Here is a 111,162-nt window from a genome sequence, read left to right as displayed (position 1 = left end):
GCACACCTGTAATCTCAGCACTTGAGAGTTTGAGGCAGGAGGATTGACAGTTACAGGCCACATAATGAAACTGTTTCAAAGAACAGGAAGGAAAGTTGGTTCAGCGAGTAAGAGCTGGCTGCTGTTACAGAGGACCGGGATTCGCTTCCCAGCACCCACATAGTCGCTGACAGCAGTCTGTAATTTCAGTTCCTGACAGTCTAACGCCCTCTCTGATTTCCCAGGGCACTGCAAGCATAAATAAATTAATCTATGAAAAAGACAATCAAAAGAAAAGTATCTTTCAGCCTCATTCCCTCCCTTTTTTCTTAGCAATTCTTCTTCAGTCTCATAAGTCTTAGTGGTTGACCTGAGCATTTTTGTTTGTTTTTTTTCCAGACAGGGTTTCTCTGTGTAGCACTGGCTATCCTAGAACTTACTCTGTAGAGCAGGCTGGCCTCAAACTCACAGAGATCCTCCTGCCTCTGCCTCCTGAGAGTGTGCACCACCACCACCGGGCTGCCTGGTGGGTGGTTCTTTATTAACTGTTGGACTGGGACCACCTGGCCGAGATCACAGAGATTTAAAAACAAAACAATTGCCAGGCATAGGGGCACATGGCCCTAATCCCAGCACTCAGGAGGCAGAGACAGGTGATTCTCTGAGTTCCAGATCAACCTAGTCTACAAAGTGATTCCCTGGACAGCCAGGGCTACACAGAGAAACCCTGTCTTTGAAACAAAGCAAAAACAAAAAAGGAAAAAGAAAAAAAAAAGCCAGTTACTACTGATGTACGGAGACACAAAACAAGTGCTCCAGACAACATCTGGATCCTCCCCTAAGAGCTTAACTAAAGAAGGACTCCACAGTCTAAGAAAGTTCCACAATCCTGGCCATATGAACATGATGTATAGAACCCAGAAAAGCAGCTCTGAAGGAGCCACACAGGAAAGAGCTGGTGTTGGAGAGTCAGGGCACCTGAGCAATACACCCACTGCTGGTGGATGGAATGTTCCTGTTTATGGGTGTCAGGACCCACACTCTATAGTGTCATCTCCAGTTCCACTTTGATCATGGGTGACCCCCACCCACTTACTTGTAATTTCTGTTTCAACCTTTTTCCTGTCTTAACTCTCAAGGGGATAGTGGTTTTGAAATTCAACATCAACAACAAAAAAAGCAAAGTAACTGAATTTCTGAAGGACAGTAGGGTATATGGGGGGAGGAGAGAGAATTGGTTGGGCTGGGAAAGGAAAGTACACACCCAAGAATGGTGTGGACTTCTCAAGAGGGAGGGTTGCCTTGAAATTAGTGTGTTTCATTTTATTTATTTGTTTGCTTGTTTGTTGATGAGACAGGATTTAAACATATTTCCTGGAACTCACTGTATAGACCAGGGGGCCTCAAACTCAGAGATCCACCTGCCTTTGCCTCCCAAGTGCTGGGCTTAAAGGCATGGGCCATTATGCCCAGCTGTTACAGACATACTGTATGTGTGCTTGTTTGTTGCATTTGATTTGTTTTGTGGCACTGGGATTGACCCCAAGACCTTGCCTGGTGGGTGTTCTGCTATTTAACTACATCCCAAGCTCTGTTGTTTGACTTTTTATTTCAGGAGAGGATCTCACTTAGTTGCCCAGGCTATACTCAAACAAACTCTATAGCCCAGTAAGGCTTTGAAGTTGGAATCCTCCTGCCTCAGCCTGCCAGGTGCCTGAGGCTTTAAGTCTGGACCACCAAACCTTGTAATGCAGGCTTTATTTGTTTGTTTATTCTTCTATGTCTGTTATTGATCCAGTTGTTATTGCCTTAGTAGTAAATAATTACATAGAGTTGAAATTTTTCTTTTTTTCTTCTATTTAGCGATGAAAATAGCTTATGGTTACAATAACACTGGTCATCCAGGCAGTGGTGGCTTACAACTTTAATCCAGCTGAGGCAGGTGGATCTCTGAGTTTGAAGCCAGTCTAGACTACAGAGCAAGTTCCAGGACAGCCAGGGCTACACAGAGAAACCCTGTCTCAAAAACCCAAAAATAAAATAACACTGGTTGAATACCTCATCTCTGTCATATGTGCCCTCAACAATCCACAAAAATCTTCTAAAACATCCTTATTCCAGTTTTACAGTTGGGAAAACTGAGCCCCTAAGTCAGAAGTAATGTTCTTACCTGACTTCAACACAGCCCACAAGTAGCAAAGCCAAGTTTTGAACCCTTGCACTCTGCTCTAGACCCCACTGTCTGGATGGATGCACCATCAGTATAGATTCCAAATATTGCCCTGTGTAGTGGCTCATACTTGTAAGACCAACAACTCTCAAGAAGATGAGGCAGGAGGAGTGCCATGAGTTTCAGAATAGGGTGGCTAAATAGTGAATCCCAGGCCCCAGAGAAGTTACAGAATGAGACTATCTAAATAAAAACAAATAAACAAATGATTGAGCAAGAACAAAAACTGGTGTTACCCAGAGGGCTTTTAGATGAAAACACTGCTGTGGCAGCCTTGGTGTTTCTGAATCAGTGCATGGAGAAATTTGCATCCAGGGCTCTGGTGCTGAAGACCAGACCTAGGACTCTGCATACTCATGTGTTACTCTGTAGTGCTCGATCACACACTAGGCTACCTTTACTTTCTCACAATTTCCATTTCTAAACGGTTCCTAGGGGCTTGGGGGATGCTTCAGTTGGTAAAAACACTTGAGATCCCTGAACTGACATAAAAACCAGGTGTTTTGGTGGTGTCCCACTCTGTAATCCCAATTCCCCTGGGGAGGACAGGAGACAGGCAACAGAATCTGCAAAAGCTTGCTGGCCAGCTAACGTGACCTATGCCATACAAAACCAAGAGCCCTTCTTTTTGTTTTTTGGTTTTTGTTTTGTTTTGTTTTGTTTTTTGGGGGGGCGGCGGGGTGGGTTCATTACAGCTTTTGAGGCTATCCTGGAACTAGCTCTTATAGACCTGGCTGGTCTTGAACTCACAGAGAGCCACTTGCCTCTGCCTCCCGAGTGCTGGGATCTTATTTCACTCTTGAGGAAGCTCCTCTCTAAGCTTTAAAGGGAACAAGCCTTTACTTTTAAGGCCCGGTCCTGTTTAGAACTTTGTCACAGACTGTCTAATAATGCTCTCCCTCCCACCTCGAGGTCTGATCCCGGCCTTGGGGCCCTTTCTTAGAACACATCTTATTGAATGGAGCCGTGTGAGCTGTGTGAGCAGTGTGTCAGCTTCTGATGCGGACCGAGTGTTGCAGCTTTTCTTTTGCTTCTTTTTAATAACAGAAAGCTGATTGCCCTTCCCTGCCCAGGAAATCCTCTATACTGACGTTTCCTAGAAAAGAAGTCGTGTGTGTGTGTGTACGGAGCTTTTTGCACCGGCGTCTTTACCTTTAGCAGCCGGTTTTTCAAGGTCCTTTCACGGTGCAGGGGAGTCGGCTCTCTGCATTTTCTTGCTCACATGTATTGAAATATAACGGAGTAGCCAACAAGATAGCTAGCTGAGTGCTAGAGGCCCCTGAGTGCTAAGTTGCCATGCTCCACCGACGCCCAGCTCAACCGCTGCCTGCTTGCGGGTTTGCTACACAATTTAAAAAAAAAAAAAAAAAAAAAAAAAAAAAAAAAAACTTCAATAGAGACCTGGATTTCCCCTCCGGTGGCATGCAAATTCGATAGCTGGAAAGCTCCAGTTTGCAAAGTGAAAAGTTGTGAGTTTTTTTTTTTTTTTTTTTTTTTTTTAACCCTCTTTCCATGACCACCCTGGAAAATCCGCCCCCGTCTCTATGGAAACCAGGCTTCTCACGCGCCCGTCACCAAGGGCGGAGCAACGAGCGGCTCCTCCCCCGTGGACTAGCAGGCCTCTCTCTGGTCCTCTCTCGCTGCTTTTCTTCCCGCGGACCCTGCTCCGTGTCTCCTACATCTGGCGCACGGCTGTGCAGCTGCGCGTGCTTTTCCGTGGTGCGGTGCTTCCCGCGACTCCGAGCTTTCTTCCGGGGCCACCCAGACTGCATACGGCGTGGACTGCGCCCAGCGCTAAGTTTTCTTGACCCAAAGCCAGTGGACGTGTAGGTGACAGCAGTCCCGGAGGTCGCCAAAGTCGGGGGCACCATGGAGGAGGCCCCTGTGCGGGAGGAGGAGGACGGGGAGGACGACGAAGGCGCCCTGGCCAAGAGTCCCCTGCAGCTGACCACCGACGACGTGTACGACATCTCCTACGAGGTGGGCCGCGAGCTGATGGCCCTGGGCAGCGACCCCCGCGTCACCCGGCTGCAATTCAAGATCGTACGTGTGATGGAGATGCTGGAGGCGCTGGTGAACGAGGGCAGCCTGGTGGCCGAGGAGCTGAGGATGGAGAGGGACAACCTCAGGCAGGAGGTGGAGGGGCTGCGGAGAGCCGGTGTATCCGGAGGCCAGGTGAGCAAAACCCAAGCCTCAGTTTGGAAGTTTTCCCACAGTTAACATTTATTGAGTACCTACTAAGTGTCTGACCCTGCAGTGTTCCATGTCAGTAGCCTACTGCTTAGGTTTTAAAAATTATTTTAACCTGTGTGTGTGTGTGTGTGTGTGTGTGTGTGTGTGTGTGTGTGTGTGTTTTGCTTTGCTGCACTTCTGTGTGCCACATGCGTGCAGTGCCCGGAAAGGCCAGAAGAGGGCATTGAATCGCCCACCATGGATTTATGGATGGTTGTAAGCTGCCATGTGGGTGCTGGGAATTGAACCCAGGTCTTCTGCAAGAACAACCACTGCTGTTAGTCACAGAATTATCACTCCAGCCTTGATTTACTCCCTGCCCCCCAGACAGGGTTTCTCTGTGAATCTTTGGCTGTCCTGGAAGTCTCTTCGTATACCAGGCTGGCCTCGAACTCCAGGATAGCTAGGGCTACACAGAGAAACCCTGTCTCAAAAAAACAAAAAACAAAAAAAAAAAAAAAAAGGAAAATTATTAATGTGTGCACATGTCCCTGAGTGTGTGTGTATGTGTGTCAGGGGACAAGTTTGTGAGGCACTATAACCCAGAGTTGCTAGACTTAGTGGGGCTTAACTGAAGAGGGATCTAAGATGCTATGTGGGGTGGTTTTTTGTTTCTGTGGATTAAGGTTGAAATATTGGGCAGTGGAATGGCCTGAATATGCTGAGGTAAGTAGCACACTCCTTACTTTATTAATTTTTGTTTATGAGAGAAGTTCTCTCTTTTTTTTCTTTCTTCTTTTTTAAAACAGGGTCTCGGCCGGGGTTGGTGGCACACGCCTTTAATCCCAGCACTCGGGAGGCAGAGGCAGGCCAATTTCTGTGAGTTCAAGGCCAGCCTGGTCTCCAGAGCCAGTGCTAGGATAGGCTCCAAAGCTACACAGAGAAACCCTGTCTCAAAAAACCAAAAAACCACGGTCTCATTAAGTAGCCCTCACTTGCCTGGAACTTTCTGTGTAGACCAGACTAGACTCAAACTCAGAGGTCCTCTAACAGAAGCATCCACATCCAGAGTACAGAGGTGGCAAGCATGAGATGCTGTGCCCAGCTTAAACAACTATTCTAAGAAAGGACTTCCTATAACTTCACTCTCTCTCTGTCTCTGTCTCTCTGTCTCTCCCATCCGTGGGCATGTATTTCTTCCCTGATCTATTATTTCTTTCATTTCACTTACTACTTCCTTGTTTTGTATTACTTAATGCAGTGTCTCATTGTGTAGCTCAGGCTGGCTTGGAACTCATGGTAATCTTCTCGGCTCAGTTTGTGTGTTGGAAGCAAGGGTCTGAACCACTACCACCACCACTACTGGCATATTTCACCGGCTTCTAAGTGACAGTGATGACTGTATTTGCATGACTCTTTTACCATGTCCAAGCTGCATGATGGCCAAGAACCTCTATGGTATCCTGACCTTGGAGATTCAAGAAATTTAATCACTTCTCTTGCCTGATTGCTCTGCCATATTCATGCTATTTGGTGCATATGGCCTTCAGGCACATGGAAATGGAGGAAGCTGCATTATGGCCTGGGAACTGTAGTTTGCATGGGGCCCAGTGATTTCCCCCATGGGGCAGAGGAAACAAGTGTCACAGGCACCAGATGAGGTAGCATATTTTCTTCCTTAAATACAGTCTCAAGTCAGGGTGTGGGAAGCCTGGGGGTGTGGAGCCGGATGTGGTGATACATGTCTATCATACCTTCTTGGGCGGCAAGATGGTTGGGAGTTTGAGGCCAGCCTGGGCTATATGGCAAGATCCTGACTCAGAGAAGAAAAAAAGAAGGAAAGAAAGAGCATAAAATAATAATAATAAAAAATGTTCACTCGAAACACAGTTTATTAAAATATCCTCTTCTTTTTATTACTTTTTTATAATTTTTAAATTATTTTGACTTGTGGTCAAATACATGTAACATGAAACTCATTTACTGTCTTCAGTTTATTTTTGAGACAAAATTTCACTGTGGCCTGAAACTCACCATGTAGATGTCAAACTGGCCTGGAACTCACAGAAATCAGCCTCTGCCTCTCTAGTGCTGGATTTATTGGTTTACTCAACAAATGATTTTTTAGATTTATTGTTGTACACTGTATATGCCTGTTAGGTCCCCTGATCTGGGCTTACTTATGGCTATGAACCATCATGTGGGTGCTAGGAACGTAACTGGGGTCCCCTGCAAGAGCCATGGCTCTAACTGCTGGGTTGAAGAGTGTGTATCACCGCATCTGCCTACTTTTTATTTGTATCTTTTTAAGTTTTTTTTTTTTTTTTTTTTTTTTTTAAACCATAGCGGGATGGACCTCAGGGCTTGGCTGTCACTGGGCAAATGTGCTCTACCATTGTGTGGCTTCCCCAACCCTCCTTTACCATGTTCAGGTTAATTGTTCAGGGCACTAAGTTCATTCACATAATCTTTTTTTTTCTACACTTTTATTTTTTTGAGGTGGGGGGGCTACACAGAGAAACCCTGTTTGAAAAACAAACACCCCTCCCCCCCAAGAAAACCTGGGTTTTTGTTTGTTTGTTTGTTTGTTTTCCTTTATTCTCTAGGTAGGCTAGTGATTGGCAGAGCACACTGCTTTCCTAATCCCCTCCCCCATTTTGGTTGTTTTTGTTTGTCTTTCGAGGTTAGTTCTTTCTGTGTAGCCCTGGCTGTCTTGGAACTCACTTTGTAGAACAGAGATCCATCTGCCTCTGTCTCACTATTGCTGGGATTAAAAGGGTGGGCTACCACCCCTGGCTTTGTTTTTGTTTATTCCCTAGATTCAGGATGAGTGAAACCCTTCAGCCATCCACAGCTACCCAGGGAGTGACTCAAGAAGTCCTGAGTCAGCATTCTATCAAAAAAAAAAAGTTTGAGGAATGTCTTTGTTTTTTAATGATTTTGGAAAAATTCCACTGTCCTGTTATCAGCCGTGAGAGGTCTGAACTGGGTGTACCATGACGCACTAATACTGAGACAATGGAACATAGATGGTGAGACTTGAAACACAGCCCCAGTGTGACTGTGTCCCATGGGAGTCATGTGAATCTTATTACATAACACATGTAACTTGTGACTGTCTTGGTTCAGTATATTTTCATGGGTGTTTTTTGGTGCTGGGGATGGAACCCTGGCTACACACATGTGAGGTAGGTGTTTGCCTCTGTCTTCTTCCTTTGTTTTTTTTGTTTTTTTTTTTTTTGTCTTCTTGCTTTGTAATGCATTGATTTTTATTTCATGTGTATGGGTGTTTTGCTTGTGTGCATGTGCATGTATGTATGTGCACCACACGTGTGTGCCTAATACATTTAGAGGCCAGAAGAGGGTGTTGGATCCTCTAGAACTGGAGTTAGTTATAGATGGTTGTGAGTAGCCTTGTGGGTGCTAGGTACCCAATCTGGGTCCTCTGCAAGAGCAGCAATTACACTTAACTGGGGAGCCATCTCACCAGCCCTGTACTCTGGCTTTCATTGATAAATTCCATTCCTTCTTGTTATCTGTCATTTCGATACTCAAGTCCTCAGTTTGAGCAACAGGACCTTCAAATTTTCATTTAATCATCTCCATTCCTCTGTTAATGTGATGTACTCATTGGTCATAAGCCCTCTGCTCCAGTCCTGGAATCAGCTGCTCAGAGGAACCCTGGGAATGCTCTCAGGGAATGGTGCTTTACCTGACCTCCAGGCAAGCCACGTCTCAGCTCACAGGGCACCACAGAGCCGACCTTTCCTATCAGGGGTGGGTGTAGTAGCTGACCCTGTTGGCATGTTGTCTTTCAGGTGAACCTTGGACCGGACAAAATGGTAGTGGATCTGACCGACCCCAACAGGCCCCGCTTCACTCTGCAGGAGCTGAGGGACGTGCTGCAGGAGCGCAATAAACTCAAGTCGCAGCTGTTGCTGGTGCAGGAAGAACTGCAGTGCTACAGGAGGTGGGCTCCCTGCAGCAGCCTAGGGTGCTCCCGCATTCACTCACCCAGTTTACTGGACACCCACTATGTGCCAGGCATCGAGTGCATAGCTGCACAGCACTGGATAGTGAGCCCCTTGGTAGCAAAAAACCCTTGGTAGTTTAATAGGGAGACATGACCATGAGAAGTCCAGGCAAGTCGCCAGGTGGTGGCAGCAGTGTTGCACACCTTTAATCCCAGTGCTCTGAGAGGCAGAGGCAATGGGATCTCTATGAGTTCAAAGCCAACCTGGTCCACAGAGAGATTTCTAGGAAAGGATCCAAAGCTACACAGAGAAACCCTGTCTTGAAAACAAAAACAAAAACAAAAACAAAACAAACAAAAAAGGAAGTCCAGGTTGTGTGTGGTGATACATGCCTATAATCCCTGTGCTCCAGAGGTGGAGGCTGGGGATTATAAATTCAGAGGCTAGTCTGTGCTACATGAGACCTTCTCTGTACAAACATAAAGAAGTTCATCCATGTGTGGTCATACATACCTGTAATCCCAGTAAGCCTGGACGACCATGAGTTAGTTCAAGGCAGCCTGGGCTGCATAGTGAGACCCTGATTGGAAACAACAGTGGTCAGGTTGGTAGAACACCCCTTTAATCCCAGCACTTAAGGGGCAGAGGCAAGATGATCTCTCTAAATTTAAGGCCAGCCTGGTCTACAGAGTGAAACCTTGTCTCAAAGCACAACAACAACATATACCTTATTTTACTTATTTTTGGTGTCAGTGGTGGAGTCCGAGGCTAGCTATGTACTTAAGCATGTGCTGTACCACTGAACTAAAACTCCAGAAAGAGATCCACAGTACAACTATTTCCTTCTTCTCTCCCATTTTCCCAGTGGCCTGCTTCCATCCAGAGAAGCTCCAGGAGGAAGAAGAAGAGAGAAGGATGCTGTGGTTACCATGGGCACCAGAGAGAAGGAAGAAAGGACCATCATGAAGAAGCTGTGAGTCACCCAGATGCCCCCATGACCACTAGATCATGACTGTGGGATGTTGTGGGAAGCTGGCCAGCCCTAGGATGGGAGGTTCTCCTCTCCTGGGATGTGGCTGCAGCCAGTAGGAAAGTTTCATGCCATTTAGTTATAACTGTAACCAATTTGAGGAAGAAGTCTGAGCCTGGGACACATCCTGGCAATGTGTGGGACAGAGTCTGCCCCTTGAATGAGAATCTATCTGACTCAAGAACTTTGAGCCATAATGTTATTAATGTCATTACAATTATTCATAGGGTTACTTTCCAAGATTTCACATAGGCATGGACAACCAGGATCCAAAATAGTTAATGGAATATTCCAGAAATAATGAGGTTCCAGGAGGATATGGTGGTGTATACCTTTAGTCTCAGCACTCAGGAGGCAGAAGCAGATAGAGCTCTGTGAGTTTGAGGCCAGCCTGGTCTACAGAGCAAGTTCCAGGACAGCCAGAGCTACGTAGAGAAACTCTGTCTCTAGGGAAAAGACAAAGAAAATGAAAGAAATAGTGTATTCCAAATTTCCAATTGCATGCTGTTCTAAGCAGTGTGATGAAATATTTTGCCTCCCACCATGTCCAGTCTGGGATATGTTTCATATGATTATCTTTTTTCAAGCCCAGTCATTGGTCAAGGGTGGCAGCCCAGCAGGGTCTATGTTCTAGTGAACCTCCTATTAATAGTGGCTTCAAGGCAGGGGAGTCTTTGCTGGCAACTTGGTATGCCAAGGAGAATCTATTGATAAATTATTTCTCTTAAACATAAAGAGGAAAGTTGGAGGGGTGGGGCTGGAGAGGTGGCTCAGAGGTTAAGAGCACTGGCTGCTCTTCCAGAGGTTCTGAGTTCAATTCCCAGCAACCACATGGTGGCTCACAACCATCTGTAATGAGAGCTGTTGCCTTCTTCTGGTGTACAAGCATACATGCAGGCAAAACACTGTATACATAATAAATAAATAAATAAGAAACTAGGGGCTGGAGAGAGGGCTGGCAATTATGAGCACTTGTTGCTCTTATACTCTGGCAGGGTGTTGTATATAGGGTTTCTGTTCTGGGGATGAAATACTGTGAGCAAAGACAATTTGGGGAAGGAAGTGTTTATTTACTCCCATTTCCAATAACAGTTCATCATCAAAGCAATTAGGCCAGTGTTGTGTGAGACAGTTTTTACTGGGGAGAGGAAACACAGGGCTACTCACTCTGGATAGGGAACCCATGGCAGACCAAAGTACAGATACCACCAAAGTCCAGCTTGGTGAACCATGAGTCTTATTGGGGTTACTTACAGGAATATGGGTGAGGGATTACTTACAGAAGCAGAAATGACTCAAAGGTAGCTGCATCACCAAAGCCTACCCCCACGTGGTGACAGCTCACAAAGCTGGGAACCTGGAGCCCCTGCAGGCAGGCCAACAGGTTGGAGAGTGTCCTTTCCAGGTGCCTCAGTTAAACTCCTTCCACACAGCTCAGCTGGTTTCTGCTTCTTTCAGCTTAAAGGGACTTTCACTTTTACTGCTTACTCAGGCAGGGAAGGACCTAGTGAATATGGTCAGTTTTGGGGACTTCCTGAAGCTATTTTGAGTTGTTTACCTTCCTGCTTAAGGAACTTCCCAGCAGGATGGAACCTGGAACTCAAAACATGGCAGGAGCTGATGCAGAAACCATGGAGGGCTGGGGCTTACTGGCTTACTGGCTTGCTTCTCATGCCTTGCTTAGTCTGCATTTTTTTGTTTGTTTCTTGAGACAGGGTTTCTCTGTAGCTTTAGAGGATGTCCTGGAACTTGCTCAGTAGACCAGGCTGGCCTTAAACTCACAGAGATCCACCTGTCTCTCCCTCCCGAGTATATGGATTAAAGGCATGTGCCACCACTGCCCGGCCTTCAGCTTACTTTCTTATAGAACACAGGACCACCAGCCCAGCAATACCACCACCCACAGTGGCTGCACCATCCCACATCAATCACAAATTAAGAAAATGTCCTACAGGCTTGCCTTATGGAACCAATTTCTCACTAGAAGTTCACTCCTCGGCTAACTCTAGCTTGTGTCAAGTTGATATAGAACTTCGCACATAGGGAATATGTTTAATCAGCAGATTCCCTGAATTATACACAGTCACCAGCCCTGTGTGTACTATATAGTCCCTAGAATTTCTAATTCAAGCAGAATCCTTCCCCTTTCAGATGTTGAAACCCATTTCTTCCTCGTGTCTAATGGCAGTGCTAGTATCCCAAGCTTTACCTCCTAAGGTTACGACCCCGTAAATTCCCTGAAGCCTATGTTTCCCAACATGTAAAATGAGGATAATAGAACTTGCCTCCTTAGATCACAGGGAACTAAGTGATCATACATCCCCACCCCTTTCTCTCTCTCTCTCTCCAGACAAGGTTTCTCTCTCTAGCTTTGGAGCCTGTCCTAGAACTTGCTCAGTAGACCAGGCTGACTTCAAACTCACAGAGATCCGCCTGCCTCTGCCTCCGCCTCCCAAGTGTTTTTGTGACAAGCTCTTACTGACATTTACTGTGTAGACTTGCCTGGCCTTGAACTCTTGCCTACTCAGGAGACTGTCCTGAGTGCTGGGATAAAGACATGCATACATCACCATATTTTTTTTTTGTTGTTGTTGTTTTTGTTTTTCAAGACAGGGTTTCTCTGTGGCTTTGGAGGCAGTCCTGGAACTAGCTCTTGTAGACCAGGCTGGTCTCGATCCGCCTGCCTCTGCCTCCCGAGTGCTGGAATTAAAGGCATGCGCCACCACCACCCAGCCATATTTTGTTTTTAACAATATTTTTTTTAATTAAAATCTATTCTCCTTTCCCTTTCCATCCTTTGATCCTTCTCATGTGCACCCCCCCCCTCAATTTCATGGCCTCAATTTTTTTGTTTTTCGAGACAGGGTTTCTCTGTGGCTTTGAGGCTGTCCTGGAACTAGCTCTTGTAGACCAGGCTGGTCTCAAACTCACAGAGATCCTCCTGTCTCTGCCTCCCAAGTGCTGGGATTAAAGGCATGAACCACCAACGCCCGGCCACCATGCACAAATTTATTTTGAACTTATTTGGTTGTTTATGGGTTCTCATGCCACAGTACTTGTGCAGGTCCAACGTTAAATTATAATAGATTCTCTTCTTCCATTATGTGGGTCCCAGGGTGTCAGGCTTGGGACAGATGTCTTTACCCACTTTAACATCACACAGGCTTCTTTCGTCCACAGTCTGCAAGAGTGGATTTTACCATGCTCTCCTCCTTTTTCCCTCTACCCAGGTTTTTTTTCCGGTCAGGGAAGCACACCTAGATTGAAGGTCATGACCAAGGTGGTGACACCCTCTGACTTGAGAAGACAATTGCCAAGATGTCTTCTGGAATGCTCTGGGCTGGTGCACTCGTTCCCCCCTCAGAGTAGTCAAAGGAAGATGTTCTCTGCTCACTTGCTCCTTGGGGACAGACCTGGACACCCATCACGCTTTGGCCAGGACAAGTGAGGTAACACCAAGAATTTCAGAAAGTAAAGGAGCACAGGGCACAGCCACATCGAGCTTCCACTGATGGAGAAGACTCTGGCCTATTCCAGCCTCTGAGATAGTCTGGTCATTAACATGTGGGAAAACACGGAATTGACTTTGCTGATACTCGGTGAATACATGATTTTTCTCATGCAACTTTATATGACTTTTGTATTAAATAAAATGGCCTTTATACTTTGTATTATTAGTGTTTTGGAGTGGCCTCCTACTAAAGGTGGTTCATGTGCCTGCGGGCATACAAGGCATGCATGTTTCATGGAACCCAAGTGAGGTGTCAGCCAGGGAGACTTTAAGTCTCTGCAGACTGAAAGAGATGCCAAAGATCTGACTAAAAAGGGACTAAGGCTTTTGAGCTTAATGAGAAGTAGTACTTCTTATTTTATTACTGAAGCAAGAAAAATAATTATTAGAGACTGTGGTGAGCTGCCATGTGGCTGCTGGAAATTGAACCAGGATCCTTGGGAAGAGCAGGGTCAGTGCTTTTAACTGCTGAGCCACCTTCCCAGTCCTCAGTGGACAACTTTAGAGTTGTTTCTGGACTTCTACCTTGTTGAGGTGGAGTCTTCCTTCTTTCTAATTTGCTATGTACTCCAGGATTGCTGGCTCTGGAGCTTCTGGGGAATTCTTCCGTCTCTGCTTTCATCTCCCTGACAGAGTCCTTCCTTACATAGCCCTGGCTGGCTTGGAATTCATAGATGCAGCTGCCTTTGTGTCCCAAGTACTGGGGTCAGAGGTATGTGCCCACACCTAGTTTTCTGTGTGTGTTTCAGGGATTGAACTTGAGTCATCAGGCTTGGTGCAGCTAGTGTTGGATATCCCTGGCTGACCTGGAACTACATAGAGCAGGCTGGACTTGAACTAATAGAAATCTTGACGAGTTGTAGGATTAAGGGTGGCAGTTAATGCTTTTAACAGAGAGCTCTACATCCAGCTTAAAATATCATCAGAACTGGGAAGCCTTCACTAGCTATCAGGCTTGGGAAGCATGAAACTATTTTTACTCTTACAGATAATCTGCATTGATTATCATGTGCAAAGCACTAGTCCAAGGGCCTTTTTAGTATCAATGCATCAAATCTGCCCTTAGTACTCCTACTGCATCAGTGTTGGGCAGGAAGAAGCTGACATGTGACCACTAGGCCACAGAGTCCTCTACAATGGACTCTGTGACAATGCCAAATGGGTGAGTCTTTGCAACACCCCTTGAAGGCAACGGGCAGGCTGTCCTTAAGACAGATACAATGTCTAAACCACCTAGTCCCAAAAGGTCACAAATACTGAAATAACAAAGATAGTTGACATAACATGGGACTGGGACAGATGCAGCTCATAAGAGTCAAATCTACAGCCAAGATGGTGGTGCACACCTTTAATCCCAGTATCCAAAGAGGCAGAGGTGGGGGATCTTGAGTTCCAGGCGGCCAGGGTTATTACCTGTTTCCCCTGTCTTGGAAAACAAAGTCAAATCTACTGAATTTGAAAGGACTGGAGCTGGTGTGGGGATACACATCTGAGATTTCAGCACTAGGGAGATGGAGGCATAAATACCAGGTTCAGGGTTATACCTGACTATACAGCAGTTCCAGGGCAGCCTGGGACAGGTCCCAAATCAAGACAATAATGGCAATCACACTTGCTACCATTTAGGGGATTTGCTACATGCTACTCATTACCCAGAGGCCCCACACACATCAAGAACCTTCCCAAGAGCCCTCTGAACCTGCCCTTTATAGAAGTTAAAAATTCTAAACAACATGCTTGAATTCTGTCTAGGACAAACCTCAAAGTTGTATCTCCGTAGGATGTTAGAGTCCAATGTCTTTTTTTATATTTCTTTATACACCACAGTATGTGTAAAGTTCAAAATATAATTGAGGATTGTTCTCTCCTTCTGGGGTCGGGGGAAGGCCTGGATCAAACTCAGAACTGAGGTAGCCAGGCCTGAGGGCAAGAACCTTCACAGGCCAGACATGGTGGCACACACCTTTAATCCCAGCACCTGGGAGGCAGTACTCAGTTCCAGGACAGCCAGTGCTGCTACACAGAGAAACCCTGTCTCTAAAAGCCAATATACAAACAAACAAACAAACAAATAAGGAGAAAAGCCTGGGCTGTCAGTGGTGGCGCACTTTGGAGGCAGAGGCAGGTGGATCTCTGAGTTCGAGGCCAGCGTGGTCTACCCAGTTGCACGACAGGCTCCAAAACAAAGAAAAAAAGCCTTTTCAGGTTGAACCTGCCATCCCCATTGAAAGGTTCAGGCATTATGCTGGCCTGCCCCTGTTACCTGGGGGAATCCACTCAGGCAGAACCCTGGTCAGCCCAAGGTTCCATGGGAACTAAGTCTGCACGCAGGTGCAGAGGACCCCTTTAAAAGATAGGCCCCTGCCCATTTACGCCCTCTGTTTCTCTGTCCCGCTCTGTCTCTCTATGGTGACCGGCCATGGCGGTCAGCCATTTACCCCTGTTCCTCTTAGTCTCCCCATTCTGCCGGGCCTTATAATAAACTTATAGTCATATGTCTGTCTCAGCATTTCTCCTTCTTTTTAAACAAAAGAACACCCATCCCCTCCTATTTTAGTCTATCCCTACCTCATAAAAAAAGAACAACACATAGGTGGCCTTGCCTGGCAATAAATATTTTAATTTTTTTGCTTTATTTTTATGATGACAAATAATTTTCAAGTTTATTTCCTTTTTTGTTTGCTATTTAAATACAAAGCTAAGCCACAAACAGGTACAACCAAGACATTTTATCTCACAGTTACACCCTCCTTTCGGATCCTCCTCCAAGTCTGACCACTGACCAGGCTAGCAAGGGGTGTGGGGAAGACTTTCTTAGGTAGCACCATCATGAGGCTGGGGGCTAGGGGGAGGTGTTGGGGACAAGGGTAGGTTCTCATACCTGGCTCCAGAGCCCCAGCCCCTAGACTAAAGGTGAATGGCGAGAACTAGTCCTTCCCAGGGAGAAGAAAGTCACCTACCTCTGCTATCACAGGTTAAGAACTTAACTATCATCCTGGTCCTCTGGCTGCCAGCATCTTCATGGGATACTCAGCAGGTAGAGAACTTTCCACGCAGCAGAATCGGGGTTGTGGATGGGGTGGGTGGGGTACAGGCTTAGTAATTTCTGGTCCCACTACAAAACCTTACTTTTGATTAGAATAAAGTACCATCTCAAATATTCTCTACACAAATCAGCCAGCCAAGCCAAAAAGATAAAAATAAAGGAACCCCAGAAAAAAAAAAAAGCAAAAACAAAAAACAAATCAAAAACAAAAAAAGCAGTCATTTCACTCCCTTCAAACCCTATATACATATAAGTTGTTTTCTGTGGTTTTTTTTTTTCATTTTTTTCTTTTTTTTTGATTTTTTTTTAAAATGTTTTGGTTTTTTATTATTTTTTTTCTTTAAAATAAATTCAGTGTTCACATTTCTATAAAGAATTAATGCAGTTTCAGGAGACCTGCCCCATTGGGGCAGGAGAACAGTGCTTTTCCCGACCTGCCTCTAGTCTGACTGCCCACCCTGATGCTTCGAGGTGCCTGGAAAAGCCAAAAGCATGTGAAGAGGTCTGTTCCCGGCCGGGCCTCCAAACCCCGGGCTCAGTAAGCTTTGGAGAAAGCAGAGGGGAAGACTAGCTTACTGTGAAACCTTTGTAAAAAATATTCATACACGTCAATGTGTATGCCTATCAAGACGATGAGGAGAACAAGAGCTTGGAGACATCCCGTCCAGGCTGTGCATGGGTGGTGGCAGCACCCTCACACCCGCCTGTCCTTGGATGTGGGGTGTGGGGGAGTCCTGGCTTTCATCTTGGGCAGAGCCCGGCTTCCTAGTTCATGTTCGACTCCATTCTCTAAAACCACCTGTGCCAAGTCCTAGACTGCTCGGGAAGCACAAACGTTCAACTTGTATGCAAAAAGGTACAAAAACAACTAGAATATAAAAGTTTTGGTAATATAAGGCCATCTGTTCAAGTCCACCTTGGAAACCTGTAACAGATATTTAAATACTACATGAAAAGGCATCTTTAATATACTTTTTAAAAACATTTGAAGTAATTAGCTAAGAGTAAGTGTGTAAAAAAAAATCATTTCCCTTTGAGGGCACTTTGTCCTTTGAAGGAGGCAGGGTGGCAGGGAGGCAGGGAGGCCACATGGTTAATGCTTCAGCCAAGGGTAGGCTTCGATGGAGGCTTTGCTGCGGTCGCCGTAGTCATACAGGAGTTCCTCCCCAGCTGCAATGTCTCGGGAGGCGATGAGGATGAGGTGAGGCACGCCGTCGATGTCATGCAGTTTGGTCTGGCAATTCCCACACTTACTGTGGTTGATCAGCCTCCCCAGGCGGTTAGTTTCTCGAGTGGCATCCACACTGGTGTGATGGGAGAGCGAGAGGGGATTACACTGGTAAAGAAGCTTTTAACCTTGCTGGGGATCTTGATCCACACCACTCTAGTGGGATGTGGACTGACAGCCTCATGTGAAGAAAGTTTACTTCCAAAGGCTACTTTGGAGAATCCATAGAGTTCTGCATGGAGAGCTTGGAGACAGACCCCAAAGACCTCTCTATGGAGGTGAGGTATGTTTAGTGTTTCAAAATATATAAATGGATGAAATCAGCTTCCCTGACCCCAGCCTAAGAAGCAATTACCATTCTGTAGAGCTACTGGGGCAAATGCCCAGAGGGAGAGAGGCCTTGGGAGCTGCCTAGCAGGCTTGTAGGCGACAAGTCCCCTCCCGCCTAAGCATAGTTCCAATCCCAAAAACTAACTGGAGAGGTGAAAGGAGCCCATCTCACTGGACATGGTGCTTCACGATTGCAATCCTAGCACTCAGGAGGCTGAGGCAGGAGTCTGATGAGTTTGAGGCCAGCCAGGGCTACATAGAGAGATCTGATCTAATCATAACAAGTAAGGAAACTGATCAAAGACTCAGGAGTGGCCCCAGGGCCACTCACAGAGTACTCACCAGTAGGTTTTGCTCAGATATTGAAAATAGTACATGTAGCAGCCTGTGGAGGGGTCTTGTGCATACAGAGCCTCCCGCTTCTTAGCATCGGTGATCTCAATGAGGTCCCCATGGTATTCTACCACAAAGTCTCCCCGAGAGAACTGCTTGGTGGCAATCACACCTCTGCCTTTTCCATCAATGAGATCAATCTGTCAGTGGGTAACAAGACCATAAGAGTTCAGGTGTCACCAGGCATAGTGTCTTTCAGGAAGTGTGGAATACATTTTTTAAACTAACTCTACTGGATGGGCTTCAATAAAAATAAAGCCCATGTTGGCGGCAGTGGTAGCACTTGCCTTTAATCTCAGTACTCAGGAGGCAGAGGCAGGTAGATCTCTGTGAGCTGGAGACCGGCCCAGTCTATAGAGCAAGTTCCAGGACAGCCAGGACTGTTACACAGAGAAACACTGTCTCAAGAAACAAAAATAACAACAAAAAGCAATAATAAAAACAAAATAAAAATAAAACCTATCCACACTGTGTAATGGTTTAACAGCTTTTACTAAAAGTACTGGGTCTAGCTTCAGGTCACTCCCATCCTACCATGTAAAAGAGCTCCTTTACGTCCATTATAAAGTGCATTTCATATTTAGGCTCCCAGCCAAAATCTGCTAAGTGGGCAAAATACCATTCTGTAGATTAAAAAAATGAGGGTTGGAAAGGCAGACTCATGTGTCCAAGACCACACAGCTAGCAAATGGTGATACTGGGGGCTCTGGTTCATGAGGTTCTCTGCTTATTGGGGGAGGAGCAAAGTCCAGCGATCTGAATCTCTCATGATCCATCAATACCTCTGGTGTTTCTCCTTACACTGGTTACAAATGGAGTGATAGAACTGATGGTTGCTCAAGGGGCCCAGGACTAAATTTGAGAGTCTAGGTTATGGGTGAAAGGGAAGTTTTTCAACCCGACTCCTAAGCCAGATCCACCTGCCAGCACACCCTGGAGAGCTACTTCCCCTAACCCATACCACATGTGTATACAACACCCCGAGAGCCTGAGTGGGGCTCTGGGACTTGGCACATGCTCAGCATGCACAGTGCTGGGTTCAATCCCCAGCACCAACACAAAACAAGACCCATCAGGAGAAAAGCAAGGACCCGAGACCTCACCAGGGGACAACAGTTTAGGATAAACTCAATCTTCTCTTCATATTTTGTTTGTTACTTTTTTTTAGCAGGTGAGGGTTAGGGATTGAATGCAGGGTTCTGCCCGTGCTAGAAAGCATTCTATCACCCAGCTATTGAAACCGACTCCATATCTTAGACAAGATTTGATCTTAAGACTGGCCTACCTCAGCCTCCTAAGTAGCTGGGATAACAGCCTTTGCCACCATCCCACTGCACCTTTCTTTTTTCATAGCTACTTAGTGAGAGAGTCACTGCCTAAAACACAACAAAGAAACCAAACCAGAACTGGGGCTGGAGAGATGGCTCAACAGTCAGGAGCACTTGCCGAGGACCCGTTTCAGTTCCCAGCACCCACACCAGTGTATTATACTGGGCAGCTTACAACCACTCTAACTCCAAAATTTCTGACACCCTCTTCTGGAGTCTGTGGGCAACCCCACCCCATTTGCACAAAATAGGAAGATATACACACGTATATATAATAAAAATAAATCCTTTGTAAATATTACATCTAAAAATGGGGCTGAGAGGCCAGGCGTTGGTGGCACACACCTTTAATCCCAGCACTCGGGAGGCAGAGGCAGGCGGATCTCTGTGAGTTCGAGGCCAGCCTGGTCTCCAGAGCGAGTGCCAGGACAGGCTCTAAAGCTACACAGAGAAACCCTGTCTCAAAACAAACAAACAAACAAACAAACAAACAAACAAATAAATAAAAATGGTGCTGAGTGATAGTGCAGTGATTAAGAGCACTTATTCTTCATAGAATCCAGGACCATTTCTCAGCATCTACATGGTGGATCACAACCATCCACCATGCAACTCCAGTTGTAGTGCACAGACATACATGCCAGCAAAAGCACTCATTACACAGAAAAATAAAATCAATAAAAGTGTATGTTCTACCATGGACATCTCCTCACAATTAAGAAGACGATGCCTCTGTGCTCCCTTCCTGACATGCATGCTTCACAGGAGTTTTTGTATGTGGCTCTTTAACACCTAAAGGGGTGCTACTCCCAGTGACCATGTGTAGTCAAGGCAGCCTTGGGGATGGTCTCAGCCATGTGCTGGGTGGCGAGGTCATCACCACAGTGCAATCATGTTGTGGCCTTACTTACCTTCATGCCTTCTTCCTTCCCGCTCTCAATCAGCTCATCAATTTTTTTCCTTTCTTCAGACTGGGTGGAATGGAAATAAAAGAACAGTGTTAGCATTGACTTACCAAGTTCTGGCCAACCTTTGAGCCCTAAGCATACCTCTCCTCACCAATCTGCAATGAGCAATCCATCATCTAGTTACGCCTGGGACAGGAAGGACACAGTTCTGGCCTGTTATGCTTTAAGCCTTTGTTTCTGTTGGTTTCTGAGACAGGGAATCATTGTGTAAGCCCAGTCTGGCTGTGAACTCATAATCCTCCTGCCCCAGGCTCCAGACTGTGGGATTATTATAGGTAGACATCAGCAGACCATGCTAGTCTGGATCTTAAGTGTCTCCCAGAGGCCCTTGTGAGAAATGCATGGTCTGTCCTGTGGTGCTACAGCGAGGCACTGAAACCATTAAGAGGTGGAACCTAGTGGGGGTCACTGGGGATGTACCCTGTATGGGACAGTGGAGCTCCTGCCTACTGTCTCATTTTCAGCAATGAGGCAAGTGGTTTTGTCCCATGTGCTCCTCCTCCATGATATGCTGCCTACCCAATACAACAGGGTCAGCTCATGAACTGAAACCTTTAAGAACAGTAACAGAGAATAAATCTTTATCATTTATTACCTCACGTATTTGTTACACAGCCTTAAACATGCTGTTTGTCCTGTACAGTACTTTTGAAAAATGTTTAATTCACCAGGATCTAAAAATCAGGACTTTAGAGCTGGCAAGATAGCTCAATGGGCAAAGGCATTTGCTGCCAATCCTGACCACCTGAATTTGATTCCCAGAACCCATACAGTAGGAGGAGGGAACCAACTCCCTTAAAGTTGTCCTGTCTGACCACCACACCCAAACCATGGCACACGAATGCCACAAATCTAAGTAAATAAGTAAACAGAAATTATGGATTCTGACTTAATTTAAACGACCATCACCCATGAACTAGGTTTAGTGGCCTATGTCCATAATCCCAGCTACTCAGGAGGCTGAGGTAGGACGTTCAAACATTTGAGGGTAACCTGGGTTACATAGGAAGTTCTGGGCCAGCATAGGACAATCTGTTGGTGCACACCTTTAATCCCAGGACTCAGTAGGCAGAGGCAGGTGGATCTCTGGGAGTTAGAGGACAGCCTGGTCTACAGAGTGAATTCCAGGACAGGATCCAAAAGCTACAGAAAAACCCTGTTCTCTGTTATCATTGTTGTTGTTATTTTTTAAACACAGGATCTCTCTATGTAATTCTGACTGTCCTGGAATTTGCTATGTAGGCCAGGCTGGGCTCAGAGATCTGCCTGCCTTTGTCTCCCAAGTATAGGGATTAAAGTTGTGCACACCAAAACCAGTCCTTTTGGAAACAGAAAAGAAGTCACCTCATTGCAGAGTGCTCACCTAACAGCATCAATACTGCTTCCCTGGTAGTGACAAATTCACAGAATGACTCAAGATGTTAATGATAAAACATGTCTCCGAGAAGTATCAGTATTGCTTCTGTAATTTTTCCATGAAATTTTAGAATTAGGGTTTTACTATGCACTATATGGAGGACTCCCAGGTGATGAGACTATAGAAGCATACCACCATGCTCACCTGGATGCTGCTTTAGCCTATACCTTTCCACCATTACCCCATTACCTTTTTCTGTTTTGAGATCATTTAGGCCTCCAAGTCACAGAGATCCACCTGCCTGTGCCTCCCAAGTGCTGGGATTAAAGACTTGGGTCACCATGCCAGCCCTTTTTATTTTTCGAGACAGGGTTTCTCTGTGTAGCTTTGTAGACCAGGCTGGCCTCGAACTTACATAGGACATCCTGCCTCTGCCTCCTGAGTGCTGGGAATAAAGGCGTGCGCCACCGCGGCTGGCCCAGACTTATTATGTAGGCACAAGATTATGTATCTTATGTACAAGGTACAAGCCTCACCACCCCACCTCCCCCACCGCCTAATCTACCCCCTCCACCAGCTACAGAGCCGGCTCTTCCAGAAGGCCAGGTCTCCCGCCTCTAGGCCTTTGAGCAGCTGTCCTTCCTGCCTAGAGTGACCTTTTCCCTCATCCATCTGCCTGCTTGTTTCCTCCTTTGCTGCAGTGTCAAGACACATTTTGAGAGAAACTGTAGACTCCTGGGGACAGAGGAACCTTAGACTCCCCACTCTCCACACTATTCTAGCTCTCTAAGGTAATATCCAAAGGTATGCAAGGTTAGTTTGTCTTCCTGGCAGTACCAGTGACTGCAACTAGGGCTCCAAGCACGGAGACAAGGCTCTAGTGCATCTCTTCAGCTCCAGCTGCCTAAGTACCTAGTTCATGAGTTCAGGGGATTGAGACTCTTCACCACAGAAAATCCTAGCAGGACAGAGGTCAGGAGTGAGTTTTGGACAGACATACACCTCATGGCAGTTAATCATCCCAGTGTGTAGAGTAAGAACAAGAGCTGGAAGAGGCATGGATATAACCCAGGTGGGCACCTGGGGAGCTTCCTGCTGGGGCTGAATATGGCTTGGAGGAACTGAGCTGAGGAGGTAGGCCAGGAGTTTGAAGCTTACCCAGTCAGCCTTGGGTTCCTCAGGGTAATTTAGGCACAGCCAAAACAGGCCAGAATGCAGATGGAGTGGTTAGACAAGGCCTGAGTGAAGGTGGACAGAAGTAGGAAGGGTTCCTTATAGTCCTCGGGAGGTATCACAAGGGAGAAGGAGGCCAGGACACTGCCAGTCATAGTTCTTACTATAGTGTGGTTGCCACCCACCAATGGGCAGGCCAGCCAGCCAGCCATGGGGCTGAAGGCATCTCTCTATTGCCTGCTCTGTGCTCAAACCCTACAACCCAAATCCCTTCCTCCTGCTTTGAACTCTGGACCTGACTTGGCCCAGCCAGGCTTTTTCTTCAACTCCATGAGGTGCCCCAGAACTTGGGACTTTGATTTCACTCTTGGCCATTTGGTCAAGTATGGTATCTTTTGGCCCACCAACTCAGCCCCCAGCCTAGCCTAGTTAGGTTAGGAAGAATCACAACTCTCTGACAGCTGTTATGCCCTCCAGCTTTCTCTGCAGTCAGGAGAACACAGACACTGCCAACAACAGTCACATCCACATCGCCCAGGGCAGCTGTCACTTCACTGCCATAGCCAACAGCAGGGGCACAGTGATCTTTCAGCAGTGCCAAGACAAACAGCAAGGGGCACAATGTGGCTCTTGCTTGTACTGGTTCCTGGTCTAATAACAGGGCACACTTTTCCTGCCTGCAGTTTATCTGCTGCGGTAAGTAGGTGACCTGCAGTCACACAAGTCCCTCTGCAGCCTTCTGTGCTCCAGGTACAAGAGTCCGGCTTTGCTTTAGCACACCGCCTTAGGTGCCCCCACCCAACAGCTCCCCTGCCCTCCTGTGGGGTCTGCCATGGCTCATGCCTGGCTGGGATGAACTCTGGGCTCTTGTGGTGCAGAGGCTCTGCACCTCCACTCTGCAGCGCCACCCGCCTCTGACAGTGACCTAGCACAGCCTCCCACTGCTGGCGGGCATTTATAACAACTCATTCTTGGCCAAAAGACACTGCCATTCACAAGAAATGAAGCCAAAGCTATTAAGGAAGTGGGGAAGGAGGGGGAGGCAGACCACCCCACTTTCGGCTTTGCATCAATTAAAAGAGAGGATGGCTGAGCTCTGTAGCTCCGTCCATGTATCTGCTGTCTCTGATGCTGCAGGAACCTCTGCAGCAGATGAAATGATTGAACCGCCTGGACCAGTGCCCTCTTTCCTGTGCAGAGGTGACCTGGTGACCTGGAGTTTCAGAGTTAGACAGATGTGCAGCAGATTGAGAAGTTGACCCTGACACTCTGTGTGGGAGCAAGGAGGCCTCTGGCCATAACCTGGGGGTTCAGAACAGAGACGCAATAACCACACCCCACTGCACCAAATATTGACAAACTGCTGTACTAGGTACTGTACACATAGGTGTGGGCCACACAGGCTGGCTATCTTGCTGCCTACAAACTACTTGACATTCAGCTGGAAATAGGCACATAGGATACCTAGGAACTGACCATACTTGAAAACAAGGGTGTGTTTGTCTGTCTGTTCTTGTGACTCAGCTAATTGCTGTTTTCACTCCCACATCATCATAGAACAGAAGGGTCTCATGTAGCCCAGAATGACCTCAAGTTCTTTATGTAACCTAGCTTTCTAATCTTTTTGTTTGTTTGATTCTTGAGATAGGGTTTCTGTACGTAGCCCTGGTTATTGGGAACTCACTATGTAGACTAGACTGGCCACAAAGAGTGACTGGGATTAAAGGCATGCACTACCACACTCCTCTTGGCCTTGAACTCTTGGTATTTCACTTCCTCAGCGATGGGATTATAGACAAGAGCCACCATCTCCAGTTTATAAAGTGCTGGAAATCGTGAGCTTCCAGAAGCACATTAAACAAGGACTCCAACTGGGCTACATGTCTAGCTCCAGGAAGTCATTTTATTTGTGCATTTTGCTTTGACACAGATTTTTACTATGTAGCCAACAGTTACCTCAAACAGGAGCTCTCCCAAGTGTTGGGATCCACTTACATCTATTTCTTTAATCTTTATAACAACTCACCAGCAACAATTTCTCTTTTTTCTTTTTGAGGCAGGCACTTGCTACATAGCCCTGCCTGGCCTGGAACTTGCTGTACAAACCAGGCTGCTCTCCTGAGAACTTACATCAGTTCTCCCAACTCTGTCCTGAATACTGGGATTATGTGTGTGTCTTCACACCTGGCCTTTACTGTCCTATTTTACAGAAAGGAGAGTGTACTATACCAATGTGTCTGGCTTGAGCTCAGCAATCAGTAAGTACTCCAAGCTACCGGTCTTTAGAAACTTCTAGATGGCAGACAAAAAAAGCTCCTGAAAGAATAGGCAGCTTCCCCCACGATCCCAGGTTCAAATGCCCTGCCAACACACCCTGGAAAAGCCAATCTGGTTTTCTTTGCCATAAGGTACAGGCTCCAAAGCTCCCCAGAGGGGTCTTAAACAAGCCTCCTACTCCTCCAGGAAGCCAAAGGGAGCTGAGGATGATCTCTGCTAGAGAAAGAACAAAAGATACAGACCAGGCTCCATCTACACAAGTTCAATAAAACCCACAGGCCACCTCCTTCCTCCCAGCTGCAGGTGACCAGACCCTACCTGCAGCTCAGCTTTGCTCTTCCTAGAGCTCCTTCGCACCGGGTAGAAATCTGTCAATTTTCTATTCTGCTGTGTTTTCCCTTGAGACCTGGGTGAGAGGGGAAGGAAGTAAATAAACATAAGGCCCACTTCTTGCACAGACCCAGGAGGCAACACCCTGTAAGTGTTGTTCAAACACCCGTGTGCACTGGGACCTGAATGCCCATCTGCTCACCTATCCAGGTGGGCCCCAGTTTCAAGGAAAACTCATCACTCCTCTCTCTGGGGAAGAGCCAGGGAGGGAGGCCTTGACCTCTGGACCCATCACACAGAAACAGGGAAACACCAGGAAGTGTGATGACTCAGGGGAGAGGCCTGGCAGTGGACTACTCAACCACAATGGCTGCCTGAGTCAGGCCACAGGACTAAATGCTCTGTTAGGAGAGGGCTCTGGACACTTACTTTTTCCGAGGGGCCTGCTTGCCCTTGAGGGGCTTTTTCAAGGCCTGCTTGGCAACCACTGTATTCGTAGGATCACATGACTGGGGTGGAGTTTTTGGAGGTTCTGCTGCTTCAGATTTTTGGTTTGGAAAAGGTGCCAGGGGACCTCTCCTGGCGTCTTTGATCTTCTGTTCATCGGACTTCACAGAGCTTCGGATCGTACTCCCACCATTTCTTTTCTCTGCAGCAGGGGCGGGGCGGGGCGGGGCGGGGGACAGGGATTTACTCTATGCACTGGAATCATTAGTGTTCTAAGACAGGCTAAGAACAGCATCATGGGACTGTCACGAAGCCAGTGTCCACTAAGGCCAAGCAGGCAAAAGTACTTGGATCTATGTTGTGACTGAAACACTGGAGAGAGGAAGTGATCCTCCGTATGTGAAGTACTGTGGGTGATCACGTTGGCCTGAGTGCTCAGCCACCAGCTTTTAGACACTCGGCTGCACAACCAAGGAAATAAGCTCTGTTCGTAAAGCAAGAGTCACGTAGCACTGATGGGCAGAGTGAGCGGACACAGCCAAGACTCCTTTCCCCACTCACTGCCTGGCATGTTTCACTTCAGGTTCTTACCCAAACAAGCCCTCCTTCTAAAAAGGTTGAAGCTCCCAGAGTTTCTTAGAATGCCAGTCTCATGGACAGACTGGCATGTATCCTGTCATGGGGCACACATCCAATGGCCTTACTGATACTACTGATAACATTGTACAAGCAATCCCTGTGCTGATGAACTATGCTATTTTTAAAAAACAGATCCAATAATTTACTTTTTAAAGTAACTAATGTAACAACCAGAGAAATAGATGGCACAGCAATTTTGGAAAACAAAATTAAACATATAATTGCCATATGACCCAGTAATTCTACACTCAAGACATCTAACTCAAGATGATTAAAAACACATGTCTATGCAAAAATCTATACATGAAACGAGGTGGTTAATGCACATTAGCCAAGTAAACAACCCATGAGAGGGTGATAGTTAAACAAAATGTGGTCTGTCCACACAAGGGAAATGATTATGATTCAGCCATAAAAGGCATCAAATGTTGACACACACACACTACATACAACATAGACAGACTATGGAAAACATCATGCTGAAGTGAAAAGGCCAGACACAAAAGGCTACATACATATCCTATGACTTCATTTGCATGAAATGTCCGCAGCAGGCAAAACTGCAGACCCAGAAAGGAGTTTCAGAGCTGCCTAGAGCTGGGGGGATGGGGAGTACAAAATAAGTCTTGTTTGCTTTTTTGGGACACGGTTTCTCTGGGTACATCTGGCTGTCCTGGAACTAGCTCTGTAGACCAGACTTGCCTCAAACTCAGAGATCTGCCTGCCTCTGTCTCTGGAGTGCTGGGATTTAAAGGCCTGTGCCACCACCACCCAGCAGCAAAGTAAGTCTTAATGGGTGTGTTCTTTGTGTAATCATGAAAACATTCGGGACTTAAGAGGTAGAGGTTGCATAATTCTGCAAACACTAAAAACCACTCAAGTGCACACTTTGGAGCTGAGGTTGTAGCTAACTAGGTAATAGTAAAACCCTGTCTGGTGGCACATGCCTGTATTCCCAGCACACTTGGGAGGTGGAGGTAAAACACAAGTTAAAAGTCATTATTAGCTGCATGGGAAGTTTGAGGCCAGCCTGACTACAGATCTTGTCTTGGGGAGAGGTGGCAGAATGGGACTTGGGTTAGGATGTAGCCCAGTGGTAGAGCGTCTGCCTATATGCTCAAGTCTCTGGGTTCTACCCCTATCTCTACAAAATAAGCAAATAAACTTTGATAACTGAATTATAGCTCAATAAACAAAAGAGGAAAAATAAATGCATCAAAATTATCCAGGAAGCTGGATGTGGAGAGCAGGAGAGATGGCAGTCATTAAAGTGACTGCCACACAGGCATGAGGCTGAGTTCAGATCCCAGTACAGGTTAAAAAAGCTGAGGAAGGGGTGGAGGGGAGGGTATGAGACAGCTTAGTAGGTAAATGCACTTGGCACCAAGCCTATTTACCTGAAATCCATCCCCAGGACCTTCATGGTAGGAGAAAACTGACTCCTGTGAGCCTTCCTCTGAACCTGACATGTACACAGCAGCACAGAAACATCCACCCACATGCATGCACACATACAAAGCAAATAAATGTAACTAGAACAGAAACCCTAAAAGCAGATCAGTCGCACTCCCCTCCATCCTCTCTTCTTGACAAGAAGCAGGTGTAATCCTGGGAGTACAGTGTCTATTAACACCTGTAACATGTGTCTGTGCCACAGCACATCTGGGTGAGAGCCTGACCTTTCTCAGAAACCCAATGTACATTTGACCCCAAACTCCGATGACGGTCATTTAGCAGCACTAGGACCAGTGAGCTGGCTTGTGAGCCCCCGTCATCATGTGGACATATGGATAGTATTCACTCTGTTCAATTTTGGAAGAGACATAAGGCGGCTATGGACTCAGACAGAGTCCTCTGCCCACGCCCGGATGGTAGATGCCCTCCTAATAGCTTCAGGCATAAGGGTGCAGAAAGATGTGGTGATGGCAGTTTGGCCGAGCTGGCAGCTGCAACATCAAAGGCCCTTCTACACACACGCTGTAACTTACTCCCCCAAACAGCCCAACTGACAGATATGACAATTGGGGCTCACAAAAGAGCTGCAGCTTGCCCAAGCCTCCTCCTTCCTTCTAAGTGGCAGTTACAGTTAGAATCTAAGCTATTTTAAGGCTGATTCAGACAACATAGTCCTGTGCATGGGGGTGGGGGAAAAAAAATCAAGCCGAGGGTCAGCTTGGAAAATAGGCACAGGGCTCCCCCACATTAGTTCTCAAACATAGCCCTAGAGCTAGGGCGTTAGCACTTCTGACAAGTTTCTGTTAGGGAATACACAGCTTTCTCCTATAAAGGGGGAGGAGGGGACGGGCCCCGGCGGTGGCGCTGCTCTGTCTGGCAGGATTCACCTATCAGGAATGAGGTGTGGGGGTAGACAGGAGCCTCAGACTCCCCATTAGAGCTTTAAAAGGGACTATCTGGAAGAAAGTAAGACTCTTGGAGGGTTCACCCTGTTCATAGGACTAAGTGGAATTTTCTTTTTGTGGTGTTAGGAGTTGAGCCTAGGGCTTTACACTTGCTAGGCAAGCATTATACCACTGAGCTACATCCCTGCCCTTCTTATTCTGGGCAGTGAGGTGGGACAAAATCTCATACTATAGTCCAGGCTTTGAAATCATTGCAATTCTGATTTGGCTTTCATCCCTCCTCCCCTTCCTTTTTTGTAAAGTGCTCAGGATCAAATCCAGGGTCTCAAATGCCAGATGAGTATTTCACCACTGAAGCCCTGCCACCAGCCTACATCCAATATTTAACTCCAGATCTCACGCACGGCTCGTGCTGCTTTGGAAAATAACGCAGATCACTTGAATGGAAAGACACTGTAGAAATGGGGTCAGGGCCCGCCATACAAGGTAAGTTAGCTGATACCGAGTTCACATCACACTGCACTCACCTGCTCTGCACAACCTGGACTCGATTTTCCTGCATTCTTAACAATCATGAGCCTCTAAAATCGCAGGTCGGGTGTGTTATTTTTGCAATGTGGCAAGACACGCCTGAAGGATATGCTAACTCTTGTCAAGGTTGGAAAAACCTGTCAGACCACAGGACATACACCCTGACACATCTTACTCTTTTCCACCTGTGTTTGCTTCTCACTAGTGAGAAGGAATATGGTTCATATCACCCTCACACCTGGCCCTGGAAAGGTGTGTGTGTGGGGGGGGAGGGGGCAAACTGAGCAGCTGAAGGCAGAAAGGGGCCATGTCAGGGCTTACCTTCTCGCTTCTTGTAGATTCCAGCTAATGGTTTCCCCTGGCATTTGACCTCGTGATGTGCAACTGAGTTCTCTTCCTGAAGAGGGGAGCGCATTCCAGAGCATTTGTTGGGACTCATGTAGGCATAGATCTTTGACTGCCCAGCAAACACGTTCTCCTAGAAAGACAAACACATATTCTCAAAGAGGCTTGAAAACGACAATCTCACAGCACTTGACAGGAAGAAGGGAACAGAAGAATACAAAAGACAGATGGCATCACCATTCCAGGACAGACCAACCCAGAGATGCCAGCCCCAGGAGAGCTCTCTCAGGAGACCACTGGCAGATTTTGCAGCCCCAGCCCAAGGTTTCCAAACACATGTACTCTCTAAATCTGGTACCTAAAGGAAATCCGGCCAGTGGAGGACAAGACAGTACATGAAGGTCCAGTCCGTTTAAGGAAAGAGCGAACTTATCAGCAGCAGGGAGGTCAGAATGACCGAGAGAAAACCGGATCTGAAGGGCTGGGCTGAGTCAGGGGTTAACTCCCCAGGCTAGGGAGTCAGCCACTAGCATAGAAACAGGCCTAAGGGAACCTGATTAGCCACTTGGTGCTGAGGCCAGCTGGGAGGACTTGTGCACTGCCTGAACCTTCTGCGCCAGGCCTGGCCTCTCTCAAGCCACTGCAGCTCGGCGCCTCCCAGGACTGTGGCTGAGTGATGGGGAGGCCAATGAGAGCTCAGGCTCTGGGCCAGCGCATTTAGGGCGGTCACTCCACTGCAAACCGCACCTTGGCTCACACTGGGGCAGGCTGGGGGGTGGGAGGGGGGGAGGGAGGGTTGTCGGTACAAGTCACTCGTGTGCTGGTGTCTTTGGGTGTGGGGCTTCTACTGGAGTGACCACACACAGGAGAGCTTTCCCAGAAACAACGCAGGGCCTGGCTGCCTGGTAAGCCACTAAATACCAAATCAGACACTACTAACTCTTGAGGGACGAAAGCAGGCCCTCCACGCCCTTGGAAGGCATCCACCTCCTGGGACCCTAGGTCTCCGGAGGGACTGAAAGCTCCACAAGGCCACAGTCAAACTTTTCGAGGTTAGTCACTGCCAGTGTCACGTTGGAGCTAGATGGCCACTCCTAACCAAGCAGTAGATAAGGAAGCTGCCCCAAGCCGGTCTCACCGGCGAGCGCCGAAGGGGGGGGCCCCCCTCGCTGCGCCCACGTGCGCGAGGCCCGGGCCCGGTTGGCGCTGCTCAGTGCGGGGAGGGAGCCTGCTTACCCCGTCGCTGCGGGGCCTCCCCGGGCCCCTCTGCTCCACCATCTCCGGGCCCGGGGCCGTCGCCGCCGCCACCGCCGCCGCTGCCGCCTCCACCGCGCGGGGCTTGCACATCTTCCTGCCTGGAGAGGGGGGACCCGGGGGAAGCGGGGGAGGGGCGCTCAGGGCGCGGCGGCGCGGGCAGCGGGACCGCGGGGCTCGCCGCAGCCATGTCTCCAAGCCCGCACGCAGGGGGCCCGGCTGCGCCGTCCCGGGGCCCGAGCCCTCGCCGCGGCGCCCTCCCACCCGGCCCGTCCTGGGGCCCCCTGCGCCCGCCCCAGCCCGCGCACCCGGCCCGACACACCCACCTGCAGCCCAGCTAGGCCCATGGCGGCGCGGCCGGCGCCCTCGCCCTCGCCGCGGCCCGGCCACCAGCGCTGCCGCCGCCGTTGCTGCTGCTGTTGCCGCCGCCACCAGCGCCGCCGCGGCGCCCCGGGAAATGGCCGGCGGCGCCCCACGGCGCCCGCTTCGCCCATGGCCCGCAGCAGGCCGGGCGCCCGCGCGCGCCGCAGCCGGGGCCCGGAGCGAAGCCGGGGACGGCGCGGGCAGGGGCGGCGCTGCCTGGCGCCTGCGGGGCGGGCGCGAGGGCGCGCGGCGGCCAATCCCGGCTCAGCGCGCCCCCTTGCGCGCGCGCCCCCGGCCACTCCGCGTGGAAACTGCACGGCTCCCTGAGCCCGCCACGAGGCCGCGTCTGCATGCGTGGGATGTTCACGCGAGCCCCGGCGTCCACCCTGTGGGCATCCCGGTGGAAGGTGGGGAGTATCTAGGGGGGGCACAGAACCAGGAAGAGATGGGCCCTCCTCCTAACCGGCGTTCTGCCTGTGGCCGGTAGGAGGCCCAGAGGAGCAGGAGAGCCCTGCCTGGCCTTGATAAGTTTGCTGGAGTGCTTCTGCCATGCTATCTTGTTCACACCTCAGAACAACCCGAAGAAGACAGAGACCGTTATTACCTCTTTCCTAAAAATGGGGAAACTGAGGCTCATAGAAGCGAGGGACCTGGCCAAGTTCTTGCAACCCAGTTTCCGGCGCAGGCCAACAGATCAGAGAGGACTGCACTGGTAGCCACAACTATCCGTTACAGATGAAGAAATTGAGAGTGGGAGGGGCAAACCGTGTGGCAGGGGGTTTAGCAGATTACCCACCTTTTGCTCCTGCGGCCCTCCCTGTAAGAAAAGTGCCTTAGGCAGGCAGGGTTCCAGGCACTCTGGTGTCTGTCAGCTTTACTTACTGCCTTGTGCAGCTGTGAAGTGCCTCTGTTAGGGCATGCGGGCTCACAGCCAAAGATTCACTGTATTTGTGCAAAGTCATTGAGGCAAACAAGACACTTGAAGGTACCCAGCTCCTGCCTTACAAACCACAGCTAAGTGACTTTCCAAGTCTGGCCTTCTATGTCTTGGTAGCTAAGCCCACAAAGCCTGTGTTCCATAACCTACCCGAGGGATCTTCCAAATTCTACAACAAAGGGCTGTTTGGGGGCCACCTCTTCACGTTACCTCCTATTAAAAGGCCTAATACTGAGAAGGATTGCAGGATTAGGGTTAGCCGTTCTCAGAACATTAACAATGCATCAGCTTGCTTTAATAAACAGCTTTCAAAGTTAGAGGCCTACTCCAGCTTCTAACTTCCCATCCCTTTGCAGGGCCTACCACTCTAGAATACTGGAAACTATCGGGAAGTAGAAGATTCCAAAGTGACACTCAAACACCCAGGTTAAACCAAGCAGACGTGCCTCCACAGCTGAGGTCACACAAGATTTATAATTTGAAGTACATCAACCCTTCCAGCTCAGTTGCTACTTTAACTCCATGCTCTTGCTGCATGCCAGCACTTAGAAACAGGCTATGGATACTATGAAAACCACTCGATACAGAGGCCACCCTTTGCTTGCACCTGTATATAATAAACATCCTATCAACAAACAGCTAAGGATATGACTCAGTGGTAGAACACATGCCTACGCCTAGCACACACAAAGCCCTGAGTTCAATCCCCAATTCTGCAAGTAACAACAGCAAACAAACAACATGAACTATCCCACGCCTCTAGTCTCCACTTGGCAAGCTGAGGCAGAAGGATGCAAGTTTGAAGCCTCTCTGAGGTATAAAGTAAAATACTGTTTCAAAAAAAATAAAAAAAAAACAAGAGAGAAATACAAACTCTACTGTTGCCTAGGATTTCAGAGAACCATAACCTGAAGACAATATCATCAATAACTAAAATAGCCTGAGTGCAGTGTGTCAGGTCCTTTAATATGGCATCACCATGTAGTTAAAACCGGATTATTAATACACTATCACTCCTCTTTCACAGCTACTGAAATAGGCTCAGAGCAGATGACTGATTTGCCTGAGAATACTGTGACAAGGAAGAAATGGGATCAGAACCCACTTCTGCTATATAATCACATTTTTACCATAAAGAATGGGTACTGCTTCTCTTGAATTCAAATGCCAGCATAAGTATACAAATCCATTTACCAAACATTTACTGAATACATATTTTGTTCCAGCCCATGTATACATAGCAGTGAACATAAAAAGAATGGAGGGCAGCTGGGCGATGGTGGTGCACACCTTTAGTACCAACACTCGGGAGGCAGAGGCAGGTGGATCTCTGTGAATTCGAGGCCAGCCTGGTCTACAGAGTGAGTTCCAGGACAGCTAGGGCTGTTACACAAAGAAACTCTGTCTTGAAAAAACAAAAAAAACAAAATGATGGAGGGCAATTAGGTGGGGAATGGGAGTGAGAAGAGGTGGGTCTTGTAGGCCATAGAAACTATTATGGAGTTGCTCCTAGGAGAAAAGGGAGAACAGGAAAGTAAAAGTCATGTTATAAAATTTTGTATTCTTGGAGCTGGAGATATGGCTCAGAAGTTAAGAGCACTAGCTGCTCTTTCAGAGGTCCTGAGTTCAATTCCCAGCAACCACATGGTGGCTCACAAACCATCTATAATGCGATCTGGTGCCCTCTTCTGGCAGAACACTGTATACATAATAAATAAATAGATCTCTACAAGAAATCTGTATTCTTTAGCTGCTGAGGGATGATGACGTAAAACATGTGGAGATGATGAAAGTGGAAGAAAGAGGAACAATTTTAAAAGGGCAGAAGAGATGGAGAAGAGTAGATGAGCTGACCGTCCTCAAAATAAAGCATACAGTGGCTCACTCCTGTAAGCCAAGCCAAGAGAGTGTATTTGGGCTGTAAATGCCTTCCTGACTCCAAAGTTACACAACAAATAAAACAACAATCCAAAACAACAAGTTACTCTTCAAAGTCAGAGAGAGGCTACCCAGCACGTACTTTGTTCAAATGCCATACATACATAGTTGGACCCTCATTGTGTCATGAACATCTCTATTTTCTTTCCTCGGCCTCTTCTTTTTTGGGGGTTGAGGCTGGGAGTCTCACACTGTGGCCTGGGCTGGCCTCCAACTCTCAGGAATTTCCAGCCCCAGTGTCCAAACTTCTGAGACTGTAGGTGTATCACCACACCTGGTCAAGGATGGACTTTCTAGGGGCTAAGGATGAAGCTCAATGGTACAGCGCTGACTTAGCATGCACCAGGCCCCGCTTTTCATCTCCAGAATCTTAAAAAACAAACAACCTCCCCCAGAGTGATTTTCAGGAGGAAAAACCATGGTCTTTTCATTTGATGTACCATAAAGGATGTGATATTTATACCTATTAGTATCTAATTCAATGATACACAAGAGTAAGGTAGATTCACCAGGCCTCCAAGTGCCCTGATTGGTACCCAGCTACTTAAGAAGCTGAGGCAAGAGGACTGCCTGAATTCTAGGCCAGCCTGAGCTAAAAAGTGAGTCTCTGCCTGAAATCAAAACCAAACCCAGACTTGGGACAGGTGTCATAGTATATATTCTTACTTCGGCACTCCAGAGGCAGAGACAGGCAGGTCTCTGTATGAGGCTAGCCTGGTCTGCAGTGAGTTCCAGGCCAGCCAAGGCTACACAGCAAGACCCTATCTCAAAAAAAAAGGGGGGGGGGAGATTAGAAAGTGGAAGAGTGCTTGCATAACAAGTGTGAGGCTCTAGGATTCAATATCAATAAAGCAAACACACACACACACACACACACACACACACACACACACACACACACTGATGAGGGTCATAAACCTTACTAAATAGAAACTGGACAACTTTGCCCCTTAGCTTTGGCTCGGAAAGGGAGGAGGCAGCAGCACGTCAAAAGTCTTCAACTAAAGACTTCACCTCTGAAGAACAAAATGAAATAATTTACATAGATTAACTGAGATAATAAAATGTTTGGATTTCAATAATAATTATTCCCATATTTCAATAATAGTTTTCTTTCTATAATTTAAATCATGGGTTATGTTGTTGTTTTACTTTTTTGAAACAAGGTTTCTCCTTGGTGTAGCCCTGGCTGTCTTGGAACTTGCTTTGTTGACCAGGCTGGCCTCAAACTCAGAGATCTAACTACAGTGCTGGGATTAAAGGCTGTTGCCACCCTACACACAACTCAATCAAATCAAATTTTACTTGCACTCACACACTACTTCATTTTTTTAATGTACGGGTGTTTTGCCTGCATGTACGCCGGTGTACTACACGTGTACACTGCCCTTGGAGATCAGAATGGTTTTCTGTGAGAGCATAGAGTTGGCTCAGTGGTTTAGAGCACTTGCTGCCCTTCTAGAGAACTCAGATTTGATGCCCAGCACCCACATGTCTGTTCACAACCTTCTGTAGCTCCAGTTTCAGTGTGACCTGACACCCTAAAAGACCTGGTCTCTGTTGTCACCAGGCACACGTAGTGCACAGACACATATGCACACCCATAAACATTAAGTGAAAATAATGAAATTTTAAAAGTAAAAAAAGTCGGTCATTGGTGGCACACGCCTTTAATCCCAGCACTCGGGAGGCAGAGGCAGGCGGATCTCTGTGAGTTCAAGGCCAGCCTGGTCTCCAGAGCGAGTGCCAGGATAGGCTCCAAAGTTACACAGAGAAACCCTGTCTTGTTTCGAAAAAACAAAACAAATAAATAAATAAAATAAAAAAGTAAAAAAAGGGGGGTTAGGTTGTGGTAATAGGAAAAGAGAAGTAGGAAATCAAATGTGTTTAGATGCTTACTTTTTTTTTTTTTTTAAGAAAAATGTAGGGTAAGGGGAGGGAGAGGGAGAGGGAGAAGGGACTTGAAACAACCTTGTTCCCTAACTAGAACTAATAAACAAATTAAAAAAAAAAGAAAAATGTAGTGTTAAACTGGGTGTGGTGGTATATGCCTGTAATCCCTGAACTTGAGGGGTAAAGACAAGAGGATCGTTGCAAGTTGGATGCCTGCTTGGTCTACATAACGAGCTCCATTTCTCTCGGAGCTATATAGTGAGACTCTCTCAAAATAACGAAAAGGAAAAGGTGCTGGAGTTAAGCTAGGAGATAGAGGCGGGAGGACGAGACTAGTGTTAAATTTCTCTGTCAACCGGATTATGAAACACTTAAACGTGGCTCACTATGCCTCATTTCTGGTTAGCATCCGAGAAGTCAAGACCTTATAGGAATGCTGGGAGAATAAATGATGCAATAGGGTTCAGAGTATGCAAAGGGGGCCAATAAATATTCTCTTAATGAGTGGAGATTTAATCTATGATTATTACTATACAGAACACATTGCATTAAGGGAGATTCCCACTAACACGTTAGGTCTTGCCATTTAAATAAAAACGCAATACTCCAACTTAAAACAACACAACACTCCGCTCACGCTCAAGTTTTGGGTTCTTTCGCTTGAGACAGAGTGACTAGAGATAACCAGTCGCTTTTCCTGGTAGCAAATGGTGTCTTTAAAGATGGGACTTGCCTCGCGCGGCCGCACCAGTCCACCCACGCATCCCCTGTGGGCTGAAGTACTACAACCCAGATACGGGATGAAGGGCTGCTCCGCCAGGCACTAGGAGGACCCGGGATTCACCCCGAAATGGACCACTTGATTCCCAACTTGACCCCGCCGCACAGAGCTGACTCAGGGGAGCTCCCTGCCTCGGATACAGGTCAGCAATCTGCGCCCTGCCTCGGGGTCACCTCCTCCGTCGGCCAGGCTCGCGGCTTCAATAACAACCGTTCCCTGGAGGGGCGCTGCGCTCAAGTTTCCAAAGAGCGTTGACACAGGGACACACCAGCTCCGGGGAGACTGGCTGAACCGCAGGCGCCCACTTGTCCAGACCGGACAGCGCTGTCCGACCCGGGGAACGGTCTCCGGGAGCATCCAGGGTCCCGTGTCCCTCCGGGTCCCCGCGCTCCACCGTAGGTGGATGCTTGCGAGCCGCCGCTCCCGCGCCGAGCGCTCCGTGCAGTGCGGCTTCCCGCCAGGCAGTCCCCTTGCGCCGGCCACCCTAGCAAATACCTCTAGCCATGGCCCCGCTCTGTCACCGCCTGGAATCTCCCGGGAAACCCAGCTTTCGGAAAAAGTTGCAACAACTGTAGCCAACTGCTCCGCAAGTCCGCGGCTGCAGGTGCTGATTGGTGCGACCTCCCGCCCTTTCGCAGGCTTCCCGCTGTGATTGGTACGCTCGAGGCCAGGGCCCGCCCTTCTCCCCGCCTCTCTGCAGGGCCCGGGCCTTCGGCCAGGTTGGGGGTGAGGGCTTTAAATTTGATCATCTCCTAGCACTGATTGGCTGAGCTAGAAAGACTCATCGGCTGCTATTGGGAGGGCGGGGCCTTAAGCTCCTCCTTCTTAGGGCTGAAGCTCCGCCTCGAGTTTTCAATCTCCAGTAGGAGAACCAGGTTTGGAGGGCGGGGACCTGAACAGGAACTTCCGGTTTGCGGAAGGCTTGACCGGAAACGAGACCTTTGACCTGTCGACCTCTCCATTTGTTTTTGAGCCGCCTAACGCGTTCAGAAGTTTGTCATCTCCTCCACCTTGACGTCCACTCTCAGTTTGGCTCGTTCATTCGAATTCCTACGTTGCAAAGGCTTACTGCGAAAAGTATGTTCTTCCAATATGTAAACTGTGGGTACAGCTCCGAACTGGGTCAGTGGGTAAACGCAGAACCTCAAAATTACAGCCCAAATCACCTGCCTGTTTTACACATGGGGTAATAGACTATCCAGGGCAGTTTTGTTGTTGTTGTTGTTGTTTCGTTTTGTTTTGTTTTTCGAGACAGGGTTTCTCTGTGTAGACTTGGCTGCCTTGGAACTCACTTTGTAGACCAGGCTGGCCTCAAAGGCGTTGGTGGTGCACGCCTTTAATCCCAGCACTTGGAGGCAGAGGCAGGAGGATTTCTGTGAGGTCTCCAGAGTGAGTGCCAGGATAGGCTCCAAAGCTACACAGAGAAACCCTGTGTCGAAAAACAAACAAACAAACAAAAAGTCTGCCTGACTCTGCCTCCCAAGTACTGGGACTAAAGGCGGGCACCACCACCGCAAGGCTGACTATCCGGGAAATTTATGTATTGCCCAGGATCACCCAACAGTTTCCCTTCAGGGCCAGGGTGAAATATCAGGACTGACAGTCTGCTACATACCTCCCTTAACTCCAGGAAAGCAACTCATCCAAGGTCTCAGATAAGCACAGGTGTCCTGAGTGTTCTTGGCTTTAGACAAAAGGAAGGTGTCACTACCTATTTTCTTTGTGGACTAAGAACATTTTGTTTATTCCACCATTGTCAAGGATCTGGACACTGCATAGGGATAGCAGAAAAGCAAAACTAAGTGTTATGTATGGGATCCAGGCATGTGCCTAGGACACACAAGGCACTGAGCATGATCTTCCTCCAACACCAAAAAAAAAGTGAGCTGGTATAAGTGAAAACACTTGGCAAAGGAGAAAGTGACATTTTCTCACCACCTCACTGTTTCCCTATAATGGCGCACAGTCAGCCCTCTGGCTCTCGATTCTCTTTACAAGGATAGATTCTTTTGTCTCACCTACTCTTGGACATGGAGTAAAATGACAAATTTAGACCTCCCTGGGCTACAGAGTGAGTTCAAGAGTAATCCAGAGATATTGGTCTGACGCTAAAAAGAAAGACGGCTGAAGTTGTTAGCACATTGGTGGAGTATTTGCTTAGCAGGGTCAAGCCACTAGTTTAACCACAAGTACCACCACCACCCAAAAATAAAAACATTAAACTGCAAGTTCCCAAGGATCCTTCCAACTTCCATAAATATATAGAGGTTCTATAAATTTTATTAACTCAGATCTGGGTGTGATGGCTCATATCTGTAATCCTAAAACTTGGGTGGCTGAAGCAGAATTGCTGAGTGTTTAAGGTCAGCCTGGGCTATAGTGTGAGACCCCATTTTAAAAAAAAAACAAAAAAACAGACCAGGCAGTGGCCTTTAATACCAGCACTCAGGAGACAGAGGCAGACAGAGTTTGAAGCCAGCCTGTTCTACAGAATGAGTTCTGGGACAGGCTCCAAGGCTACACAGAGAAACCCTGTCTCAAAAAAACAAAACAAACAAAATCCAGGGTGCTCACAGGGTTTTCTTTCTTTCTTTGTTCTAAAGGCTTCCACTCATCTGCACAATGCACACACATAAATGTGTGCACCCAGACACACATACATACATATAATGAAAAAAATGATAAAAATATATTTTAAGAGAAAAAACAAAAGCTAGGTAGTTGTGAATGTCTCACACTCAGGAGGCAGAGGCAGGCAGATCTTTGACTTCTTGGCCATCCTGGTTTATATAGTGAGTTCCAGGACAGCCAGGGCTACACAGAGAAACCCTGTTTCAAAAAAGCCAAATTAAAAAAGAAAAGAAAATAACAACAAAAACAAGATCACAGTGGGTTGTGGTGGTGGTGGTACATGTCTTTGATCCCAGCCCTAGAGAGACAGAGGCAGATAAATTTCTGAGTTAGAGTCCAGCCTGTTAATAGTGAGACCCTGTCTCAAAACAAAACAAACAAAAAACCCAGCTGGGATGGAGAGATAGTCTCTTAGGGTTACTAGTGCTGTGACAGAAAACCATGACTAAAGTAAGTTGGAGAAGAAATGGCGTATTTAGTTTACACTTGCTTGCATATCACTATCATTAAAGCTTCGAAGTCAGACCAAGCAGTGGCGGCACACACCTTTAAACCCAGCACCTGGGAGGCAGAGGCAGGCGGATCTCTGATTTCGAGCCCAGCCTGGTCTACAGAGTGAGTTCCAGGACAGACTCCAAAGCTATACAGAGAAACCCTGCCTGGAAAAAACAACAACAACAAAAAAGAATAAAAAATAAAATAAGGAAGTCAGAACAGAAACTCAAACAAGGCAGGAACCTGGAGGCAGGAACTGATTGATGCAGAGGCCATAGAAGGGAGCTGCTTACTGGCTTGCTCCTCATGGTTTGCTCAACCTGCTTTCTTAGAGAATCTAGAACCACCAGTGCAGATATGGAGCCACCCACAATGGGCTGGGCCTTCCCATATCAGTCACTAATTGAGAAAATGCTCTATAGGCTTGCCTACAGCTTGATGTATGGATGCTTTTTCTCAACTGAGGCTCCCTTTTCTCAGATAACTCTCCAGCATGTGCAAAGTTGATATAAAACTAACCAGGAAAGATGGAGAGATGGCTCAATGGTTAAGATCACTGACTCCTCTTCCAGAGGACCCTGGTTAAATTCCCAGCACCCACCTGGGAGCAACAGCTGTATGTAACTCCAAGATCTACACCCTCACACAGACATACATGTAGACAAGACACCAATGTACTCTTCTGGCCTCTGTGAAAACTAAGCATTTAAGTGGTACATAGACATACAAGCAGAAATAAAAACCCACATTCAATAAGATTGGGGATGTTGCTCAGTTGGAATGTATGTCTAGTGCATCTAATGCCTTGAATTTGATCCTAAACACAGCATAAACCCAGTGTAATGGTATATGGCTGTAATTCCAGCACTGGAGGTAGAGGTTCAAGATCCTCCTGGTCCAGCTGAAGTTGCTTTAACCAACTCTAGGGTGAGGGCCTCCTTTCCTGCCCTGGTCACTTAATCTGTCCAGTCTGTCTTGCCTCACTTCAGCACTCCCGGAATTCTGACTGCTGACACAGATGCTCTCTTTGGGAGTATAGAAAGAACCTGAAGAGAGTGATTGCCACTGACGGGGACAGGCAGGTCAGGAAGGAGCAAGCAGGCTCCATGGAGGCCCTTCTCTAGCTGTTGCACAGCTCGCCCATGTCCCCCTGACAGAACACGTGCAGGGTAACAAGGAGTCAGGACATGACCTGTCTGGTGTGACAGAGCTGAAGTAAGAACTTGAAGGATTTGTGAGATAATGCAGAGTAAAGGGTAAAGGTGTTTGCTGAAAACCTATAACCAGAGTAAAATCCTTGGGACCCACTTGATGGAAAAAGAGAACATATATCTACAAGTTGACCTCTAACTTCCACACAGGCTCTTTGGCATTGGCACACATACACATACTCACAGAGCAAAAATTACAAGTAAATTTGAACTGAAAATCCAGCACAGTTCTTCAAGGACCTCGATGGTGTACCCTGTTTGCTTTTCTGGCCTCATCTCAATTCCCTCAATCATCCATTCAATCCCAATTACAAAGCTTGTTTGTTCTTTTAATTTCCCCCAAACCTTGTAGTGTTTGTATTTACTTTTCCCTGTCCCAAGTTGGGTGGGAACTGACTGAGGCCTTTGTTATGCTATGAAAGGGTGCCACCCCTGAACTATGTCTTCAGCCCTTCTTTTGGAGCTTTCTTGTTTATACTGTAAATTAAATTTCCAAATTTTCTTTGGGTTAGGGGTGGTTGAGGGATGGTCTCTCATAGCCCAGACAATGTGGGAAACCATTTGAACTCCTGAGCCGCCTCCTCTACTAACTGAGCTCTGTGAATACAACTTTATGCCATCTGGTCTACCAATGCTGCTGGATTAAAAGTCAATTTCCCTAATTTCATCAATATAAAGAAGCTCAGGACACTGTGTGGTGGCACCTGCCTTTAATCCCAGCACACGGGAGGCACGGGCAGGTGGATCTCTGAGTTTGAGACAAGCCTGGTCTACAGAGTTACAGGATAGCCAGAAAAGAATTCCAGCACACAGGATAGGTGTAACAGCATACACTTTAATCCTAGCACTTTGGGAGGCAAAGGAAAGCAAATTGTAATGAATTCAAAGCTAGTCTGGACTACAGAGTAAATTCCAGACCATAGTCAAATCTTGAGATGTCTCAGTAGTTAAGAGCACTTGCTGCTTTTCCAGGAGAGCAGGGTTTGGTTCCCAGCACCCACATGGCAGCTCGCAATTACCTGTAAATCACACTCCAGGCAATCTGGTGTGTTACAAAACCTGGCGAGAGCTGGTGGTGCCCGCCTTTAATCCCAGCAGTGGAAATAGAGGCAGGCAGATCTCTCCAAGACCAGCCAGGTCTACAAGAGCTAGTTCCAAGACAACCTCCAAAGCCACAGAGAAACCCTGTCTCAAAAAACCAAAACCCAGGGGTGGAGAGATGGCTCAGCGGATAAGAGCACTGCCTGCTCTTCCAAAGGTCCTGAGTTCAATTCCCAGCAACCACATGGTGGCTCACAACCATCTGTAATGAGATTTGGTGCCGAACATGGTACATATAATAAATAAACAAATCTTAAAAAAAAAAAAAACCTGGGGAGAAGTAGCACACATATTTACTCACTTCAGGTAGGGAACCCATGGCAGACTAAAGTATAGATACCACCACAGTCCAGCGTGGTTTTATTGTGGTTACAGGAATATGGGTGAAGGGTTACTTACAGGAGCAGAAATGGCTCAAGAACAGCTGCATCACCAAAGTGCACCCCAGCGTGGGTGACAAGTCACAAAGTTTCTGCTTCTTCCAGGCAGCTGAGCTGGTCTTGGAGTTTGCTTTGCAGCTTCTCTCCACTTCTTCCATCTCCTTTCTTCTTTCTTTTTCCAGACGAGGTTTCTCTGTGTAGCCCTGGCTGTCCTAGAACTCACTCACAGCCTGTAGACCAGGCTGGCCTTGAATTCCAGCCTTAAAGTCTGGCCTGCCTGGTGTGAGCCTCTACCACCCTGGCTTCTCATCAGGGAGTTCTTGAAGCTATTTTTTAATTGTTTAACTCCCTGATTAAGGAGCACACCCCCCCACCCTCCCTCCCACCCCCACTCCCTCCACTCCCCAAGGATGGGATATTTTGATCTCTGGTGAAACTGTTACCGAACAGGATCTGACTGAATCTTCTAGTCTCCATGGGCACTGCATGCATGTGGTACCCTTACACACATATAGTTAAAAACACTCACATAAAAACAAAGAATTTTAAAAAATTCCAGTCCAACTAACAAAATTTTCTGTGAAGGTTAAGACATTATTCTTTGTGTGTGCGTGCATGTGTGTGTGTGTGTGTGTGTGTGTGTGTGTGTGTGTGTGTGTGTGTGTGTGTGTCTCTGCTCATGGGAAAGTGTGCAGGTGGAGTCAGATGACAATATTCACTGTCAGGGCCCTCTGAGAGAACTCAGGGCACCAGGCTTACAAAGCATACCTTTCTCCCTTTCTGTAATTTTCCAAGAATCTATCAGTAACCTCTGCTAGTGTATAAGCTGTATGACTGCTACTTTTACTTTATCAGATTTCAATTCTATGCAAGGAAACTTCAAAGCCACATAAAACCTCACTTTTCAAAGCAAGGAAAAGAGATGAGGAGTGGTTGCTGGGTGTGGTGACACACATCTTTAACCCTAGAACTTCAGACAGAGGCTGGTGGACCTTCATGAGAAGGAATCTGGTTTACTTATCTAGTTCCAGGCCAGCCAGGACTTTAGAGAGACTTAGAAACCATTTGACTTAGCCGGGTGGTAGTGGCACATGCCTTTAATCCCAATAATTGGGAGGCAGAGGCAAGGGGATCTCTGTGAGTTCAAGGCCAGACTGGAAAAAAAAAAAAAAAAAGGAAGGAAGAAAGAAAGAAACCATTTGACTTCAAAGTGAGACCCTGTCTGGGGTGGGGTTATGGTCCTAGAGACCCTTTGAACAATGTTTCCAAGGCCTCCAAGACCCTGTATGCCGCTACTGCTAAAAACATAGGAGCACAGTTCTGACATTAGAAGCTGAAAACACTGGTCTTTGCTTGAAGACCTTGCTTTCTGTTCACTCCCATGCTTAAACTTTCATCTTCATAAATACCGACTCTTTAGCTGGACACAGTGGTACACGAACACCTTTGATCCCAGTACTTGCTGGGCAGAGGCAAGCAGATTACTATGAGTTCAAGGCCAGCTTGGTCTATACATAGTGAGTTCCAGGACAGCAATAGTTATACCCAAAGAGGCTCATCCTGGAATTTTCTTCTGTAACCAAGTAAAGCCCTAGCTTAGGGGTGGTGAGTGGGTTCAGTGGGTACAGGCACCAGCCACCAAGCCTTAAGACCCAAGTGTTATCCCTGAGATCCACATGGTAAAAGGGAGAACTGACTCCTGCAGGTAGTCCTCGGGCTTCTACACATACAGATACATGTAGACACAAAATAAGAATTTTAAATGTAATAAGATTAAAAGAAGATTCCAAGCTAAGGAAGTCTCTGAAAAGAATTGAGAGTGGCAGCATGGGAGTATATCTCAGGCCTGAAGTCCCACCGCTTGTGATGGAAGGGCCTTGGACAACCTGGCAGTGCCCTTTTCTTAGGGCAGTGGTTCTCAACCTTACTAATGTTGTGACCCTTTGATACAGTTCCTCATGTTGTGCTGACCTTCAACCATAAAATTATTTCTGTTGCCTCTTTGTAACTGTAATTGTGCTAGTGTTATGAATTGTAGATATCTGATATGTGACCCCCCAAAGGGTCTCAGACCACAGAATATCTGCCTTTCCTGGGACTCCTCTACCGCATGCTCTCCTCCTCCAGCCTGCTAGGTGGAATCTGCTCCCAGTGTATCATTTCAAATTCCCTCCACGCTCTCTTTTTACTTTTCAGCCCTCTGAGCTGGGTGTGGAGGCTCACACCTTAAGTCCACTCCTGAGATACAAGCAAGGCTGTCAAGAGTCTGAGATCCACATGGCGGCATATAAACACCAGTTCAAGGAAATCTCATGCCCTCTTCTGGCCTCCAAGGCAAAACACCCATACACATAAAATAATTTTTTTAATTAAAGAGAAACAGAATTGCAATGCATGGTAGCACACATCTTTAATCCCAGCACTCATGAGGCAGAGACAGGTGGATTTCCAGGAATTCCAGGCCATCCTTGTCTACAGAGGTCTACAGAGAGAGTTCTAGGACAGCCAAGGCTACACAAAGAAACCCTGTCTGGAAAATACCAACCAAACAAATAAAAGAATTTGAGGCCATTTTATGTGCATATGTACAGGATAATAATTAAAGTTACTTTTCAAGACAGTTTCTCTATGTAGCCCTGGCTGTGCTGGATTGAGATATGTAGCCCAAGATAGCCTGGAACTCAAGAGATCTGCTAGTTTCTGCATCTCAGGTACATGTACCACCATACTCTGCTTTGTTTTGTTTTTTGGGACAACATCTCAGCGTATAATCCTACTTGGCTGGCCTGGAGCTTGCTTTGAGGACCAAGCTGGACTTGAACTCACAGAAATCTGCCTGCCTCTGCTTCTCAAGTAGTGGGATTAAAGGACTTGTACATCATACCCAGTTTAATTTAGAAATGGTTTTAGAAAGCTGGAGAGATGGCTGAGCCAGCAGTTATGAGCACTTGTTGCTCTTCCAGAGGACTAGGGTTAAATTCCTAGTACCCAAATGACAGCTCACAATGGTCCATTAACTCCAATTTCAGGGTATCCAATACCCTCTTTGGGCTTCCATGGGCACTTCATGTATGTGGTGCACAGACATATGCAGGCAAAACACCCATACACATAAAAAAAACCTAAAATATTATTAAAAATAATAATGTGGGCATGGTGGCAAATTTCTATAATTTTGATAAATGGGAAACTGAGGCGAGAATTGAGAGTTCAGTGCCAGCCTGGCATACATGGACTTGGTCCTTTCCTCAAACTAACAACAAAAAAAAAACCCTATATAGATATGGTAAATTATATAGAAAGATGTAAAATGGGCATTAACAGATTAAATATGAGAATTAAGAATTCCTGGAGACTTTCCATGTGTGCACAGGTGCACGTGTGTGTGCAGGTGAAGGCAAAAGACATAAGCTTTTTGGATGTTGTTCCTCAGGTCCCATCCACAGGGTCTTTTCCTGACACGGAGCTGAACAAGGGAACCTTAGGGACCTGCCCATTTTCATCTCCCCAGTTTTGGGGTTACAAGCATGTATCACAATACCCAGCTCCAAAAGGGGAGGTGGCCTAGGGATCAAATTTAGGTCCTTATTTGCAAGCACATTTCCACCTGAACATCCCTTCCCAGCCCACCCCTTTTCTTTTTTGATACAGAGTGTCACTGTAGTCCTGGATGGCTTGCACCTCACTATGTAAATTACATATATCCCTCTGTCCTCCTGAGTCCTAGAATTGCTGGTGTGGGCTGCCACACCCAGGTATCTTTTGTTCTTTATTCTGTTTTTACCTTTATGGTCATGCAAAGTTGCTAACACTTCAAAATAAATAGGGGAGTTTAATATCCTCAAATGTAGGTATTCTGGAGCCAGGTACTGGGGCCAGCCCTGTGGACATAGAGGGAATGCCTTCCACATGTCCCATTGTCAAAGTCTTCAAAGAACTGATAGGAAAGCTGGAAGAATGGCTCAGTGGTTAAGATTCTGCATGACACCCAGGAGTTAGTGGTACATGCCTTTAATCCAGCACTTGGGAGGCAGAGGCAGGCGGATCTCTGGGAGTTCAAGGCCAGCCTGGTCTACCAAGCAAGTTCCAGGACAGGCTCCAAAACAATTCAGAGAAATTTTGTCTCGAAAAAAACAAAACAAAACAAAACAAAAGATTCAGTATGACTCTTCCAGAAGAGTACAGCCCGATTCTCAGAACCTATGCCTGTCAGGTGTCTGACAACTGCCTGTAACTGACCTCTAGAGTATCTGATGCCTGTGGCCTCTGTAGGTACCCCCACACACATGAGCCATGAACCATACACTTATATAAACACATACACAATTAATAAACAAAATTTTTAAAAACTGATGCTAGCCAGTCATTGGTGGTGCACGCCTTTAATCCCAGCACTCGGGAGGCAGAAGCAGATGGATCTCTGTGAGTTTGAAACCAGCCTGGTCTACAAGAGCTAGTTCCAGGACATCAGCCTCCAAAGCCACAGAGAAACCCTGTCTCGAAAAACAAAACAACAACAACAAAAACTGATGCTAGCATGACATTTGCCATAACAAATGCCCAGAGTGAATATGAACACAAAAGTTACCTGAGGGTAGGGAAGCCACTATCAGGCAGCCATCCTAAGGAACGGTAGATGGCTCAGTGGTTAAGAGTGCTCGATGCTCTTTCAGAGGTCTAGGTTTTGGTTCCCAGTACCCACATTGGGCAGCTTATAACTGCCTGTTAATCCACCTCCAGGGGATTTTATATACATACATCCATAGATACAAGCAAATCACATACATAAAACAACAATAAATAAATCTTAAAAGTAAAAGGAGGATGTCAGGTGTGGTGCACATCTTTAATCCTAGCACTCGGGAGGCAGAGGTGGTCAGATCTCTGAGTTTGAGGCCAGCCTGGTCTATGAAGTGAGTTCCAGGATAAGTAAGGACTGTTACACACAGAAACCCTGTTTGAAAATAAATGAATAAACAAATAAATAAGTAGAGGAGGAAGAGGATGAGAAGAGGAGGAAAGCTCTATTGCCAGGCATGGTGGCACACAGACATCTAAGTTCAGAGCTGAGAGGCAAAGTCAGGAACGTGGAAGTCAAAGCTAAGTTGAGCTATACAGTGAAACACTGTGTCAAGGAAAACACCCTGAACAGTGTGCCAGCTTTTTGCTGTGATATTATAATTATGCTTTTACTTTTTGCTGGATGAATGCTCATTAGACTATCATTATAGTCATTGATCTCAACAACAGAGGAACCCCTTGGTTTTTAGCCCATGAATGACTTCCTACTAACATATAAGTGTGCCTGCAGACAAAGAATGAAGTAAGAGGGCTTGGTATAGGTCAGCACTATGCCAATGTAGGATTCCCAATCATCTGCTTTCAGAGGCATCTCTGTGCTGGGCGTGCCCTAAGTAAGTATTCTCCCTGCAAAGAACCTCCCAGTATCTCAGTTGCTATACCCTAATAACAATTGTTAATTACATTATCTTTCCATGTACATGCAAAGAAATCACACACACACAAACACATCCACATATACACATGAACACAAATGCAGAGGCATCATTCTTTGAATAATTGCTACCAGAGTTGAGAAAAGCAATCATTTTTCAATGACCTTTAGTTTCCTATCTTTTCCTTGTACCAATCTTGCTGCAATGGGTAAGCCTGTCCTTAAAGCTTGTGTGTATAAGCAGCTCCTGAAATGTCACCTTTCAGATGTATTCAAAAGGTAAAGATTATGAGAGAAAAGCACCAGGCATCTGGGTGGATGCTTACAAGTGTGGCAAAGGGTGAGAGCACCCTGGTCAATTCTTGCTGTCAAAACTAGTACTCATCTGGTCCCAGAGTGCAACAAGAGTTGGCGGCCACTTGGAAAGTGAATGCTACTTAATGCTGAAGATCCTTGTGTGAACTTCATTTTGGACAGATTTGAAAAAACGTCTTTCTCCTTAGAGTACACCAGTAACAAACCAAAGTATGGTGCCTTCCAAGTCCAACTTAGGAAACTGGTGTGTTTATTGGGCTTACTTACAGTCACAGGTGACCTAAAAGCAGCTGTCCCACTGGAAAGTGTCTCCCCAGCACCAACTTCCCCTTAGCTGCAGCCTTCCATCTTCTATGCATTCCAGCACCTCTGGAGATCACCAGGCCACATACAATTAGGGAAGAACTGCATACAGCGGGCTGGGAGGTGCAGGAGGGAACAAGTAGAATTTTAGGCCAGGGTCCAGTGACCCTCCACACACACCCCTTTGAAAGACTCTCAGGAATCAACAGACTTGAAGGTGTCAGTTTCCACTAGTCACAGCTGCTTTGATGAAGGTGATGGCTGTAACCCATGGAGGATAGCACTCCAACAGCATCAATGGATTAAACACAGTCCCTCAGATGTCTTCACTGTAGGTCTGCATCTTCCTTCTTTCTTTCTTTCTTTCTCTCTCTCTCCCTCCCTCCCTCCCCTCCTCCCTTCCCTTCCTTCCTTCCTTCCTTCCTTCCTTCCTTCCTTCCTTTCTTTCTTTCTTTCTTTCTTTCTTTCTTTCTTTCTTTCTTTCTTTCTTTTCCTCCTTGTTTTTTGACACAGGATGCCACTCCATAATGCAGGCTGACCTTCAACTCTGGATCCTTAATGCTGGGGTGACAGGCAAGCAGCACTGTATTCTGTTCCTTTCAGATAGCTATCTGCAGGGCTGGAGAAATGGCTCAGCAGTTAAGAGCACTGACTGTTTGCCAGCTCCCACATGACAGCTCACAACTCTCTGTAATTCCAGTTTCAGGGGATCTGACACCTTTACACCAATGCACATAAAATGAATTTAAATAGATTATTAAAAAAAGAAATTGTAGATAGCTATCTGCTTGCTTGACATGACAGATTTCTGTCTGCTTGCTGTGTTGTGCACTACAGCTTAAGCTACCCAGTGAATATCAATGGAAAAATTTTTGTATTATTTTGTTTTTTTACAAATTTTTATTTTTATTAAAACGTTGCTGGGCAGTGGTGACACATGCCTTTAATCCCATCACTCTGGAGCCAGAGGCAGGTAGAAGATCTCTGTGAGTTCACGACCAGCCTGGTCTATGGATTGAGTTCCAGGACAGTCAAGGGTACACAAACCCAATCTTGAAAAAACAAACAAAAAAAGCACCCACATGGCATCTCAAAACCATCTATAACTCCAGTTCTAAGGGATCCCACACCTCTCTTTTGGCCTCCAAGGACACTGAAACACTCATACACATAAAAGTAAATCTTTTTTTTTTTTTTTTGGCTTTTTGAGACTGGCACTCACTCTGTAGACCAGGCTGGCCTCGAATTCACAGAGATCTGCCTGCCTCTGCCTCCCAAGTGCTGGGATTAAAGGTGTGAGCCACCAACGCCAGATTCTTAAGGGTGGATATAGTAGTACGTGCCTTTAATCTTAGCACTCGGGGAAGCAGAGGCAGAGGCAGGAGGATCTCTGGGAGTTTGGGGACAGCCAGGGCTATATAGAGAAATCCTATCTCCAAAAAAATTTCTTATTTTTATTTTAACTTGGAAATCTTTACTAGGGGAAGGGAAGGGTGTAGGAAAGGGAAGGAAGAGAGACTCAGAGAAATGGCAAAAGACAAAAAAAATGTTTGTTTTTTTTTTCCCCTGAGATAGGATTTCTTTGTGTAACTGCTCTGGAACTCTAGACTGCTCTAGACCAGGCTGGCCTCAAACTCATAGAGATCCACTTGCCTCTTTTCTTCTTTTCTTTCTTTCTTTCTTTCTTTCTTTCTTTTTTTGGTTTTTTGAGACAGGGTTTCTCTGTGTAGCTTTGGAGCCTGTCCTGAAACTCACTCTGTAGACCAGGCTGGCCTCAAACTCACAGAGATCTGCCTGCCTCTGCTTCCTGAGTTCTGGGATTAAAGGTGTGCGCCACCACTGCCCGGCGACATTTATTGATTTACTTATTGGTGTGTGTGTATGTATATGTGTATATATGTTTGTGCACGTGTGCTATGACACATGTGGAGGTCAGAGGACAACTTGCAAGAGTTGCTTCTCTTTCTTTGTAGGTTCTGAGGCTCAAACTCAGGTCTATCAGGCTTGGTGGCAAGTGCTTTTGCCAGCTTGGACTATCTCACTGGCCTTGTCTTTTATGTTCATAGGGTTTTTTTTTTTTCTAAATATGTCTGAGGAACCCTCTATACCTTACTATAGGTAAAAATTTCCATAACGGATCAAAGACTCAAACATAAGACCACAAACTGTGAAACTGTTAGAAGAAAATGGAATATTCAGGACATTCGTTTAGACAACTGATTTTTGGGTATGAGTTCAATACATGGGTCACAAAAGAAATGGTCAAATGGGATCATGTTTAATTAGAAAGCTTCCATGTAGCAAAGGAAATAATTAACAGAATGAAGAGATGTCTGCCATGGGGATAATGTCTGTGCAAAGTATTCATCCAATATATAAGAAGCTCAAGCTATTATAGCAAAGTTATATAACAGAATCAGATTTAAATTGTGCAAATAGCCTTACAGGCTTCTTTGTTTTTGTGTGTAGTTGTTTTAAGCAGGGTATGACTGGAAACTTCTTATGTAGACAAGGTTGGCCTCAAATTCAAAGATACACCTGCCTCTACTTTCCAAGTGCTGAGATTAAAGGCATGTACCACCACTCCTGCTCTGAATAGATATTCCTTTAAAAAATGATCTGTGTGGTACTGGCCAGGCCTTTAATCCCACCACTGGGAGGGGTTGTAGAAGAAGGTGGATTTCTTCAAACTCAAGGCCAACAGATATGTGGGGGAAAAAAGCACAATCACATTGCAAGGGGAATAAAAATTCAAAATACAAATGTCATCTCACCCCAGTCTGAAAGGCTATTGTAAGAGAAAAGAAAAAAAGACAAAACAAAATAATTGTGGCCAGGCAGCCGGGCGATGGCAGTGGTGCACGCCTTTAATCCCAGCACTCAGGAGGCAGAGGGAGCCAGATCTCTGTGAGTTCAAGACGAGCCTGGTCTACAAGAGCTAGTTCCAGTACAGGCTCCAAAGCTAAGCAGGGAAACCCTGTCTCAAAAAGAAAAAAAAAAATTACAGCCAGGCATGGTGGTGCATGCTCGAGAGGCACAGAGGCAGGCAGAGCTCTGTGAGTTCAAGGCCAGCCACGGATACACAGAGAAACCCTGTGTCAAAAAACAAAACTAAAAACAACAACAACAACAAAAATCCCTCATTTACAATGCTGGCAAGGATACAGGGAAAGGGACTTGTTTTGGTCACTTTTCTCATTGCTGTGAGAAATACCAACAAGAAGCAAGTTTTGGGAGAAAGGGTGGACTGTGACTCACAGTTGGAAGAGACGTAGTTCATCATGGTAGGGCAGGCATGGCAGCAGGAGCAGGAGGCTTATTGGCTAGTCACACTGCATGCACAGTCAGGTAGCAGAAACTGATGAGTGTTTTTGCATAGTAGCTTTTTCTCTTCAATGTGATCCAGGACCTCAGCCAATGGAATGGTGAAGCCCATATCTAATGTGGGTTTTCCATCACAGTTAATCTAATCTATATCCTTCATATACTATTTGTTGTTGTTGTTGTTTTTCAAGACAGGGTTTCTCTGTGTACCTTTGGAGACTATCCTGGCACTTGCTCTGTAGACCAGGCTGGCCTAGAACTCACAGAGACCCGCCTGCCTCTGCCTCCAGAGTGCTGGGATTAAAGGCATGCGCCACTACCATCCGGCCCTTTCATACACTGTTGATAGGAATATAAAACCATATAGACATTATGTGAGTCTACATAAGTATGGAGGTTCCTCAAAAAAGTAGTAGTACAATCCTAAGGCCCAGCAAGTCCATGACAAGGGTCTAGACAAAGAAACTGAAGTCTTTTGAACAGACATCTGCACTGGGATGCTTATTATTATACTATTAACTAAATCCAAGATGTGGAATTAAGTTAGGGGTTCACCAGTGGATGAATGGACAATGAAAACATGGTGTAACCAAGTGAAGGGGTGCACACCTGCTATCTCTGCCACTTGGCAGGTGGAGGCAGTTGGATCAAGAGTTCAAGGTCACCCATCGGTACAAGGAGAGTTTGTGACCAGCCTAGGCCATTTGAGTCACTATCTAAAAAAACAAAACAAAAGGAATACTGTTCAGCCATAAAAGGATTACACTTGTGTCATTTGAAATAACATGAGACAAACTGGAAGTGAAACAAACGAGGCACACAATGGTTAATACCATGTGTTCTCATTCATACACAAGCTAAGAAGCTGACCTGAAGGAACACAGAGCCAGGGCAGGCATGGTGGCACATGTGGCCTTAGTCCTAGCATTTGGGAAGCAGAGGCAAACAGATCTCTATGAGATCAAAGACATCTGGGACTAGAAACCCTGTTTTGAAAAGCCAAAAACAAAACAAAATGTACAGAAGTACAGAGCCAGGTTTGGTTGGTGTATTCCTGTCATTGCAGCTACTTAGTTTAATGGAGGAAGAGGATTGCAAGTTCAAGGCCTGTCTGATCTTGAGTTCAATGCCGGAAAGGGCAAGTTACTGAAACCTTGTCTTCAAATAAAAAGAGAATGACTTAGCAGACTGGGGCAGGATAGTTGCAAGTTTAAGACCAGCCTAGGATACAGAGTGACTTCGAAGTTAACCTGTCATACTTAGTGAAAATGTGTCTGAAATTTGTGTAAAAAGAGGGGGACTGGAGATAATGGCTCAGCAGTCAGCAGCATACACGGCTTTCCCAGAGGGCTTGAGTTCAGTAACTAGTACCCATGCCAGGCATCTCACAACGACCCGGGACTTCTGATGCCTCTGAAGGCACCTACACTCTGTGCACATTAGTCTTCCCTCAGTAAGCATAATTAAAAACAATGACTCTTAGCTGGTCGGTGGTGGTACACTCCGGAGGCAAAGGCAGGTGGATCTCGGTGAGTTCCAGACCAGCATGGTCTACAAAAGTTAGTTCCAGGACAGTCTCCAAAGTTACATAGAGAAACCCTGCCTTGAAATACCCTCCAAAAAGCCGCCCCCCCCCCACTGGAGATATGGCTCAGAGTTTAAGACCACTGACTGCTCTTCCAGAGGCCTGAGTTCAATTCCCAACAACCACATGGTGGCTCACAACCATCCGTTATGAGATCTGGTGCCCTCTTCTAGTGTGCAAGCATGCATGCAGATAACTGTATACATCATAAATACATCATAAATAAATAAAAAAATCTTTAAAAAATAAGAGGAGCTAGAGAATTGTAGTGGTTAAGAGCACTTGTTACTCTTTTAGAGGACCTAGGTTCAGTTCTAGGTTTTGCCACCATACCTGGCCTTAAAATTCTTCTGTTCTTATAGATAAGAACACAAATATAGAGGCCTGGCAGTGGTGACCCAGACCTTTAATCCCAACACTTGGGAGGCAGAGTCAGGTGAATCTCTGAGTTTGAGGCTAGCCTGATCTACAGAACAAGCTCCAAGACAGCCAGGGCAGTGAAACCCTGTCTCAGACAACCAAAAACCAAAGAAAACCAAAACCAAAAACACAGATATAATACATATGTATGCATACAAAGTTAGAATCCATATTATTGCTGTATGTACATTCCCCACTGTCAGTTTTTGCTAACCTGACTAAACCCAGACATACTTAGCAAAAAAGGACAATCTCAGTTGAGGATTTGAGTCCAGCACAGTGGTCTATAATTGGGGCAGGAGAGACCAGCCCACCGTAGGTCTGGGCTGTAGACGAAAGCAAGCCGGTAAGCAGCTGAACTCTTCAGTTTCTCCTTCCAGAAACTGCCTTTGCCTGCATAGATGATGAACTGTAAAATGTAAGATGAAATAAACCCTTTTTTCTCCTAGTCGGTTTTGGTGATTGTTTTATCATGGCAACAGAAAAGCAAACCAGAACACAATACCAATAATTGTCTGGAAGAGCTCTCATATTTTTCTCTCTGTAGCCTGTCCTAGAACTTCTTTGTAGACCACGTTGGCCAGGAACTCAGAGTTCAGCCTTCCTCTGCTTCTCAAGTGCTGGTATTAAAAGCATGCATCACCACTGCCTGGCTGAGTTCACACACTTTAACCTCAACTGTCAAAACAAGAGTGCACCGTTTGTTTTCAGCACAGGGCAAACAGATGCTAAGCGTCCAGTGGAGGTAAGAATCATCCAGGCGTGCCTATCACCTAAGTAACAGAGTCAAGCGCATTCTCAGAAAGACTTTACAAAAGGGTGACCAAGAAGTTGTGTTAGTCTAGTAGGTCATTTAAGAATAATGAAAATTAAAAAAAAAAAGAAATTTAACAAGGGAAAAGCTACGGGGAAGCCCTGGTATGCAGTAATCGTTAATGGAGAGCCACGGGGGGTGCAGGTGTCTGGGCATGTGTTTAGAGTCTAGGATAGGGACCTGTGTTCTACAGGAGATAATGACCATGGACCAGCCCGCAGGCTCACTGCGGTTTTCGAGTCAATGAAGTTCAATAAAGCTCAAGCGAGCTTCAAAGCAATGACTACGTTAATATTTCTTCTAGCATGCTCAATGAAGAGCTCATCCGTCAAGTGACAGAAACCCCGCAAGGGCTCGACGGACCTTGACTACCCAATGCCAAGATTCTGAAAATAGCTGTGGGGCCCTAGGAGCCCGACTACCACTGCAGGCGGGGGGCGCATGCGCGCAGACACACATGCTGACCTCCTGGTGGCACCCAGGAGAAAGCGACCTTCTTCCCGACAGCCCGCGGAAAAGACGGGTGGGGAAACGGTATTCTCGCGAGGTCTCGACTAGCGGCGGCGGAAGCATCGGACACGTGACTGTCCTAGGCCGCCTTCGCTTGCCCCCTCCCCCTTCTCGGAAACCCGGCCCCCTCACCCTTCGCCCACCCCGGAGCCGCGGTAATGGACCGGTTGGGTTCCGGAATTCTCTTGGATCCCATAACTGGTACCAGGGTAGCGGGACTTGGCGGAGTCCGGTTTTGGTGGCGAAGGCAGAGGGGGCGGTCAAGATGGGGGGGGATCAGCTTCCTTCACCTAGGAAGGAGGCGGGGCGGAGAAGGGGGGGGGGGGAAGTCACGTGGGGCGTGGCGCGCGCTGCGTGCGCGCGGCACCTGACCCGTCGCCCCGCCCCCTCTTCCTGCGGGGCGGGGGGTCGGGAGGAGGGGCGTCAAGATGGCGGCGGGGAGGTAGGCAGAGCCGGACGCTGCTTCTGCCGTCGCCACCTCCGCCGCCGCCGCCGCCGCCTCCGCTCCTGTTGCCTCCGGCTCCTCACGCGCTCACCGACCGGGAGAAGCTGTTCTGGCGTAGGGTTTGCTGGGGAAAGTAAGTCCTCCCCTCAGCCCTTTTCTCCTTCCACGCTCGTCGGTCCAAACAGCCTCCCACTCCCACCAGCGCTCCTCGGGGTCCGTGTGAGGCCGGTTGTGGGGGGAGGCGGCTACTTCACGACTATCTGGGCCTCGCTCGCCCGCTGCCCGTTCTCAATTCGCCGGCCGCCCCGTTGGTTCCGGTGTCTTCCGCCAGGCAGCGCCGGCTCTGTGGGAGTCCCGCTGTCCCGAGCCGGATAAGCAGCTCTGAGGCCGGGCAGCCCTGCCCTGCGAACGCCGGCTCCACGGGGATCGCCTCCTTCTCCTTCTTCCTTCTCCTAGACCTGAGACGGGAGGCGAGAGTGAGGCGGAGACCCTGCTCGGGTCTCTCCGACCTATTGCTCTCGGTTTCGGGAGCGGGAGGGAGGCGCCTGGACAACCTTCCTGAACCTCGGTTCCCGGCGAGTGGGGTGCGTGGGACACGTGGGGGACATCTTCACTCCTCTTCGTGCCGTGTTTAGCTCTCCCTGAAGTGACTGAGTGCAGCTTCAGACCCCGAGCTCAGTCCATGAGGAGGGCGATGGCGGTTGGGCATCTGCTCACCTTACCTTGGCAGCATTGGATGTAGTGAGCACCCAAGTTCCTCAAAGAGGTGTCTGCTGGTGTTTTCCCGGGAGTGGCGTGGGATGGGCTCCACCGCTTCCAAGCCTTGGATTTGTCCAGACCCGTGTGATTGTTGTTTTACTGACCCCGGCATCCAGCTCCTCCCCTTTCTATCCCGGCTTTGTGCTTCAGTTTGGTTAATGTTTTCGGACCACTAACTTGATGCTCCTATATAGAAAGCCCTTTTTGTGTGATTGCTCTGCTTACTGTGGGATGCTTTTGTTTGGGGGAGTTGCTGGTTGAGAAATGTGCGCGCGACGGGGGAAGCTTGGAAATAAAATGAGAGCCCAAGAAAGCATCGTTTTAATCCATTGAATTGCGCAGCCAATTGTAGCCTCACCCGGAAGTTTGTGCTGAACACGTGTTGAGGGAAGGTTAAAAAACGGGTCCCCTTTGACCTTTAAACGTCGATTGTTTGTCGTGTATGTTGAGTAAAATGTTCATATTCTCTAGACCATGACAATTAAAGGTGGGAGACGACTTGTAAAGAATCATCCGCTAGGGTCCAGCGAACTGTCAAACCCAAAGTGTCCTAGAGCCAGTCAACTTATTTAGCATTTACATAGAGTTCTACCGGTTAACAGTCTAAATGCCCCCAAGTCAGGGTTGGTTTTCGTAACCATTGGGGAAAGAATCATTGTGCAAACTATGTATTTACACAGAATTTCTAGGATTAAACGGCATTTGCTGCTGGTGACTTCAGTGGGACATTAATTTTGATAGTTCAGGAACGTTAGTTTCCATCTTTATATAAAGTTGTTTTCCAGCTGATAGTAGAAGACTTTCTTCTGGCTTCTGCTTGCAGTTTAACTTCACTCTCTGCAACTATCTTCAGAATTTTAGATTCAGTTTCACTTCAGTTACTGTATAAATATTGAAAAAGCCTATACTTACTGGTTCATTGAAGAATGTTGTTAGGCACATTTATATGTCTATTTAAAAATGGCCAATGTGATGTGGGTCATGTTCCCCCCCCCTTTTTTTTTTTTTTTTTGAGATAGTTTCTGTGCTTGTACCTGGCTGGCCTGGCACTCACTTGGTATACCAGATTGTCTGTGAACTCACAGAGATCACCTGTCTCTGTCTTCCAGTGCTGGGATTATAGTAGAGTGCCACCATCATCCAGCTGAAACTGGTGATTCCTTTTTTTGTTTGTTTGTTTGTTAGTTTTGTTTTTCCAGACAGGGTTTATCTGTGGCTTTGGAGGCTGTCCTGGAACTAGCTCTTGTAGACCAGGCTGGTCTCAAACTCAGAGATCTGCCTTCGTCTGCTGGGATTGCCAGCCTGAGCTGTATCATGTCCAGTCTTTTATATGCTTCAGAAAAGTTGTGCTCTGCTAGGCAGTGGTGGCTGCGCCTTTAATTCCAGCACTCAGGAGGCAGAGGCAGGTGGATCTCTGAGTTTGAGCGAGTTCCAGGGCAGCCAAAGCTACACATAGAAACTCAGTTTCCCCAAAACAAACAAAAAACAAAAACAAAAACAAAAAAACAGAAAGAAAAAAGGTGTGTTTCAAAGCCCTCATCTGTGTGTAGATGTGTTTTTGGTGTTTAAGTTGAACTTCTGTGTTTTGTTTTCTGTTTCTCGAGACAGACTGTGTGACTGTCCTAGCTGTTTTGGATCTGTCTCTGTAGACTAGGCTGGCCTTGAACTCATATCCCCCTGCCACTCCTTCCCAAGTTCTGGGATTAAAGGTGTGTGCCACCACCATTCAGCTAAATTGAACTTGAGTTGAGGCTTGCCACCTACAAAAGGCAAGAAATCCACTGATCTGGTCCTACCAAGTAGACTCTCATAAGGTACAGTAGGCCCCCAAGCTTCTCTAACTGACATTAAAAGTTCATCTAAAGAGGCCAGTGAGCTGGCATAGCTGGTTAAAACAATTGCTACTAAGTCTGACTACCTGAATTTGATTCCTGAGGTTCACATGGTAGAAGGAGAGAACAAACTGTCCTCTAACCTCCACACATGGGAGCCATAGCACTGCACACCTCCTCCAATGAATGCAATTATTATTATTTGGGTTTTTGTTGTTGTTGAGGCAGGGTTTCACTATGTAGCTCTGGCTACACTATGTAGTCCTGGACCTCACTGTGTAGACCAGATTGACCTTGAACACACACTCTGTCTGCCGGATGCCTCTTGAGTGCTGAGTTTGAAGGTTTGCACATCTATGCCTGGCAATATAATAATTTTTTGTTTTGTTTTTCGAGACAGGGTTCTCGGTGTAGCTTTGGAGCCTATCCTGGTACCCTCATCTGCGTGTAGATGTGTTTTTGGTGTTTAAATTGAACTTCTGTGTTTTGTTTTCTGTTTTTTGAGACAGACACACTCTGTGTGACAGTCCTAGCTGTTTTGGATCTGTTTTGGAACTCACAGAAATCCGCCTGCCTCTGCCTCTCCAGTGCTGGGATTAAAGGCGTGGGCCACCACCTGGCTATAATAGTTTTTTAATGTTCATGTAAAGACAGTTTCTGAGTGTTTTTGCTTTTAAATAGACAGCTAATATATAAAATGACTGGGTTTTTATATGCTAATTGACAGATCCACTTTTTTTGTGGGTAGGTTGGAGGTGGTTTGAGACAGAGTTTCTGTGTAACATCTCTGGTTGACCATGGGTCTCAGTATACCAGTCTGACCTTGAACTCTGACTGCCTCTACCTCCCAAGTGCTGGGATTAAAGGCGTGAGCCACCATTGCCCAGCTAATGGAAGGGTTCTTGAAGAGCAGGAAGTAAGTAAAAGATGGCTCAAAATATATCAAATAAACTTACTTGTTGGGGTATAACCAAGTAGAAAAGTTTTCCAGTCGATTTTATTTTAATTTTGTTATTCAAGACAGAGTTTCTGTGTGTAACATTCCTGGCTGTCTCGGAACTAGCTCTTGTAGACCAGGCTGGCCTTGAACTCACAGAGATCTGCCTGCCTCTGTCGTCCTCCCCCCCCCCAAGTGCTGAGATTAAAGGTGTGTGCTACCACTGCCTGGCCTGTGGGTTTTATTATATCCTATGGTAAGAAATGCTTGCGATTTAATGCTAGTGCATAAAACACAAAATATTCTGAAATGTTTGCTCCTGATACCTGTGTATTTTGGAATGGTTTTCTGTACTGAAATATTTGATTATGTTGGCCATAATACTGAAAGCTACTTTTACAGCCCTCTATTAAATTGTCAGCCACAGATAGAAAACACTAGTGCAGTGTAGCCTCTTGGCATCTATAGGGGATCAGTTCAAGACCCAGGAAAATAGCACGTCTATAGGCTCTTAAGTCCCATTTGTAGTAGTGTCACCTTTGCATGTAAGGTAGGTACTACTACTGCCCAGCTTCTCTAGATTTTTCTTCTCTCTCTCTCTCTCTCTCTCTCTCCCCTTCTCCCCCCCCACCCCTTTTTTTTAAGACAGGGTCTCTACATAGCCCTGGCTGTCCTAGAACTCACTGTGTAGACCAAGGCTGGCCCTAAACTCAAAAAGATAGATCAACATGCCTCTGCCTCTTGAGTGCTGAGGTTAAAAGTGTGAATGTACGCCCTTGCTTGCAAGTAATTTTATTTGTTTCTTTGAGGCAAGATTTCTCTGTAATAGCCTTGGCTGTCCTAGAACTCACTTTGTTGACTAGTCTGGCTTTGAACTCAAGAGATTACCTGTCCTGGGGCTGAAGAGATGGCTCGGGGGGTTAAGAGCAACGCTCGTTCTTCCAGAGGTCCTGAGTTCAATTCCCAGCAACCACATGGTGGCTCACAACCATCTGTTAAGTATTCTGGTTCCTTTTCTGGTCTGCAGTGATACATACAGGCAGAACACTGTATACATAACAAATAAATAAATCTTTACAAAAAATAATTTTTTAAAAAAAGATTACCTGTCTCTGCCTCCTGAGTGCAGGGATTAAAGTTGTGTACTATGAGGCCTGGCTGTTTATGTTTTGCAGGGACACATGTGCCTCAGGTTAGACATCAACTCCTTATATAGTTGAACATTACCTTGGAAGTCTTGTCCTTTTACCTCCATTTTGTAAGTGCTGGGATTGCAGCCTTCAAAATTTTCTTTTTCTTTTTAAGATTTATTAAGTATACAGTGTTCATGCCTACAGGCCAGAAGAGGGCACCAGATCTCATTATAATGGTTGTGGTTGCTGGGAATTGAACTCAGGACCTTTGGAAGAGCATCCAGGGCTCTTTAACTGCCGAGCCATCTCACCAACGCCCTTAGATGTAGAACTGAAACTGAGTCTTGAATCAGGCATGCTTTGGAGGTGGAGTGTGTCTCTGTCATTCTTTGTCTCTCTGTGATTTGAATTTAGGAACTTGGGCCATGCTAGCCAGCTTCATGGTGCCCACAGACTTCTGTGTATTTTGAAAGAGGCTTTTACTTAAACATGCAGGTTGTCCTGAACTCTATAGCTTAGCATGGTTTGAATAGGTCATCTGTCTGCCTCGGCATCTTGAATAGCTAAGGGACCTAGGCTTGTGCTACCAGGTGCCCCTATGCTATTTATGAATAAGAGTTTCAAAACAAAAATCAGGTTGTTTTAGAGACAGGGTGCTTCTAGCCCCAGTGTCCTGGAACTCTGCAGACCAGGCTAGCCTTGAATTCAAAGATCCACCTGCCTCTGCCTCTTGAGTGATGGGCTAAAGCCATGCCTGGCTTGTTTTGTTATTCATTCAGGCAAAAGTACTTGCTAAATGATAGTATCTATGTACATTTGGAAATGACTGTCAGTTGCCTTTAGATCTGAGTATCTCCACAAACTAGACACCTTAGTATTTTATAGAACTATTTTTCAAAAAGCTTTTGTTTGTTTTGGTTTTGGTTTTTCAAGACAGGGTTTTTCCACCAGGTGGTGTTGGCAAACGCCGTTAATCCCAGCCCTCATGAGGCAGAGGCAGGTGGATCTCTGTGAGGCCAGCCTGATCTATAGATCAAGTTGCAGGACAGGCTCCAAAAGCTACACAGAGAAACCCTGTTTCAAAAAACAAAACAAAAAAAGGTAGGGTTTCTCTGTGTAGCTCTGGCTGTCCTGGAATTCACTCTGTAAACCAGGATGGACTTGAACTTACAGAGATCTACCTGGCTAAAAGGACTAAAGATTTATTACTTTATGTGTATGGGTATTTGCCTGCATATATGTATTATGTATACCACATTCATACTTGGAGCCCTAGGAGGCTAGAAGAAGGTGTTGAGCCCCCGGAACTGGAGTTACAGTTGGTTGTGAGCCACTGTGTGGGTGCTGGGAATCAAACCCCAGGTCCTCTGCAAGAGCAGTTAGTGATCTTAACTACTAATAAATCTCTGCAGCCTTTTGTAGAATGTGGTAGTTTGAATGTAATTGACCTCCATAAGCTCATAGGGAGTAGCACTATTAGGAGGTATGGCTTTTTTTTGCAACAGCCTTACTAGAGGAAGTGTGTCACCAGGGGAGGGAGGCCTTTGAGGTTCCCTATGCTCAGGATACTGCCCGGTGTCTCAGTTGACTTTGTTGCCTGCAATATGTAGGATCTCAGCTACCTCTCCAATACCATGTATTGCCTGCACACCTCCATGTCACGATGGTAATGGACTGAACCTCTGAAACCAAGCTACCCCAGTTAAATGTTTCCTTTGTAAGAGTTGCCGTAGTGATGGCTCAGAGGTTAAGAGCACTGGCTGCTCTTCCAGAGGTCCTGAGTTCAATTCCCAGCAACCACATGGTGACTCACAACCATCTAGAATGAGATCTGGTGCCTTCTCCTGGTGTGCAGGTATACATGCAGACAGAACACTGTATACATAATAAATATTTTTTAAAAAGTTGCCTTGGTCACAGTAATAGAAACTCTTCACAGTAACAGAAACCCTAACTAAGACAGATGGATTGCTGTCATTAAAAGTTTGTAGTCTGGGAAGTACAGTGGTACAGCAGTTATACAAAAGAAAAGGGATCTTTTTGTATACTCAGGTTTATCAAAATAATAGGTTAGAGGGATGGGCTGCAAAAGCCTGAAATTGATCCCACTGTAAAGGTAACAGCTGACTCCACAGTCTTCCTTTACTTCCACACATGTGCCCTGCAGGTCCCCTACCATCTGTGTGTGTTTGTGTGTGTGTGTGTGTGTGTGTGTGTGTGTGTGGGTGCACATACACTTTTTTTGTGTGTGTGGCAAGGTGTTTGGCTAGCATGGAACTCGAGATTGGCCTGCTTCTGCCTGCTAAGTGCTAGGATTGATAAAAGGCTCTTACCACTATGCCTTGCAATTCATACCAAAAAAAAAAAAAAAAAAAAATTGAGCCTGGCCTTGATGGTGCATGCCTTTAATCCCAGCACTTGGGAGGCAGAGGCAGGTGGATCTCTGTGAGTTCAAGATCAGCCTGGTCTACAAAGAGCGAGTTCCAGGACATCCTCCAAAGCCACAGAGAAACCCTGTCTCTCGAAAAACCAAAAAAGAAAAAAAAGGTACTGTTTTTTTTTTGAGACAGGATTTCTCTGTGTAACAGCCCTGGCTCACCTGGAACTCGTTTTGTGCACCAGACTGCCTTCAAACTCACAGAAATCTGCCTGTCTCTGCCTTCTGGATGCTGGGATTAAAGCATTAATAAAAAATTTTAAGACATAGTACATATCACAGTATGCAGGAGGATTTAGTCTAGTCTAGACTTCAAGACCAGACTAGACTATATAGGGAGACTATGTCAAAAGAAAAGACAACAAAACAGGGAAAAGGCAGCTGCAAACATTCACTGTGGGTATTATTGCTCTCGCTCTTCCTCTTCTCTTTCTCTTTCTCTCTCATACTCACATATTCAACACAAAACCCCCAGAAGTTAGTTGTTCTTAGTCCTGAGACTGAGTTGAGTGTTTTAAACTTGACTATATTAGAGCACTAATGGGTGATGAGCCCAGTGTTTGAACCTCTGTTCTTTCTGATCTCTTGCCTTGCAGATGATGTCCCTTGTATCTTCTCAGAGCCATGGAGAGAGCACTAGGTCTTCTCTGTCTTCTCATGTCTGCTGTTAAAGAGTTGGTTGTTGGTGTTATGGTTGATGTACTTTGTGCTCTTTTGGATGACAGAGCTTCTCAGGATTCTCTGCCAAAGTGGTACACAGTTTCTACATAGGCTCCTTGCTCCAGCCTCTCCATGAATACTTTCAGATGTGCTTTTGGCAAAAGTGAAACTTTTTGATGTCCATTTGCAGTTGTCGATTCTGTGGTAGTTGTTGGGCTTGTTAGATTGCTGCATGGCAGCTGTCACCTGAAGTGTGAACTTCTTGGTAGGCACAATGATAGTTCCCTACATGCAGCAGCATTTTGGATTTATATTGTGACAGTGTCCTTCCTGTGCAATGAGGGTCCCTCCCCTCCAAAAAATCAAAAACAAAGCAGAAAAAACCTGCTTTTATAAAACCAGGAGATTGGCCAGTGCAACTTTCAAGGGCTTTCTCCATTCAGCACTGAAGTTCTGTGTTACATACAGAATATGATTAAATATTAAGAGTTGCTTAATGCAGTTAGAGAATGGGGTAAGTGCTCTGTCTTGATCTCCTGATTCCTGCAGAACAGAACGACGAACTGCCTGGAAAGCTCCATAGATAGATCCCTGTGTGAGAAAGATACATCTAACATTCAAATCATATTAAGTACCTAGTGAGGTCAAAATAGGACCTTCCTATTTTGTTGTTTTTTTTCAGTGCTGGGCCAGGACTTTTAGGGTTTTTTTTTTTGACAGTGTTTGTCTTTGTAGCCCTGACTGTCCTTGAACTCTGTAGTCCAGGCTGGCCTCGATCTCAAGAGATCCACCTGTCTCTCAGCCTCCTCAGTGGAGTGTCAGGCCTTATTTATGTATGCTAAATATCACCTCTGAACTTTATCCTCAAGTCTACTTAATTTTAGTTGACAGTTTTAAAAAGTTGCAAATGTAGGTTTTTTGATGCACAGCCTTTGGAATGGCTGAAACACTGTGATCTCCAAAGTGCAGGTTGAGATGACCTCTGATCATGTGCTGTGTAGCTCTGGGAACTTTTCCTTGTATGAATATCAAAAAAATCTTCCCTCCCACATTTTTGTACTTTTAATTTTTATTGTTAAGAAAACAGTTTAAAAAGGGCTGGAGAGATCGCTTAGAGGTTAAGAGTACTGGCTGCTCTTCCAGAGGTCCAGCGTTCAATTCCCAGCAACCAGATGGTGACTCAACCATCCGTAATGAGATCTGGTGCCCTCTTCTGGCCTGCAGGCATACGTGGAGACAGAATATTATATACATAATAAATAAAATCTTTAAAAAAGAAAACAGTTAAAAAACTCAGTGAGGCCAGATGTGGTTGTGTACTTCTTTAATCCTGGCATCATGTGGGTGCTGAGAGCCAAGCCCTCTGCCAAAGCAACAAGTACTCTGAGCCATCTCTCCAGCCCTAGTTCCTTCTTATTTTGAGTCAGGGTCTAGGTGTGCAGCCTATTCTGGCCGGGACTTCAACTCACATTTCTTTTTACTTCAGCTTCCCTCCCTCCTTCCTTCCTTCCTTTTCATTTTACTTCAGGCGTCTAGCGTTCATCCCAAGGCAGAGCATTAAAACTTGGTGTCAGTTTCTGTCTCCTAGCTGGATAGAGCGAGTACCCATGGGCTTTGGGAGTTTGCACTGTCTGAACTCTAATCTTGGGTCACTTTGTTTATGTAAACTTGAGTTCTAATTTGTAAGTTACATCACATGCTGGACAGGTTGCTGTGAGCTTAGGTGCTATGGAATGTGAAAAGCCTGACTTTGGCAGATAGGGGGCTTACCCACTGTCTTTCCTTAACCCTTCCTCTCTACTGCTCAAGATGTTTTTCTGTCTCAGACTTCCTTTCCTTTCTCTGGAAATTTTTGTAGAGAACTTTGTTGATCTGGTCTTCACTTTCAGTGAGGATATCCATCTGACACGCTAGAATACCTTACATCTAAATGTCATGGATGCATCATTACATCACACAGTTGAGGTACTGCTTATATAACACAGATTTGTTTCCTGAGAAAAAACTTCTCACAAGAATGTATGTATAATGTAGAAACTTTTAAACTGGAAGTATTTAAAAATTTTTTTAAATTAATGTATGTGTATAGGTGTTTTCCCTACATGTATGTGGGTGCACCATGTTGGTGCATTGCTCTGGGAAGCCAGAAGAGGGTGTTGGATCCCCTATAACTGGAGATACATTTGTGAGCAGTGATGTGGGTGTTGGTAATTGAATCTAGGTCCTCTAGAAGAGTGGCAAGTGCTCTTAACCCTGAGCCATCTTTCTAGCACCTGGATTTTAATTTTAAACTATCTCTTTGCTCAATACTTTGGAACACATTTGTCGTCGTCTCCCAGCCCCTGCAGTCCCAGTGCCTGTTGCAGTGGATATCTTTGAGTCTGCTTTACTCCAGTTCCCTTCATTCTGCTTTTATATTGCTGTCAGTAATCTTTCCACATAAGAAATTACTGTGCCAAGCTGTCGTGCATCTGAAAACTGTAGTGGCCTGTATCTCTGTAGAAGGATGAGTAACCTTCTCACATGTGGGCCCCTGGTGTGTGAACTTAAAATTCATTGGAGTGCACTGTTTAGAAGACATTTGTCTTCTTGATTATTTCTCCCTCTGAACCCAATATTGTCATATACCTAGAACCTGTGCACAGTTCACTTTTGCCTCCTTTGATATTGTAGTATGTTTTTATTTTATGTTCTGAAACTCACTGTGTAGACGAGGCTGGACTCAGACTCAAAAGAGAGCAGCCTGCCTCTGCTGCCTCCTGAGTGCTCCCATGCATGTTTTAGGCATGAACTCTTAACTTGGTCTTAGTCCAAAGTCCAGGGAGTAAGATTCTTTGCGCTGAATGCTGTGTGTCTGTGTCCTTTCATTTAGTGTGTGAGGGTTCTGGGATCAAAGACTCTCTATCCAGCATGTAACAGTTTCTTCCTACGTACTGAATGACCAGCTCTGATAGGCAGTGTTGGGTTGTTTGTGTTTAGAGGAGAGTTAATATTTTTCATTTTGTTCTGAAGATGGTGGAACCAGGGCAAGATTTACTGCTTGCTGCCTTGAGCGAGAGTGGGATTAGTCCGAACGACCTCTTTGATGTTGATGGAGGAGATGCCGGGCTTGCAACTCCTACTCCCCCTTCAGTTCAACAGGTAACAGTTTTCAAAATCCCCTTGAATTTCTTGTTTTGTTTTTCGAGACAGGGTTTCTCTGTGGCTTTGAGGCTGTCCTGGAACTAGCTCTTGTAGACCAGGCTGGTCTCAAACTCACAGAGATCTGCCTGCCTCTGCCTCCCAAGTGCTGGGATTAAAGGCGTGCACCACCAACGCCTGGCTCGAATTTCTTCTTAATTTGGAATTTCCATTGTCATTTATCATTAGCAGTAGTTTTTTTCCTGTTTGTGATGTTGGGGATTGAACCCTGCGATTTGTGTTGCTAGGCAGGCACTTAACTGCTGGTGTACATTTTCATCTCCTTAATTTACATTTTAGAAAAAGATATTAAATGAACTTTTGTTTTTTCTAAACAGGGTTTCTTTGTGTAGCCCTGGCTGTCCTGAAACTTGCTTTGTAGATGAGGCTGGCCTGGAACTCACAGAGATTCACTTGCCTCTGCCTCCTGATATGAATTTTTTTAGTGTTTTTATTAATGAAGTAGGTATTTGTATCAAAATCAAGATATTGCTTTTCCTGTTGCTTAGCATTCATATAGGAAGAGCATTAATTTCATTTAAGTTGCCTTTGGTCTTTATTGGGACCTTTTTTTGTGTGATTTCTCTATTTACATTTGCAAAAATAAAGTTCTGATATTAGTTCAGTTTTGTGGAGATTTTATGTTGACAAATATTATTCTGGTTTAACTGCTGTAGTGATTGTAAGTCCTATTTGATTGGTACACCCTGACTTTGTGTGTGTGGTGCTGGGGTCTAAGCCAAGGATTCTGCAGGCTAGGCAAGTGCTCTACCTCTTAAGTAGAATCCAGCTCTGAAGTTTTTGTTTTGTTTTTAAATAAAATAAATGCAACTCTTGTTCTTGAAACAGAATTCACTGCTGTCCGTCTTTTCTCTGTTATTTTCTCTCCAGTCGATGCCACTTAGTGCATTAGAACTAGGTTTGGAGACAGAAGCAGCAGTTCCTGTTAAACAAGAACCAGAGACAATGTCTACTCCTGCACTGTTAAATGTGAGGGTAAGAGCCACTTAGATTTGGTATTATTTCTAAATGGTTTGGGGTGGTAGCAAAAAAAAAATTATTTGTTCATTGGTTTTTCAAGACAGGCTTTCCCTCTGTAATAGTACTGTCTATCCTGGAATTCTATTTGTAGACCAATCTGCCTCGAACTCACTTGAGACCTGCCTGCCTCTGCCTCTGGAGTGCTGTGATTAAAGGTGTGTGTCATCACCACCTGGCTAACTATTTATTTTAAATAATATCTTTAGCCCTGGCTAGCTTGATTTCCCTATGTACCAAAGGATACTAGTGTATTGTAAGTCATTAAAGACAACAACAAAAAAATTAGAATGAAGATTGAATGTACACATTATCTCACCATTTTCAGTGTTTGGTGCCTTGGCTTTGTCAGTTGTTTTGCTATAACTTTTAATTGGGCTTTACATATAGAGTTCCTCTTACCTTATCTCAGATATAGCCAATATCAACAAACTCCAAAGATTATAAAATTGTTTGAACTGGCTAAAATTTGTCAGTGTGTATTAGTTTAAAAGTGGTATGTAGCAGTCTAGAAGAATTTTATTGAAAGAGTTATGGGAGGGGGCTAGAGTTGTAGCTTAGTGGTAGATGGCTTTCCTTGCAGGTGCCAGGCCCTGGGATGATCCCAAACACAACAAGGACAAACATATACACCAATGATACACAGAAATACTCAGTGACCTTAAAGTCACAGACTTAGCATTTTCCAAATTGGATTACTTTTTTAAAAATTTTATTTATTTATTTATTTATTTATTTATTTATTTATTTATTATGTATACAGTCTTGTGCCTGCATGCCAGCAGAGGGGACCAGATCTCATTCAAGGTGGTTGTGAGCCACCATGTGGTTGCTGGGAATTGAACTCAGGACCTCTGGAAGAACAGTCAGTGCTCTTAACTGCTGAGCCATCTCTCTAGCCCCCCAAAATTGGATTAATTTTTTTATATATATTTTATTTATTATGTATACAGTTATCTGCATGTATGCTTGCACACAAGAAGAGGGCACCAGATCTCATTACAGATGGCTGTGAGCCACCATGTGGTTGCTGGGAATTGAAGTCAGATCCTCTGGAAGAGCAGTCAGTGCTCTTAACCTCTGAGCCATATCTCTCCAGCCCCCAATTTTTACTTCATTTTTAATGAAATAAATAAGATGCACAGTAGATAGGCTCTTATGTAGACCATGTTGGCCCTGGATTCATTCTGTACATTCTCTGTCTGTTTGCCATATGTGGCTCTCACAGTCCTGAGTCACTGCACTTAACTTTTTCTTTTTTATTCCCCACTGTTTTCTTTTCACTTCTAAGTGCTGGGAGTAAAGATGTTTGCCATCATCTTGGTGACTATAGAAACCTTAAAAAACAAGGGGAAATTGAACCCAAGAAAACCTAGGTCTTCGGTAGTTTTCTGCTAGGTTGGCAGTGTTGGGGCTAGAATTTTTTAGTCCTATTAGTGTTACTATAAGTCACAGCTAGCTTGGGACAGCTTTCCATTATGGTTTATATCCTTTATGCTTGTATAGAGTGTCAAAATACTACCACACCCTTTCCTGATTGTTTTTAATCTGATAATTTTTAGCTAATTATTAAATTAGTCATAAAGAGCCAGGTAGTGGTGGTGCATGTCTTTAATATCAGCTCTTGGAAGGCAGAGGCAGGCTGATCTCTGAGTTCAAGGCCAGCCTGGTCTACAAAGTTCCAGGACAGGCTCTAAAGCTACAGAGAAACCCTGTCTCAACCCCCCCCTCCCGTAGTAATAAAGTACTATTAGTTAAGCAAGAATAGAATAAAGCTTACATTATGTGTATGTTGACTGGGCTCGTATATGACCCACTTTTCACCTCTTTGGAGACAGTGTTTCTCTCTAACTCCCATGTCACTGTTGGAGCTGGCGTTACAGATGTGCATGACTGATTGATGGACATGCATTCTGTGTTCTGGAGATTCAAGGTTTTGATACCTGCGGGTTTCCCTTTTGAGCCCTCTATCCATCTAGTTTTAGATGTCATGGCTTATTGGGTTTATGAATATAGACTGTCAAAATCATATTGAGTGTGTGAAGTGTTTTTTCTTTTCTAGCAGCAGCCTCCATCCACTACAACTTTTGTGCTGAATCAAATAAATCAACTTCCAACCTTGGGATCTACAATTGTAATGACTAAAACACCACCTGCAACGACCAATAGGCAAACCATCACTTTAACAAAGTTTATCCAGACCACGGCAAACACACGCCCTTCAGTCTCAGCACCAGCAGTAAGAAATGCTATGCCCCCTGCTCCTTCAAAAGACCAGGTTCAGTTGAAGGATTTACTGAAAAACAATAGTCTAAATGAACTCATGAAACTGAAGCCACCTGCTAACATTGCTCAACCAGTTGCAACTGCAGCTAGTAAGTTGTTTTCAGGTTTTTGAACTTCCTGCCTTTCACAAACTCTGTGTGTGTGTGTGTGTGTGTGTGTGTGTGTGTGTGTGTGTGTGTGTGTGTTTCACATGTGATTTGGGGTGTTTAATTTTTATTTTTTTCTGAGTGTTTCTTGAGTGTTTGTATCTGTATCTTAACGCATGAAGTACCCATGGAGGCCAGAAGAGGGCATCAGATTTCACTGGAACTGGAGTTAGCTTCTTGTGAGCTGCCTTGTGGATGCTGGGAAATGAACCTTGGTCCTTTGCAAGAGCAGTAAGCTGTCTTAACTGCTGAGCCCTTTCTCCAGCTCTGCTTTTGGTTTGATTTGGTTTGATTTGGTTTTTGGTCCCAAACTCCCACCCCCAAGATGGGTTCTCTTGTGTAGCCCTGGCTGTCTTGGAACTTAACTGTAGATCGGGCTGCCTCTGCTTCCCAAGTGCTGGAATTAAAGGTGCTCACCACCACCATCACCCAGATTAAGAATGTGGGTTTTTAGAGTTTGAAACATCTTTTGTTGCTCATTCCGTAAGTATCTGGTCAGTGTATTGTGCCAGCTCCCTTCTGTGCTTTTAGATGTTGCTGGGGAAAAAACTTGAAACCAGTGCTCTCCAGGAGTACATGTTATACTGAAGAAAGATAAATCATGACTATGTTGTATTTCTGAGAAGGGCTAGGGCTGTGAAGATAAGTGAAAGGTACATGGTAGAGCAGGCACAAGCCTCTCACTGTGCCTGTGTCTGCCTTGTCCACAAGCACCCCTCTCCCATGGGAGGTGGGTGTTTCCCACTGTCCTTTATGGAACTCATCAGAAGACAGGCTAGGCTAGTCTGGCTACCAGTGAGTTTCAGGGATCCTCTTGTCACCTCCATATTCAGCTTTTTGGGTTGTTTGTTTGTTTGTTTTGAGCCAGGATTTCTTGGCTGTCCTGGAACTCGGGTCTGTAGACCAGGGCCTTGAACTCACAGAGATCCACCTGCCTTTGAGTTTTGGGATTAAAGGCATGAGCCTCCGTTGTCAAGCAGATATTGTTTGCTTTTTGAAATGAATAAACTGAATTTTTAAACTAGAGGAAAAGAAATTGAGACTTGTAAAATTTAATCCTCTTGTCTTTCTGCAGCTGATGTCAGTAATGGTGCAGTAAAAAAAGAATCTTCTAATAAAGAAGTTGCAAGGATATGGATAAATGACATGAAAATGAGAAGTTTTTCTCCCACTATGGTGAGTTTTAAATAGTTACATTGATATATCTATGTAATATAGAAGTTACTTGGCTAAAATTACTTTTAAGAAAGTCCTCAGTGGACGTAGGCTAATTAATTATAAAAACTTACAAGTGCTAAACTTGCATCTTTCTTTCATGGGTAGTGGTTTTGTGCAGGGCTGACTTTTTAAAGATTTTATTTATTATGTATACAGCATTCTGCTTCCATGTATATCTGCATAAGAAGAGGGCACCAGATCTCATAAACGGATGGTTGTGAGCTACCATGTGGTTGCTGGGAATTGAACTCAGGACCCCTGGAAGAGCAGTCGGTGCTCTTAACCTCTGAGCCATCTCTCCAGCCCAGGGCTGACCTTTTTTATTCATCTATCTGGTCAGGAAAAATGACAGCATGGATTTAGCCGTAAACAGTTGATAACTTGGTAGAACCCGAATAAATGGTCAGATAGGAGCTATGTGATCATACAGAGATCTGGTTGAGGTTTTTGTTTGTTTGTCTGTTTGTTTGTTTGTTTGTTTGGTTTTGGTTTTTCAAGACAGGGTTTCTCTGTGTAGCTTTAGAGCCTATCCTGGCACTCGCTCTGGAGACCAGGCTGGCCTCGAACTCACAGAGATCCGCCTGCCTCTGCCTCCCGAGTGCTGGGATTAAAGGCGTGTGCCACCAACGCCCAGCCTGGATGAGTTTTTAAAATAATTTTTTCCCATAACTGTGGGAACCTTAGGTCAGGTTCTTCAGAAAATGTTTCTGGATGGCAGTGTGTCTGTGCATTGCAAGTCTGAAAGGACTTCCCTTCATGTGTTCTCTTTCAGTAAACATAATATTTGGCACCATCTAGATATAAGGAATTGTATAAGGGACATCAAAAGGTGCAATGTGGAACAGATGTGGTGGCACACACTTTTAAAACCAAGAAGAAAGTGCACCAAAGGCTCTGGGTTGTGAGGAAGGGACACCATCTGTGATTCCTCATGCTTTATGGAGGAGTGTGATGGACTGTGACAGGGATTCAGAAGGAAGCATAAATGCTAAGGCTTGGCTAGCTCAGTTAGTAGCATGAGACTCTAGAACACTAATAGGCACTGAGGAGCTGATGGCTCTGCTTACAGGTCAGTGAGTTAGGGCGTACAGAAGACACTGCAGTCAATGAAAGAAGGAGTTCTATGGAGGGATTAAGTTATAAATACACACTAGAGGAAGAAATGCCTGGTAGTAGTTTAAGTTAGGTAGGATGATTTGAGGCATATTTAAAATGGGAAAGAAAATTTGTCGATGTTATTTTTGTTAATATTTGTATATTCTCTAAAATCTTGGTTTGAAAGCTTGTGCATTGGGGTGTCCCACTTTTTGTCTCCACACTTGTTCTTTCAAGTCCTCTATTGAAGAAGAGGCTGAAGTTGGGAAGAGATTATGAGCATTGATGGGCAGAGTAGTTCTAGATTGTAGCTGAAGGGAGTAGAACTCTGTTGGCTCATTTGCTGTTATTGCTGTTCTCTTTTAGACAAGCAGGCGAAAACTGAAATTTTACAGAATGTGCAGTTGGTACCTTGTATTGGCAGGTTGAAAAAGGTCCCATAGATTCTGGCCCTTCATCTCTGGCCCTTCATTGATTGCACTTTTGTGTTACAGAAGGTTCCTGTTGTGAAAGAGGAAGATGAACCAGAGGAAGAAGATGAGGAAGAAATGGGTCATGCAGAGACCTATGCAGAGTACATGCCAATAAAATGTACGTCTTTAGGTTTTGTCAGAATGAAAGCTTGGGTTCCTCTCAAACTTGGTTGTCTCTTAAATAATTAAGATATTAATTAGTATTGCCTCATCCCTCATGGTAGATGAAACTAGAAGTGTCCAAACCTATCCAGCTAAGTTTGGGTGTGTAGGGTTTGGCCTGGAACACAGACCTGCCTGCCTCTGCTCCTGAGTGGGGTCTGCTTTAAACTAGATTATTTCATCATGAGTTTCTAAACTGTGTGGTTAGGTCATTTTACTCAAATGTGAGTAGTACATTATAGTTAGTAATTTATATATAAGCTCAAAGTGAATAGTTACTATTTTCTCTGTCATAAGACAGATTTTGTACTATCTTGTAATAAGATCTGAAGTGTTACTAAAATAACTTTAAACATTCTAAAATTTTGTTTAGTGAAAATTGGCCTTCGTCACCCTGATGCAGTAGTGGAGACTAGCTCTTTGTCCAGTGTCACTCCTCCTGATGTTTGGTACAAAACATCCATCTCTGAAGAGACGATTGATAATGGCTGGCTCTCAGCTTTGCAGCTTGAGGCAGTTACCTACGCAGCCCAGGTAATCTTAGTTGAGTTTGATGGTTTATCTTGTTATGTAAAATACTACTTTTTGTTTAAATATATTTTCATACAAAGTCTCTGTATATATCTCTGGCTATCCTGGAACGATGTGTAGACTATGCTGGCCCCAAACTCACAGAGATCCACCTGCTTTGGCCTCCTGAGTGTTGGGATCAAAGGTGTGTGCCACAATACCTGGCTCATTTTATTATTTATTTGTACATATGTATGTGTGTGTCTTACGAGTGTATTACATGTGTGTTAGGTAATGACAGAGGCCTGAAGAGGAAGTTGGCTCCTTTCTACTCCCAAGGTAGAGCTAACAGGCAGTTGTAAATTACTTGATCTGGGTGCTGGAAATCAAATTTTAGGTATTCTGGAGGTAAATGTTTAAGGTAAATGCCCTTAAACCACTGAGTCATAATACAATTTTAGCAAAGGTAAATTTTTCTTGCCAGAAAAACTTGAAAATGGGATTTTTTAAAAAATTCTATATTAACTAGATAGTGGTGGCACACACTTTTAATCTCAGGCAGATCTCTGAGTTCACAGCAAGCCTGGTTTACAGAGTGAGTTCCACAACAGCCAGGAACAGAGAAACTCTGTCTTTAAAAAAAAAAGAAAAAGAAAGAATGAAAAAAGAAAAGAAAAAAATAGATATATAGTAGGAAGAGAAGAGGTATGGTAGGAATCTTAAGAATGCCTTTTAGTAGAAATGAAAAGTCATGGCCTGGAATTTTATGTGGTAATATTAATAGGAAAACTGCATTTATCTTTTATCCAAGGTTTCTACTTTTATAGGAATCCGAGGAATATGTAAGAATGTTGTTTGTTGTTCCCCGCTGGGCAGTGGTGGCACTCGCCTTTAGCCCCAGCACACTCGAGGCAGAGGCAGGCTGATCTCTGTGAGTTTGAGACCAGCCTGGTCTACAAGAGCTAGTTCCAGGACAGCCTCCAAAGCCACAGAGAAACCCTGTCTCGAAAAACAGAAAAGAAGGAAAAAAAAATGTATTTCCACATTGAAAAGATTTGAGTGCCAATACTGTTAAGGTAGTTAGTAAACTGCACTATTGATAATTATACCATGTGAGTGGGTTCGCTCCAGTTTGTCTTGTGTTTCGCCTGCCTCTGAGGGTTCACTTCAGTTATGCTTGAAGAGATTTTTTTTAACTCCATTTCTGTAGGATAAGCAGTGCTGGGAGTGGCCAACTGTCCCCATGATTACATATCATGTGAAAGTTGGCATATTTTCAGGTCGGTGTGCAAAGGGAAACTACCTTGTCTTTGCTGCTCAGTGCATGGCATGCTGGAAGGAAATGGTGTAGTGCCTATAGAGAGAGAATATCCATGCTAGGTCACTCTATGTGCATAAAGGGTCATGACAAGTTTCTGTGATTATTTTAATAGGTTAGGAGTTTATTTACTAAAGCATGAACAATTTATCAGTTACCTTGATGAGAAAATGACACCAGTTCTTCGACCTTTTCCCTTTTTAGCAACATGAAACATTCCTCCCGAATGGAGACCGTGCTGGCTTCTTAATAGGTGATGGTGCTGGTGTGGGCAAAGGCCGGACGATAGCAGGGATCATATATGAAAACTATTTGTTGAGTAGAAAAAGAGCATTGTGGTAAGTTCCAAGGGGTTGGCTGACTGAGGAACCTTTTTTTTTGGGGGGGGGGGTAATGTCGAGGTGACTTTATTCCTTAGTTCTATGAATAAATTCAGTTCAAGTTTAATTTGGTTTGCCATCCTTTTTTTTTTTTTTTTTTTTTTCAGGTTTAGTGTATCAAATGACTTAAAATACGATGCTGAAAGAGATTTAAAGGATATTGGAGCAAAAAACATTTTGGTCCATTCATTAAATAAGGTATGGAGGCCTCCCTGTTCAATGGGGTTATCAGTGCATGTGGATTCATCTATGAGAATGGGACAATTGTTTTTTTTCTTACAAGGACTAAATGAGCTATTCCACACAGTACACATGCTAGGCTGTGGCAGACAAAGTGGGCATGGTCCCTGGTATAATGGAGTTTATTTTCTTGGTCTCCAGTGTTGTATTTGTCTTAGTTTCTAGAGAGCTCTGTATGCCTGTCCATGTGCAGTGTGGAGAAGTAGTGCAGCCTAGAGAGAGCCGTTCTATTTACAAACTTTAACTAGCAGAGTTGAAGGACTTTACTTGTCTTGGTATGGAAGCAAGAAAGTGAGCATGTGTATCTAAAACACATTTTAACATGATTAGAATTTAAATGATTGCCTAGTACATTCTTTTGTTTTAAGACAGGGTCTTACCACATAGGCCATGCTGATGTCTAACTCACAGCAATCCTCCTGTCTCAGTGTCTCCCTAGTGCTGAGATTAAGCATATGAGGTGTCTTGCCTGGCACAAATCTTGCTTTTGTTTGTTTGAGTCACAGTCTCATTATGTATACCTGGCTGTCCTGGAACTTGCTTTGTGGACCAGGCTGGCCTCAAACTTGTAGAGATCTGCCTGCCTATGCCTCCTGAGTGCTTGGCTTAAAGGTAGGTGCCACCAAGTCTAGCCTCCTGGCACAAATTTTAAAGTGTACTACATGCCTTTGGTTTAGAAGGATCTAATTTTATAAATTAAAAAAAAAAAATTTAAAGCGATGCTATGCCACAGAGTTCAAACTGTGTTTTTTTTTTGTTTTGTTTTTTCAATTAAGGGAACGGGATTGTAGAAAGGGTGGAGACTAGCCTCCGGGGACAGGAGCAGCTGGAGACAGAAAAGAGACAGAGGGAGAGAAAAGGGCAGACAGAGAGAGATAAAGACAAGGTATGGGAGGTAGGCAGGGCCCTTTTTTGAAAGGGAACATAATGAATAGTCACAGGTCATGCTCTTAGTGGCAGCCGCTGAGGGTATATCCTGTCAGAACCCCAAAGGCAGACCAATACAAATGCCTAAATATTTACTAGTCTTGATAATAGCTATAAATCCACTTTTCATGTTTTTTTCTGTTAGAACCCTGATTCTCACTGACTTTTCCTTTGATAGGTCAGTGAGTTTTCTGGTTAGGTTGTCTTTAATTGGCTATATATATAGTTAATGTGCTTTGTTTTGAATGATTGCAAAACTAAAACGCAAGAACTGATATCTAGATAAAGGGTTTTTTTTTTTGTTGTTTTGTTTTTGTATACAGCCTTTTGCCTGCATGTATCCCTGCAAGCCAGAAGAGGGCACCAGATCTCATTCTAGATGGTTGTGAGCCACCATGTGGGTGCTGGGAATTGAACTCAGGACCTCTGGAAGAGCAGTCAGTGCTCTTAACCTCTGAGCCATCTCTCCAGCCCTAGATAAGGTTTATTTCTGAGCAGTGTAACCAAGAGGCACATTACTTAGAATTCTGCGTTTGGGGTGCTGCAGATAGAGCCCAGGTGTTAGGCATGCTAGGCCAAGGGCTCTACCACTAAATCACACCCCGGGTTTATTTGCTGACACTTCCCCTGCTGATGTCTTCTATTCCTCAGTCATAGTGCTCTGTAGTAGTCAATGCTGTAATTTCCACAGGGAAGTTGATTTGATTCATCTTTGTAGTGTTTTTTGGTATGTTCTCATTTATGTATTGTAAGTTTTATGTGTCTGGATTTTTTGGAGTCTGTCATGAACCTAAGTTGACTCTTCATAAGTTTAAGGTAGGTACTTTTGAGAAGAGGATGTACTAATTAAATTTTTTTTTTTTTAGTTTAAATATGGAAAAATTTCTTCCAAACACAATGGGAGTGTGAAAAAGGGTGTTATTTTTGCTACCTATTCTTCTCTTATTGGTGAAAGCCAGTCTGGTGGTAAATATAAGACCAGGTTAAAACAGCTTCTGCATTGGTGCGGTGACGACTTCGATGGAGTGGTATCCTTTAACAGAGATTTTTTTTGTTTGTTTTGTTTTGTTTTGTTTTTTTTAAAGATTTATTTATTATGTGTACAGAGTTCTGCCTTCATGTATGCCTGCAGGCCATTAGAGAGAACCAGATCTCGTTACAGATGGTTGTGAGCCACACCATGTGGTTGCTGGGAATTGAACTTACGACCTCTGAAAGAACAGTCAGTGATCTTAATCTCTGAGCAATCTCTCCAACCCCATTGTGTTGATTTTTTTTTTTTTTAAACTATGGGCTAACTTTTTTTTTGTTGTTAAGATTTTATTTATTTATTATGTGTACAACATTCTGCTTCCATGTATATCTGCACACCAGAAGAGGGCACCAGATCTCATAACGGATGGTTGTGAGCCACCATGTGGTTGCTGGGAATTGAACTCAGGACCTCTGGAAGAACAGTCAGTGCTTTTAACCTTTGAGCCATCTCGCCAGCCCCATTGTGTTGATTTTTAATGGCATAAAACTTATGTGCAGGCTGAGCAGTGGTAGCGTATCCCTGAGGCAGGCAGATCTCCTAGTTCAGGGACAGCCAGGGCTACACAAAGAAACCCTGTCTTGAAAAACAAACAAAAAAGCCTGCTATTAAAAAAATTCTGTGTAGATTTTTGAAAAAATATTCAGTAAGTGGATATTTTAGGGTGAGTCCTTAGAGCCTGGAAAGTCAGTTCTTTTGTATGTGTCAGATGTGAGGAGTGCTACATCCTGTTCCCCACTGCCTGTTCCATGGAGTGCTTGAGAGTCAGGAAGCATTGCTCACTTATTTCCTCTTAGCATAGCTTCTGCTGTCCTGATGAGGTACCCCAAGTTCTGAAATAGTATTTTATGTTAGTTGCCAGTTATTCTACAGTTTACTGAAATTCTCACTGTAGTGGATAGTTCTAGCCTCAGTGAATTACTTCCTGCATTATTTTTAGTTTTTCAAGACAGGATTTCTCTGTGGCTTTGGAGGCTGTCCTGGAACCAGCTCTTGTAGATCAGGCTTGTCTCAAACTCACACGGATCCACCTGCTTCTGCCTCCCAAGTTCTGGGATTAAAGGCGTATGGCACCACCACCTGACCCTTCCTGCATTCTTAAAAGAAAGAAGTTGCTTTGAGCCAGGGCCCACTGACTGGAGGCTGGAGAGCTCCAATGGCAAGATTGCATCATAGAGATCAAAGGAGGAGGAGGCTGGCAAGATCTGAAAACTGGCTCTGGCACTGTAAATAGTCACCACAGCCCAATGACCCTGTATATTTCTTTACTGGATGCAACTCACCTTTTGTAGTTAAAATTTCTGTTGTTTGACCCTAGCTGTGAGTTTCTAGAGTTGTTGACAAGCTACAGGACAAGGGGAAGGAATGGAGATGAGGCACAGAGGGAGTCTTGGGGAAAATACATGTAGGATCTAGGGTCATAGACGACACTCTTGGTTTTTCGAGACAGGGTTTCTCTGTAGCTTTGGAGCCTGTCCTGGAACTCTGATTTGTAGACCAGGCTGTAGATGACACTCTTGAATAGACAGTTTCTGCTTTTGATATTTTCCTTAGTGCCTCCTTACAGATAGTATTTGATGAATGTCACAAAGCAAAAAACCTATGTCCTGTTGGTTCCTCAAAGCCGACCAAGACAGGCTTGGCTGTTTTAGAGCTTCAGAACAAGTTGCCAAAAGCCAGAGTTGTTTATGCCAGTGCCACTGGTAAGTATACACTTGATCAGAAAGATACGTGCACATTACTCTTGCAGCTATAATATTTTGGGTTTTTTCAGGTGCTTCTGAACCACGTAACATGGCTTATATGAACCGTCTTGGAATATGGGGTGAGGGAACTCCATTCAGAGAATTCAGTGATTTTATTCAAGCAGTGGAACGAAGGTAATAAGGCTCGTGGCACTGTTTGCCAGAAGCATTGCTGTGTGGAAAGTGCTGTTTTGTTTATTGATAGTTACTGTGTATTTTAATTTTGTTCAGAGGTGTTGGTGCCATGGAAATAGTTGCTATGGATATGAAGCTTAGAGGAATGTACATTGCACGACAGCTGAGCTTTACTGGAGTGACCTTCAAAATTGAGGAAGTTCTTCTTTCTCAGAGCTATGTTAAAATGTATAACAAAGCAGTCAAGCTGGTGAGAAATGTTTTGTCAGTATTTTTAATGTACCTGATAATTTTTTTAAATTAGTTTTATCCGCTGAAACATTTTCAACATAGAATGTGTTTGGTCTGTAAAACAGCAGATAATGATCACAGTTGTTTATTTGACCTATAACCTTATTTTCCATGTTTTTATTTTTTTATGGTATTTCATAAAAGACAGCTATTTCCGTTAAATCAAATTCACAATTGCAGTGTAACCATGTCCTAAAATGATGTCTTTAGATGGTATACATTTTGAGATATTTATGTATGAGTATTCTAAAATTTGTCCAGAGATTCCCAAGTGACTGCAGATTATTTTGGTTGAAGGAGTTACTTTTCATTTTTATGGAGAGGGAGGGGGTCTTACACTGTGTCATTGTGGCTGTTCTGGAACTCCCTGTTATGTCTAGGCCTGGCTACCCTTGAACTCACAGTTTCTAGTCTACTGAGTGCTACGATTAAAGACATGCCTGAGTAAAGGGATTACTTTTTGTTTTTTCCAGACAGGGTTTCTCTGTAGCTTTGGAGCCTGTCCTGTAGACCAGGCTGGGATTAAAGGCATTCACGACCACCACCTGGCTAAATGGGTTACTTGTGTGAATGGTGTTTAAATGTGTATTTAAGATGTTGCCTATGTATTTCCAGTGGGTCATCGCTAGAGAGCGATTTCAGCAAGCTGCAGATTTGATTGATGCTGAGCAAAGAATGAAGAAATCTATGTGGGGTCAATTCTGGTCTGCTCATCAGAGGTTTTTTAAGTACCTGTGCATAGCATCCAAAGTGAAAAGGGTAGTACAACTGGCCCGGGAGGAAATAAAAAATGGGAAGGTAAGTTGGAAAACATCTAGTGCAGTCTGTGTTCAGCTATATAGTCCTTGTCTAATGAGGCCTTCTGTTTGGAGTAGTCTTGTTTGTTTTGTATTTGTTTTTTCCAGACTGGGTGCCACTATGTGGCCTGGTTGTCCTGGAACTCACTCTGTAAATCAAGCTGGCTTTTGGTTTTTTTGAGACAGGGTTTCTCTGTGGATTTGGAGACTGTCCTGGAACTAGCTCTTGTAGACCAGGCTGGTCTCAAAACTCACAGAGATCCGCCTGCCCCTGCCTCCCGAGTGCTGGGATTAAAGGCGTTCACCACCAATGCCCAGCTCGGATTTCCTTTTTTTTTTTTTTTTCTTCCTTTTTTGGTTTTTCAAGACAGGGTTTCTCTGTGGTTTTATAGGTCATCCTGGAACTAGCTCTTGTAGACCAGGCTGGTCTCGAACTCACATAGATCCACCTGCCTCTGCCTCCCGAGTGCTGGGATTAAAGGCGTGCGCCACCAACGCCTGGCTTTTGGATTTCTTCTTAATTTGGAATTTCCATTGTCATTTATCATTAGCAGTAGGGTTTCTCTTTGTAGCTTTGTAGACCAGGCTGGTCTCAAACTCACAGAGATCCACCTGCCTCTGCCTCCCAAGTGCTGGGATTAAAGGCATGTGTCACCACCCAGCTTAACTACCACCCAGCTTAATTTTTTTTTTTCATTAGATGTTTGACATATTCCTTGAGAAGGCACATGTGAGAGAAGCCACAGCATGTTATTTATTTTTGGTTGTGAGCCTAGCCTGTAATGGCTGAGCGATCTCTCCAGCCCAGCATGTTATTTATAATTGTGTATTTTGTGTTTTCCAGTGTGTGGTAATTGGTCTGCAGTCTACAGGAGAAGCTAGAACTTTGGAGGCCTTGGAAGAGGGTGGAGGAGAACTAAATGATTTTGTTTCGACTGCCAAGTAATTTTTTAAAATTTATTTTTGAATATTTAATTAGATGAAATATAATCATTTCCTTTTTTTTAAGCCTGTCATCTTTAAAAGTTGTCTGTATCTGAGTTTTTACAGTTCTGTGCTTTCCTTCTTTATAGTAAATTGGAATTGCAACTTCAGAAAGTTTCAACAATATTAAAAATTATTGAGGGAGGTGGTGAGATGGCTCAGAGTTTAAGAGCTCTCAACTGGCTGCTCTTGCAGTGGACCTACCTCCACGTGGTTACCTGCAATTCCAGTTCCAGGGCATCTGATGCCCTCTTCTGGCCTCTGAGGGCACTGGTCATTGCATGTTCATAGACATAACATAGGGGCAAAGAAACCATACATATAAATTTAAAAATTTATTTTTTTCAAATCTTAGAAAATATTAACTGATTGTAATAAAGCCAACACAATAGCTTTGAGGCTGTGCTTCTGCTCCCCTTTAGGGACACATCCAGTGCTTGAAAGACTCCTGTCATTGAAAACGAGTCATAAGAGCAAAATTTGAAGTACTTTTCTGTTTTGAATCATTGGGAAAGTGCCACTTGTCATATGTGAAGCTACTAAGCAATTGAAATGACTGAGTGGGTGCATTTATGTCGTTAATGTGAAACACACTAGATTTAAAAGACACGTAATAAAAATGTAAGAAAGCCAGGTGGTGGTGCACACCTTTAATCCCAGCACTCGGGAGACAGAGGCAATTGGGTCTCTGCAGCCTCCAAAGCCACAGAGAAACCCTGCCCCAATAGATAGATAGGTAGGTAGGTAGGTAGGTAGGTAGGTAGGTAGGTAGGTAATCTTACTGATTATACATTGAAGCATCATGTTGTGGTAAATACCTCTTTGTTCAGTTTGTTTTATGTAAGGGTCTTCCTATATTTCCCAAGCCAATTTTGAACTTATGGACTTAAGCCATCTCCTGCCTAAGCCTCCCTCAGTAGTTATGATCACAGGCAAGTACTGTTCCCTCCCCCTACCTTTTTTCCTCCTAGAGAGAGGGTTTCTCTGTCTACTCTGTAGACCAGGTTGGCCTCAAACTCAGAGATTCACCTACCTTTCCTGAGTGCTCAGGCTAAAGGCATGTGTAATCACACCCAGTTTATAAGCTCTCGAGCATCTATTGTACATTGAAATAAGTTTTCCATGCATGCTCCTGTGTACAGACTTGTAGGTAGCAGAGTATTGTGTCTTCTGTTGCTTTCTCTGTCTTTCCTGAGAGAGGGTTTCTGAAGTGAAGCCCTGCCATTTCAGCTCGACTGACTTGCTAGTGAGCTCTCAGGATCTACTTGTCTCCATCTTCAGTGCTTGGATTACAGGCTTATGCAGCCATGCTAAGCTTTTAATGTGTTTGCTAGGGATTTGAATTCAGGTTTTCATGCTTATTGCAGAGCAGGCCCTTACCCAATGAGCCATTTCCCCCGTCCCTGCCCTACTCTTTAATGTAAGTACTAGAAAGCATAAAAGAATGGTGGTGTCTTGCTTAATGCTACTGGACAGGCTTCTCTTAAAATTCACTTGAGCTGAGTTGCAAATATTTCTTTTTTGGTTTTTCAAAATAGGATTTCTCTGTGTAGTGCTGGCTATCTTGGAACCACTTTGTAGATCAGGCTGGCCTCAGACCCACAGAGATCCTCCAGGCTCTGCCTTTCAAATGCTGGGATAAAGGCATGTGCCACCACAGCCCAGCCAGAAATATTTTTTTCTTTGTTCTTTTTTTGTTGTTTGTTTTTGCACATTTTTATTTAGTTTTTTACATATCAATCCCAGTCCCTCTTCTCCCCCCCCCCCAAATCTCCGTCCTACCCCTCTCCCCATCCACTCCAAAGAAAGGGTAAGGCCTCCCCAGGTGGTCATTAAATTTTTCACATCACCATGTTGAGGCAGGACCAAGGACCTCCCCCGAGTCTAGGCTGAGCAAGGTGTCTCTCTATAGGGAATGGGCTCCAAAAAGCCAGTTCATACACTAGGGATAGGTTTTCCTCCCACTGCCAGTGGCCTCACAATCTGCCCAAACCACACCATTGTCACCTGCATTCAGGGGGCCTAGTTGGGTCCTCTGCAGGTTTTCCAGCTGTCAGTCTGGAGTCTGTGAGCTCCCACTAGCTCAGGTCAGCTGTTACTGTTGGTTTCCCCATCATGGCCTTGATCCCTTTGCTCATATTATCACACCTCCCTCCCTTCGACTGCACTCCGATAGCTTGGCCCAGTGATTAGTTGTGGATCTCTGCATGTTTCCATCAGTTGATTCTAGATGACAATTAAGGAAGTCCTCAGTCTAATTATGGGGGAAGGCCAGTTCAGGCACTCGCTTCCACTATTGCTTAGAACCTTATCTGGGGTCGTTCCTTTGTATTTCTTAAGATTGAAGAAAATGTATATCTAGTAAGATTTTACAGGTGTCACACGAAGTAATAAGGTTCACTGCTTTTTTCCTACAGAGGGGTATTGCAGTCACTCATTGAAAAACACTTCCCTGCTCCAGACAGGAAGAAACTTTATAGTTTGCTAGGAATCGATTTGACAGCTCCGAGTAACAACAGTTCACCAAGAGATAGCCCTTGTAAAGAAAACAAAATAAAGAAGCGGAAAGGTGAGTGCTTTTCTTTAAGTAGTTGATGGTGGCAGTGCTGATAATCTGAGTTTTGAAGTCACTGTTTGTGATTGAGCCTACCTACCCTCCTTTAGTGGGAAGGGGCTGGTGCTTTCCTTGGACTCAGGAATACACAAGTGGCCCCACTTACTTTAATTAGCTGGATACTCTGTCCAGTACTTAGGAAATTAGAGTTAAGATTGTCTTAAGTACACTTAGTCTTTGTGTTGTCAGAGCTGCTGTTTAACAAACATGGAGCTGGCTGGTCAGTGCACCATCACTTCAAACCCCCTTTTTTGGCACTACTGGGTAATGCTTGCCTTCTTCCTGCTTCAGTTTCTGGAGCAGCTGGGTTACAGGCATTATGTTCGCCTTGCTGGTTATGGCTAAAGAGGCTTTGGTTGGTGTAGGTACTAATTTTAATTGAATAGCACATGAAGTAATGGTGTCTTACAGTCAACAGTGTGGTAGAGTAACTGACCGTCTCCCCATGTCTCAAGTTAGGTTTCCTCAGGTCCATTAATAAAAGATTTTAGTTTTTGAGCTTTCCCAATCTTTTTTCTTAATATTAGGTAATAAACGAATCACCTATTTACCTTTAAAAATGAGATTTTTATAAGTCAGTATGTCTGTTCCTTGCCCTACCTTCAAGACAGAGTCTCATTAGATAGTCCTAGTGCACCTAGAACTCAATCTGTAGACTAGGCAGGCTTTGAACTCAACAGAGACCTGTCTGTGTCTACTTCCCAAGTGCTGGGATTAGATACTACCATACCTGACTTATACATTAATTTTTCTAGGTATTTTATGCCTAGTTACTAATGCCCTTTTCGATACTACTTAACAGTCATGACTGTGACTTAGGTCCTTTTTGCATTCAGTCTTGAATTTGTGTTTGGTTTTGACAATTTCATGCATGTAATGTGCTTTGATCCAGCCCCTCATTTTCTTTCCATCAGTCTAGAGTATTTATTTGTAAAGACATCAAGAATGAGTTATTAGAAATAAAAGAAGTGCCGGGTGGTGGTGGTGCACAGCTTTAATCCCAGCACTTGGGAGGCAGAGGCAGGTGGATCTCTGTGAGTTCAGAGGCCAGCCTGGTCTTCAAAGAGAGTTCCAGGACAGCCTCCAAACCTACAGAGAAACAACAACAAAAGTATACTCTTGCTGTCTGCAGTTCTCACTAGACTCAACTCGTAATCTAAAACCTAACAACCATAGGTCTTTAGAAACATTGAATTTCCAGCTGACTTTTGTTTGTGGCTTGAGGGTAGGTGAAGAAATAACTCGAGAAGCAAAAAAAGCACGAAAAGTTGGGGGCCTTACTGGTAGCAGCTCTGATGACAGTGGAAGTGAGTCTGATGTCTCTGACAATGAAGAAAGCGACTATGAGAGCTCTAAAAACATGAGCTCTGGTGATGATGACGATTTCAATCCCTTCAGAGATGAGTCCAGTGAAGACAATGAAGACGGTGAGTTCACAAAACTGTTGCATGAGAACAAAAGGGGACTTAGCTGCTAGGCTCTGTGTGTGTGTGGCTTTAAACCCAGCATTAGGGGTGTAGAGGCAGGAGGATCTGTTGCTGTGAGTTTCAGGTCAACCAGAGTTACATAGTGGGACCCTGTCTCAAAAACAGACAAAAGATACAATTTTCTCAGTGCTAGAGAGATGGCTCCATGATTAAGAGAATCTGAGTTGTGTTTCTAGCATCTGGTGAGCTCATAACTTCCTAAACATTGGATTTCTATAGACATGTGTACTGTGTACACAAACCTATATACAGATACACACACGTACCTATAGTTAAAAATCAGCTGGGCAGTTTTGGCACAAACCTTTTGCCCAGCTATTAGGAGGAAAATGCAGGTGGGCTCTCTGAGTTAGAGGCCAGCCTGGTCTACAGAGGAAGTTCCAGGACAGCCAGAGCTACACAGAATTCCCTGTCTCAAAGAGGGTGGGGAACTGTATTTTTCTAACAAATTATTTGATACATATTTGCCTTATGTTTTAGATCCTTGGCTAATTAGAAAAGAGCACAAGAAAAGCAAAGATAAAAAAAAGAAGAAAAGTATAGATCCAGATTCCATTCAAAGTGCCTTGTTAGCATCAGGTCTGGGTTCAAAGCGTCCTAGTTTCTCCTCTGCACCAGTCATCTCACCTGCTCCCAACAGTGCACCAGGTACTGTGCAGAAAGTCCTATTTTGGAAATGTGCTATAATGGAAATTGGCTATTGAAGTTTCACTGATTAACAATGTTCTTTATCAGCTAACAGTAACACCAACAGTAACAATAGCCTTATAACGAGCCAGGATGCTGTGGAAAGGGCACAGCAGATGAAGAAAGACCTGCTTGATAAACTAGACAAATTGGCTGAAGACCTCCCTCCTAACACCTTGGATGAACTTATTGATGACCTTGGTGGTCCTGAAAATGTGGCTGAGGTAAATAGGTGTGGTTTGTACTGTGATCTTTCTTGTTATTATTTTCTTCTCTTTTTAAATGTTGTGATGTGAGTGTCCTGTTCTCTGAACACAACTTAGAACCTTGTTCTGGTTTAGTTCTCAGAACCTTGTTCTGCTTTAGTTCTCAGGCTTTGACTACAGAAGTCTGTCCTCAGTGTCTGAGGTTTGTCCTGAGCCTGGTTCCTGTACTATTGTGCAGCTTTTGTGAAGGTTGCCATGTACCAGTTTTTCATGTTGCAACATTCTTTTGTCCCAGTACCAGCTTGTATCATCCCATGTTTCAATCTCCCAGCCAATTTCCTTAAAGCTCTGTGTTGATGCTTACCTCTCTCTCAGATGACTGGACGCAAGGGACGTGTGGTGAGCAATGATGATGGAAGCATATCTTACGAGTCAAGGACTGAGATTGATGTGCCTGTGGAAATTCTAAACATCACGGAGAAGCAAAGGTTTATGGATGGAAAGAAGGTATGTTTTCCTGGGGTGCTTTTCAGTAGAAGGCATCTGCCTATATGTTCAGCTTTAGAAGGGTTTGCCCTTCATCCCTCAACACCCTCAGACTGTTAATATACTTGTTGAATAGTTTATCTTTATTAGTGACTGTAAAGTGAATGTAGTGTAGATTCTGTATGGTGCACAAGAGCAATGTTCTTGGCATTTAGAACTCTTGAATACTAAAACCAGGTCAGACGGTGCTTTTGAAGGTAGAGGCAGGAGGATCGGGAGCTCAGGCTTCTTGGCTAAAGTGTACCAGCCAGGTTTACATGATGCCTTGCCTGAAAAATTAGAGAGTTTGAGGGGTGCAGGGATATGAAAATAGTGACTCATTATAGTGATTTCTTTGATCTCTCTTTTCCCTCCCTCCTTAGTTACTTTTGCATAGCTGCCAATGGATATCCAACAGTTACTTAGGACTGAAAGTTAATCTTGGCGCATGATTTCATACTTTTAGCCTATTGTGTGATGTGACTGAATGGAAATAAAAGGGGAGACAGAGCCCAAAGGATTTGTCTCATGTAACTCCTTGTTTCAACTAGACCCCACTTCCTGCCCTCCATTACCTTTAATTACCACTATGTTATGAATCTAGCAAGAGAATAATCTGTTGATGGAAGTAAAGTCCTCCAGATTTAATTGTCTGTGTTTCAGTAATCATACGAATGCTTATCAGTTGACAATGAAAATTAGCTGTTAGTCAGCATAATGTATGGCACTTAGTGTCATTTAATTTTGAATCTAGAACAGTGTTCACAAATACTGCTGGTAGGTGTTGATGACAGAGGCAAGTGGATATCTTGAGTTTAAGGCCAGCTTGATCTAGAGAGTGAGTTCCAGGTCAGCCAGAGCTACACAGTGTAACCCTGTCTTGAAACCCTCTACCCCACAAAAAAAATATATATATTTTTTTTGTATAGGTGTGGCTATATGTGTCTACATGTGCTCAGAGAGGCCATAAAAGGGTGTTGGATCCCCTGGAACTGGAGTTAATAGATTGTTGTGAGCCATTGTGTAGGTGCTAGGAATTAAGCTGGAGTCTCCTGCAAGAGCATGCGCCCCTAACCACCAAGTCACCTCTCCAGCCCCAGGAAAGAAATTGCTTTAGGTTGTGGGTGGGCTTCAGGAAAGGGTATTTCTGTGAAACAGTTTGCCTGCCTTGGAACTCACTCTATAGACCAGGATATCCTGAAACTCACAGAGATCCACCTGCTTCTGCCAAGAGCTGGGATTAAACGTGTGTAGCCACCACCAATTGGCAAGAAATTGCTTCCTTTTTTTTTGTTTGTTTGTTTGTTTTTTGTTTTTGTTTTTCGAGGCAGGGTTTCTCTGTGGCTTTGGAGCCTGTCCTGGAACTAGCTCTTGTAGATGAGGCTGGTCTCAAAATCACAGAGACCCGCCTTCCTCTGCCTCCCAAATGCTGGCATTAAAGGCGTGCGCCACCACCACCTGCCGTTAAATCATAATTTTCAAAGTTACTACATTTATTTATTGTATGGATGTATGTTTGTGAGTAGGCATGCTATGGCTTTTGGGTGGCGATCAGAGGATAACTGATGGGAGTTTGTTCTCTCCCTCTGCCATGTTGGATCCTGGGGATTAAATTCTGGTTATAAGACTCTGAGACGTTGCTTTTACCTACTTATGGCTCACACAAGACACTTCTTTCATGTATTTCTTAGTTATGGTTTTTTTGCTGTGAAGACCACAGCAACTCTTATAAAGGAAAACAATGCCAGGCGGTGGTTGGTGGCACACACCTTCAATCCCAGCACTCAGGAGGCAGAGGCAGGTTCATGTCTTTTGGTTTGAGGCCGGCCTGGTCTACAGAGCCGGTTGTAGGACAGGCTCCAGAGCTACACAGAGAAACCCTGTCTTGAAAAACCAAATAAATGAATGAATGAATACATGAATAAAAACATTTAATTGAGGTGGCAGCTTATAGTTCAGAGGTTTAGTCCATTACCATGGTGGGGAGCATGGCTGTGTGCGGGTAGACATGGAGAGGTGCCTGGCCAGCAACTCCCAAATAAATACACTGAGATTTACATTAATTATAAATAAATGCTCAGCCAGTAGCTCAGGCTGGTTACCAGCTAACTCTGACATTTAAATTAACCCATGTTTCTTATCTATGCTTTGCAACATAGTATGGTACATTTTCTCAGTTTGGCATGTCTATCTTGCTTCTCTCTTTGTCTCTGCCCTTCTCCTTCCAAGCATTCTCAGTTTGGCTCTCCCGCTTAACCAGCTTGTGCTGTTCAACTATTGGCTAGTCAGCTTGTTTATTAAACCAACATCAGGGACAAATCCTCACACTGTACAAAGAGAGTGTAATGTGGTAGTTTGGATGTAATTTCCCCCCATGAGCTCATAGAGAATGGTGCTGTTAGGTGTGGCTTGGTTGAAGTGGATATGGCCTTGTTAGAGGAATTGTATCACTATAGAAGGAGGCTTTGAGGTTTCTTACGCTCAGGAACCTGTCTACTATCTCATTGGACTTCCTGTTGCCTGTAAGATGTAGGACTTTCAGCTGCTTGTCCAGCACCATGTCGCCCTGCACACTGCCATGCTTCCCAACATGATGATGATAATGGACTGAACCTCTGAAACTATAAGTGAACAACCCTAATTAAAGTTTCCTTATAAAAGTTGCTGTGGTAATGGGGTCTCTTCACGGCAATATAAACCCTAACTAGGACAATGGACACGTTTATGCGTTGGCTAAAAGTGTGGTAGCATGTGCCTATAATTTTAGAACTTTTGAGGCTGAGGCAGGTGGATCCTGAGCTTTACACTAGTTTGGCCTACATAGGAGACTTTGTCTCAAAGAATTTTTTTAAAGGAGAAAAATAAATTAATGCTGTCTTACAACTTTCTCTGCCATTCCTCTTTTCCCTCTCTCTCTGTCTACTCCCTTCCCTGAGATAGGACTTTGTGGTTCTACCTAGGCTGCGATCCTTATGCCTTAGCCTCTGGAGTAGATGAGACCACTACTATCGGTTTTTGTTTTTGTTTTTGTTTTTTGTGTCTGGGTCTTGCTATACAACCCAGGATGTCTTTGGACTCATTTTTCCCTCCTGCCTCAACCTTCTGCATACTGGAATTGCAAGTGTGCACCACCATGCCTGCACCCTAGAACTTAAACTGAGGGTCTTGTGCCTGTTGGTTAAGTGCTCCTGTGAGCTCCATCCCTAGCACCCCCCACCCCAAGTTACAGTTGGTGATTATGATAAGGCCTACCTATATGCATCAAGCACTTGAAAACTTCAGGACATACTGCCTGAACTTAAAATAACATTTTTTGGACATTATATCTACCACCTATAACTTACTGGCTGCAGCTTGCCTGTGTGTTCATGCTTAGTATTAAAGGAGACTAGGGCAGCTAATCTCAACTCTGGGCAAGTACATGCCATGCTGACATCAGGACATCTTACTTCTTTGAAAAGAGAATAGATTACATATTGGGGGCCATCTCTGTTCAATAAAGGAAGTTCTCTAGGCATTGACACTCCCTGTCTTTGCTAAGAGGTAATTTTTTGTTTCCTTTTCCAATTTGATATAGAATATTGCTATTATCTCAGAAGCTGCTAGCTCAGGTATTTCATTACAAGCGGATCGGAGAGCTCAGAATCAAAGGCGAAGAGTTCATATGACTTTGGAGTTACCCTGGAGTGCTGATCGGGCCATTCAGCAATTTGGTAAGTGTCTGCACTGGATCCCTCTGGGAGGAAAAGTGTTTCTGGAGACATGCTTACATGTCTGTATGAAACACCATAATAAGCATATGGAATTCTCAGATTCTACATTGGTAGTGTGTTCTCTATATACTGTGATGTGTAGTGGATTATGAATTCCATTTTGCCTGTATTGACATGTGTGATAGGATTGCACAGGGTCCCTGGTCTCCAAGAACAGGCTTCCTTGAAAGTATTTTTATTGTAGATTTGTACAGTATGTGGGTCTTTTAGAGCAGCCAGCTATATCCATGTTGGTTTCAGGTCTTAGCAGCTGCATGTTCCTTTTCCTGTGATCTGGTGACCCACATATAAAACCCAGATTGGCTGTGCAGCAGCACTGGTTAACCAAATGGTGGCACTGCTTTGATGTTTACTCAGGTTCTGATGCTTGAGTAGTGATGACAGTTATGTTTAGTTACATTGCTGTTCAGGGGAGCTATGAGTATTATCTTTAATCTTTTTTTCAAGGGTATTTTGGTTAGATCATGCCAGCTTAGCTAGGCTTGATACACAGGCTTGTAATCTTAGCACTTGGTTGGTGGAAGCAGAAGCACCAGGTGTTTAAGGTCTGATTCTGTAGTGTGTGGGACCTTTTCTTTATACCTGTTCAATGTTAAATGGTAGGACTCAGATCTCAGAATCTGAGCCTTCCCTACCTATTGAACTGTACACATGTTGTTACAGGAAGAACACACAGGTCAAACCAAGTAACTGCTCCAGAGTATGTCTTTTTGATATCGGAACTAGCTGGAGAGCAGAGATTTGCATCTATTGTTGCTAAGAGACTCGAGAGTTTGGTAAGTTTTTGAGTTGTGTTAGGTGAATGTCACAGATGATCTGTGTTAGCTAACTTCTGGGAGGGATTGATGATGACTTGACCGGGAATTTTGTGTTTTGCCAGGGGGCACTTACACATGGTGACAGAAGAGCAACAGAATCTAGAGATCTGAGCAGGTTCAACTTTGACAATAAGGTACATTTCAGCATCTCTATAACATTGAGGATGTTTGTGGTTTGTGCAGTTGCAGAAAAGGAAATTGATTGATATTGAAAAAATAAACGCTCTAATTGCACACATCATTGGATCTAAAACACATCTTTTGTCCCTTTTCGGAAACACTACTAGAGTATTTATTTGTAAAGACATCAAGAATGAGTTATTAGAAATAAAAGAAGTTGCCTTTAATCCCAGCACTTGAGAGGCAGAGGCAGGCAGATCTCTGTGAGTTCAACACCAGCCTGGTCTACAAGAACAAGTTCCAGGATAGCCTTCAAAGACAGAGAAACTCTGTCTCGAAAAACCAAAAAAGAAAGAAATAAAATAAGTCATTAATGTATTGAATATCTGCTGTCTGTAATGGCACAGAATAGGCAATCCTAAAAGTATGTGGCATTTAAGTGGTTTAAAAAAAAATATCCAAATGTTGAAGCTGCTTAAAACATTTTTTTTTTCAATTACAGTATGGAAGAAATGCTTTGGAAATTGTCATGAAATCCATTGTAAACTTGGATTCTCCTATGGTATCACCACCTCCAGACTACCCTGGAGAATTCTTTAAAGGTAATTTAAAAATGATCATAGCTGGGAATAAAGATGATACTCAGTTGATACACTGCTTTTCTTGGGTGTGTCAAAGCTTGGGGTTACATCCCCAGTATCAAACTAGACATGCTAGTGTATTCCAGTAATGAAACTCAGCATGATGAGGCAGAAGAATATTGAGTTCAGGGCCAACTTGTGTAGTAAGACCATGTATATAAAAAACCGGCATAAGCCGGGAGTTGGTGGTGCATGCCTTTAATCCCAGCACTCGGGAGGCAGACAGAGGCAGGCGGATCTCTGTGAGTTCAAGGCCAGCCTCGTCTCCAGGGCAAGTACCAGGATAGGCTCCAAAGCTACACAGGGAAACCCTGTTTCGAAAAACCAAAAATAAAAATAAAAAAACAGGCATAAAACCAGGGGCTAATAATAGCTCAGCAGAGAGGAACATTAGCTGCTTTTGTAGAAGTCCTGGATTTGGGTCTCAACACCTAGTTAGTAGCTCACAATCATCTCTAACCCCAGTTCCAGGGTATCCAAAACCCTCCTCTGGCCTCTGTAAGAACTGCACACGTGATACCCAGATAGGCAAAACACTCATGCCCATAAAATAAATCTTGAGGGGAGAGATGGCTCAGAGGTTAAGTGCACTGACTACTCTTCAGAGGTCCTGAGTTCAATTCCCTTCAATCACATGGTGGCTCACACCATCTACAATAAGATCTAGTGCCCTCTTCTGTGTATATAATAAATAAATGAATTTAAACAAACAAATAAATCTTGAAAGCCTAGTGTAGCAGCACATCGCTTTAATCTCAGCACTCAGGAGGCAGAGGCAGGTGAGTCTGTGAGTTGAAGGCTAGCCTAGTCTACAAAGTGTGAGCTCCAGGACATCCAGGGTTACATGAAAAAACCCAGTCTTGGGAAGAGTGAGAAGAGCTCTGTGAAGTCTCTTGGGGCATGTTGACTGCTTGTTCAACATTTACCTTTTGCAGTACTTTGCCAGTAGTTCTAGATAAGACCTGAATGAAAACATTATGGGTTCCTTATGTAATTAATCAGGTAATAGCCTAGTTGTACAAAATTGTTGCAATTTTCTGGGTATTTAGATAAATGGTCTCAATAATATACAGGGCTTTCTTGTAAAAAGATAAGATTTGACCTGCGTGTGTGTGTGGGGGGGGGGGTGTTTTTTTTTTTTTTTTTTTTGGTTTTTCAAGACAGGGTTTTTCTGTAGCTTTGGAGGCTGTCCTGGAACTAGCTCTTGTAGACCAGGCTGGTCTGGAACTCACAGAGACCCGGCTGCCTCTTCCTCCTGAGTGCTGGGATTAAAGGTGTGCGCCACCAATGCCTGGCTTGTGTTTTAATTATTTTGAGGGGGTGGTATGGTGAATGTTTACAGCATGTGTGGAGGTCAGAGGACAACTTTTGGGAGTTTTTTCCCTATTACCATTGTAGATTCCAGGAATTGGACTTCATCCTTCCTTACTGACCCATCTTGAAAGCTCTAGTTTCTATAGATCAGGCTAAACCTTGAACTCATGGAGATCCTGCCTCTGCTTCCCTTATGTTGGGATTTTAGGTATGCACCATCACCTGGGTAAATTTTTGTTTACTTATTCTTTCATTCATTTACTGAGACAGGGTTTCTCTGATTAGCGCTGGCTGTCCTGGAACTAGCTCTAGATCTGTAGACCAGGCTAGCCTCGACTCAGAAGGGATGAAACTGCCTCTGCCTTCCCAGTGCTGGGATTAAAGGTGTATACCAACACTACCTGTCTGATAATAAAGGTGTTTCAATGAAGGACTAGGGACAATTTTAGTGCCAGCATCCTAGGGTTCATTCTCCAGCACTACCAAAAACACTAGAAACCAAACAAACCAGACACACAGTGTGAGGTTTGGTGACTTAGGGTTTTGCAGTGGATAGAGATTATTGGGTATTTTGTTTAACAATTCAGTTCAGGTGATTGGAAAGGAGCAAGATACATAGTTTATATCTTAATGCTATAACTTAATCTTATTTAATTAACAGCTCATTGAGTCATTTGGATTTTGAACATTTTTCATAATTTTTTTTCTTATAGATGTTCGGCAAGGACTGATCGGAGTGGGCCTGATTAATGTAGAAGATCGGTCAGGAATTCTTACTCTTGATAAAGGTAATATCACTGTGTGTGCATGTAACTTGTATTAATGGAACCTCCTATAGACTGTTGTGCACTAAAGCCTTACCTCAACTCTGTGAGGGGGCATGCTTATAAAAGTGTGAGTATTAGCCGGGCATTGGTGGCACACGTCTTTAATCCCAGCCACTCGGGAGGCAGAGGCAGACTGATCTCTGTGAGTTCAAGGACAGCCTCCAAAGCCACAGAGAAACCCTGTCTCGAAAAACCAAAAAAAGTGTGAGTACTATTGCTTATTTTTGAAAGCCAGAAGATGACTTTGGAGAACTCTGGTTCTTCCACCTTGCTTTTGAGACAGAGTCTGTTTTAGCTTCTATACTGACTAAGCCAGCTGGCTTGCAAATTTCTGGGTGTGTCTTCTTTGTCTGCTGCCCCTTCCACTGTAGAATTGCTTAAATTAAGATAGCCACTACATCTGGCATTTTTTACTTGTTGGTTCTGGTGATCCAACTGATCAGCTGTGAGTGGCAAATCACTTCTATCAATTGAATCATTGAACTAGCTGTCATATTGTAGTTTTTGTGTGTGTGACACAGCCTAGATTGACCAGACTCAGGCAATGCTTTTTCCTTAGCTATTCTAGTGCTGGGATTATAGGTGGTTCTAGATTGGAACCCAGAGCCTATACTAACTAGTAAAGTGTTATTCCACTGAGTTATCTGAAGCTCTCTTTGTTGTTTATTTGCTCATTTATTTGAGCAGCCAGTGCTCTTAACCTCTGAGATATCTCTCCTAGTGTTTCTCTTTATTTCTGAGATATTGTCTTACTACATGGGCCAGGTTTACTTTTACTTACTCTGTATGGAATTTAGGCCTTGAACCTCTTGCCTTAAACATCTAAATAACCAGGTAAGCTGCATCTGTGTAGCCCTAGCTGTCTTGGAACTAGCTCTGTATATCAGGCTAGCCTTAAGCCCACAGAAATCTGCCTGCCTCCGCCAACCAAGTGCCCTGCATAGGTCTTTGTATATATGAGGGTGTGTGTACATGGAAACCAACCTCACCCAGATTCTCTGTAAGCTCTTAACTGCTGAGTATCTCTGGCTCCAAATCTTTTTTGAGACACAGTCTTCATCCTGTTTCAACTTCCCCAATGCTGGGCTTGATTATAGGCTTACACACTAAGTTTCCTAGCATTAAATTTTAACCCCAAGTTCATCTGCTAAGTTGTGACTCTCAGCCCTGAACACAAAACTAGAATGCCCCCAGCACTGGGGAGGCAGAGGCAGGTGGATTTCTGAGTTCTAAACCAACTTGGTCTACAAAGTGTGTTCTAGGACAGCCAGGACTGGTGCACAGAGAAACCCTGTCTTGGAGGAGAAGGGGGTAAAAAGTCAATAAGTAAATGTAATAGAATATTTGATATTGGTGAACCAATATTCTTACGTGCTTGTGAGCTTGTGTTGCAACTGCTGGTGGCCAAAGGTCGAAAGTGGCAGGTTGCAATAGTGCAGAACCCTTTGTAAGGGCAGTTTAAAAGTTGAGAGGAGGACTAGACCTGAAAGTTTGACTTTGAAGGTTTGCCTAGATAAAGGATAAATTTTTAATTTACCATGGGAATTCATGGAATTTTTCATATAATTTTGTCATTGCAGACTATAACAATATAGGAAAATTCTTAAACAGAATTCTGGGCATGGAGGTGCACCAGCAGAATGCGTTGTTTCAGTATTTTGCAGACACTCTTACTGCAGTTGTTCAGAATGCCAAGAAGAATGGAAGATATGACATGGGAATCCTAGGTGAGTGGGGACAGTTATGTACACTCTGTGCTCCTGGTTCCAGAGTATCTCCCCATTTATATACATCCTGTTTCTTTCTGAAGATCTGGGTTCTGGAGATGAGAAGGTGAGGAAGAGTGATGTGAAGAAGTTTCTGACTCCAGGATATTCAACCTCTGGCCACGTAGAGCTATACACAGTAAGTTTGCAAAGTGGGTGTTGCTTTGCAGTGTCCACACAGGAACTGCATTTAAATCTCTGTGTCTTTCACAGATTAGCGTGGAGAGGGGAATGTCCTGGGAGGAAGCAACCAAGATTTGGGCAGAGCTGACAGGACCAGATGATGGCTTTTACTTATCATTGCAAGTAAGAATTGAATTTTCTTCAAAGTGTTATCAGGAAAAGCATGCTTTTTCTTGGTTTCTTACTTATTTTTATGGCTTCAGAGTTTTGAATTTTTGGGGGTTTTGTTTGTTTTGTTTTGTTTTTCCTTTTTGAGACAGATCTCACTATGTTGCCCTGGCTTGTCCTAGAAAACTCTTGTCACTTAGACTGGCCTTGAATTCACAGAGATCACCATTCCTCTGCCTCTGGAGTGCGCACTCATGCCTGGCTCACCTTAGCCATTAAATTATTTGTTTATTTATTTATCTATTTATTTGTTATTGTGTATAGGTGCACATGCCATTTCAGGCTTAATTTAATTTTGTATGTATAGCATGTTTTGCTTACATGAGCATCTGTATATGGATTTTTTGTTTGGTACTCACAAAGGCCAGGAAGAGCATCAGATCCCCCAGGAACTGGAGTGCAGACAGTTCTGAGCTACCATGTGAGTGCTGGTAACCAACATGGGTCCTCTCCAGTGTTCTTAACCAGTGAGCCATCTTTTAGTCCCACATATCCTGATTTTAAAAACAGTTGTATTTCTGTATTATGGAAGCATTGGGTAGTTATTAGAGTATACTCTGGAGCCTGTCATCTTACTCCTGTGGTCTCTTCTGATCAGTCACCAGTGGGTCGTGACTGCCTGCCTTTTATTTGTTTGTGTGCCTCGTGTTTATTTTATGAAGGCCTCTGTGAACTTGGCTGCTGTTGAGTTTGTGCTTTTGGTACCTCAGAGACATTAGTTGGCACAGATGAAAGCAACAGCAGTACATTTTCTCAGGTTCTAGATATGGAGCCCATCTCCAGCTTATCACTGTGCATCAAGGCTAGCCTTATATGTACATCAGTCTCCAGAGTGCCAGTGCTACAGGCATGTACCACCCACCACACATGGCCAGCTTTTTCCAGTAGCCAGCTTTTTGAAATAATATATTGCTCTTATATTTTTTAATGGTAGTACTATTTGTCTGTATGTTAAAGTAGTTCTACTTGCTGGGCACTGGTGGCGCACGCTTTTAATCGCAGTGCTCAGGAGGCAGAGGTGGGCCAATTTCTGTGAATTGGAGGCCAGCTTGGTCTACAGAGTGAGTTGCAGGACAGCCAGGGCTACCCAGAAAAACCCTGTCTCAAAAAAAAAAAAAAAAAATAGTGGGTTTTTTTTGTTTTTTTTTTTGTTTGTTTTTGTTTTTTTTTTTTGAGATTTCTTTGCTGTAATTCCATGTATAAGAAACAGAAGAACACTTATTCTGAAGGGATCTGTGAAGGTTGGGAACGGGCTCACAAGGTCACACCTGTAGCCAGGAGCTGGAGGAAGGGGCAAATTTTTCTTTGTGGAGTAGCAACTGATGGGGTGTTGACACTAGATAGCCCCACACTTACACGTTGGGGTGCATGATTGGACTCTGGCTGAAAGCAGAGGTCTATGGAGGTCTAGGGAGAATAAGGGTGACTATAATCAAAATACATTTATACATGTATGAAATGCTCAGTAAAAGCCAGTCAGTGTTGGCACACACCTTTAATCCCAGCACTCTGAAGGCAGAGCCTGGCAGATCTCTGTGAGTTTGAGGCCAGCCTAATCTACAGAGCAGGTTCTAGGGCAACCAAAGCTACACAGAGAAACCCATTCTGGAAGGGGGGAAAAAAAAGAAAGAAAAATTCTCAAAAGTAAATAAAGAAGCACACACATACATACATAGACATTACCTACTGAAGGAATGAATGAATGAATGAATGAATGTATGTTTTTAAAAAGTAAATAAACTAGAAAATAGAAACTCATCTAAAAGGGGCGGAGGTGCTGGAGAGATGTCTCGGTGGTTAAGAGCACTGGATGTTCAAACCTGGCTTCGATTCTTAGCACACAAATGGCACCTTACAATTATGTCTGTAACTCTAGTTCCAGGAGATCTGATACCTTCACACCAATGCACATAAAATTGTACTTAACTTTTTAAGTAAATTATTATATATATGCATATATAATAAAGGATTATTATTTATTTATTTTGGTTTTCGAGACAGGGTTTCTCTGTATTGTTTAGGAACCTGTCCTTGGTAGACCAGGCTGGCCTCAAACTCATAGAGATCCACCTGCCTCTGCCCAAGTGCTGGGTTTGAAGGCCTGCAGGACTACCCACCCTGCATGGTGTTGTCTTTTGAATTACTGAATTTGTTGCTGTGATATTGTAATAGAATAATTTTAATTGTGTAGAATCAAATGTTTACATATTTTTTCAATTGTTCTTTTAATAGATAAGAAACAACAAAAAGACTGCAATCTTGGTTAAAGAAGTCAACCCTAAGAAGAAACTATTTTTAATTTACCGACCAAACACTGGGAAACAACTTAAACTAGAAATTTATGCTGATCTGAAAAAGAAATATAAGAAGGTATTTTCTCACACACAGTAATGTGTGAATGCTTGCTTCATGATAGGAAACTATATTAGCTACAATTCCTGGGTTCAAGGATGGTCATTTTACTACAATAGCAAGTTTTCTTTTACACTGCTGGTGCAGTTTTGATGTTACTGCCCATTGAGACAAGATGAGCTTGTGGCTCTCCATGGCCAGATCACAGTGCAATGGTTTGGTACAGGGATGTCCTTCCTACCAGCCTTTGATTTGTGATGAGCATGCCATATGTTTTTATCCTACAGATTTCCAGAAAATAGTTAATTCCTGTTCTTCCAACATTATGTGTATACTTTCTAAAAGTATTGCCTTAACTTTCTGGAAGTAACTGTATTCAACTAGCTCTCTGCAAGGCTTCCCAAGAGGCGCCTCAGTTACCTGTGGTATTTACATTCTGCTAGTAGTGGAAGCTAGGCTTTCTGATGAAGATGGTTTTGTTGTTGTTGACTGCTTATGGAATTAGTAACCAGGTTAGGTGTTCAATTGTTGCAATGGGGTTTTGCTTTGTCTTGCAGGTCGTCTCTGATGACGCTTTGGTACACTGGCTGGATCAATATAATTCCTCTGCAGATACCTGTACTCATGCATACTGGTTGGTGCTTCCATGTTGCTTCAGTGTGTGTGTGTGTGTGTGTGTGTGTGTGTGTGTGTGTGTGTGTGTGTGTAATTTACCTGACACAATGCAGATAGAACACCCACACACACATAAGGAAAATCTTAAAAACTAACTACATAATTGATGTGTATACATACTTGTATGATATTCTTGTGAGGCACACATGTGGCAGTCAGAGTACAACTCTATTAAAGTCGGTTCTCTCCTTCTGCCCTTTAGAGTCCAGGAATCAAGTTCAGGTCCCTGGGCAGCTAGTGCCTGTTCTGGAAGAGCTACCTCTCCACCCATTTTGTTTTTTCTTGTATTAAATTTATTTTAATTTGATAATTTAGATACCTCTGTCAGTGAATTCAGAAACATTTTGACTGTACTGTAACTGCTTTTTCTCAGTTCTTACATTTATTTGTGGTACTTGTACTCCACTTGCTTCAAGTCAGACTTGAAGCAGGGACTGGCGGGTGGTTTTCATAACAAGCACTGTGAAACAGGGTATTGAAGTGTCAGAAATGTGTAGATAGTAACCAAGTATGTAGGAAGGCCATCCTCGGGCATAGCTGAACTTGCAGAATTGGGACACCTTAGATTTGGAAAGGATAAACTAGTAAGCACTAGGGATGTCCTAGGAAAAAGTCATGGAACTATTTTCCTTTTTAAGTATGGCTAGGCTTTGCAAGTGTATGCATGTTTCTATATATATTTTTCTTTCTGTGTTTCTTAGGCGTGGCAATTGCAAAAAAGCAAGCTTAGGATTGGTATGTGAGATAGGTCTCCGTTGCCGCACATACTACGTGTTATGCGGCTCAGTGCTGAGTGTCTGGACAAAAGTGGAAGGTGTTCTGGCCTCTGTCAGTGGCACAAATGTGAAAATGCAGATAGTGCGACTAAGAACTGAAGATGGACAGCGGATTGTAGGTGAGCTGCTTTTTTGTTTTGGTTGTGGTGGGGAGTGAGATCCTTCCCTATTATTACTATTATTATTATTCACTTCTAACATCTTAAGATTTGTTGCATATTTATCTCCTATCAGTTCTAGTAGTGGGCACAGAACATCAGAACATGCTGTCCATTCTACAAGGTTGAGAGCAGTTCAGCCTGGTTTATGCCTTCAGATCCTCGGGTGCTGGGATCACAGACAGGCACCACCATAATCACTTGTACTTGATCCTTGTGTTAGGTATTGTGATCTGTCAGTAGTTGTCTCTGACACCACTCTCAACTTGTCTTGACCATTACCCTCTGCTAGTCTCTCCTCTGGTTATGACCTACTCTTTCTCAGGTGCTGCATTCAGTCATGCAGGCTAGGTCAGAGCACTGTGGTCAGCTATAGATGTCCTACACCGATCCTTGCTGACAACCCTTTTTATGTAGTGAGAAAACTGCTTGCCAGTTAGTAAACTTTTTTTCCCTTCAGGTAGTTGTGGTTGTAAAAGTTTCATATAAATGAGTTTGTAGCTGCTGGTTTCTTAAAAAAGGAAAAGCATACACACTTCAGAGGCAGATGGATCTCTTGAGTTCGGAGGCCAGCCTGGTCTACAGAGCAAGTTCCAGGACAGCAAGGACTGTTTGTTACACAGGAAAACCTTATTGGGGGAGGGGAACACACTCAGCTGCTACATTGGGTTCAGAGTCCCCACCGGGTAGAACTGAAATTCCCTTTGCTGGGACCTCTGCCTCCACTTGCCTTGTGCTCTTCTGTGTCCATCTCTGCTGATGACTAAGGTACATTTTCACCCTCTATCTTAGAGTAATTTTACACCTTATTGACTGGCAGAAGGAAGGCATTGTGCCTGCAGGGACTATGAAGTTATGAAGTGGTTGATGGGAAAGTGCTGCACTGCACACTTGAGTTTCTTCCTCAGGAGATGTTGTTACACTGGGCACGTGCGTGCGCATGCCTCCATAGTGAGGCATCTGGGAGTCTCCCAGGAACAGCTTGAGTCCAGTTCTGACCACCTGTCTGGTTTCTGAAGGAGGCTGGTTTGCAATCCTTTGTGAAGATGTGCTAATATACAGTACCTTCTGCTGGATCCTACTTCATAGATTCTCCTTGCTAATTACAGGTTTGATCATCCCGGCAAATTGCGTGTCTCCTCTTGTAAATCTCCTGTCAACTTCAGATCAGTCTCAGCAGCTCGCAGTCCAACAAAAACAGCTGTGGCAGCAGCATCACCCACAGAGCATCACCAACTTGAGCAACTCGTAAACAGCAGCAGCTTCCACGTGGTGTTGAATGCTGTGAGAGCATACCACTTGCATAAAAATCAGGGACAGTTTCCAAAGAATTATTTTTTTTTTCCAGTTGTGCTCTCTAGTTAATTTGGGGGGTTAAGGACAAACCTGGAATAGGCAGCAACGCTGACAGCAAATGGAGTGGAGGGGACACGTGTCTTTCCTCTTGCTTCCTTGGGCTGCCTGTGCTCTTTTACTTTGGGTGAACAGAGCGGATGTGTGTGTGCGCGCGTGTATGTTTCAGTCTGTGAGTTTGTTAAATGCTACAAGACCACAGTTGGTTGAAAATGCTTGGAACTTCCCATACTGGCTTTACTTTTCCTTTCTACAGTGCTCAGGGTTAACACAGTACATCCTTGTCGTTACTGTGGGAGTTCCCCGGATGCATGTGTTCCAAGTCTCTAAATACAGAATATATATATATTGGTTTCTTTTCCAACTTAAACAATGTTTCCTACAGCATGAAGTGAAGGGTTGCGTGCCATGCATTCAGGTTCTTTTGTAGCTTTTGTTGGCAGTGCATGTCTTTGAAAGCATGTGTAATCAAGATTACCACAGAAGTCACGTGTGGAGAGAAGCATTGGAGATGTACAGCATTGGGTATTGCATTTCTAGTGTTGATACCTGAGTGTTGCTTCTAACCCTCAGCCCTGCCCACTCTTCCCTGTCCCAAGTTTCTTGTCAAAGTAGTAAGTACATACATTTTTTTTTTTTTTGTGATAAGACTCTTTAAAAGTTTATTTTAATGTGTTAATAGTATTCCTAATTTGTGCTACAAAAAATGGCTGTGACCCTTTTCAATAGTTACATTTTCCTTAACTTAAACATAGTTTTAGGAAGAATTGTAATTGGCTTCCATCTTGCACACAATCTTTTTTACTTCATTATCTGAATCTGCTTGGTCATTCAAACCGGAAACCGTACCTGAGTTGTAAACTAGACAGTGAGAAAACACTTGGCTTCTGCTGTATGTTGTTGTTGTTGTTGTTGTTACCCAGTAACTTGAATATTGTTTAATGTGCTATAAGACATTGTAGAGATTATCTCCAGCTGTTAAAAATGGTAATGTACAAATGTGAATAGACACTTATCTATAACATGGGTAAGTTTTGTTTCGCCTATAATAGATGTTTATAAAAAAAAAAAAAAAAACAGTGAGGGGACAATTGGTCTTTTTGTTTTTTCTCCCAGCCTCCCCTCCCCCCATTTTTTCTACCCTTTTTTTGCTTGCACAGGTTGCACTATTGAAAAATTGAGATTGTATAAATCTGGTTAAAAGCTACAAGATATGAAAATCTTGTAGATGTTGAATAAAAAGTTATTGTACTAATGAAGTGGACTCTTGTTTAGGCCCTCACTGGGGACTCCAGGCCTAGGTAGCAGGGCTCTGTAGAACTCGGCGTGGCCTTAGCCTTCCAGGTAGCCTTAGAGTCTGACTGAAATCTGAGGTGATCTTAAGGACGGGGTAAATGATGGTACTTTTGAATGTTTTTCAAGTTGAATCGTTCTCTTTGTAGCTTTTTAAACTTCTCAAAGTATTGGGTGAGGTGTGTGTAGTGACAGAAACCTGATGGAGCACTTGGGGCTCTCATTCTCTCAAGTTTCTTTGGTTAAGTTTACCGTAATATTGTTTCAGATTTATTTATTCTTAGTGCCTCAAAGAACAAGTGGAGAATGGTTTTTGTTCTTGGTCACATTTTGCCCAGTGGATGCAACTTTTATCCTCATTCCGTGTATCTCAGGCTGTGATCTCATGAGCATCAAGCAGGATCTCTTTGTGGCCTAGGTCCAGTTGGCCACTAAGAGTAGAATTGTGTCCCCCTTCACAAAACCTTTGAGCTTTTGTTTTTGAACTGGTGGACCATTCATCTTTCTTTGGAATGTTAAGAAAAAGGCCTAAGGAAGGGCTTGGCTTAACTCACTTTCTCCGTGAGACCAAATCGCAGAGGTTGGGACAGATGCCATGTTCTAAGCTGTTGGTGCCACCCTCTTTGCATGTGCAGATGTCTGTTTTGGTGGGTCCTGGCTTTTCTGATGCTTTTAAAGCAACACCTACAGGATTTCTCTAGCAAGTGGTTAGTGAGCACCTCACCCAGTGGTGATGCTGTGACATGTGCTCTTGGAGTAGCCCAGTCTTGGTAAGGGGTCTGCTTGTGTTCTGTTCCTGATTTTTGTTGTTTAATAAGAAAGGCCCACGAATACTAGGCATCTGGAGGCCCTTTCAAAGCAGACTTGAAAAGGCAAGTGGTGTGGGAGGGCAGAAGCTGAGTCACCTTTGACCAGTTGAATGTGTGTGACACCTGGGGTTGATGCCCAACCCCTCTTGAAGAGATGAGCATGTGCTATCTGCACTGTGCCCAGCATACAAGGGTTTCTTGTGTCATAATCTAAGTCTTCTCAGCCACTGTCACATAAAGTAGGTCCAGTCTCCCAGTGGATCTGAATGCCATGTCTGCATCCTGGGGCGTCACTTAACTCTACCCACCATAAGTCCTTGGCCTCTGTGATGCCTTTTCTCCCACTTAAGCAATACAGCTCTGAGCAGCAGATCCTATTGTTGGTCCCATCAGTGTTTTCAGAGTTTACAGTCCCGATTGTGCTGAAAATCACTCCAGGTTCCATGCTGCTCAGGTATGCTTGCTAGGGAGGTTGTGTCTCCCTCCCCTAGCAACCTCTGTGCCACAGGCTTGCCTTGTTTGTGGTCAAGTTAGAGAGCTGTCAGTGGTGCAGAGTCAGAGAAGTATTAAAAGTGTTTATGTAAACATAAGTTATCAGAAAGCTAGGCAGGCTAAGCAGTTTTCTCTTTTTCTACTAAATTGCAGATCTGCTTTGAGTGTTTGCTTTTTCCTGTATGTATAGATTAGCAAGAACTTGTATCCAAAGCACTGTAGTAGCTGTAGGTGTGTACATATGTGTATTTATTCTTACTCAGCACTTAAGAACCTTTTTGAGTTGCAACAATAAAACTTGTAATTTGTTCTGTCTGTGGAAAGAAAAGTTCTAGATTACCAAACTCCAGAGGAGTTTGGCTGTAGCCTTTATTTGCTGATCTCCATGCCATGATGTTAGAACAACTTCTAAGAAACCAGAGAAGGGGAAGGAAGACATCCATGTACAATTCTCATCCTGTCCTCCACTTTCCATATTAGCACAGGGGCTGCTGTGGCTCACTTGAATGCAGGTGGAAACATTCTCATCCCATGAGACCTTATCCAGGGATCCTGATTTTATAGAGGGACCTTTATGGGCTCTGGCACTTGCTAGGAATGGTGTCCCAGAAAAGCTGTCCTTGGGCCAGGATCCACACAATGAGTGTTTAGTTAGTTGAGGAATACCCATGGCAAAAGAAACACTGTGTTGGTGTGTTTGTTAAATGTCCTTCTGATGTATGTGGACTCTGATGAAAACATACATATACACACACACCTCATAGGTAGGTGCTTTGGCACAGTGTACTGAAATGAGCCAAGCATTCCATGTCATGGATGCAGCTTGTCAGAAACCATTTGCAAGAAAATCTCTCAACAAGGCTAGCTATCTAAAGCAAGAGTGCCCACCCTCTGTTGTATGCTGTACATAATACATGTGTACATAATAAGTGTATAGGGAAGTGTGAGTTCTTCTACATGTCAAGTGTAAATCTTGTAAATCAGGGCCCCGTTTACTTGTTCTTATGCCTCCTCTTCCTTTCCCTCCTATTTATTCTTTTATGGACTCCCATATGGAGCATCTTATTATTATTATTTTTTTTTTTTAATTTAGGAAACTGTGGAAAGCTTCTTAGCTGAGTCAGTAATTGTGTTTAGAGTTCATCTTTGTCTCCTGGTTGTAGGAGTCCTCTTGCCCACGTTGCCCACACACCTGGCTGTGCTGTCTTAGGATGCACCTGAGCACTGCTCCTGACCTGTCACCATGTGACTGGTTGTGCTCATTTTTGTTATCTGGAAGCTATAGTGAGCCTGATGCTTTTATATTTAAGGAGAAGCTTCTCTAGATCTCTCTTGAGCTCCTTTAACATCTTCAGTGTGTCTGCAGCCAGCTGCAAGCTCAGTAGAAGCCTGACATGACTGACTCTTGCCTTTATTGAGTCCTGCTCCAGTCCCTCAGTCCCTGCCACCTGCCTGACAGGAAGACGTTGCAGATAGTTCATTGGCTCATGACTTGGCTGCAAGTTTCCTGTGTATAAGAAGTTGGATTTTTGTGGCCCCACAGATGACAAGCAGATTACTTTATGACAAACACAGTAATCTGATTATAACTGGTCACAAATATTTCTTAGTACATGACAGATGACCTTAGAGAACAGCTGTCATCCATTCTACAATAGTTCTACTGTAGAAGCTGGCACAACCTTCAGCACACAAGACTGTTCAGTGTTAGGGTCTCACACCTGGCGGGATGAGCTTTAAGCAGAGATGCTGAGTTCTGGGGCATTGATGTTGGTGCTGAAGGCCCGGTGAGGTCATGGAGATGGTGCTGAACCTCACCTAGGGCACAGGAGTGGGGTTTTATTTACAGGCCTTTGTACCCTCAAAAAACACCCTCTGTAATTCTCAGGAAAGTTTTCAGTGAACATTCAGCTTGGTAGACTTGATGACACTTTGAAAATTGCCTACATTTGGCTAAGTCTTTGGAACTTAGTTGTCATGATTGAAGGTCTGTCACAGATTGCTCCAGCAGGAATACCTCCACCCCATCTCCCTTCCTTTGTGTCCTGCAGCAGCAGCCAGCCATCTGTAGAAATCTAGCAGGGCACAGATAGGCCAGGAGTTCTACAGCAAACAAATACACCTTTTAGTGTGGAGAGAGAAGAGGTGGCGGGTACATTTGGGTTTTGGGTTTGGGTTTTTTTGTTTTTTAACTTCAGGCCGCCTTGGGGTTGAGTAACAGCGTGCAAGTCCCTTGGGGAGAGTTAATCTGGCCTTTCTGCTTCTGGTCCTCTAACCCAGACCCTACCCAAAGGGCCTTGTAAGCTTGTGCTGTGCAGATAGGTGGGGTGACACTGAGGAAGGTAAAGAAACTTGAGCTGTTCCTCTGGCTCTACCTACTTATGAGACTGAGGGGTCTTTTTACATTTTTCTTAACATAGCACAGTGCAGCCTCACCACTAAAAAAAAAAAAAAAAAAAAGAAAGTTCACCCTGTTAATAGTTTTTACTGAATTTGCAAACTATTACTGCTTTTCAATAACCACTTTATCATCAGCCATGAGAGGTGGGAGAGGTGTACTGTGTCTCTGCAATAAAACTTGTGCCAGGTTCTACCTCCTTGCGCAAAGGGTATTTTGTATGTAGGCACTGGTCTTCCTCATCTGACACGGTGCATCTGGGAACATCTGAAGGAGTCCAAAGACCTGAAACAGAGTCTCATGTGAACTCTCGGTGGCTTCTGGTTTCCTCAGTCCTGTTTGTATTGCTGCTCTGCACAGGAGTGTCCATCTGAAGGAATGCTACATGCTGTTCCCACGATGCCACATTGCTGCCTTCAGCCTCTCCTGGGAACCTGCTCCCAAGTGTCCAGACCCAGTGCTGCCGTCATTTTGATGTGTAACTTTCAAGTTCAGTCTCATGCAATACAAGTGTGTCGGCTTCACTGAGCAGGGTCCTTTCACCCTCAAGTAGAAACACTCAATCTTCACACTGAAAGTACTCTGTATCTAGGTTTTGGTTGTGGTTTTTTCGTTTTTTGTTTGGATTTTGTTTTCTGTTTTGTAAAATTCTTAAATAAAATGAAACAGTTAAATATCCTTTTCATTCTGGTGTTGTGATGTGGTTTTATGGCACCTGTCACCCTGTGTCATTAACCTCCCTCACCTCAAAGTCTTGTCCCTTGGCAAGGGTTGAAGATTTTATGTTGGTGGTTTGAAAGGGTTTCTGGAGGTCTGGCTAGGCATAGACCGGTGTGTGATAGAATACTTATTTTGTGTGTGCAAGGAAGGTTTTTGGCCCCATTACCATAGAGGCTAAATCATGGAAGACACTATAAGGTAGGCATGGGGTTCTCAAGGTTGTCTTCTGACCTCTGCACATGTGGCATTGGACACAAAGATGCACCAAAATAGCAAAATAGACATAAAGATAGCTGACTTGCCTGTGTGACCATATTGGTTGACTCTGTAGGCCTGGGCTGTGGCTTGACATTGGCTGCAAAGGCAAGTGTGGTGTTTAGGGAAATCTAATCTGTCACATACATGTCACAGCGTTAATTGAACACTATAAAAGGAATATTAATTTTTTTACTCAAAACTTGACTAAATAATACTGTTTGAAGACAGGAAAGAAATTCTAGTGTAAAATTGTTTATTATGTTTTGTGTGTAGTTCAGAAAATACCATGTAGGAGTTGGGGTTCTGGGTGGCTCAACAGGCTGGGCATATTTGCCCACATCTTTAATTCTACCCAAGTAGGTAGATTTTGGTGAGGTTTAGACCAGCCTAGTCTACATAGCTAGTTCAAGCCACCGAGGGCTGCTAATGAGACTGTTCTTAGTAAAGCCAAGGATGGCTCATCAGGTAAAGGTGCATGCTACCGAATCTCCAGAGACTCATCCTCTGTCCATGTATACATCAGTGCACATGGTCAAACGATAATATAATTCTTAAACAGTTTAAAATGTGATGCTGGAGAGATTGATCAAGGCCAAGAATGCTAATTGCTCTTGTAGAGGACCTGGGTTTGGTTCCCAGCACCCACATGGTAGCTCACAACCACCTGTAACTTCTGTGCCAGGGAACCCAATTCCCTCTTCTGACCTGAGGCTACCAGATGTGTACTGGTGCACTTACACACATGCAAGCAAAACACTCATACATGTAAAAACAAAAACAAACAAAAAAAAAAAGTTTTTTTTTTTGAGACAGGGTTTTGCTGTCTAGTCCCATCTGTCCTGGAACTTATTCTGTAACCAGACTTGCCTCAAACTCAAAGAGATCCACCTTCCTCTGCCTCCTGAGTGCTGGTATTAAAATCATGTGCCACCACTGCCCATAATAAAATAAACCTTTGAAAAATTTTTTAAAAGTTAAATTTTGTGGGCCTGGTGAAATGGTCCCACAGATAAGTCACTGCCAACAACCTTGACAACCTGAGTTCAGTTCCTGAACCTATCTATGTAAAGGTGGAGAGAGAGCCTACTGCATTCACATGTATGGACATGGTATGCATGGGACCACATAGAGACTTTGTTTTTTGAGATAGGTTTTCTCTGTATTGCTTTGGAGGCTGTCCTGGAACTGGATCTGTAGACCAGGCTGGCCTCAAACTCAAAGAGATCCACCTGCCTCTGCCTCCCAAGTGCTGGAATTAAAGGCGGTCACCACGAACGCCAGGCAGAAAGACATTTTTTAAGGTAGCTAATAGATTTGATGCCTTAATTCATGCCAAAAAGGTAGGAGGAATAATTGTACAAAGGTTTTCACCTCCCAGCCTAGCTGCTTGTTGAGCTGCTCACTCTGCTCTACTTAGGAAAGCAAACTGTTCCCCCTTCTCTCTTTTATAAGCATGTTTCCCGGGTACTTGGAGCTCCACTGTTTTGTGAAAGCTCCCCTTCACCATTTGGCTAAACAGCATGACTTTCTTTCCTGTTTCCCCATTGAGGCGCACTTCCAAGCAGCTGCAGAGTTTGACAGCTTGATTACTTGGGGTGTTTCTTTGAAATACTAATAAAAAAGTAACAATTGCACATGGAGTTTGGGAGGTCAAAGCAGGAGGATCTCCAGTTGGAATTTAGTCTGGGCTACATATAATGAAATCAAAGGTAGCCTAGGCTACATAAAAAGCCCTGCGTAAAAAATAATAAAAATAAAAATTTGAGTATCTTGCCGGGCGTTAGTGGCAAATGCCTTTAATCCCAGCACTCGGGAGGCAGAGGCAGGTGGATCTCTGTGAGTTCCAGGCCAGCCTGGTCTCCAGAGCGAGTGCCAGGATAGGCTCCAAAGCTACACAGAGAAACCCTGTCTCGAAAAAACAAACAAAAAAATTTGAGTATCTCAGTGTTTGAGTGCTTGTTTAGCATATTTGAAGTCCTGGTTTCAACCCCAAATACCACCAAAAAGATACATAATGGTAATTAGTTGAACTTTTTTTTTTTAAATAACTAGCCCAGTCTTCATAAAGAACCTCCTCCATCTTTGTGTTTTCTCCTGCTTGTTCACTTTGACTTCATTCTTTGTAGCATTTTTTGTGTCCCACATCTACTTTTAACCTCACTCTAGTTGCCCTGGCCTGGGTACCATTACTGACTATGATCATTCTTGGTGATGGTGGCCAACCTGGGGATTGTGGGATGTTCAGCAGCTTGCCTGGCCTGCACTGGTCCTGTAGCAGGAGCGACACACTTCTTCAGCCCCAGCTGTAAAAGCCCAGAATATCCATAGACATCGCCAGATGTCCTCTAAGGGACAAGATCACCCTTGCTTGTGAAATTTCCTTGCCCTGGAAAATTAGCCATGAAGAAGCAAGAGTGTGTGTGTGTGTCAGTGCGCGTTCGCGCGCGTGCAAGCACTTATGGGTGTGCATTCACAGAGAGCAAGCCTTCTGAACAAAGGGCACCACCCTGAGAGACAAAATAAAACAAATGGTAACTCTGCCAAGGGTTGGAATATGTACAATACGATTTCCATAAGTATGAATATTTATCAGCTAGTCATTTGAGAGCATGATGTAAAGAAGCCATCTGTGGAGGCCTTTATGGAGAGAAAAGAAGCTAAAAGAAATGTGCAAAATACTTATTTTTAGAGTCCAGTTCTCTGAAAGCTGCCCACTCTGGGTGGTGCGTGCTCTCTGGGTTAGATGTGAGCCCACCATTGGCCCCAGAGAGGCCACTGAGTTAGAGAATGGTGTTAAATATCACCAAGAATCAAGATAAGATGGCTAGGCAAGTCTTCAGTTAGTCTTGACTATTGGATTTTTTTTTTTTTTTTGATTGGTTGGATATGTGTGTACAGGTTCACCTGTGTGGGCATGTGGTGAGGGGGTTTATGGAAGTCAGATGTTGGCAATGGGTGTCTTTCCATTGCTCTCCACCTATGGAGGGAGAGTCCCTAACTGAACCCAGCTGGCCCTGAGATCCCCTCTCTACTTACCATGTGCTAGAATTACAGGTGAGTTGTCACACCCACACAGCATTTTTTTTTTTCATGGATCCTGGGAATTCAAATACTGGCCCACAACCTTGCAAACAAGTGTTTTTTATATGGATTCATCCTCCAATCCTTATTCATGATAGATGACAAGCAGATGAGAACACACAGGGAAGTGGCTTCTCTTTAGGCTCCTG

The 111,162-nt window shown here is 44.5% G+C and overlaps 3 protein-coding genes across 11 annotated transcripts; 2 read left to right on the top strand and 1 right to left on the bottom strand.

The window, feature by feature from the left end:
• Positions 1 to 3,802: 3,802 nt before the first annotated feature.
• Rilpl2 (Rab interacting lysosomal protein like 2) lies at positions 3,803 to 13,056 on the top strand. The gene is made up of 4 exons (XM_027413912.2): positions 3,803 to 4,384; positions 8,200 to 8,351; positions 9,221 to 9,328; positions 12,616 to 13,056. The coding sequence occupies exons 1-4, from the start codon at positions 4,079 to 4,081 to the stop codon at positions 12,644 to 12,646; spliced, it is 597 nt and encodes a 198-aa protein (XP_027269713.1). The 5' UTR covers positions 3,803 to 4,078; the 3' UTR covers positions 12,647 to 13,056.
• Positions 13,057 to 15,495: 2,439 nt separating this feature from the next.
• Positions 15,496 to 37,416, bottom strand: Kmt5a (lysine methyltransferase 5A). Of its 5 annotated transcripts, none has more exons than XM_027413919.2 (8): positions 37,310 to 37,328; positions 30,885 to 31,003; positions 29,625 to 29,781; positions 25,756 to 25,975; positions 25,315 to 25,402; positions 20,133 to 20,192; positions 17,843 to 18,033; positions 15,496 to 17,246 (listed from the first exon to the last, which is right to left on the bottom strand). In XM_027413919.2, exons 1-8 carry the CDS (start codon positions 37,317 to 37,319, stop codon positions 17,036 to 17,038), a joined length of 1,056 nt encoding a protein of 351 aa, XP_027269720.1. In that variant the 5' UTR covers positions 37,320 to 37,328; the 3' UTR covers positions 15,496 to 17,035. The 5 variants fall into 5 exon arrangements, with proteins under 5 accessions (XP_027269720.1, XP_027269723.1, XP_027269722.1 ...); XM_027413922.2 differs by lacking the exon at positions 37,310 to 37,328 and adding an exon at positions 31,229 to 31,246; XM_027413921.2 differs by lacking the exon at positions 30,885 to 31,003 and having other exon boundaries at positions 37,310 to 37,416.
• Sbno1 (strawberry notch homolog 1) lies at positions 30,463 to 107,016 on the top strand. Of its 5 annotated transcripts, none has more exons than XM_027413914.2 (32): positions 30,463 to 30,553; positions 66,574 to 66,702; positions 67,633 to 67,737; positions 69,842 to 70,154; positions 71,287 to 71,387; positions 73,019 to 73,115; positions 73,533 to 73,693; positions 75,192 to 75,325; positions 75,475 to 75,565; positions 77,401 to 77,562; positions 79,135 to 79,270; positions 79,342 to 79,447; positions 79,544 to 79,697; positions 80,354 to 80,536; positions 81,380 to 81,477; positions 83,937 to 84,088; positions 85,363 to 85,560; positions 86,101 to 86,268; positions 86,356 to 86,531; positions 86,889 to 87,020; positions 90,616 to 90,751; positions 91,475 to 91,587; positions 91,692 to 91,763; positions 92,252 to 92,351; positions 94,418 to 94,492; positions 96,112 to 96,258; positions 96,342 to 96,436; positions 96,511 to 96,603; positions 98,881 to 99,018; positions 99,558 to 99,634; positions 100,377 to 100,570; positions 101,719 to 107,016. In XM_027413914.2, exons 2-32 carry the CDS (start codon positions 66,574 to 66,576, stop codon positions 101,859 to 101,861), a joined length of 4,179 nt encoding a protein of 1,392 aa, XP_027269715.1. In that variant the 5' UTR covers positions 30,463 to 30,553; the 3' UTR covers positions 101,862 to 107,016. The 5 variants fall into 5 exon arrangements, with proteins under 5 accessions (XP_027269715.1, XP_027269716.1, XP_027269717.1 ...); XM_027413915.2 differs by lacking the exon at positions 30,463 to 30,553 and adding an exon at positions 55,541 to 55,559; XM_027413916.2 differs by lacking the exon at positions 30,463 to 30,553 and adding an exon at positions 55,762 to 55,936 and having other exon boundaries at positions 69,845 to 70,154.
• The last annotated feature ends 4,146 nt before the right edge of the window (positions 107,017 to 111,162 follow it).

The sequence above is a fragment of the Cricetulus griseus genome, chromosome 4 (assembly GCF_003668045.3).
Source record: "Cricetulus griseus strain 17A/GY chromosome 4, alternate assembly CriGri-PICRH-1.0, whole genome shotgun sequence".
NCBI classification, from domain to species: Eukaryota; Metazoa; Chordata; class Mammalia; order Rodentia; family Cricetidae; genus Cricetulus; species Cricetulus griseus.
This window is presented reverse-complemented; position numbering and strand designations above follow the sequence as displayed.

Coding starts and splice junctions, on each gene's coding strand:
- Rilpl2 (XM_027413912.2), top strand. CDS start 4,079: ATGGAGGAGGCCCCTGTGCGGGAGGAGGAGGACGGGGAGGACGACGAA. Junction 4,385..8,199: donor CCGGTGTATCCGGAGGCCAG/GTGAGCAAAACC, acceptor GTTGTCTTTCAG/GTGAACCTTGGACCGGACAA. Junction 9,329..12,615: donor AGGACCATCATGAAGAAGCT/GTGAGTCACCCA, acceptor CCCTCTACCCAG/GTTTTTTTTCCGGTCAGGGA.
- Kmt5a (XM_027413918.2), bottom strand. CDS start 31,396: ATGGGCGAAGCGGGCGCCGTGGGGCGCCGCCGGCCATTTCCCGGGGCG. Junction 29,782..31,228: donor TGGGCCTAGCTGGGCTGCAG/GTGGGTGTGTCG, acceptor TTGTCTTTCTAG/GAGAACGTGTTTGCTGGGCA. Junction 18,034..20,132: donor GGAAGGAAGAAGGCATGAAG/GTAAGTAAGGCC, acceptor ACCCACTGACAG/ATTGATCTCATTGATGGAAA.
- Sbno1 (XM_027413914.2), top strand. CDS start 66,574: ATGGTGGAACCAGGGCAAGATTTACTGCTTGCTGCCTTGAGCGAGAGT. Junction 75,566..77,400: donor TGGTCCATTCATTAAATAAG/GTATGGAGGCCT, acceptor TTTTTTTTTTAG/TTTAAATATGGAAAAATTTC. Junction 96,604..98,880: donor GCTTTTACTTATCATTGCAA/GTAAGAATTGAA, acceptor TTCTTTTAATAG/ATAAGAAACAACAAAAAGAC.